At 45.2% G+C, this 144,179-nt stretch overlaps 4 protein-coding genes and 1 long non-coding RNA gene across 10 annotated transcripts; all 5 read right to left on the bottom strand.

Annotated features, from left to right (window-relative positions):
* Positions 1-13,798: 13,798 nt before the first annotated feature.
* Positions 13,799-34,242, bottom strand: LOC306927736 (uncharacterized protein). 3 transcript variants are annotated; one of them, XM_079507579.1, is made up of 7 exons: positions 34,070-34,242; positions 29,864-29,993; positions 28,163-28,780; positions 21,347-21,482; positions 18,460-18,666; positions 16,046-16,154; positions 13,799-14,460 (listed from the first exon to the last, which is right to left on the bottom strand). In XM_079507579.1, the coding sequence occupies exons 1-5, from the start codon at positions 34,223-34,225 to the stop codon at positions 18,630-18,632; spliced, it is 1,077 nt and encodes a 358-aa protein (XP_079363705.1). In that variant the 5' UTR covers positions 34,226-34,242; the 3' UTR covers positions 13,799-14,460; positions 16,046-16,154; positions 18,460-18,629. The 3 variants fall into 3 exon arrangements, 1 of the variants encoding a protein (XP_079363705.1); XR_013790569.1 differs by lacking the exons at positions 13,799-14,460; positions 16,046-16,154 and having other exon boundaries at positions 18,208-18,666; positions 27,596-28,780; XR_013790570.1 differs by lacking the exons at positions 13,799-14,460; positions 16,046-16,154; positions 34,070-34,242 and adding an exon at positions 33,217-33,345 and having other exon boundaries at positions 18,208-18,666; positions 27,596-28,780.
* A 19,969-nt stretch (positions 34,243-54,211) lies between these two features.
* On the bottom strand, positions 54,212-62,449 carry LOC306928391. Its single transcript, XR_013790688.1, has 3 exons — positions 62,371-62,449; positions 55,831-55,913; positions 54,212-54,329 (listed from the first exon to the last, which is right to left on the bottom strand). It is a non-coding gene; the product is annotated as an uncharacterized lncRNA (long non-coding RNA).
* Positions 62,450-62,471: 22 nt separating this feature from the next.
* Positions 62,472-77,384, bottom strand: LOC306928717 (uncharacterized protein; the record flags this gene model as incomplete). The annotated part of the gene is made up of 10 exons (XM_079508987.1): positions 62,472-62,477; positions 62,591-62,709; positions 62,899-62,951; positions 63,182-63,322; positions 66,647-66,788; positions 66,972-67,149; positions 67,403-67,514; positions 68,722-68,859; positions 69,296-69,483; positions 77,244-77,384. The coding sequence occupies 10 exons, from the start codon at positions 77,382-77,384 to the stop codon at positions 62,472-62,474; spliced, it is 1,218 nt and encodes a 405-aa protein (XP_079365113.1).
* A 7,108-nt stretch (positions 77,385-84,492) lies between these two features.
* LOC306927617 (kelch-like protein 23) lies at positions 84,493-126,598 on the bottom strand. Its single transcript, XM_079507418.1, has 13 exons — positions 126,542-126,598; positions 123,244-123,441; positions 121,208-121,342; positions 120,925-121,116; positions 120,595-120,738; positions 104,208-104,406; positions 100,120-100,239; positions 98,680-98,808; positions 97,367-97,543; positions 97,026-97,145; positions 95,727-95,910; positions 90,245-90,395; positions 84,493-85,402 (listed from the first exon to the last, which is right to left on the bottom strand). Exons 2-12 carry the CDS (start codon positions 123,427-123,429, stop codon positions 90,287-90,289), a joined length of 1,695 nt encoding a protein of 564 aa, XP_079363544.1. The 5' UTR covers positions 123,430-123,441; positions 126,542-126,598; the 3' UTR covers positions 84,493-85,402; positions 90,245-90,286.
* Positions 126,599-127,643: 1,045 nt separating this feature from the next.
* On the bottom strand, positions 127,644-143,006 carry LOC306927817 (uncharacterized protein). Of its 4 annotated transcripts, none has more exons than XR_013790596.1 (5): positions 142,766-143,006; positions 141,283-141,407; positions 138,500-138,712; positions 130,543-131,344; positions 127,644-130,462 (listed from the first exon to the last, which is right to left on the bottom strand). XR_013790596.1 is itself a non-coding variant. In XM_079507670.1 (5 exons), exons 1-4 carry the CDS (start codon positions 142,908-142,910, stop codon positions 131,312-131,314), a joined length of 516 nt encoding a protein of 171 aa, XP_079363796.1. In that variant the 5' UTR covers positions 142,911-143,006; the 3' UTR covers positions 127,644-130,931; positions 131,289-131,311. The 4 variants fall into 4 exon arrangements, 3 of the variants coding, with proteins under 3 accessions (XP_079363796.1, XP_079363795.1, XP_079363797.1); XM_079507670.1 differs by having other exon boundaries at positions 127,644-130,931; positions 131,289-131,344; XM_079507669.1 differs by having other exon boundaries at positions 127,644-131,344.
* Between the last annotated feature and the right edge of the window lie 1,173 nt (positions 143,007-144,179).

Genomic DNA, 144,179 nt, shown 5'->3' with positions numbered 1-144,179 from the left:
TTTTACAAATTGCAGCATTTCATATAGTTATAATGTGGTTATATTCATGTAGAAAACAGAAGAAGAAATGATTATAACTAAAGCTAGCAAAATGAACTAGAATAAAAAACAGTACAGTAGTACAGTAGTGCATCCCGTGGATGCAGAGGTCGTTGTTTTATTGCGTCCCTGAACTATAAACTGCGTTTTGCGTATTTTAATCTCTGGAGGACATTCTGGATTCTATGGAGACTGCAGAACTTCAATGCATGGAATAATGGCGCCCTCGGACGGGTCTTATAGCGGGTCAATGTGGGGTCTTATAGCGGGTCAATGTGGGGTCTTATATCGTATATCTTATATCGTGAATCACAAAGCGATAGTTGATCTGGACTCTTCCCCAGTGCAGCGACACCACCGCAGCGCTGCAGGCTTAATAACACAAGCAAAACAAGTTGTGTGTATTAAAGGACCACTTCACCACTTTTCAACATCTCTTCATATAATTGGTCCTCACTAATGTTCATGATAAAACACCACCATTTTGTCCTACTCAGTCTGTGTCTCATAGGAGGACTTTGGGCAGTTCGGACACCCGTCCACCAGTGACATCATCATTAGGCAGATTTTTTTTTAAACAAGATTTGTTTTAAAATATATTTAGAGTTTTATTATCGTGACAACGATGGCTTCAACTTTTGCATTGCAACTTTTCAGGAAAAGAAAGCCTGCCGTTTCTATTAGCTTGGATTCACCATCGATGATGTCACTGGTGGACGGGTTTCTGAACTGCCCACAGCCTTCCTATGAGACACAGACTGAGTAGGAAAAAAAAATGGTATTTTATCATGAACATTAGTTAGGACCAATTATAGGAAGAGAAGTTGAAAAGTGGTGAAGTGGTCCTTTAAGGAAATGTGCCTGAAGGCCATGTATGTTCTCTGCTCCGCCGAGACGTTATGCCCTGTTGGGTGTGATGTGTCAGGAGGACACCAAGACGTTATGCCCTGTTGGGTGGAATGTGTCAGGAGGACACCGAGACGTTATGCCCTGTTGGGTGTGATGTGTCAGGAGGACACCAAGACGTTATGCCCTGTTGGGTGGAATGTGTCAGGAGGACACCAAGACGTTATGCCCTGTTGGGTGGAATGTGTCAGGAGGACACCAAGACGTTATGCCCTGTTGGGTGTGATGTGTCAGGAGGACACCAAGACGTTATGCCCTGTTGGGTGTGATGTGTCAGGAGGACACCAAGACGTTATGCCCTGTTGGGTGTGATGTGTCAGGAGGACACCGAGACGTTATGCCCTGTTGGGTGTGATGTGTCAGGAGGACACCGAGACGTTATGCCCTGTTGGGTGTGATGTGTCAGGAGGACACCGAGACGTTATGCCCTGTTGGGTGTGATGTGTCAGGAGGACACCGAGACGTTATGCCCTGTTGGGTGTGATGTGTCAGGAGGACACCAAGACGTTATGCCCTGTTGGGTGTGATGTGTCAGGAGGACACCGAGACGTTATGCCCTGTTGGGTGGAATGTGTCAGGAGGACACCAAGAGAGATGGCACACCCAGTTTGGGCGGGAACCCCTTTTGGTGTTTTAAAGCATTATGATATACTTGAGCTATTGGAAAATAGCAGATCTACAAGCTTGTAGGTCTGCTATTTTTGAAAAATCGTGAAAATGTGGCGCAAATCTTTGAATGTATATTCTTTCAGAGTGAACGTTTTTAACTCAAATCTTTGCTTCTGAGGTGTCCCTGGAACTACATATTTTCACATGGGGGTTGGTGGCCAATTACATATCATTTTTGGAGTCCTTGACATGAAACATTGAGCACCACTGATAGAAGAATTTTTTTTAATTTCGATGTCAGGCCTAAATGGGTTGAGGCCAAACGGGGCCAGAGAGAGAGAGCGAGAGCGAGAGCGAGAGCGAGAGCGAGAGCGAGAGAGAGAGAGAGAGAGAGAGAGAGAGAGAGAGAGAGAGAGAGAGAGAGAGAGAGAGAGACAGAGAGAGAGAGAGAGAGAGAGAGAGAGAGAGAGAGAGAGACGAGGGGCGCCGGCCCCGCACGCCTCCCTGGGTGGTACCGTTGGCGGTCCCGGGGCCTGAGGTGGGGAGGGGAGGGGCCGAGGGGGAGGGGGGGGGGGGGGGTCTACTCTGCATGGGTGTGATTTGGTCTAGTGGACGCTATAAGCCGCGGCTTGTCTCTTCTCCCCTTTTTTCATTTTTTTTTTGTGGAGCGTTATATGTTCCCAGAATGCCTTGCTGTTGGCCAGCCGCCACCCCCGCCGCCACCGCGCCATAGGTTAAGAAGAAGGAGGAGGCGGGGCAGGGCGGGGGGGGAGGGGGGGGGGGATGAGGGAGAGGTCAGAGAGAGAGAGAGAGAGAGAGAGAGAGAGCGAGAGGGGCTCCGGTTGAACTGCGTGTCCTGAGGGGGAATCCTTGAGGGGGGAGGGGGGGGGGGCAAAAGGAGGGTGGCAGTACAAGGGTTGGGGGTGGTGGGTGGGGGTCTTGGCATCCCTCAGGAGCCTGCCTGCACGGCCCCTCCCAAATCAAAACAAACAAACAAGAGTGGTCCGTGTGATCTAATCTGGCTTCATCTGCAGCAGGCTGGCCTGGAGACGCTGCTCGCTACCAGCTTACTGTGTAGGACGCACGCACGCACGCACGCACGCACGCACGCACGCACGCACGCACGCACGCCAGAACCAGATCAGGCCTGGTACACCAGAACCAGATCAGGCCTGGTACACCAGAACCAGACCAGTACGGTACACCAGAACCAGACCAGGCCTGCAAAAAGTACAGTATAAAGTACAGTATAAAGTACAGTATAAGGTACAGTATAAAGTACAGTATAAAGTACAGTATAAAGTACAGTATAAGGTACAGTATAAAGTACAGTATAAGGTACAGTATAAGGTACAGTATAAGGTACAGTATAAAGTACAGTATAAGGTACAGTATAAGGTACAGTATAAAGTACAGTATAAGGTACAATATAAAGTACAGTATAAAGTACAGTATAAGGTACAGTATAAAGTACAGTATAAGGTACAGTATAAAGTACAGTACAAAGTACAGTATAAGGTGCATACAGTATCTAGATGATTATACAGTATGGATATATTTTAAAAAACAAACATTGAAGTTCTGAGCTGAGCACATAGACGTTGGTGTACAGCAGAGGTTCCCAAACTTCTTCATGTCAATAACCCCCAAATGGACACTAATGAGGCCACGGGACCCCCATTTGGACCCCCCAAATGGACACTAATGAGGCCACGGTACCCCCATTTGGACCCCCCAAATGGACACTAATGAGGCCACGGGACCCCCATTTGAAAATATATGCCATGCAGGGATTTCTACGGCTCTAGCAGTGATTCTCAACGCGTATAATTTCAAGGACCCCCCAGTTTGACATGCATTAGTCTACGGACGGACCCCCCATTTAATGGCATTTCTATCTCTGGGGACCCCCCAATTTATATTATTAACCAATGTTAATTTAACTCTGAGAGTGTAAAAAAAGGATCCATTGGTTCCATTTGTACACTCTCAGAGTTACAGACCCATAAGGGTCCATTTGGTTCCATTTGTACACTCTCAGAGTTACAGACCCACAAGGGTCCATTTTGGTTCCAATTTAGCTGGGGACCCCCTGGAACTCCCTCAAGGACCCCCTGGGGGTCCCTGAAGCCACTTTGGGAACCACTGGTGTTCCACAACAGGCACACTTACTGTAACATACAGTATACTGTGCTATTTGGCACACACACACACACACACACACACACACACACACACACACACACACACACACACACACACACACACACACACACACACACACACACACACACACACACACACACACACACACACACACACACACACACACACACACACACACACACACACACACACACACACGAGAGAGCATATAATTCACACAGCCTGGGAAAGCCTCTGACCGTGGTTGCTTCTCCGAATCGTGGCCCTTAAAACATTCCTTGACTTTCTGTGTTTTGAAGCTTTGCTATGGTTTAGAGAGGGCAGACTAAACCTCGCGCCCGGCTAACTGTTAACCCAACACAATGCTAAACAAAATTCCTCTTCCTCGGTGGCGCGCCCCGCCCGGGCCAATCGCAGCGTGGCATTTCCTAGTCAGCTGACCCAACCCTCGGAGAAGATGAGGGCAAGATTAGACCAATCAGAGGGTCAGGCTGAGGTTATCACAACCACTCCAAAACTAAACCAGATGGAGAGAGTGCTGCTGCGCGACCCAACATCCACGGTGGGACGGCCCGATGGATCTCTCCTCTACTCCAGTGGAGCTGGAAGAAGAATGTGTGATTTAGTTTTGGTTTTGAATTCCGCCCGCTGTTGTTTTAGTAAAAACAGAGAGCATAAGCCCGGTGAGTGGAGGGCGTGTGCGGTGCGAGCAGCGAGGAAGGGATCAGACATTTTGGACCATATGAACACCCCTAGCGTCCACGAGTCTGTTCAGCATGTCACGATAGGCAAATTAGCAGATTTTATAAAGTCTTTGCGAGCTTCTAGACCGGCTATTTTTGGCAAAGAGTGTCGTGTAAAGGGGGGGGGGGGGGGGGGGGGGGGGGGGAGGGGACGGACTCTAGTCTAGAGCCCTGAGGCCCCCCTGGTCAGCTCTAAGTAGACTCTAGTCTAGAGCCCTGAGGCCCCCCTGGTCAGTAGACTCTAGTCTAGAGCCCTGAGGCCCCCCTGGTCAGTAGACTCTAGTCTAGAGCCCTGAGGCCCCCCTGGTCAGTAGACTCTAGTCTAGAGCCCTGAGGCCCCCCTGGTCAGTAGACTCTAGTCTAGAGCCCTGAGGCCCCCCTGGTCAGCTCTAAGTAGACTCTAGTCTAGAGCCCTGAGGCCCCCCTGGTCAGTAGACTCTAGTCTAGAGCCCTGAGGCCCCCCTGGTCAGTAGACTCTAGTCTAGAGCCCTGAGGCCCCCCTGGTCAGTAGACTCTAGTCTAGAGCCCTGAGGCCCCCCTGGTCAGTAGACTCTAGTCTAGAGCCCCGAGGCCCCCCTGGTCAGTAGACTCTAGTCTAGAGCCCCGAGGCCCCCCTGGTCAGTAGACTCTAGTCTAGAGCCCTGAGGCCCCCCTGGTCAGTAGACTCTAGTCTAGAGCCCTGAGGCCCCCCTGGTCAGTAGACTCTAGTCTAGAGCCCTGAGGCCCCCCTGGTCAGTAGACTCTAGTCTAGAGCCCTGAGGCCCCCCCTGGTCAGTAGACTCTAGTCTAGAGCCCTGAGGCCCCCCTGGTCAGCTCTAAGTAGACTCTAGTCTAGAGCCCTGAGGCCCCCCTGGTCAGTAGACTCTAGTCTAGAGCCCTGAGGCCCCCCTGGTCAGTAGACTCTAGTCTAGAGCCCTGAGGCCCCCCTGGTCAGTAGACTCTAGTCTAGAGCCCTGAGGCCCCCCTGGTCAGTAGACTCTAGTCTAGAGCCCTGAGGCCCCCCTGGTCAGTAGACTCTAGTCTAGAGCCCTGAGGCCCCCCTGGTCAGTAGACTCTAGTCTAGAGCCCTGAGGCCCCCCTGGTCAGCTCTAAGTAGACTCTAGTCTAGAGCCCTGAGGCCCCCCTGGTCAGTAGACTCTAGTCTAGAGCCCTGAGGCCCCCCTGGTCAGTAGACTCTAGTCTAGAGCCCTGAGGCCCCCCTGGTCAGCTCTAAGTAGACTCTAGTCTAGAGCCCTGAGGCCCCCCTGGTCAGTAGACTCTAGTCTAGAGCCCTGAGGCCCCCCTGGTCAGTAGACTCTAGTCTAGAGCCCTGAGGCCCCCCTGGTCAGTAGACTCTAGTCTAGAGCCCTGAGGCCTCCCTGGTCAGTAGACTCTAGTCTAGAGCCCTGAGGCCCCCCTGGTCAGCTCTAAGTAGACTCTAGTCTAGAGCCCTGAGGCCCCCCATGGTCAGTAGACTCTAGTCTAGAGCCCTGAGGCCCCCCTGGTCAGCTCTAAGTAGACTCTAGTCTAGAGCCCTGAGGCCCCCCTGGTCAGTAGACTCTAGTCTAGAGCCCTGAGGCCCCCCTGGTCAGTAGACTCTAGTCTAGAGCCCTGAGGCCCCCCTGGTCAGCTCTAAGTAGAGGGTTTAAGTGGTTAAGCTAATACATAGGAGGTTATTTGACTTTTTTTTCCTCAGAGGCTCTGGATTCTGGAACTGACTGTTGAATGTATAGAAAACATAAAGGTGGAACCAATTCCTCACAATTCCTCACTATTCAACCATATCACATTAACAAACTAAAACAGATTAAATCGACTGTGATAAAATAATAATCCCTGAATGCCAAGAATAAGGAAACGAGCGTGAATCACAATAAAACGGTCAAATCAAAAAGCAGCAGTAGCAACAGAACAAGTCTAGGGGATATACTCAATAAAATGGCAGATTTAAACTGCGTAAGAGGACGTTACAAATCAAATGAACTAATCCCATTCCAAACAATGTTGGGCTTTAAAAATAAATAGTATACAATTTAAAAAATCTATCCTGTAGAATTCCATCAATAGCAAACCAATGCAGGTGAGAAGAAGCACATGGGATGATGTTCCATCTTGTGTTGCACTTAAAAGTCTATAGTATCATATACTGTATGATACAGATACAGATGATACGATACAGAGACACCTCCCTGACAATATAACGATATACAGAGACACCTCCCTGACAATATAACGATACAGAGACACCTCCCTGACAATATAACGATACAGAGACACCTCCCTGACAATATAACGATAGAGACACCTCCCTGACAATATAACGATACAGAGACACCTCCTGACAATATAACGATAGAGACACCTCCCTGACAATATAACGATACAGAGACACCTCCTGACAATATAACGATACAGACACCTCCCTGACAATATAACGATACAGAGACACCTCCTGACAATATAACGATAGAGACACCTCCCTGACAATATAACGACAGAGACACCTCCCTGACAATATAACGATACATAGACAGCTCCCTGACAATATAACGATACAGAGACACCTCCCTGACAATATAACGATACAGAGACACCTCCCTGACAATATAACGATACAGAGACACCTCCCTGACAATATAACGATACAGAGACACCTCCCTGACAATATAACGATACAGAGACACCTCCCTGACAATATAACGATACAGAGACACCTCCCTGACAATATAACGATACAGAGACACCTCCCTGACAATAACGCAGAGACAGCTTGTTTATTTTTGGACCACAGCGCTTATATGAAACGATTTTAAGAGGACCCCATGTTATTCTCCATGAGAAATGACTTCCGTGAACCAGGCAGAACCAGGGGATGAGCGAGTGACGTCAGGACTTCGGTGCTCTACTCTGAATGTACTTTACGTTACTTTACTGGATTATTTCAATTTTTCAGTACTTGTACCTCTACTCCACTACAATATTGTACATTTACTCCACTACAATTATTTGAAAACTTGAATTACTAGTTACTTTGTAGATTGTGATTATTACAAAACATACAGTAACCACATATAGATTTCAGCCATTTGAAAATAACCAATCTACAAGCCGTGACACATTGTGAGCAGCTTGTAGATCTGCTATAATTTCAACGGATTGGTGTACATTTGAAAACTTTACATTCTGCATAATGAGTACTTTTACTTTTGGTATACATGTTGATGCTACGTATTTACATTTACTTTTAACACATATTTCTATATTGCAGTACTGATACTTAGTATGTTTTCCCCCCCACTGGCGACTTCGTAGAGTGATTATTTCTCTCCTCATGGGATCTGCAGTACAAACGTATGGTTTCTCTAGCCCCGCCCCCAGACATTACTCCTGTCGTCCGTCAGTCTGCCCGGGCTTTTCTTTTTCTCCTTCTTTCGCTCTTTCTATTTTTGCCATTTTGTTTGCTTGTTTTTTTTCTTTTTCTTTATTATCTCTCCATCGTGGAATTCAACTCCCTGATGGTGATAAACACAAGGCCCACCGAGTCTCTCTCCCTCTCCCTCTCCCTCTCTCCCTGTCTCTCTCTCTCTCTCTCTCTCCCTGTCTCTCTCTCCCTCTCCCTCTCCCTCTCCCTCTCCCTCTCTCTCTCTCTCTCTCTCTCTCTCTCTCTCTCGTAATTGGCGTTGATGGTGGCGTGACGGAGGACACAATTCTTTCGTCATGCGGGGGGGAAACAAACAAACAAACAAAAACAGATAAAAACACGTGCAGGGATGTGAAATATGTACAGTGGCCTTATCACGGACCATAATTGTTTCCGCGTGGGGAGGGGAGGGGAGGGGAGGGGCGGCGAGGCGAGGCGAGGCGATGGAGGAAGGGATAGACGGACGGAGAGAGAGAGAGAGAGAGAAAGAGGAACTTGAGAATATCCTCCTCCCCGTGCCGTGTGGCCTGTGTCTGACTCCACAACGTAAAGCCCTCTCCCAAGAAAGGTCAACACAACCAAGTTCAACTCTTCACCTCTCCTCGGCAACCAGAGAGAGAACACACTGAATACCATGGATTACAGCACGGTGCTGCACCGACCGACCGCAGCATCGCCCTGCAGTTCCCTGCGCTGTACTTTACTGTGCAATATTAGCACAGTAATTATCAACCTTTTTAACCCACTTAGGCCTGACGTGGAAATTTAAAAAAATTTCTTCTAAATGCTGACAGTTTTCTGAAATACCTTTCTATGTCAGTGGTGCTCAATATTTCATGTCAAGGACCCCCCAAAAATGATATACAATTGGCCACCGACCCCTATCTGAAAATATGTTATTCCAGGAACCCCCACAGAAGCAAAGATTTGAGTTTAAAAATGTTCACTCTGAAAGAATATATATTAATTTTCACGATTTTTCTAAAATAGCTTTAAGGCCACAGTAGTTATGGCTCCAGGTACATTTTGAATGTGATGTTCAGAAACTATACAGACTAAAAAAGAAAAATAATTGTGTGAGAATCGTGATCTCAATTCTTGTGGAGAAAAATCGCGATTCACATTTTGAGCAATAATCGTGCAGCATTAATATGCATTAGGCCACAGACCCCGATTTCATATTATTAATATTATTATTATTATTTGTTTTAATCTCCCGGACCCTTAATTATTAGCTCTGCCTTCCAGACCCCTGGGACTCCCCTTCCAGACCTCTGGGACTCCCCTTCCAGACCCCTGGGACTCCCCTTCCAGACCTCTGGGACTCCCCTTCCAGACCCCTGGGACTCCCCTTCCAGACCCCTGGGACTCCCCTTCCAGACCCCTGGGACTCCCCCTTCCAGACCCCTGGGACTCAGACCCCTGGGACTCCCCTTCCAGGGACTCCCCTTCCAGACCCCTGGGTCTCCCCTTCCAGACCCCTGGGACTCCCCTTCCAGACCCCTGGGTCTCCCCTTCCAGACCCCTGGGACTCCCCTTCCAGACCCCTGGGACTCCCCTTCCAGACCCCTGGGTCTCCCCTTCCAGACCCCTGGGACTCCCCTTCCAGACCCCTGGGACTCCCCTTCCAGACCCCTGGGTCTCCCCTTCCAGACCCCTGGGACTCCCCTTCCAGACCTCTGGGTCTCCCCTTCCAGACCCCTGGGACTCAGACCCCTGGGACTCCCCTTCCAGGGACTCCCCTTCCAGACCTCTGGGACTCCCCTTCCAGACCCCTGGGACTCCCCTTCCAGACCCCTGGGTCTCCCTGTAACCCATGTTGAGAACCAGTGCTATGCATTACTGTATAACAGCAAATTTTTACCTCCACATCATTCAACGGTGCAATTTCTAGTATGAAATACCACACACACACACACTATGAAATACCCCTTGCACACACACACACACACACACACACACACACACACACACACACACACACACACACACACACACACACACACACACACACACACACACACACACACACACACACACACACACACACACACACACACACACACACACACACACACACACACACACACACACACACACACACACACACACACACAGAAATACCCCTTGCAAACCTGAAGGTTCAAATAGAGTTAATTAGAACAAAGTCGGCGCACCACCACCATGAGCCAAGACCACATACACACGACACGACACATACGCACGCACACGCACGCACACGTACACGCACACGCACACGTGCGCGCACACACACACACACACACACACAAACACACACACACACAAAAATAACTAAGATGTTGTGTAAGACAACTTCAAAGGCAACCATGCACCATCCAGACTATACCGTCCTCCCCCCCCAAAAAAGGTCTGCAGGGAGAACATTTAGCCTGGCTGCTAGACTACTGTGTGTGATCTCCCCCCCCCAGCAGAGTGTGTGTGTGGGGGGGCTATAGCTATGTCAGCGGCGGTCAGGTGTAACCAAACAGGACCACATATAGCACATATAGCACCGACAGACAGACAGACAGACAGACAGACAGACAGACAGACAGACAGACAGACAGACAGACAGACAGACAGACAGACAGACAGACAGACAGACAGACAGACAGACAGGCGGGGCGGAGCGGAGCGGGGCAGCCGTCTGGCTGGCGTCAGTGGCCACACGCGTGTCACGACACACCACACGCCAAACGGGCCCCGCATACCGCTGCCACCCACACACACACACACCGCGTAGGTATAACGCACAATGAGCTGCTCAGTCCTCGCTCCGCATCACGCACCAGCGGCAGCAGTAATGTGAAATATTCACACGGGGACAAAAGATACACCGGAGCGGCGAGCCAGACGCGAGCTAGGGGGGGGGGGGGAGGTGGGCGTTGGGTGAGACCTGGGAGGGGAGGGAAAGTAGGGCATGGACATACAGTACTGTGTGTGTGTGTGTGTGTGTGTGTGTGTGTGTGTGATACAAGCATGCATGTGTGCACGAGTGTGTGTGCATGCGAAACGATTCTGTGGGAAAGTTTGTTCACAAACGGGTCAAATGTTAATTTAACACATCTAACAATCAGAGTGTTAAAGGAACAAGATCCCTGTATATAAACCTCTCTGAGAACACAACACCTATATGATCTGACTGAGCTGTTTTTAAATTTAATATATAGAGACCGTGTTCGAAAGTAACTAAAGTCATTTAATATTATTACCTACCTAGTAATATAACTACTATACTTACTTTCACATTTTGATTAATAATAGGCTATTACTAATATTATGTTACTATTACTTACATGTTTTAAATGATGAATATCAACTAAAGAACTCTTTTGTACATCAGTCTGTCTTGCTTTTAAACCAAAATCATTAAACCAGTGGATATGTTCTCGTTCCTGTGATTCTGTGATTTCTGTCCTGTAATGCAGGGGTTCTCAACACGTGGGTCGCGATCCCTCGGGGTGTCGTCAAATTATTTCGGGGGGTCCCCAAATTATTATCATTATTATTTTTTGCAACTGAATGGCTGGACAATGGAAATGAGGAGTTTACATATAGTACACATAGTACATGCATACACCTTCCCTAATGATTATATCTGGTTTCAGTATTTATTTATGATGTATTGTCTCTATTATTAAGGTTATTGTAGCAGTCAATTTATATTGGGGGTCAAGAGGGGGTCCCGAGACATTGACAAAGTATTTCCGGGGTCCCCGGCCAAAAACGTTGAGAACCCCTGCTGTAATGTCTACCTGTTTGTAATGTATTGTCTGTTTCTTGAACGGTGACGTCATGGACACAAAACTAATTTCAGTGCAAGCTGACAATAAAGTTGTTTCGTATCGTATCATATTTTCCAAAAGTAACTTGGATACTATTTCACGAGCCTTTAGTGGACTGGAGTGTTTATTTATAAATGGTAGACTGGGTTGGGATGGAGTTGCTTTGCAGGCTGCAGATCCACTCTAGATCTCTGGACTCTAGAGTGGATACGGAAACGATGTGCACTCGTCTGTACGTGTGAATTATCGCAGGGGTTCTCAACCCGTGGGTCGCGAGTCGCGACCCCTCGGGGGGTCGCCAAATTATTTTGGGGGGTCCCCAAATCATTAAAAAAAAATGGAAATGAAGAGTTTACATATAGTACACATAGTACATGTGATATGTGTACACATAATACACCTTCCCTAATGATTATATCTGGTTTCAGTATTTATTTATGGTGTATTGTCTCTATTATTAAGGTTATTGTAGCAGTCCATTTATATTGGGGGTCGGGAGGGGGCGGGGCGGGGGTCCCGAGTCATTGCCATTGACGTTGAGAACCCCTGGATTATGGGATGCAGAAGGTCGGGCCTGAAACCGTCCTGAACAAACTGGGTAGACTTTGGGGACAAAAGATGCAATTACTGTACAAAAAGTAAAGTAATAGTAACTACCGTAGTTATTTTTGTCAGGGAGTAATATGTCAAGTAATAATATTACATATATATATATATATATATATATATATATATATATATTTAAGTATAGTAATAGGTATATAGGTAATATATGGACATGCATGTGTCATACACACACATATAGCCATCCTTTTTATTAGGGAGGGTTACTAAATCTGGGCCAGATCTAAAAACAAATAAAGATAAACTACTACAGTATGTGATACTTGGTAAGGATTATTATCATATTGTTTACTACAAATCCACAATACATAAAAATGCAAAAGAAAATATATATATATATATAAATAAAAATAAAGTCTCAAACCGAACTGGGTCAAATTATATGAACTACAACAGTGGTTCCCATTCCCAAACTTTTCAGGTCGAGACCCCAAAAAAAGAGATTGAACGTTTGGGCAAATGTGAAAAGTCAAAATAGTGAAATTAGCAGAACTACAAGCCCACAACATATGGATTTTTTAATGGATGTTTTTTTTGACGATGGGTTCTCAGATTGCAGTATATATACCTAATCATCACAGACAGATGTATTCTGGGAACCAACCGTTTGTTGGACTCTCTTTAACAGTCCTCTGCTGCCCCCTCGTGCCGGAACAAAGGACTACGGCAGTCTCAAAGAGGTTTCCTTGGTGGTGTCTGGTGGTTTTGGCACAAAAAAAAGCGCCTGGTTTCACAACTCCTCTAGGGCAGTCCTGTGTGTTCTCTGTGGTTGACCTGATGCTGCTGACCTCTCCGTGAGGCTGGGCAGAGAGACGAGATGAACGGCGGTTTATTAATGTCAGGCCTGCAATGTGTGAAGTTTTGCTTGTGTGTTTTCAACGAAGCACACGGAGGAGCCTCACGGAGTACAGTGGGGCCTCTCAGAAAGCATCACAGACACTCTGAGCCGCGCACATCTGGTGTGAATCAGCAGAGCTTACACAAACACACGCACAGTCGCACACACACACATGCACAGACACACACGCGCATGCGCACATGCACACGCACGCACGCACGCACACTTCTAAAAGATCCCCTTAAGAAAATCCCTCTCAACTCCTGAACTTCCGACATGACTGGGGTCAACACGCCTGCCCTGCGTCTATTAGCACACACACCATAGCCATGTAATAAGATCTGGGAAGCTGTTGCAGAACAGGAGGTTCACACACACATGCAGGCACGCACGCACACGCACACACACACACACACGGACATACGCACACACACGGACATACGCACACACACACACACACACACACACACACACACACACACACACACACACACACACACACACACACACACACACACACACACACACACACACACACACACACACACACACACACACACACACACACACACACACACACACACACACACACACACAGTTTAGGGTCAATGCATGGAGGCATATAAACACAGAGAATTGCCCATGCGTGATTTAAGGGGGAGGGAATAAAATGCTTGAATTACAGTGCAAGTACAGGAAATATCGATGGCACTAATTGAATTCTAAATTAATGAAGGCAATAAAAGAAGAAATGTATACTCCTCAGAGTATACATCGCAGAGCGACCCCACTGGTGGAAAACGGTAAAAGACTACAAGCTGTGTCGCTCACATTGTGAACGTGTAGATTGGCTATTTCCGCCCAGACTCCACACATCGCGTCCCGACAGCCAATCAGCCAGACACCACACTCTGCAACCACAGACATATATAAACACAGCAGCGGAGCGGAGTGCCTGATAACACCGGCTAATGTTATGAGCAAACTGGAGAGCAGGAAAGATGCACAACGGAGTCAGCGTTTGTTTCACCTAATGTTTCTTGTTATTGTTTTTACTAAGCGACTGGAAACAAATCTACATCTCCAGGTTTGAACGCACCTTCAGATTGTGTTGAACAGGCCTGAACGCACCTTCAGATTGTGTTGAACAGGCCTGAACGCATCTTCAGATTGTGTTGAACAGGCCTAACACGATGCAGGCTGAGGCATCTCCATCGACGAGGCCCGTTCCATCACTGGGAATGAAGCAGCAGGAGATATCTTCTCCATTCTTTACGCGTCCCTGCAGTGGAAGTCCCTCTGCTAGTGTCTGTTGAATATAGGAAGGTCCTAGAAGAGAAGAGTGTAATAATTCTATTTTGTTTTTAACCCATTTAGGCCTGACGTCGAAATTTAAAAAGAATCTTCTAAATCCTCCAGTTTTCTGAAATAAATATTTTCACGATTTTTCAAAAATAGCAGACCTACAAGCTCGTAGCGTGCCACTCGGTGGCACGCTATGAGCTTGTAGATCTGCTATTTTTCAATAGCTAAATTACAACATAAAGTTTAAAACACCAAAATGGGTTAATTAATCATGACTTGTCTACCACCAACTTAGAATTAGAAAAGCACCTCTATAAGAGTGCTTTTATTGTATTCAGAATAATAATTGTGTAAAACAAATTCAGATTGTTCTAAAATCAAAATGTATAGAGGGTATGGGTGTGACATCATCATACCTGTACTGTAGGTTATGCAGGAACACCTAAAACACGCCTTTCTGATCACGTTAAACTCACTTTGCCACTAACTTTGCCACTTGATTTGACACTCACTCACTTTATGCATGCCCATATCCTCTATTGAAAATGCCTACCAGCTCACAACGTCATCATGTAGAACAGCGTATGCTGTCCAACAAAGACAAAGTGCAGTAACTGTGTTTTTGGACACACCGACGTATGTGCGTATCCCAAAGGTCAAATTACCCTTTGTGATTTTGGGGGATAAACAATGACCTTAAGAACATATTTACAATTAGCGTAATATCAATTATTTGCCGATATCTCGTTTGGCTGAACAGTTGAAACACTTTTAAAACCATTATCAGCCATATTCTTTCTTGTAGATACTAACTTTGGCTTTGTAGGGCAGTATAGCTGTATGAAAAAGATATGAAATGGTTCCTCATTTAGCTGGGGACCCCCCTGGAACCCCCTCAAGAACACCGAGGGTCCCCCGACACTAGCCTCTGTGTCGGGGTAGCGTAGCGATACTAATATAATATCACTGCGTGGATATTAGTCTCGTCCCTCAGTGTTAAGATTTTTTTCCCGCAATGTCCCGCCCCATATTTGCATACTGGGACTGGGCCCTGGTTGGTCATAGCCTGGTTCCAGATGAATCTGGTTGGCTCGTCACCACTTCAGCCGTGAAGTCATCCCACAATTGAGAGGAGTCAGACTTAATCTGCCTCATGGGGCGATAAAGTTTACCTAAGTTTACCTAACTTTGCTACTACAGGGAAAACATGCACATATGTTACTATTTTCTTTTATTTTTACTCTTTGAATGCTCTTTCAAGCTACGATGACTAAAACTAAGTAACTAAATGTATTGTCAATTTTGTAAATAAAAAAAACTAGACTAAAATGTTAAGGAGAGACTAGTGGAGAAGAGATCCAGTCATTTTATGTTTGGCTGAAAATAGCAGATCTACAAGCTGTGAACTTCGGCTATTTTCAGCATGCAACCAAGTGTAAAAATCAGCCATTACGACTCCATCAAGGTCTGTCAAAATACATTTTAGTCCACTAAATCAACTGTAGATATTTAGTCAACCAAAACATTTCAGATGAGCAAAATATGACTACATTTAAATACAATTTTATCAATAGACTATGACTACAACTAAAAATCAACACTATGGTACCTGGTCACATTGATCTCCTGTCCTCTGTCATCTGGGCTTTCACTTTCAGGGACCACCTGTCCTGGACGCAGCTCTCCCACCTCAAACTCAACCCCATGGTAAAACTGACCTGGACAAAAAATACAAATAAAATACCCATTTTACACAATAAATCATTGTTCTTCTGCCTTGGTAGCCATTTTGTCATGATAATACTTTAAAGTCAAATCTATCCCTTAATCTTAATTCATAGCACAACAACAATAGCCTGTTATGTTTTGCATGTGCAGCATACTGTAGCCTATATCCCACTTCCTGGCCTGATATAAATAGCACAATCCTGCCCCCTGGTGTCGACAGTTGTACCAAGCAGGCCATGAGCGGCAGGGAGACTATAACCCAGATAGGCCTGCATTAGCTCTGGCCCATAGCTCTAATGCCTTCATTAGAGCTCTGTTACTCTTCTCTCTGCATTAGCTCTGGCCCATAGCTCTAATGCCTTCATTAGAGCTATGTTACTCTTCTCTCTGCATTAGATCTGGTCCATAGCTCTAATGCCTTCATTAGAGCTATGTTACTCTGCATTAGCTCTGGCCCATAGCTCTAATGCCTTCATTAGAGCTCTGTTACTCTTCTCTCTGCATTAGCTCTGGCCCATAGCTCTAATGCCTTCATTAGAGCTATGTTACTCTTCTCTCTGCATTAGCTCTGACCCATAGCTCTAATGCCTTCATTAGAGCTCTGTTACTCTTCTCTCTGCATTAGCTCTGGTCCATAGCTCTAATGCCTTCATTAGAGCTCTGTTCCTCTTCTCTCTGCATTAGCTCTGGTCCATAGCTCTAATGCCTTCATTAGAGCTATGTTACTCTTCTCTCTGCATTAGCTCTGGCCCATAGCTCTAATGCCTTCATTAGAGCTATGTTACTCTTCTCTCTGCATTAGCTCTGGTCCATAGCTCTAATGCCTTCATTAGAGCTATGTTACTCTTCTCTCTGCATTAGCTCTGACCCATAGCTCTAATGCCTTCATTAGAGCTCTGTTACTCTTCTCTCTGCATTAGCTCTGGCCCATAGCTCTAATGCCTTCATTAGAGCTGTTACTCTTCTCTCTGCATTAGATCTGGTCCATAGCTCTAATGCCTTCATTAGAGCTCTGTTACTCGTCTCTCTGCATTAGCTCTGGTCCATAGCTCTAATGCCTTCATTAGAGCTATGTTACTCTTCTCTCTGCATTAGCTCTGGCCCATAGCTCTAATGCCTTCATTAGAGCTATGTTACTCTTCTCTCTGCATTAGCTCTGGTCCATAGCTCTAATGCCTTCATTAGAGCTATGTTCCTCTTCTCTCTGCATTAGCTCTGGTCCATAGCTCTAATGCCTTCATTAGAGCTCTGTTACTCTTCTCTCTGCATTAGCTCTGGCCCATAGCTCTAATGCCTTCATTAGAGCTCAGCTATGTTACTCTTCTCTCTGCATTAGCTCTGGTCCATAGCTCTAATGCCTTCATTAGAGCTATGTCACTCTTCTCTCTGCATTAGCTCTGGTCCATAGCTCTAATGCCTTCATTAGAGCCATGTTACTCTTCTCCCTGCATTAGCTCTGGCCCATAGCTCTAATGCCTTCATTAGAGCTATGTTACTCTTCTCTCTGCATTAGCTCTGGCCCATAGCTCTAATGCCTTCATTAGAGCTATGTTACTCTTCTCTCTGCATTAGATCTGGTCCATAGCTCTAATGCCTTCATTAGAGCTATGTTACTCTTCTCTCTGCATTAGCTCTGGCCCATAGCTCTAATGCCTTCATTAGAGCTCTGTTACTCTTCTCTCTGCATTAGCTCTGGCCCATAGCTCTAATGCCTTCATTAGAGCTCTGTTACTCTTCTCTCTGCATTAGCTCTGGCCCATAGCTCTAATGCCTTCATTAGAGCTCTGTTACTCTTCTCCCTGCATTAGCTCTGGCCCATAGCTCTAATGCCTTCATTAGAGCTATGTTACTCTTCTCTTCCTGCGCTCTCGCATGAAATGCAGACCAGCCTCTCGTCTGTAGCGAAAATAAAAATAACGTTTTACCTACTCACCAATACAAAGACGGCTTGTGTTATTAGAAAGCCTACTTTCCTTAGTGGCCACACTCTGAGCCCCCCACCACACATATACAATGCACTTTTTGGCCAGAAAGGGATTTCTTTTTCATTGACATCATAGTGGTTCCGAAACGTTTTAGCTTGAGACCCAAAAAAAGAAATTACTTTGGCCCGGGACCAAAACTAGTGAAAAATAGCAAATTTACAAGCAGCAAATTTAATTTTTTGAATAGATGGAAATCATTTGATTTTTGAGGGGCGCTACACAGGTTTAATGTTTGTTTTTAGTTGTTCAATGTTTGTTTTAAAAACGCCATTGACAATGAAGGGAAAATGTACGTCTGGGAAGCGTTCACCAGCTGGCCATCGTCATAGGGGCATCGTTGTCGCTCATGGTGTTGGGCTTGGAGCCTCTCATGGGCAATGCCACCCTGTGGCCGTCGCTACTCGGCGCCACCGCCGTCCCCGCGCTGCTGCAGTTCGCCCTGTCGCCCTTCTTCCTCGAGAGTCCCCCGCTTCCTGCTCGTCAACAGGAACCTGGAGAGCGAGGCGCAGACCGCACGCTGCCAAAGACAGTAATGAATTGCATTTTTATAGCACTTTAACGCGTTTTACAATGGTTCATTCATTCATACATTGGGAGGTAAAGCGGCGAACAGTCGACGCCAGCGTCCTCACCCAAGGACACTTCGACATGTGGACAGGACAGGAGGAGCCTGGATTCGAACCGCCGACCCAGTGGACTACAGGGATCATTGGACGAGCTGCTCTACCTCCTGAGCCACAGTCAGACGCCCTACAGTATCGGCAGCATTTCCGATACCGCTATTGGAACAACTCTACACCTGACCCTGGAACAATAACTCTACACCTGACCCTGACTGCTGTTCCTGCCTGAACTCTCACAATAATGCTCCATTTAGCAGATTGGAATATAACGGCTGTATGTCTATGAAACACATCAATCTGTCTGGTTAATTAAGATAATGCTACTTAAAGTAAACAAGATCTAACTCACACAAAGAACACAAAGTCCCTGCATGTTCACATTAAAAAAGGAGAATCCTAAAGCCGTCTCCCTCTTTCCTCAAAATGCCCGATCTTATTTATTCATATATTCACTTCCTCTCTGTGTCCATTTATCTCCTCAAACCCGTGCCTGCTGTGTTTTCCATGTTATTATTGAGCCCATGTGTTTTCTAGGTAACATCCAATAGTCGGCACTTTGAATTCAACGTAGGCATTATCCAGTTTAATGCTTCCTCTTCCTCCTGCAGCCTCTGGCTGTGTTTGTGGCCGTTCTTCAAACAACTCCGCAAACAAAATCTGCAGCCAGTGCCAGCTTCAAATGTAGACGCACAGAGTAGGCTAGCCTGCTAATGGAGACTGACTGTACATGCATTAGGCTAGCCTGCTACTGGAGACTGACTGTACATGCATTAGGCTAGCCTGCTACTGGAGACTGACTGTACATGCATTTACTAGCCTGCTACTGGAGACTGACTGTACATGCATTTACTAGCCTGCTACTGGAGACTGACTGTACATGCATTAGGCTAGCCTGCTACTGGAGACTGACTGTACATGCATTACTAGCCTGCTACTGGAGACTGACTGTACATGCATTAGGCTAGCCTGCTACTGGAGACTGACTGTACATGCATTTACTAGCCTGCTACTGGAGACTGACTGTACATGCATTAGGCTAGCCTGCTACTAGAGACTGACTGTACATGCATTTACTAGCCTGCTACTGGAGACTGACTGTACATGCATTTACTAGCCTGCTACTGGAGACTGACTGTACATGCATTTACTAGCCTGCTACTGGAGACTGACTGTACATGCATTTACTAGCCTGCTACTGGAGACTGACTGTACATGCATTAGGCTAGCCTGCTACTGGAGACTGACTGTACATGCATTAGGCTAGCCTGCTACTGGAGACTGACTGTACATGCATTTACTAGCCTGCTACTAGAGACTGACTGTACATGCATTTACTAGCCTGCTACTAGAGACTGACTGTACATGCATTTAGAGTAGGCTAGCCTGCTACTGGAGACTGACTGTACATACTGTACATACTGGAGACTGACTGTACATACTGTACATACTGGAGACTGACTGTACATACTGTACATACTGGAGACTGACTGTACATACTGGAGACTGACTGTACATACTGTACATACTGGAGACTGACTGTACATGCATTAGACTAGCCTGCTACTGGAGACTGACTGTACATACTGTACATACTGGAGACTGACTGTACATACTGTACATACTGGAGACTGACTGTACATACTGTACATACTGGAGACTGACTGTACATACTGTACATACTGGAGACTGACTGTACATACTGTACATACTGGAGACTGACTGTACATACTGGTACATGCATTTCTGTAAGGTTTGTGGCCCTCTGATGTTACTGTTGTCAGCTGAATGGAGGACGATTCACTTTACATGCTCAATTTAACCATGTGGCGTCCGTCCCTATTTTGGGGTAAACATGATCATCAGGTATTATGATTATACTAGGAGGAAGAGTTTTTTCCCCCAAAACGTGTACAGAAAGTCAGTGGCGTGCACAGATAGACACTAGAGGAGCACCCCCTGCCCTTTTCCCTCTGGACAGCAATGTGCCATTTTGAAATAAAAGGGCGTACATACGGTGTACGGTGTACAGTATGTGGACCATGGTGGTGACATTGATCAATTCTTGATAAAAAGCTTCTAATATATTATTTAGGCCCCAAAATCTATAAATCTCACACTATTTAAAGGCAACGGGCCGGTTCCACGGTTTCATTTGAGCACCTGCCCCTCTAAATGTCTGTGCACGCCACTGCAGAAAGTACAAAAAATATGTTTTGATGTGGCCACACCCAGCGGTTTACTGCTTTTCACCGTAGCACCACCCACCTGAACTGAAGCCGCACCCACAGCTGTATGATAATAAGGGGAAGGTCTGATTTTAGTGTGTCACTAAATTGGTGTATTTCGATTAGGCTATTTTGACTCAAATGCTTTCAGGAAGAAACCAAAAATACACATGGAAGACATTATTTGCATATAACCACCACACCTGGGGGTCTACTAGAGTAATGTTAACTCCATATAGTCACATACATCTTTAAGTGATTCTATTAGGCTTTGAGGGTAAGATTCTTTCCAAAACTGCCATTTCATCACCGACATCAACGTGGTCTTATAGAGGAAGTTCAAACAGACCTCTGCTCCAGCAGCTGTTGGATGGTGAATGTAGGCCCACACGCGTTCAGTGAAGTCCCCAAATATGTACTCCTTCTCTGGGTAGATAACGCTCTACAGCGGTCGCCTGGCCCTCTACCTGGAAGTCGTCCCGAGACTGGAGGAAGAGGAAACGACGGTTTAAGGGTGTAGTGAAATGAAAAATACGTTTTTCACACTTTTAGATCATATCTGTGGTCATCATATGGGCATACCTAACAATGGATGCCAAACGAATGGGTAAATTCTCATTTTTGTGTGTTTTTATATCAAAAGTCCATACACTTTTTGAGTGGTGCAAACCACTCCAACAACCAGCTTTGTCTGTATCTATATGTGTCTATGTATGTGTGTACACGTACAGGTGAGCATGGTTTCTATGGTCACTGACATTACGTCAGACCACAGCTGATCAGGCTATATAAGACCTTGCACCACTCAGTTCACACGGGTGTGCTTTTTTAATTACTTCCTGAAAACGAAAACTGCTGCGTGATGACGTGTGGCCCACATCAATAAAAGCCAATAAAAATGAAGCTCACCAGTTTGATTCTCATGCTTCATTGTCCTCCTTCACAGCTGGTTTTGATTAAAGAACTACTCCGTTTTTAATCTCATTCAAGATGACATCCAGACAGTGTATTACTCGTTTTAAACTTAATCATCACGCTAAAATATGTATATGGGTTGTGTATAGGTTCGAAATAATCCCTGGCTTTGCCCCACGTCTCTCTGTCACTTTGTTTACAAACGAAACTGCACGTGCAGGAAGTCAGTAAGTCACAGACTTTGAGGACCCATAGCCTGGAGGGATGCGACACTCTGATTGGTTCAGAAACTTCAGAGCCAGCGTTTCCCTACACTTTTAACACCACATCAAGACCATGCATACTTTAACTTCCACTACATCTCAGATTAAAAGATTGCACTTTTACTCCACTCAATTTATTTGAAAACTGTAGTTACTGTACTTTGTCGATTTTTATTATTATTACTACAAAACACATTAACCACTTCAGCCCTATATACATGTCAGCTATAGGGTTGTCCCGATCGGATCAAGTGATCAGAAATCGGGGCCGATCACGTCATTTTCAAATGATCGGAATCGGATCAGGAGCCAATAAACGCGATCAGGACATCCCTAGTATCAATATTATATCCATATGATATTAGACTGGAAATTGTCTGTGATTTGGGATATTGTACTATTGTGATATCAGATTGGGAGCAAAAAAGCGTGATCGGGACATCCATTTGAAATTTGCGACACATTGTGAGCTTGTAGATCTGAGTATTTCTACACTGCAGTATCGATACTTTTTACTCAAGTAAAACATTTGAGTACTGTTCGTGTTCCCACCACTGGTAAATGGGTGAGCGATACTGTGCTTTCTCAGCTAAAGAGACTGCAGTGAACTCCTCTGTCTGTCTCACTCCCTTGGCGAACACCTCCACCATGAAGTTATCGATGTCGTTGTCACTCAGTGGTCCGGCCACCACGATCTCTGAGCCGCTGAACAGCTGATTGAAGTGGTTGTTGGTCAGCGAATCCACCGTGTTGTCAGGGTACCGAAGGTCCAGAGTACTGGCCTACCTACTCATAGAAACCCTGGAACGCACACACAGAAACCCATAACCATATACAGTCATTGTCAGGGCTGTTGACGATTACAAATTTAGGTTGACGACTAATTGTTACAAAGATAATTAGTATTTCTGTTTGCCTTTTAGGCTTCCATCCATCCATCTTCAACCGCTTATCCGTAGTCGGGTCGCGGGGGCAACAGCTCCTCCAGAGAGCTCCAGACTTCCCTCTCCAGAGCAACATTAGTAACTTCCTCCTGGGGGATCCCGAGGCGTATCAAGGGCAGGCCAGTGAGTCCGTCGATGTAATCCCTCCATCGCATCCTTGGTCTGCCCCGGGGTCTCCTCCCAGTGGGACGTGCCTCGAGGACCTACCTAGGGAGACGCTCGAGAGGGATTCCTAACCAGATGCACGAACCACCTAAGCTGGTGAGAGTTGGAACGAAGATTGCTTGGTAGACAGAGAGCTTTGCCTTCTGGATTCAGCTCTCTTTTTGCCTTTTAGGCTTCGTAAGATATGACAAATAATGACTTAAATATACAGAGAAATCACTAGGGATGTACGATTAATCAGTAGCATAATGGGAATAGGCCATATCGGCCAATAAAAATGCCATATCGGTATCAGAACAGTCTCAAAATAATACAGATTATTCAATCGGTTTTCACCTGCAAAAAGATTTCAGTTGTGAAAACAGACTCTTGGAAAAGAGTCTGCTATTTATTGATTGATCATTGAATACTTTATGAACAGGCTTTGGGCCAAGCCCCTAGGAGGGCCTAGTCTTGTTTCCATTGTGGTCCTCAGTATAATATCGGAATAAAGTCAGAATTGGTATCGGCAGATATGACCCTGCAAATAATCAGAGATCGGATATCGGTCATAATGCCATAATCGTGCACCCCTAGAAATCACTGACACATTTAAAGATGGGGTGCCGTGATTTCCCCCAGTTTTTCATGTGTTTATGAGGTGACAGTACTTCATTAGACCTCTTGGTGTGGCTGTTATGTGCAATGATGTCTTCCCTTTGTATTTAAGGTTTCTTCCTGGAGGCTGAAACCTTGACATTCAAATGTGGCAATGAAAAAAGACAGTGAGATAGTGACATCACACTATCATGGGCATGCATGGGGCATGGTCACATGCATGGGGCATGGTCACATGCATGGGGCATGGTCACATGCATGGGGCATGGTCACATGGGGCATGGTCACATGGGGCATGGTCACAAAAAGACAGATAACTTCAGAACAGATTCACATCAACACCACAAATAAAACCATAAACATTTTTCATGGGACAAGAAAGATATCTGATTAATTGCAACGCTCGCCCACCTGCCACAGCGTGCCCATGTCTGCTTTTCTTTTTAATTGTCTCTGCCAGGAGTCTCTTCTGTTCCCATAGACTCTATGGAGCTAACAGGCCCCGCCCTGTCTTAATACAAGTTGCAGATCATTTATTTAAATAATATATTTTTAGGGCATGTCATGTTGATCTACCTGCACAGCCTTTGTGATCTATTGGTAGATCACGAGCTACCTTTTGGGCACCCCATGCTATAGAGGGTGCCACAATTGAGCAAACTTTACTTGGAACTATCTACACCCGCAGATTCCTGGTGTCCTGCCGGCCAGTAAAGGCACCCAGCCTGTCAGAGAGAGGTCTGTGCTAAGAGGAGCACCCAGCCTGTCAGAGAGAGGTCTGTGCTAAGAGGAGCACCCAGCCTGTCAGAGAGAGGTCTGTGCTAAGAGGAGCACCCAGCCTGTCAGAGAGAGGTCTGTGCTAAGAGGAGCACCCAGCCTGTCAGAGAGAGGTCTGTGCTAAGAGGAGCACTCTTTTCTAGTTTGTAAGGGCAGACATATACAAACATACATTTGTCCTAGAGTGCATGGCCACCCTGCTTGCTATTAAACAATCATATTTTGAGACACCAGGCGTTATTACACATCATGCACCAATGTTGCATGGAGAAAATAGATCTACAAGATCACAATGCATGATCTCACAGTGCGATCCGATATGCTGAGAGCTTGTGGATCAATTTCAGGCATAAGTGGTTAATCCATCCAAATTAACTCATTTTGGGAGGGAACCCCTTTTGGCGTTTTAAGCATTATGTTGTACTGCTTATGTTGTCTACAAGCTCGTAGCGCGGCACTTTTTGAAAAATCGTGAAAATGTGGCCCAAATGTTTGAAGATATTCTTTCAGAGCAAACGTTTTTAACTCAAATCTTTGCTTCGGGGGTAGTCCCTGGAACAACATATTTTCAGATGGTGGTCGGCGGCCAAATACATATATTTTTGGGGGGTCCTTGACATGAAAATGTTTGAGAACCACTGACATAGAAACAGGATTTTCAGAAAACTGTAGAAGAACTTTGTAGAATCTTTCCAGGTCAAAATGGGTTAAGGAAGGGTCTCATCACATCAACACACTTGGAGGTGGATGCTTGCGTCTGAGGCCTCATAGGTCAATTGCAATTCAAAGTGCTTTAGATTTAGATAAAACATTTAAAGACAAATTCAGAATATAAATAATATATTGTTGCTGTCGAGAGGACAACTCATAACTCCATTTTTGAAGTTTTTGATTTATTTTTTGGCATAAATCAGTGCTATTGAACACCCTTTACGTCTGTGTGTTGTTTCATAAATCAGTGCTATTGAACACCCTTTACGTCTGTGTGTTGTTTCATAAATCAGTGCTATTGAACACCCTTTACGTCCGTGTGTTGTTTCATAAATCAGTGCTATTGAACACTCTTTACGTCTGTGTGTTGTTTCATAAATCAGTGCTATTGAACACCCTTTATGTCTGTGTGTTGTTTCATAAATCAGTGCTATTGAACACCCTTTACGTCCGTGTGTTGTTTCATAAATCAGTGCTATTGAACACCCTTTACGTCTGTGTGTTGTTTCATAAATCAGTGCTATTGAACACCCTTTACGTCTGTGTGTTGTTTCATAAATCAGTGCTATTGAACACCCTTTACGTCTGTGTGTTGTTTCATAAATCAGTGCTATTGAACACCCTTTACGTCTGTGTGTTGTTTCATAAATCGTTAAATCATTGTTTAACGTTGTTTAATGCAATCAGATTTTTCTGTGTGGATGTATGGGCTGTCAAGGCCAGGAAAGTAGTATTTTGCCACTCAGTAGGCGTTCCTGCATAACTTCCTGGTTTGATGATGATGTCACGCGCATACCCTCTATTCACAGCGCGTCACTGTACATCTGCTATTTTGAATAGCCAGTGCAAAAATCTAAAAAGACACAGATGCTTATACTGGAAGCTACTGATGCTGGACTTGAGACGTCTATAGAGCACCGGTGAAAAAAGTACTTGTTTTACTTAAGTAAAAGTATCAATACTGCAATGTAGAACTACTCTGTTACTAGCAAATGTATTGGCATCAAAATGTACTTAAAGTACCCCAGCGCATTGTGAGCTTGTACAGTAAATCATCCATTTTCAAATGGCTGAAATGTATTTATAGGGCTGAAGTGTTTAATGTATCTTTTGTAATAATAATCAAAGTTACTAGTAACTAAAGTGTTCAAATAAATGTAGTGGAGTAAAAGTAAAATTGTTTGCCTCGGAGATGTAGTGGAGTAGAAATACTCAAGTACAATACATACCTCCAAATTGCACTTGAGTAAATATACTTAGTTACTTTATACAACTGCTATAGAGACATGATACCACAAGTCTCGTTACAGACAGTATACCAGGTTCCAGTTGAGGCCTATTCATACTCCAGTTTTAGGGTGATAAGGTGACCACCAAAACGGTGGTAGGTAAAAACAAAAAACAGAACAGATGTGTTGGGAGAGCGGTGAGTCGCTTACCACTGCGGCGTGACGTCATATTGTAGTTTTTGGTGGTCACCTTATCACCTAAAACTGGAGTATGAATAGGCCTTGAAGTGTTATTCATAGTCTGGATTTTCGGTCTGTGAGGTGACCACCGAACTACAACATGACGTCACGAGCCGCGGTGAAGAGCAAACCACCGCCACCGCCCCAGCCCTACTCTGTTTTTACTCACCACCGCTCAACGTTATTTCAGCTCCGGTGGTCACCTCACCACCGGAGCGTTGGTCAGCTCACCATCGGAGAGGTGGTCACCTCAGCACCGAAAATCCAGACTATGAATGAGCTTTTACAGGGACTTCACCGTTGTCCCATTAGACAATTTTAATACAGGATGATCATGAATCCTCCGCATGTGTATTTTCAGACTTTGTAACAAACAAAAGCTTCAACTGTAATCAAACTGTACAAGCAAAGGACTTTTACATCTAATGAATCATCATGTGTGCTTTCAGATTTTCAGCACAGATAAAACTTTGACTACAAACTGTACAAGCAAAGGGCTTTTCATCTGTATGAATCATCATGTGTCCTTTCAGATGTCCAGCACGACTAAAGCTTTCGTTACAAACTGTACAAGTAAAGGGTCTTTCACCTGTATGACTCATCATGTGTGTCTTCGTATTTCCACTAGTGGTAAAGCTTTTGTCGCAAACTGTACAAGCAAAGGGCTTCTCATCTGTATGAATCATCATGTGTCCTTTCAGATGTCCAGCTTGTCTAAAGCTTTTGTTACAAACTGTACAAGTAAAGGGTCTTTCACCTGTATGACTCAGCACGTGTGTCTTCATATTTCCACAAGTGGTAAAGCTTTTGTTGCAAACTGTACAAGTAAAGGACTTTTCATCTGTATTAATCATCATCTGTCCTTTCAGATATCCGGCTTCTGTACAAGCAACAGGCTTTTCACCTGTATGACTCAACATGTGTGTTTTCAGAGTTCCCGGATGTTTAAAGCTTTGACTACAAACTGTGCACGCAAAGGGCTTTTCGTCTGTATGAATCCTCAAGTGTGTTTTCAGAGTATCAACTCTGTTAAAGCTTTGGTTACATACTGTGCAAGCAAAGGGCTTTTCATCTGTATGAATCCTCATGTGTGTTTTCAGATTTCCAGATTTGGTAAAGCTTTGGCTACAAACTGTGCAAGCAAAGGTCTTTCCACCTGTATGACTCCTCATGTGTGTTTTCAGAGTTCCAGCTCGGTTAAAACTTTGGTTACATACTGTGCAAGAAAAGGGCTTTTCGACTGTATGAGTCCTCATGTGTGTTTTCAGAGTATCGGCTCGATTAAAGCTTTGGTTACACACTGTGCAAGCAAAGGGCTTTTCACCTGTATGAATCATCACGTGTTTCTTCACATTTCCACTAGTGGTATAGCTTTTGTTACAAATTGGACAAGCAAAGGACTTTCCCCCTGTATGAGTCCTCGTGGATGGTGTTTGTTTTGAGGATTTCAGGTCCTGGGACAGCTTGTTTCTCAATGACAATCTTTGTCCTTCCACAGGTTGTCTCTTGTGTGATTTCAGTGTGTTTAAAGCTGACTGTTCACTGGCCACACGCTCATCACTGCCTTCAGCATCAGATTCAGAACAGTGTGAAGGCCAGTCATTACTGTCCTCAGTGATGTCAGATTCAGAACAGTGTGAAGAGAGGAGCTGGTCATCACCAGTTGGTTGTGATCGTACCCAGCACTCTAGATAAGCTTGGGTTTTCATGTGTTCAGTTGAGGTGCTGGCTAGAGGCTCCGTCTGTCCGTTTTCATCATCTTCACTTTTCACTGCTAGTATTCTCAACGATGACCCTGCAGCCTCCTCTGGTCTTTGAAGTAACTCCTCCTGCTGTTCATCTTTAATCTGTGGAGGTTCTAGTTTCACCTGGACCAGACTGGGACTCCTGTCCTGCTGTTCAGGGAAAGCCTCCTCTTTACACACAGGAAGGAGTGAGAGACCTAGAAGGAGGAGAGAGGTTATGTCAGCAGAGAACTCAATGTTTTGTTTTTTTACATGTGGCCCATATGGCAGGATCCTATATCCTGTTTGTGTAGCTTGAGGCTGCTTGATGTACAAATACTTCCCACGACCATGATGTACAAGAAAACCACCTGGACGTTACACTAGTGTGTCATAGGGACAGAGGGACCGATCCTCAATGCCGAGTCCGTGCCAAGCAGGGAGGCATTGGGCTGTACAAAACGATGTCGCACACCATTTCCGTGAAAAACAAATAGACAGGAAGCGTAGCAGAGCTTAGCCTGGAATGAACTCCTCAGTGACAAACTGGCCTGCTTTCAAATCCCCCCGCAAAAGGGAATGGAGGCGTGGCATTTAGACCTAAACACACCCCCCACGGCCGCCTTGCGTGACAGGTAGCGACGCCGACAGGTAGCGACGCTGACAGGCAGCGCTGTTAAGAGCACCGAGTCGGTAACGTTGGAAGTTGGAGATCCATGCCCCACCCGGCTATGCAATACCCGTTGTACCCGTGTCAGAGTACCCGTTCCACCCATCTGTCTGTGTCCCCTTTATGCCCATATATGGAGATTTCTGTATCTGTCTCTTTGTGTCCCTTTATTCCTAGGAGTTCTGGGTCAGGCAGTTTTCGAGTAACGTGGATTACAGATGTACACACGTACATATGGAGTTCTGTGTCAGGCATGCCCAAATATGGAGTGTTGCGATGTCAGAACAGCTCAGCTCCATATATGGGGCCTGGGCAGGCCTTTTGTGGCGGTTCTTGACAACCGTGGGTGCGACCGACTCGACACTGGGCACTGCACTCCCGTTGGGGGTGTGGAACGCGCGTGTCTGTTATGAAGTCGGTGGGGAGAACAGTTCTCGAGTTACGTGGGTTACACACGTACAGAGACTGGTGCATTTGTAGATAGAAGATTTTGCTTTTCGCATTTTAACGCACTGCTGTTAGCTCTTTGAGTGGCAAAATAACTGCATAAAAGAAAAAACACATTAACGCAAAAAATGTCAACTCCCGCACATACATTGTGCGCTGAGAGGCGTGTAACTGTGTTACTCACAGTCTGTCTGTGTCTCTGACTCGGTGCAGTAGGTGGGAGTCATGCAGGCAGCAGTCCTCCAGGGGGCAGCAGAGCTCAGGTCTTGACTCAGGGCTGCTGAGTCGTGACTGGATAGATGACTGGTAGACATCTGCTTCACACACACACACACACACACACACACACACACACACACACACACACACACACACACACACACACACACACACACACACACACACACACACACACACACACACACACACACACACACACACACACACACACACACTATAGTATAGAGATTACGAAAGTCCAGTGGTGTAATGGTGATTACCCCCCGGCTGGGGCGTCGCAGCGCGCGAACGCTTCGCCCCCCGAAATGCAGACGTAGAGAGACCTCTCCCCGCCCCGTCTGCGCACGTCTGGAACCGGCTCCGGGTGTGATTAATTACCCAGCACCTATCGCAAGGCACCTGCCAATTGTGTGACCCAAACTTTTGTGTTTCCCTGGTCAATTGGTGATGACGTCTGCGGTAAACAGGACGTATTCGTAAAATCAGTCATTCCGGGCCCCTTTGCCCGGAGAGAAAGACGTCCGTGTGCATCTCTTGAAAAAGTGGAGATAATTGACTAAATACACGTTTTGTGCCAGAACTTTCACATGGATATAAAACTAGAGGACCATATTTCACTCCACGTCTTTGGAATTATTTAATGGGTGAGTACAAACGGAGCATTTATCACATTTAGGCCGCCAATTTGGAACCCGAACTGAAAGTAAGTAGGACCGTTCTATGGCTCATGTATGTGAAATACTGTATACTGTATGAAACAAGAGCCGTTCTAGGGCTAGAAAATTATTTACCAGCCTCATAGACTATTGTGTAGCATTTGGCCAATGTATTCAGTATGCATTAATTTGTTACTGTGATAAACAATCACATGGAATCTCAACACAACAAAATCTCATGTGATTTAGGGAAAAACATGCGAAAGGAGCCTGTTTTTTGCACAATTATCACAGAATGTTGTAAAATTACGCATTTAGGTATTCTAAACCTTATGTTGCTGCTCTTCTAAATACTGCCAACCAGTTGGAGAAATCACTGATTGAGGCTTTCAGACCTTTGCTTTTATGAAGCTCAGTCAAGCTTGTAGATCGGATATTTTTGGCACGTCGAAATGCTTCCATAGATAGTTCTGAATAGTGTAGAATACATAGATTATTTGAAAATAGCAAATCTACAAGCTCACAAAGTGCAGCGATGTGAGCTTGTAGATCTGCTCATTTCAAAATAAATCTTCATTACATAAGAGGAAAAACGTGAAAGTATTTTCGAAACATTTGAACAACACAAATCTTGTAGGCCTAGTGTTTGTGGACAAATACCAAATTGGGGCCACTGACATGAAAATGTCAATGTAGTTATCAATGGTTCCCAAATCTTTTAGCCTTTGACGCAATAGAGATATAAGACATTCCCCCGGGGCCCAAATGAGTGAAAATAGCCGATCTACAAGCTCACAACACAGCGCCACGTTGTTTACCTCCGAAACATTTGTTTTCCAATTTATGGAATTTCTTAGATTTCTCTTTTATTTGTTCAAGAAATTACTTAGAAACATATTTTTGTTTGGTATTAATTCATGAATTTTTATTTTTATTTTTTTGGGGGATGTTTTTATGAAAATGTTTTGAAATTATAATAATTAAAAACAAAATGTAGTTAAGGGATCCATAAAAAAATGTCTGCGACACATACATTGGTCCCAGACTCCTAGACCTAGAATGCCTGTGATCATTTAATTAACTTCGTAAATTTTCATGTATCATAGGCATAGAACGGTCGCTACTGTCCCTGGTTGAATTCAATTGTGTGCGGCCTGAATGTGATAAATGCTCCGTTTGTACTCACCCATTAAATAATTCCAAAAACGTGGAGGGAAATATGGTCCTCTAGTTTTATATCCATGTGAAAGTTCTGGCACAAAACGTGTATTTAGTAAATTATCTCCACTTTTTCAAGAGATGCACACGGACGTCTTTCTCTCCGGGCGAGGGGGGACTGGAATGATCGATGAACTGATTTTAGACGTCATCACCAATTGACAAGGGAAACACAAAAGTTTGGGTCACACAATTGGCAGGTGCCTTGCGATAGGAGCTGGGTAATTAATCACACCACCTGCCAATTGTGTGACCCAAACTTTTGTGTTTCCCTTGTCAATTGGTGATGACGTCTAAAATCAGTTCATCGATCATTCCAGTCCCCCCTCGCCCGGAGAGAAAGACGTCCGTGTGCATCTCTTGAAAAAGTGGAGATAATTTACTAAATACACGTTTTGTGCCAGAACTTTCACATGGATATAAAACTAGAGGACCATATTTCCCTCCACGTTTTTGGAATTATTTAATGGGTGAGTACAAACGGAGCATTTATCACATTCAGGCCGCACACAATTGAATTCAACCAGGGACAGTAGCGACCGTTCTATGCCTATGATACATGAAAATTTACGAAGTTAATTAAATGATCACAGGCATTCTAGGTCTACCAGACTCCCAGCCCACTATTTGGGAAACGGTTTAAATAAAATTAGGTAGCAAAGTCCAAATAAACATTTATACTTTAGAAACACAACCAGGAGCCACTAAGAATATTTAAAGCTAAGTATTTTACATAAAAACAAGTCCAAAGTAACGACATTATGACAGCGTAATTACAACAGTGTGTTGATGGAATTACTAATCCACCCATACAAACACAAATACAAATACAAATACAAACACTACGAATACAAACAAATATACAAATACAAATACTACGACTCTGATAACAAATTGTAATTGCAAAGGAAACCGATTTATTGGAGATTATGTCTTTCAATCGTACATCGTACTTTGTTTTGATTGTATTGTTCCACTTAATTTTTGCTTTGGCAATGTAAACGTTATGTTTTCTCATGCCAATAATAAAGCCCTTTGAATTGAATTGAATGCTCGCATTGTTGATGCTGGCGACACAAATAAATAAAAACCAAATGACAACGTTCAGACAACTGGTCTGATTGTGTGTTTGCTGCTGCACAGTGAGTGCAGTAGAACAGAGAGCTGATGGTGAAGCTTGTATTTGGTCCACCAACATCTAGGTTGATTCATGAGTCATGAATCAACCTAGATGCTGCTAGCAGTCATGAATCATGACTGCTAGTAGCTAGCTACCGCTAGCATAGCTAGCAGAATGCATCGTTGTTAACGACATGTTAGCATGCTAACGAACGGTGGCTAACGCCGGGGAGCAGCTCAATAAAATACAACAAACATTATCAACCAATGACCAATAATAATAATAAACACAGCTTTGACTCACCGCTTAGTGCAGATTCATTAATAATCACCAGGGTTGCGCAACATAAACAAAACCGCAGACTAGGTCTAGTTGTGCAGCATTAGCATTAGCAAGAATTAGCATTAACATTACAGAAAAAACATGGAGGCGGCCCTGGACCGGCAGTGTCAAGGCAGCAAATATAAGACATCCGGTGGCCGAGCTCTTCAGAATAAAAGTACCCGCTAAAGTAAACAAAAACGATACATTTGCACATCAAAATAATAAAGTCAGTATTTAAACGAAAATATACAACACAAAATATGTTTGTGTATTTGTATTAACATTTATGACATTTATAATATTAACAAATTATCTAAATGGATAAATGCTGTTCACTGGAGTGCATATCCCTTACAAAGAGGCTGCAAGGGGAAGCTGTTGTGACATACGCAGGCATTCGGGGAGACCTCCTCTACAACACCCCACTCTCCGCTACGCGGGCGAGGTGTAAAACTCAGTGTTGGAGTACTTTGGAAAACGCTTTATTAATGAGCCTGTGAGATATAATAGTACGTGGACTAATAACACTCAGCAGGTTCAATGTTCAAATCCCACCAGTCCTCACTTTCAGTCAGTATTGCTAAATAATCAACAAATATTTCTTTATAATTAACTGTTGTATATTGGTGTTGATTTAACTTTTCAGGTCTGTTAATTATGTCACCACCTGTGGCTGATTTTTTGCATCACACACTTTCATTTTCAATAACAAAAATCTACAATTCAAGTTGCATAAAGACTCTAGTGACGACCATCTTTCCAACAGATCTGCCTCACTGAGCACATAACCAACAGGGACGTCCATACAACGTCCATACGACGTCAAACAGACCTCTGTAAACGCCAACCCCAAAACGTACACGACGCCTAGTCGCCGTTCCGGCCAGACGTCCATACTACGTCCGTACAACGTCGTCGATACCACCTGACAGTAGTCAAACTCAAGATACGAGGAGTATCCCACAGTCCGTTGCAAAAAGACGTCCATATGACGTCCATACGACGTTGACAGGACAGGCCAAGAGTGTCTGGCTGCAGACCTAGGACAAATAAAGAGGATTGGTGCACGGAGGTGCGGCCCACTCTCCTGCGGGAGGTTTGCACATGCTCAGTGTAAACAGGAACTGCGATGATGGAGTGTTCCAGCAGAGGTGCTAGAGGTGCATGAAAGTTGCTGACCCTGAACTGAAATAATAAAAAGGATATCATAAAAAGAGAATAGTACAAAGTTGATTTTGTTTTTATTTTAAAAAGTATATCAATTTCATAACTGTGGAACATTTTTTGTGTATAACAGACTGAAAGATAAAGGACAAGTACATTTACTAAATGTTAATGTTTTTGTATATTTTCTTTTGTGGATTTCCCATGTTCTTTAATTAGTACATGTATCAAACTTTTATTTTTGTGAAATGACAAAGAAACATGGATACTGTTCATTCAAGTGCTCTGGATGATATAAAACATTTGAAAAGGAAAGGGTGACTGCTGTTTAATTCTCAACTGTTCTGGATCTCATTATTTACATGAAAGTTATGAGCTTTCTATCTAGCACCTCTGCTGGAACACTCCATCATCGCAGTTCTTGTTTACACTGAGCATGTGCAAACCTCCCGCAGGAGAGTGGGCCGCACCGCCGTGCACCATCCTTGTCCTAGCTGCAGACCAGGAAGTGCGTGACAGGAAGTGGCTGCAATGGGAGGGGCCTAGGGGGCCGGGGGAAGTCCGCTCATAGAGTATATATATAATAGAGACTGAACTGGCGCGAAGCTCCGCCCCCCCAGCTATTCATGTCAGTGGAAGTTGCTCAGTGGCGTTTTGAAGCACCCGGAAGACTGCCGGAAGTCCCTCCCAGGACCTCAACTTTGAGGTCCTGAGTGACGTAGGGCAACCGAGCGCTCAACGTTAAAGCCCAGCTGCACGGGGTTTCCCGGTCATGAATCCACGGGTCCGCCTGTAGTCCCTCCTCCTACCACTAGGACCCAGAGCTTCAACGTTGGAAAGTCTGCCTGCCCCCTTGAGTCCGCTCAGGGAGCATCAGACAGAGGAAAGGAACCAGAAAAACGAAACGGAAACAAATAAACGGAAACAAAAAAGGGGCGTTCCCTTGGTCCCTTCAGTCCGCCGTCCCGGACGCGTCCCTGGGCCGTTTCGGACGGGGGGAATCTCGTTCGAACCGGGCCGCCGTCCCGGACGCGCTCCCGGTGGTCTCGTGCCCAGGTGGGGGTCCGCGGGGTATGAACACGCACGCACGCCGCACACACACGCGTGTGACGCGTGTATAGAGGGAGGGCGGGGGGTCTCAAGGTTCGGGGACCCCTAGGGACCCCCACATGGTAACTCTTTCATTTCTCAACCATTTTGGACGGGGGTGGGTTTGTTGGAATCGTGTCACCCCCCTGGGGGCGTTTTTGGGGGTCTCAAGGTTTGGGGACCCCCAGGGACCCCCACATGGTAACTCTTTCATTTCTCAACCGTTTTGGACAGGGTGGGTTCGTTGGAATCGTGTCACCCCCCTGGGGGCGTTTTTGGGGGGTCTCAAGGTTCGGGGACCCCTAGGGACCCCCAGGGACCCCCCAGAGACCCACACATGGTAACTCTTTAATTTCTCAACCGTTTTGGATGGGGTGGGTTCGTTGGAATCGTGTCGCCCCCCTGAGTGCGTTTTCGGGGTTTTGGAGGTTCGGGGACCCCTGGCGAACCCCAGGGACCCTCACATCGTAACTCTGTCATTTCTCAACCGTTTTGGACAGTGTGGGTTCGTTGGAATCGTGTCGCCCCCCTGGGGGCGTTTTTGGGGGTCTCAAGGTTCGGGGAACCATGGGGACCCCCCAGGGACCCTCACATGGTAACTCTGTCATTTCTCAACCGTTTTTGACAGGGGTGACAGGGTTTTGTAGTTCCAGTGACCCCTGGGGACCCCCGCATGGTAAATCTGTAATTTCTCTACCTTTTTGGACGTGGGGGTGAGCTTGCTGCACTTACTCATCATTTTCATTGTAATGGATTTATTTTGAGGACGGACATTCAACATTTTAAAGTTCATAGAATGTCAGTTATTTAATCATGATGCATTTTCTTTGTTTAACAACATTTTAAAAATCAAATCCTCTCAAAGATAATTTAGACTAAATGTCAAGGCAAAATTGTGTTCATATTTATTTATATATTTAAAAATAGTTTTAATACATCTTTTAATTTTCTATCATGAATTATAGTTTTAGAGTTTAGGTGAGAATCAATTAACACCTTAGAAGCCCGGAACTATTTAATCCATTTCATCCAGGGTGCCCATCATTTGTAGCGCACAGACCACGTTTACGGGCGCACCGGAAGCTGGTGTGCATGTCTGTGTAGCTGCTACGGGCGGCTGTGGCTCAGGAGGTAGAGCAGGTCGTCCAATGATCCATGGGTCGGCGGTTCGAATCCCGGCTCCTCCTGTCTACATGTCGAAGTGTCCTTGGGCAAGACACTGAACCCCAAATTGCTCCCGATGTGCTGGTTGGTACCTTGCATGGCTTCCGCTGCAATCGGTGTATGAATGTGTGTGTGAATGGGTGAATGTAATGCACAATCTATGTAAAGCGCCTTGGATAAAGGCGCTATATAAATGCACCATTTACCATTTACCATTTTGCTACACAGACATGCACACCAGCTTCCGGTGACATAAGCCATCATCGTCCTTGGTCGTGTCCGGTGATGGCTTATGTCACGTTTTCAACACCCTTTGAATTATCTAGGCAACTGCCTCTTTATTACTGTATTGAGAACCAGTTAAGATTTGAGCCTAGGACTTTAGACACCAGTAGCCTATCGAGACATTGGAACAATGTTCATGCATCCTGTATGAATTTTAATATGGTGTTGTGAAATGTATTTATATTCATGTTTTTCATTACGAGTTTGAGTAGAGGAAGACATGGAGTTACTGCCTCCCATTTCATATTTGTTGAGACTAGGTCCCGAATGAATTAAGTGTTCAGGCTACTATTGGTACCTTTGTCTTTTGTGTAGATGCAATGACAACCTTTTTAGAGAGGGGTGGACTTCCATTCAATTCTTATTGAGAAGAGAGGCCCTAAGACTTGCTTTTTCTTAGTTTACAAGTGTTTTGCTAGTTTGGTTTGTTGCTCAACCCGTCTTCTCATCAAGGAAAGAACATTACATTCTCTACAACCTCCAATATAAACCCTGACCCCCCCCCCCTCCTTTAAGGACGTGGCTACCTGCTGCCCTTTCTGCATATTTAATCTCTTTATTTATTTTCTTACAACATTGTCTAAAGGACTCAGAGATTGCCATTTAATGCATTATTGATTATCAAAGTGATGTGTGTGTGTATATATATATATATATATATATATATATATATATAATATAACAAATGAATATTTCCATGATAAGTTGCAGGGCAGACTTTGCATAGATAACCTTCAGAATGTTGAATTGGCAGAGAGTGGAAAACTAAACATAAATCCGGAGTGTGTACAGCTTTTAAAAGTCAAAGCCAAGGGCATGCACACTGTCCAGCCAACTCCAGACAGATTCAGCGAAAACCACCCCATCACAAATACCAATTGCCGAATTGTCAATTATGATAGATTCCACCAGAAAAATCAGAAACGGATCGGAACGAAAGTCTGAATATTTGTTCCGAATTACGATCCTTGATTAATTATTCCGCGCCTGAACAGCTCAAACGACAGTTGAAAAATGTTTTGTATTCATATTGTGAAATGAAAGAATCTTCTTTTAAATTCTGCATGCGAATACACATGGAACTTCATAACCACAAAATAAATCAAACTTCCTTTGAAAAAATGCAAAGAATATGCAACCAAACCCTTACAGTTGGACCAATCGGTGTGCTGGTGGAGAAAAACACAGGTATGTACATCATGGCTAATGCCAATATGCTAAATCAAAATAATAAGTGTTGTAATATTACATGTTTATACAATTATGCTGATTGATTACACAACGGAAATCTAAAGTATAATGTAGACTCTGTCTTCAATGTACTGTTCACTATTAATCGTATCAAGTACAATTTTATTTTTTAATTCTAAATACATGTAATATGTATTTTCCATTGACAGATGAAACTGGTGCAAAACCATAATGATTTGCCAAAGATTTACACACCTGTAAGAGCCAAAGTGGTTACAATGTGTAATTCATATTTTTCTTGTATTTCATTATTGCCTTATTATTGCATTTATGTTTTAATGTTGATGAGCAGCTTTCCATGCTTAGATATAACTGTTTTTGCAGTTGGTAAAGAGCGCCCCCTAAAGTTTAATGTGTAATGTTCATGACGCGCAGCAGCGGTTAATTGGTTAATTGGTGTGGTTATGCAACATGTGAAAAAAGAGTGAAGACGGACGCTAGTTTGACGCTTGGAACACAACAGTTTTGACCGTAATTTTCGGGTATCTTTTGACGTCTCCTCCTGTTATTAGAACCTGTAACACTATCAGACAAGATAACAGAAGACCATCTGTATTTTGTGCAAGGAAAGGACTATACTTTTATTTCGTTTTTGTGTGCATTTTCTGTACTGCTGCATTCTTCACTAAACTCCATTACCATCATCTGGCCGCCTCGTGGAGTCTGTCTGTGAGTAGCTACTGTGGTCCAGTTAAACTCCATTACCATCATCTGCGCCGCCTCGTGGAGTCTGTCTGTGAGTAGCTACTGTGGTCCAGTTAAACTCCATTACCATCATCTGCGCCGCCTCGTGGAGTCTGTCTGTGAGTAGCTACTGTGGTCCAGTTAAACTCCATTACCATAAATGGTAAATGGTAAATGGTGCATTTATATAGCGCCTTTATCCAAGGCACTTTACAGAGATTGTGCATTACATTCACCCATTCACACACACATACATACACCGATGGCAGCGGAAACCATGCAAGGCACCAACTAGCACATCGGGAGCAATTTGGGGTTCAGTGTCTTGCTCAAGGACACTTCGACAGTAACTCTGCGGGAGCCCGGGTTCGAACTGGCAACCTTACGGTTACCATCCAGGCACTCTACCCCTGAGCCACCGCCGCCCCTACCATCACCTGCGCCGCCTCGTGGAGTCTGTCTGTGAGTAGCTACTGTGGTCCAGTTACTGCCTTTGGATGTGCAAATACAGTGTGCCCACCTGTAGTTACGAGTCATTACAAGCCTGCTTCAAACTGGTGAATGTGGCTATTGGAAAAATTGGAAATATTATTTTTGGAAAACAAATGCCACTACACACCATTGGAGATCATTTATGAAACCTCATTTGATCCGGTCAATTATGACGAATTTGATTTCCAAACATTCAAAGTTCACAATGATGCAGAGGTGATTTCCATAACAAAAAGCTTATTTTTAATTCCAAATTAATTTGTATATATAATTCTATAACCTCTCTATTTCTTTGTTAAGGCGGAAATGACACGAATTGCTGCCATTCATCCTGACGAAACTGAAGTCGGAGACGTTTTGAATAAAGTCGGAAAATTGACAGTAACCAGACTTTCAAAAGCTCTGTCCAGACAATATGAATCCTCAACCAGGAGCGTCTGATGTTCGGCCGTGGTTGACAGCGGACTGAGTTATCAATGTATTGTTTGCCTAAATTTAGATTTGTATTCTGAAGTTTGTAATAATTGCATTCGTATACTATGTTCCGTGCTGAATCACTATCATTATCATTATTATTATTAATCATTAATTCTGACAATGTCTGAATGTGTGTGTGTGTGTGTGTGTGTGTGTGTGTGTGTCACCGTCTCCACACCATAGCGCAAAACTTTCTTAAGCTGCGCACTTCTTAAGCTGCGCGCAGCTTAAATTCTGAGTTTTTAGACAGCTGGTGGATGGAAAAGAAGCTCCACCTCCGCCGAAGACTTGAGCGGAGGAGACACCGTCTCCACACCATAGCGCAAAACATTCTTAAGCTGCGCACTTCTTAAGCTGCGCGCAGCTTAAAGCTTGAGTTTTTAGACAGCTGGTGGATGGAAAAGAAGCTCCACCTCCGCGGAAGACTTGAGCGGAGGAGAGCGTTTCCGGGAATCTGGCCGTCGCGCAAGAATTCAGCGGAGGTGGAGCTTAATTTCCATCCACCAGCTGTCTAAAAACTCAAGCTTTAAGCTACGCGCAGCCGAGAACGTGCGCAGCTCTTTTGACCGTGTGGCAGCACCTAGAGCGTTTCCGGGAATCTGGCCGTCGCGCAAGTCTTCGGCGGAGGTGGAGCTTCTTTTCCATCCACCAGCTGTCTAAAAACTCAAGCTTTAAGCAGCGCGCAGCCGAGAACGTGCGCAGCTCTTTTGACCGTCTGGCAGCACCTTATCACCGTCTCCACACCATAGCTCAAAACGTTTTTAAGCTGCGCACTTCTTAAGCTGCGCGCAGCTTAAAGCTTGAGTTTTTAGACAGCTGGTGGATGGAAAAGAAGCTCCACCTCCGCGGACTTTTTGCGTGGAGGAGAGCGTTTCCGGGAATCTGGCCGTCGCGCAAGAATTCCGCGGAGGTGGAGCTTAATTTCCATCCACCAGCTGTCTAAAAACTCAAGCTTTAAGCTACGCGCAGCCGAGAACGTGCGCAGCTCTTTTGATGGTGTGGCAGCGGCTTATGTGTGTCTGTCTGTCAGAAACACTGCCGTATCTTTGATTGAAATATTTATTAACAGTTTGCAGAATTACAGTACATTTCAAGCACAAACTCAATACAAAGGCTGTTAACTGTGAGTGGACGACCCAATTAAGCATTACACTTGTTTACAAGAGGGTCCACCATGTTCAATTCATCAAATAATCTCCTCATTGCCTGCACCAATCACTCCCACTTTTCACACAGGCATTGACCATAATAATATGGAGGTCTAACGAAGCCCTTTTTCCCATTTTACACATTAATGATTAATAATGAATGTATTAGTGAATTAAAAATGCGAAAACACGCAGTACCCCCTGCGGCCACAAGGGGGGGGACAATATCTCACAACGGGTAAGGGCTAGTAGATGTAAAACATACAATAAGGTCAGCTAACTTGTATTTTTTAATTTAGAGATGAAAACACTGATATGTAATGAAAAGTAAGCTGGATAACATTACATTAACTTATTCTAAGTCTTATTCTATTAACAAAATGTTTCTTATATTCAGTATGAGGTAATTCCTGATTCTCTCTCTCTCTCTCTCTCTCTCTCTGCAGAGACTACAGAACAACGTTTGCAGCACCATTGCAAGGAGGAGCAGGACGTGACCCTATCTGCGATAGTTCTGCAGCAACCCACGGCACGGGCTGGTTCCGGAACCCGAGAATAGGTCATTCCTGATTTGACGTGGATTCTGTGGTTCAGAGAGTACACAACAATTGTGTCTCTGATGAGAGTGTCAGAAAATTGACGGTTAGTCCATGTGTGATATTTATTAATGTGTCTAAAGTATTTACATTCAACCTGTCAAAAATATAATCTGCCACAATTTAACATATGTTTTAATGTCTTGCCAGCCTGCTGACAGATACTACATACCACTTGTGGTGAGACAAACGTCCTATGTATGCTGAAACTGGAGAACACTTGTTCTTTGGGTTAATGTCTAATTTATTATTTTCATTTATTAATTAACTAATCATAATTGCTCATTAGAAAAGAGTACTAAAAATGTGTAGAAGGACGTTGATAAAAATGTTTTTGAAATAACATTTGATTCTGATTCTGATTCACTTGGTATAAAAAAAAAAAAACATTTGCGAGTAGCAGTAATTTATTCAAATGTAATTGAATTAAAGTTAGTTGCTGTGTTTATATAACAGAATGTCTATGTACAGAGGTCAGAGATCATTTGCTGTAAGCAGCGTAGGGCTCACAAATCTCGCTGAAATCTCGCTCTCTCTCTGCAGAGACTACAGAACATCGTTTGCAGCAGGACCACCTACCTGCGATAGTTCTGAACACCCAACTACCATCTGCGCTGAGCTTTCATTGCAGAAGTGACCGCTTCATCAGCTGGCTGGTTGTGAGAAACGGCACCACCGGGGTAAGTCCGACCGCTCCAAAACTGTTACTGTTCAAGTTTCCAATTAAAAAAAACGTCAGAAGTAGCAGATCTACAAGCTGGAAACGTGGCGCGACTTTTAATGCTTTTGTGTGAACGATATATTCTTTAATACTAACATTACACTTTGCAAAGCAAAGCAAAGTTCTTTGTTTACCCAGGGTGAATGGACTAAGCTCGAGATGCTTGTTTACAGCCAGGCCCTGCTCATAGAACATTTCATGGTAGGGGTTCAATGCCTTGCTCAAGGGCACTTCAGCAGTGGTAATTTTAACGTGCCGGTCCGGGGATTCGAACTGGCGACCTTCCGATAACAAGACCGTTCGGCCACCGCTGTCAACAACCCCTGGATCTTAATTTGATGTGTGTGTGTGTGTGTGTGTGTGTGTGTGTGTGTGTGTGTGTGTGTGTGTGTGTGTGTGTGTGTGTGTGTGTGTGTGTGTGTGTGTGTGTGTGTGTGTGTGGATTATAAATGCATACCTGACATTGGTGGCCCAAAAGGGCCATCAAATTCATCCCGGTGTCGGAGATGACCTTTATATGGGAATTAAATACAGGGGGTGAAAAAAGTAAGGATAACGTTTGCTTTTAAAAGTGTTAGTGTTACAATCACACCATGTTCACAGATCAAATGATCAATTGCAGATTGATCCCCTGGCATATGGGATATAATCATGGGGGCAGTGTGCAAAGATGGCCACTACACACTAGCAGTAAGTGAACTTTAATGAATGCAAATTATGCAGCTATATTTACAACTAATATTTTGAAGTATTAATGTTACCTATCTGCTGAAGGTCATGTATCCCAGAGAGAACAGATGTATTTTTGTGGACCCAATGTCAGCTACACCCCAGAAGATTTATTGTGCTTCATTGTAAATCTGTTCAATGGTTTCTGACGTGCAGTAACAAACAGTTGTGTTTATTCTTCAGAGCTACTATGTGAAGGATGAGAGGCGGTGGCACCATTCCACGTGGCAGTGTGAGACCGTCTCTCATCCTCGACAAAGGGATGCGACATCATGTGGGGTGCTTGTATGCAAAGTAAGTAAAGTAATTATATAGACTATAATTTATATCCTAGTAACAAGTTCATACATTCTAAAAGAACACAGCTAACACTAACCTGTATTTTAAGATTGCAGAGCAGCTGCTCTTAGGGACTACGGGACTGTGCAATGACGACGTCAATATGACAAGGGCCAACATTGGCATTGCGTTAATGGAGGACTCTGGTAGGCTTCATATACATATTTGATTTGTATTAGCCTCACCAAAAGCAAAACATTTGACTTCACTTACTGTAACTGAATAATATATTTTCATAGATGACCTTTTGTGGGGAGGTCACCACATACATACGTCATGTAGACAGCACAATAAGTGCATTGAATGTAGTCATAGCACTTCATAGTATATATGTACAGCATAGTATAGCACATATGTGTAGTTTATATGTATAGTGTCATTATATAGATATGTTCTAGTTATAGTTTATATGTATAGTGTCATTATATAGATATGTTCTAGTCACGGTCTTAGCTTACGCATGTTTCGCGATAAATGCATTTTGTTACATATGTGATGTATTCCCATGCTTTTTGTTCTTGCCTATTGTAAATCGCTCTGGATTAAGAGCGTCTGCTAAATGCCTAAATTGTAAATTGTAATACGTGAAGTATGCGTGCAGCCAGTCACACATTCACAATGGGCAATTTGGCACACAGTCGGGCTCTCACATACTTCCGCGACAGTGGCTCTTCTTTAGCAGCCTTAAGTTGTTAAAACGCCCGTGATTCGGTGCCGATTAAAGTCGATAATCAAAATTGTTATTTTTATTGAATTAATCGATTCGTTTTTGCAGCCTTACTATCTACATGAGATGTAGAAATGAGGTGCATGAGCATAGCAGCTGCTATCTGTTACCAGACATTATTAGTGCAAGGACAGTTGCACTAATGCAAGAAGCCGCCTGGGTGACAGCAGACTGCTGGGCGAGCGATGGCGCTTTGGCATGCTGGGTCAGATCAACATATGGAATTAATTCTGTACTGGCCATATATGGAGCGTGTCTTGAGTGTACAGGGTTTGAAGAGGTCAGATCAGTATATGGAATGTCAGAACAGGTCAGCTCCATATATGGAGATCAAGGGTGACAGCAGGGCCAGTGTCTTGAGTGTACAGGGTTAGATGTGAGTCCAGGTTGGACCGGGCCTTAATTTTCGGGCCGGTTGAGAACGTTAATATTGATAACATTAAACAATACTCAATTCTCTTATAGGAGAGGTGGCGTTGTACGGCATCGCCGGCGCGGGGGGGATGGACACTGATGCGTTGGATTGGATTGTGAAGGATTGGACCGATTCTACAGCTGGCTGGTTGTCAGAGACGTCACCACCGGGGTCAGTAGACCGCTCCAAAACTGTTACTGTTTCAAATAAATAAATAAAAAACGGCAGAAGTAGCAGAAGTCTCTCTCTCGTCCCCCAGGTTTACGATGTGCTGCAGAAAGTGGAATGGAATGGAATAAAAATAATCCAGCGAACACTTGGATAATCGCAAATGCTGTAATACAGGAAAAGGCTTTTGACAGAGTACATCATGACTTTTTGTTCTCCACTTTAAGGACTTTTGGTTTCGGACAACGGTTTGTGTCATGGGTGAAACTACTGAATACATCATGTATGGTGAACGTTGACAACGTGTATTTTCTCTTTTTCAAAAAATAAAGGTGTTTTTGGGGAACATGTGTTGCATTTTCCATTTTATTTAAATATAGATAACTACATATACTTTGTTATTTTTACATTGGATAAAAGCAAACAATGTCATCTTGTAGCCACTAGAGGGAGACGGTCAATCAGTTTGGCAGCTCATGAAAGATGAATAAATATTCATCAAGTGCATAAACAAATTAATTCATACAGAATTCAGATTGGAGTTGAGAAAACAGTTAAAGGAAATCTGTACAGTGATGCCCTTAAAGGTATATTCAGTGAAATTGCACAGGTGAGGGAATTTAGGCTGATTAGGCCCACTGGCAGAGCCTGAGCAGAGCCTTTTGTGGTGGTTCTGGAGAACCGTGGGTCCGACCAACTCGATACCTGGCACTGCACTCCCTGTGGGGGTGTGGAACATGTGTGTGGAATGTGAAGTCGGTGGGGCGAACGGTTCTCGAGTTACGTGCATTACATCCGTACACACACGCACGCAGACACAGACGTGACACATTTATAGTAGGATATCAAACATTTTATTTTCAAGGAGGGGTCAATTTGTACACTCAGAGTTACAGGCCTGTTATGGTCATTCAGGGCTATAGCTCTGTGTGTGTTTCTATTGTCCACTCAATTTTGTCCTGTGCAGAAATGGAATTTTGACATGACTGTTCACCACATGCCAGCATGACGATGACCATGAAAATGATCAACAGTTTGTGAAGATTTAGTTTGATCTGGTCTGGTGTACAATCAATAACATGTTCTGTGATGGCATCACGGCTTACGGCAGCAATTTTTCATTCAGCATTTTCATAAATGTTCCTGTGTTGTTGCGCCTTTGACATATTTTTTGTACATTATGTGCTCACAAACAGTTGAGCGTGACCCTGATTGTCCAATTTGTCGTCATGTTCATCTCTGGATTTTCACTGCACATTTGTAATTTGTAAACTCTGCATATTTTATTTGGGGGATATTTCCTTTTAATTAAAGTTGTGTGCAATATGCAGGAGGGGTTGATGTTCACTTCACAGATCTGGGCAGCTTCTATTCTAGGCTAACTACATTAACTTAGTCCACACATTTAGGTCCCTCAGGTCCACTAATGGGGATGTTGGTGATTCTGAAGAACTGTGTGCTACAGTCAGTGGACTGACTCCTGCCTACTGGTTACTGGTCTCTGATCTGGTTCTGCTCTCTGCTCTGTCTAAGTGGAAAAACAGCTCAGCTGGAGTCAAACTGGGGTTTAAATAGGGCTGGCTTGATTGCAGGTGATTGTGTTCAGGTGTGTCCAGCCTGGCAGTGTGAACTTGATTGCAGGTGATTGTGTTCAGGTGTGTCCAGCCTGGCAGTGTGATTGCAGGTGATTGTGTTCAGGTGTGTCCAGCCTGGCAGTGTGAACTGTGATTGTGTTCAGGTGTGTCCAGCCTGGCAGTGTGAACAGGTGATTGTGTTCAGGTGTGTCCAGCCTGGCAGTGTGAACAGGTGATTGTGTTCAGGTGTGTCCAGCCTGGCAGTGTGATTGCAGGTGATTGTGTTCAGGTGTGTCCAGCCTGGCAGTGTGAACAGGTGATTGTGTTCAGGTGTGTCCAGCCTGGCAGTGTGAACATGTGATTGTGTTCAGGTGTGTCCAGCCTGGCAGTGTGAACAGGTGATTGTGTTCAGGTGTGTCCAGCCTGGCAGTGTGAACAGGTGATTGTGTTCAGGTGTGTCCAGCCTGGCAGTGTGAACAGGTGATTGTGTTCAGGTGTGTCCAGCCTGGCAGTGTGAACAGGTGATTGTGTTCAGGTGTGTCCAGCCTGGCAGTGTGAACAGGTGATTGTGTTCAGGTGTGTCCAGCCTGGCAGTGTGAACAGGTGATTGTGTTCAGGTGTGTCCAGCCTGGCAGTGTGAACAGGTGATTGTGTTCAGGTGTGTCCAGCCTGGCAGTGTGAACTGTGAAGCATGCTTATTTGTAACCTAAAACGTGTTTACTTCTCAGATACATGTTTTAGTGTACAGGTTAAGTTCAAAATGAGTAATACACCGTCTGGACAAAGCAGAGTAGTCCTGCATGATTAAAATCACTTGTGTTTGGAGGGAAATCACACCTGTGAATACACTTATAATCATAAAGGCTTGCCAGTGTTTTGTTTTTTCCTAGAAAAGTGATCCCCAGATTGATGTACTGTAGCCTATATGGCCACAGACCCATAGCTGAAAAGATGTACCAGGGACCCCCATGACGGAAGGTTTTTGTTAATTTTCTTTTCATCAAAATGTCCAAGTAATGTGACACATTGTGAGCTTGCAGATCAGCCATTTTAGTAGCCAATATAAATTGAAAGGTATTTTTAGTTTAAGATCTTCAAAAATAGCAGATCTACGCCCTCATAGTACGTCACATAACGCACTCTTATACATCTTCAAAAATAGCAGATCTACACCCTCATAGTACGTCACATAACGCACTCTTATATATCTTCAAAAATAGCAGATCTATGCCCTCATAGCACATCACATAACGCACTCTTATACATCTTCAAAAATAGCAGATATACGCCCTCATAGTACGTGACATAACGCACTCTTATATATCTTCAAAAATAGCAGATCTACGCCCTCATAGTACGTCACAACGCACTCTTATACATCTTAAAAATCACACCCGTGTGAACTGAGTGGTGTAATAATAATAGCCTGTCTGACGTAATGAAATCACACCCGGGTGAACAGGGTGAACATAGCAACCATGCTCATTTTTTCTGCACTAACAAAGCCAGTTGTAGGAGGTGGTTTACACCACTCAAAAAAATAGCAGATCTACACGCTCATAGCACGTCACATAACGCACTTATATATCTTCAAAAATAGCAGTTCTACACCCTCATAGTACGTCACATAACGCTCCCTTATATATCTTCAAAAATAGCAGATCTACACCCTCATAGTACGTCACATAACGCACTTATATATCTTCAAAAATAGCAGATCTACACCCTCATAGTACGTCACATAACGCACTTATATATCTTCAAAAATAGCAGATCTACACCCTCATAGCACGTCACATAACGCACTCTTATATATCTGCTATGTTTTGAAGTCCAAATAACCCCCCCTCTTTGAGAAGCACCGCTCTAAAAACGAATAACCACTGGACCGGACAGAGAAACTGCCACATCAACTCAAAACTGGACCTAGCTGACAGAGAACCTGCCACATCAACTCAAAACTGGACCTAGCTGACAGAGAACCTGCCACATCAACTCAAAACTGGACCTAGCTGACAGAGAACCTGCCACATCAACTCAAAACTGGACCTAGCTGACAGAGAACCTGCCACATCAACTCAAAACTGGACCTAGCTGACAGAGAACCTGCCACATCAACTCAAAACTGGACCTAGCTGACAGAGAACCTGCCACATCAACTCAAACTCAAGACAGACAGAAAGGCTTTCACACACAACCCAGAGTTTATATAGTGTCTAGAGCTCGTTAGCCAACCTAGTTCACCTGGTCCTCACAGGTGATGACACTCAGGGCAGTTGGTCTCATCAATGCTTCAGGAAGAGGAGAGTGGAGAGAGGCAGAGATAGGCCAGTCAAAATCTAAGCTAAAAAGGGATGTGAAACTAAAGACATTGCAATAGTAATCGTTCAAGGTTTTTTTACTATCATCCAAATCAAATTGTAAATTAAATAATTTGTGGATCAGGGTAAATGCAGGGGTTTAAAGTTGGGGTAACATTAAAGGCAAACATTTCAAATTGTCATTATGGTTTAAGTAGCACTAGACCGGTCCTTGGCCGTACCCCATACCGCCAGAAGCACCTCAACCTGGTTTACAATTTACAATTTACAATTTAGGCATTTAGCAGACGCTCTTAATCCAGAGCGATTTACATTAAGCAATAACAAAAGCATGGCATACATCACATATATAAAAAAGTAGTTATCATTAATCATGCGTAAACTAAGAACGTAACAGTGGAGTATCTATGTAAACTATACATACTATACTATATACTAACATGTGTACTATAAAGTGCTATGACTACAATTCTAGAGCTGTCTACGTAACAAGCTATAAGTCTGTTTAAAATACTATCTAAGTCTACATAATGTGCTATCTAAGGGGCTAGGCTAGGGCAAGTGCTACGGGCCATGGTGGAGTCTGAAGAGGTGGGTTTTCAGACTACGGCGGAAGATTGGGAGTGAGGCTGCAGTTCTGACTGTCTGCCCATGCCCATGGGCATGGGCACTGGCCAGCCAACTCGCCGGACCTAAACCCCATTGAGAATCTATTATATGGGGTATTGTCAAGAGGAAAATGAGGGGCACCAGACCCAAAAACAAAGAAGAGCTGATAGCAAGCTTCAAGGATACTCCAGGGCAATGCCACAGGCTGATTGCCTCAATGCCACAGGCTGATTGCCTCAATGCCACAGGCTGATTGCCTCAATGCCACAGGCTGATTGCCTCAATGCCACAGGCTGATTGCCTCAATGCCACAGGCTGATTGCCTCAATGCCACAGGCTGATTGCCTCAATGCCACAGGCTGATTGCCTCAATGCCACAGGCTGATTGCCTCAATGCCACAGGCTGATTGCCTCAATGCCACAGGCTGATTGCCTCAATGCCACAGGCTGATTGCCTCAATGCCACAGCGTATCGAGGCAGTGATGAAGTGATTCCCAAGTGAAGATTGACATTTCTGTTTTGAAAGTACCATATTGTGATTGATTTGATGTGATCCCAATTTCTTAAAACATTCATGCTCTGCAAAAACGTAAATGGTGATTTCTTCACAGTATTCAAATTTTTTGAAATTCTGTTTTAGTGGGTTTTATGAGCTGGAAGCCAAAATTGTGTAAAGATAAACAAATAAATATTTTACGTTGTGTGCACTGAATCTATGAAAGTTAAACTTTTTGAATGGAATTATGGAAATAAACCATCTTTTCCATGATATACAATCTTTTTTTGTTGGAAAGGTGCTCATATATATATATATATATATATATATATATATATATATATATAGCGCCCGCTTGGGCTGGAAGCTCTCATTCTGATCTGGCAACCCTGCACAGAGCAGCGATCATCAGGGAAGGCAAGAAGGCATCAGTCACTAGTCAGCACTGCAGCAGCTACGTACCTGCTTCTACTAGTTCTCTGTACTTCAGTCACTAGTCAGCACTGCAGCAGCTACGTACCTGCTTCCACTAGTTCTCTGTACTTCAGTCACTAGTCAGCACTGCAGCAGCTACGTACCTGCTTCCACTAGTTCTCTGTACTTCAGTCACTAGTCAGCACTGCAGCAGCTACGTACCTGCTTCCACTAGTTCTCTGTACTTCATTGCAACAAGACCGCAGTTCTCTGCGGTCTTGTTGCAATGCTCTGGGAGAGTTTGAGTCCACACACGAGCTGGATGTCCCTGGTAACATGCAGACAGTTGTCAAGAAGTTGCCCTATAAGCTCAGGGATAAGTGGAGAGATGTCGCTTGCGGCTTGCAGGAAAGGTTCCATCGCAGAGCCACCTTTTCTGATATTGTTGAGTTTATTGAAGCTCAGGTGAAGATTGTGAGCGACCCACTGTTTGGGGATATCCAGGATTCTTCCCCTGCAGTGTCGAGGAAGGAAGTGAGGCCTACTAAACCAGCTACAGTCGACACAAAAATGTACACTGGACCAAAGGGAGACCATGGCTCATCTGTTGTTGAAGCATGCTTGCTTTGTGGAGCTGGGCATTCCTTGGACACGTGCCGTCTATTGGAAAGGAAGACGCATGCTGAGAAGATGTCCTTCTTGAGAGAGAAAGGGTTGGTCTTTGGATGTATTTGCATTGGGCACAGAAACCACGAATGCCACGAACGCCTTGTGTGCAAAGTGTGCGGTAGGAGACATCCCACTATGTTGCATGTCTACTCGGAACAAGAGGATAGTTCAGTGCAAGCACCAGGAGAAGCAGAGGTAGCAGATGAGAACACGTTGATTACAGTGCAGTCCAGTTGTCTTACTGGGGCCGGAGAGAGTGACTGCACACTTGCCATACTTCCCGTTCGGGTGAAGTCCAAGAAAGGTCAGACGTTGGTGACCTATGCATTTCTGGATCCTGGGAGCTCGGCTTCATTCTGCACGGACAGGCTCATGAAGCGGCTGAACCTCTCAGGACAAAGGTCTGACATTCTCCTAAGGACAATGGGTCAGGAGAAGGTGGTCAGCAGTCAGGTTGTGTTGGATTTGGAGGTAGCTGGGCTGGACACAGATTGTTTCTGTGAGCTACCTGCAGTCTTCACACAGAAGTGCATGCCTGTACACCAAGGTAACATCCCTAGGCAGGAAGATCTGCGGAAATGGCCGCACCTTGAACACATCAAGATCACAGAGATAGACTCAGGGGTGGATCTCCTTATTGGTACTAACGTTCCCAAGGCTTTGGAGCCGTGGGAGGTGGTTAGGAGTGTTGACGGTGGTCCTTATGCGGTCAGAACTATGTTGGGTTGGACCGTGAATGGTCCCATCGGAGGGGGCAGCAAAACTGACACCGCTTGTGTAAGTCACGTCACCGTCAACCATATCTCGGTTGTCAGACTTGACCAGCTGTGGGAGCAGCAGACAAAGGCAGATGTCCCTGAAGGTACCAAAGATGAACAGCATGGATCGGCTACAGAAGACCTCAGCTCAGGGTCTGCCACAAAGCCTGTTCAGTTGGTGGATGTCCGATTGCAGAACAGGAAGGTCAAACATCCCACGGGATTCCTTGCACCTGTGGTGCTAAGTGCCAAAAGCCTGTGCAGAAGTCAGATGGGCTGGAGTGATGCCTTACCAGCTAGTGCTGCCCAGGAGTGTACAGCCTGGCTGCAGGAACTTCATCAGGCCCACTGTGCTTTGCTCTTGGGTAAGGCGCTGGAATCCATCACAATTCCTTGCATGGAGTTGACAGCTGCAGTGCTGTTGATAGCAGAACGAGGGGCCAGTGTGAGATCCTTGGGGTCCGATACTTGGATGTCAGGTGAAATGGAGTGGCCACCACGATCCGATCCTTCTGAACAGGTCTCTCCAGACGATGTGTCCGTGATGGCAGTTCAGGCCAATGAACGGGCAGACTTGAGCTGGCTTCTTCAGTTCGGAAGGACGTTGGATCTGGCTCAGAATAGGAGGCTTCTTATTCAGCCAGGTTTCCATGGAGAGAAGCTACATGAGAACATACAGACCTCCGTAGCTTCAGGAAGCAGAGAGATTAATTCTCACTTGGAGCACTCATGCTCCTTGGATCCTTTTTCGCTTGGAGCTCTTGAGCTCTTTGAACTTTTCTCTGTCTCTATCGTTCTCTTTATTTCTATTAATTGCAGAAGGAGAGGAGAATATGGATGAAGACACAATCGATGATGCATTATTTTGAATTGAATTTGCATTGAATTTCTATTGTTTGAACTATTGCAACGTCACTAAGGCTAATTAAGAGCTCCTACATATTAAGTTTGTAATTAATGCCCAGGCTTAATTAGGGGCCGGAATGTAGGAGCCAAAGAGTGCTTAGCCTATGATTATTCTCACTTAGTTGGTGATGGGTGTGGGCACCGCATTGACGCTCCATTATTGGTGGGAGCGCCTCTGTGGGTGGCCACCAGACAGGTCACAAATACAGGTGTCTACCAGCTCACTCTAGGGACTGTTGAACTTGGAGGCAGGGTGAGCTGGGAGCGATACTTTTTGTTGACCGCACTCGCACTTTATTGATATTTTGGTTCATTCACTTTTGTTTGCTCACTGTTTAAATTGGCTTCTTTGCACATATTTATTACATATATATTTATTGGAAATTGTATTGTGATATTTTGTGCACTGAATAACTATATAAACATTTTGAACTTGTGGGCTCGTTTGGTTATGAATCATTGTATCATTGTTTGTGGCGCGTCATTACATATCGTTTTAGCTCCCAGGTTTAGCCTGCCGGCATGAGTAATTCATTGGGAATTATTATCAGCCACAACAAGCTGTATAAGTGCTTGAGGGTGAGAGGCTGCAAGGGCTCCAAATTGTTGTGAAAGGAATGGGACAGCACTTTGAAGATGAGTCCGCCATTCATGACACTTTGCATCACTTTATAAAACCTGTCCTTATTCACAGCCAGTGCCTACATGCATGACATGTCTATCATGTCTATTTATGTCGTTTTATTATTAGTTTCATAAATACACTTTCCTGTGTGATAGGGGTTGTAATATTCATATATAATAATATTCATCATAAATTGCATTTCCATATTTTACTTTGCTCATTAGTCATTTCTCATGTTTCCCTTATTATTATTATTGTTATTACATATATAGCCTATCCTTCCATTCCATCTCCCTTTGAGAACAGTGAGAAAGCACTATTGTGTTTGTTGACATTCTAACCGCGGTACATAACTAATTTGCATACTTAAATGATTGACGTTCGGATGATCCCCCTCATTTCCCTGGTATCGCTATGAACTGTGGGTAATTTCTTTGCCAAAGTCAGCTAAAGTCAGCATCGATGCTGACTTTGGCAAAGGGCACATAAAGGGGCGGGGCTGAGCCCTCACTGACTTACCGATTTCAAATGGGACATCCCTCAAGCCCTCGCAGACTTCACATGAACGCGCAGCTAAGTCAGTGAGGGCTCATTGAGTCAGCAAGGGAGTGGATTGGGATGGAAGCGCTCGTTATCAGTAAAGCAACCTCCAGCTTCTGCCTCCTGCATTATTTGCACATTCAAAACAGGTGGTACGCATGGGCTGTTGAGTGATAGTCAACGAGCACTCCCAAACTCCACCACTTAGAAAAACAAATCTGCAAGATATTTCTTGACAGGAAGTAGCTCATAAAATGTCTACGGTGGATTCTTATGAAACAAACACTTTACAGATTGAAAGAGGACAATTCAAGCTTTCCCTGCAGCTGCAATGTTGGTGATTTTGACGTTGTTTAATATAATTAGAGAGGACTTCTCTGTTTGGATGAATGGGCTCTCTATGGGAAGTGTCACCTAGGTATCACCTTGCTGACAAGATGGCCGCGGTCTGAATATGGAGAATAGGGCCTATAGGCTTGTTTCCATTGTGGTCCTCTGTATAATATCGGAATCGGTCAGAATCGGTATCGGCAGATTATTTCATAATTGTGCAGCCCTACTAATAATACAAATCTCTCCAATCTCATTGATGCATAGAGTTACAGAGGCAACAGCAGAGATCCACCAGAAGGGGGCGCTGTAGCTGTAGTTGTCACTGCTTCTGTTGAACGTTCAGCAGCTTCAGGATGGCGTCTGCAGGAAGCCCGCGTCTGACCAGTTCCTCTTTAAGCTGCAGGTGAAACAACACAACACAATGTTACGTCATAATGTCTGAGGAAGGTTTCAATTTAAGTCAAGCTGGAGAAATAGTTTTATGTTTGACTGACATGTTCTGATACCATGTGTGTACATGGTGCATTTATATAGCACTTTTATCCAAGATGCTTCACACACACACACACACACACACACACACACACACACACACACACACACACACACACACACACACACACACACACACACACACACACACACACACACACACACACACACACACACACACACACACACACACACAGGCTACTGGGCTGTGGCGTCATGTGGGTCAACAGTAACACATCATCATGGAGTGACGCTGCGAGCTACTCGAGCTCACACTGTTTCCACAAGAACAGTGTTTTCTAGTTTTTGAGGCCCTCCTATAGACAGGTTTAATGTTGTTGAGGGGTGCTAGCCCCTCCTATAGACAGGTTTAATGTTGTTGAGGGGTGCTAGCCCCTCCTATAGACAGGTTTAATGTTGTTGAGGGGTGCTAGCCCCTCCTATAGACAGGTTTAATGTTGTTGAGGGGTGCTAGCCCCTCCTATAGACAGGTTTAATGTTGTTGAGGGGTGCTAGCCCCTCCTATAGACAGGTTTAATGTTGTTGAGGGGTGCTTTAGCCCCTCCTATAGACAGGTTTAATGTTGTTGAGGGGTGCTAGCCCCTCCTATAGACAGGTTTAATGTTGTTGAGGGGTGCTATAGCCCCTCCTATAGACAGGTTTAATGTTGTTGAGGGGTGCTATAGCCCCTCCTATAGACAGGTTTAATGTTGTTGAGGGGTGCTAGCCCCTCCTATAGACAGGTTTAATGTTGTTGAGGGGTGCTTTAGCCCCTCCTATAGACAGGTTTAATGTTGTTGAGGGGTGCTATAGCCCCTCCTATAGACAGGTGTAATGTTGTTGAGGGGTGCTAGCCCCTCCTATAGACAGGTTTAATGTTGTTGAGGGGTGCTAGCCCCTCCTATAGACAGGTTTAATGTTGTTGAGGGGTGCTAGCCCCTCCTATAGACAGGTTTAATGTTGTTGAGGGGCGCTAGTCAGGTTTATTGTTGTTGAGGGGTGCTAGCCCCTTCTATATACAGGTTTAATGTTTTGAGGGGTGCTAAACCCTCCTATAGACGGGTTTAATGTTGTTGAGGGGTCCTAGCCCCTCCTATAGACAGGTTTAATGTTGTTGAGGGGTGCTAGCCCCTCCTATAGACAGGTTTAATGTTGTTGAGGGGTGCTAGCCCCTCCTATAGACAGGTTTAATGTTTGGTTTTAGTTCAATGTTTGTTTTAAAAACGCCATTAACAATAAAGATAATTTATGTTTGTTTTGTCACCGTTTGTTTTAGATCATAGCAATCATAACAACACTAATCATAGCAACACGAATCATAGCAACATGAGTTAGAATTCCCTCCTCGATGTTGTAAGATGATAAGAGCGCCCCTCACTTCACACGGGTGTGATTTTTATCGTTACCTTTGGCAGCACTATTGTCCTGATGTCTTCTTTGGTCAAAGGAGTCTTTGAGGAGATTCGCACTCTCAGGCCGCTGGTGCCACCTACAGGACATGACAAATGTAGCAGCTTTACAATAGTGCCACCTACAGGACATGACAAATGTAGCAGCTTTACAATAGTGCCACCTACAGGACATGACAAATGTAGCAGCTTTACAATAGTCGGTGGGCAGGGGCGGTATTGCAGTCGCTGTACCGCTCTGTTGTGACAATTTACAATTATAATTATATTATAATATATAATTATGATAACTACTTTTTATGTATGTGATTTATTGCCAAGCTTTTTTGTTCTTGCTTATTGTAAATCGCTCTGGATTAACGAAAAGAGAGAGAGCAATCTTCGTTCCTACTCTCACCTATGGTCATGAAGTGTTCCTACTCTCACCTATGGTCATGAAGTGTTCCTACTCTCACCTATGGTCATGAAGTGTTCCTACTCTCACCTATGGTCATGAAGTGTTCCTACTCTCACCTATGGTCATGAAGTGTTCCTACTCTCACCTATGGTCATGAAGTGTTCCTACTCTCACCTATGGTCATGAAGTGTTCCTACTCTCACCTATGGTCATGAAGTGTTCCTACTCTCACCTATGGTCATGAAGTGTTCCTACTCTCACCTATGGTCATGAAGTGTTCCTACTCTCACCTATGGTCATGAAGTGTTCCTACTCTCACATATGGTCATGAAGTGTTCCTACTCTCACCTATGGTCATGAAGTGTTCCTACTCTCACCTATGGTCATGAAGTGTTCCTACTCTCACCTATGGCCATGAAGTGTTCCTACTCTCACCTATGGTCATGTAGTGTTCCTACTCTCACCTATGGTCATGAAGTGTTCCTACTCTCCCCTATGGTCATGAAGTGTTCCTACTCTCACCTATGGTCATGAAGTGTTCCTGCTCTCACCTATGGTCATGAAGTGTTCCTACTCTCACCTATGGTCATGAAGTGTTCCTACTCTCACCTATGGCCATGAAGTGTTCCTACTCTCACCTATGGTCATGTAGTGTTCCTACTCTCACCTATGGCCATGAAGTGTTCCTACTCTCACCTATGGTCATGAAGTGTTCCTACTCTCACCTATGGTCATGAAGTGTTCCTACTCTCACCTATGGTTATGAAGTGTTCCTACTCTCACCTATGGTCATGAAGTGTTCTCTATCGTATCGAGACTACCTCTCCACCCAACATATTTCATATGTAAGGGGAATGACCCCACCTCACTTGTGACGTGGATATCTCTTTAAGACACACCAGTTGTACTGGCACGCACGGGTATATAAGGCCCAGGTATTGCTGACGGTGTCAGCTCACGCGTCCGTGATGTAGTTTAGCCAATTTCGGTAACACAGCGGAGTGTGCCGTGGCTGTCGGGCGGAGTACACTGTACGGTGTATCACGGCAAGGCCGTTCACGCACCTATAGGTGTAAACTTGCATGGTATAATCCGGTTACCGGTTCGAAACCACAAAGTAAGCTCCTTCTCATCCCGAGAATGCACTATGGCTATCTAGGCGCAGCTAGTCAACACAGGCCTATTTTGTCACTACTTCAGCACCGGCTTATATGCGGCGCTTATGTGACCATAAGGGCCCTGACCTTTAGGAGCTGCAGCTACTGGCTTCCAGGCTCCCCAGGCAGCAGCAGCGGGCAATGCTATCGATGCCCTTTGATGAGGCGCCATCTGTGGCGGCCCCAATCCAAGCTGCGATAGGAGGACCAAGCTCCCCCAATGACGCTGCCTATTGAGCCGTCGGCCATGTTTGGCCAAAAGGCCAGTGCTTTGCTACAGCATCCTAAGGAGGCTGTGGAGGTGTACAGGATGTGCACCTCCACAAGCAGCCGTGAGCAGCTTGCCTCGGTTGCCCTCAGGCTGTGTAACCCCAGTCAGGTTTGGCAGTTCCAGGGACCTACGTGTCCGGTTACAGGCCAACCAGCGGGGTATGGCTAAAATGTGCTCGGCGGGCTAACCCCATCCCTCAGTCCTGACAGTTAAGGCCCCAGACCCCACCCGCTGTCTCTCGGGACAGCGGCTGTCCTGGAAGACAATTCAGGTGGACCCCTGGGTGGGTTCCACTATTTCTTCGGGGGGTGGTGTGCTGCTTACAGCACTCTCCTGGCAAGGAAGGGCTGAGGGTCTGGCAAGCCATCCTCCAAGACGACTGGCTTGCCATGCTCGACCGGGGATGTTTATACTTAGATCCCGGGTCTGACATACTGATGCACTGACCGGCTTGTCTTAGACGACGGAACCTTTGAGTCCCGTATCCTCCCATTCGGCATATGTCTAGCCCCCCGATTGGACACAGTCCTTGGCGGGAGGGCCTTTGCATCCTAAATTGGATAACTGAATGATGTGTGCTCGCTCAGAGGTGCAGTGCCACAACAATGTGGCCAGGCACCTGCAGCACTTTGGGCACCTAGGCCGGCACCTCGACAAGAGGCCTTGCAGGCGTCAACTCTCACAGTCCACAGCGCTCCTCGGCATGTGTTAGAGGGCAAAGCAGGGACTCGGTCCCTTGCTCTAGTGAGTCGGGCCACCATCAGGCTGTGCCTCCGCCCCTTAGGGCCGAGGGCAGTCACGGTGCACTTGGTGTCTCCGGCTCTTCTGAACATGCGGCCAGTGCATTATCTGTCATTCACAGTCATGCACTATGCGGGCGTATCGTTGACAGCGTCAGTTTACACGTTCCACGTTGTTCCAGCGAATAATTATGTCTGTTCACACAGCAGAATGTGACTGTCAGGGGTGAGCAGAACCACCATAAGGTTGTATTACGGCATGGCCGTGTAAAAACTTGGGTGTAATTATGTGTGTTGGAGACCGGCTACCGAAGCCACGGAGTGAGCTCCCTCCTCATCCAGAGGTATTCGTGTGGCTAGGCCAGAGATCTGGAAACAGGGCGGGCCACCGTCCCACACAAGGGCGACACAATAGTCACCCAGTCGGTCCTCATACCGTTCATCCCTCACACAATAGGCCAGCAGTCCCTCCTCGGGGGGTGGTACTGTCTGCCTTACGGCATGAGCCAATTAAGCCCGTGGAGACTTGGGCTGCAATGGCTTCTCACAGGACAGCATTCTTGCCGTTAGCGGCCACAAGAATGTCCCTGTCAGTGAGGGGTGCTGCCGCTTCCTACATGGCAATGCTTAGGTGTCGTCGGCACCAATCCCTGCATTTTGCCCTACGGCCTGATCGGAGTGTGAGCCATCCAGTCTATTGATTTTCACCCTTCCCACCCTCCTAAGCAGGGTGGTGAAGCAGGGCCTTCCTCAGTGTTCTTCTCAGGGCCTTAAATGGGCCTAACTGTCTTAGGCAGATAGTCTCCAAGACTGGACTTCACTCATTGGCTTGTGAAACAATCCAGCAGGCATATAGGTGGGCAGGCAGGCCAGCCCCAACAGGAACATGTACACATTCCACACAGGGCCTCGCTGCCACATGGGCTTCGAGGTGCCCTCCAATCTGAGATCTGTGGGACAGCCTCTTGATCGACGCTGTCAGCATTTATCAGGTTCTACCATATGTGGTATCAGTGTGGCGGCCAGCACCCTTCTCACTGTGTGTGTGCTTAGCTCCGCAGCATAAACGCGATGGGAACTATGCACAAAAACGAAGGCCATCCACTTTTTACTTGTAAAACTGTGATGCGACAATAAGGATCGTTCTGGTTCTGAGAACAGGGCTTCAACAGTCAGCTGACGAGTGTTCGGCAGGCTGACTTGTGCGGGAGCGCAGGCCCTGCAGACTGCAGTAACCTCGTTACAAAGAAAAGAAGAGCATTTCCTGAAGGGTTCCCTGAGGCTCAGAGGGGCTCAGGTTAGGGACCCAATCAGGCCCATCTGGGGTTAGCCCTGGAGGCTCTACGACCTTTAGTCAGTGAGCCTGACATGCTCAAGACAGCACCCTTGTCGGCGTCACATCTGCAAGGAGAAATGGGGAGTTGTGAGCTCTATCAATCCATATTGAGCTCTGCAGGCCTATGCCGGATGATGGTATAGTCTTATGCCCCAAACCGGCCTTTCTCCCCAATGTTTTCAAAAGGGCACGTCTCAATCAGGTGGTTGAGCTCTGCCCTACCGTCGTCACACAGACAGTCGACGTACAGAGATGGAGTCGGTCCCCACTCTGCCCTATTGGAGCACTAGAGTCGGACGTCAGGGCCACACAAGGCCCACAGAATAACGGACCAACTCTTTGAGTGCTTCAAGTGAGAGTGCATGGATCACAGAGGTTATCCAGCACACAAACAGGCAGGAGTACCAGTGCCGCCTGGAGGGCAGGCACACTCCACCTGGGGACGCTGCGGAAAGGTGCGTCTCTGACAGAGATCTGCACAGCGGCGACTTAGTCTACTCCGTCTACATTCACCCGGTTATACCGGCTGAACATGCATCATTCGCTCCCTTCGGGGAGTTGGTCTCGCATGCTACTCAGCGGTGGGTGTCATTGTCACCTTCACCAGTCAAGCCAGCCTTGCGTCTGGTGGGCTGGCTTGGGCGGCCCTTCACCCCTGCGGTCTCTGGCCTTAGTGCCTTGCAGGGCCGGGCTCTGGGTGGCGTCTAGCGCCTGAGCATTTGGCGGCGGATGGCGTCTGGCTGTCCGGCCGTTCCAGGGGTTGTAAATACATTACATTGAACATACATGATAAATAATTCAAAATTTAGTATGTGCTGGGTCGGAGCCCACTGGCGTTGTCTTCGGGGTTCTGGGACTGCTTCGCTTTCTCACGAGGTGTCTTACAGAGTTCCCCTTACATATGAAATATGTTGGGTGGAGAGGTAGTCTCGATACGATAGAGAACGTATGGTTACTTTGTAACCTTTGTTCTCTGAGTGAAGAGAATACCTCTCCACCACGATGTCGCTCAGAAGCGGTGTCGATCAAGTAAACCAGTGTAATCACGCACACCTGGGCCTTATATACCCGTGCGTGCCAGTACAACTGGTGTGTCTTAAAGAGATATCCACGTCACAAGTGAGGTGGGGTCATTCCCCTTACATATGAAATATGTTGGGTGGAGAGGTAGTCTCTTCACTCAGAGAACAAAGGTTACAAAGTAACCATACGTTCCTACTCTCACCTATGGCCATGAAGTGTTCCTACTCTCACCTATGGTCATGAAGTGTTCCTACTCTCACCTATGGTCATGAAGTGTTCCTACTCTCACCTATGGCCATGAAGTGTTCCTACTCTCACCTATGGCCATGAAGTGTTCCTACTCTCCCCTATGGTCATGAAGTGTTCCTACTCTCACCTATGGTCATGTTGTGTTCCTACTCTCACCTATGGCCATGAAGTGTTCCTACTCTCACCTATGGTCATGAAGTGTTCCTACTCTCACCTATGGTCATGAAGTGTTCCTACTCTCACCTATGGCCATGAAGTGTTCCTACTCTCACCTATGGCCATGAAGTGTTCCTACTCTCACCTATGGTCATGTAGTGTTCCTACTCTCACCTATGGTCATGAAGTGTTCCTACTCTCACCTATGGTCATGAAGTGTTCCTACTCTCACCTATGGCCATGAAGTGTTCCTACTCTCACCTATGGTCATGAAGTGTTCCTACTCTCACCTATGGTCATGAAGTGTTCCTACTCTCACCTATGGTCATGAAGTGTTCCTACTCTCACCTATGGCCATGAAGTGTGGGATGCCCGAAAGAATAAGGTTGTGAATACAAGCGGCCAAAATTAGTTTTCTTCGACGGGTGGCTGGCATCTGCCTTAGAGATAGGGTGAGAAGTGTAGTCACACGAGGAGCCAGCTTAGGTGGTTCGGGCATCTGGTTAGGATGCCTCTCGGGTGTCTCCCTAGGGAGGTCCTCGAGGCATGTCCCACTGGGAGGAGACCCCGGGGCAGACCAAAGCACAGTTGGAGGAAACTCACTGGCCTTGGAACATCTCAGGATCCCCCAGGAGGAAGTCACTAATGTTGCTCTGGAGAGGGAAGTCTGGGGCTATCTGGTGGAGCTGTTGCCCCCGCGACCCGACTATGGATAAGCGGTTGAAGATGGATGGATGGATGGATGAAAAAGGCTTTCGCCCCCTTTATAGAGGGAAAGACTGTAGGCTGACAGGAAATGGGGAGCGAGATGGGGGGGGGGTGACATGCAGTAAAGGCTGTTGGGATCAGGAGTCGAACCCGCGGCACACTGCCATACTGGATTACCAGCCAGGGTGCCTGGACCGCTGAGCCACGGCCCAGGCTGGAGTTTGAAGTTATGATGGGTTTGTATAGGAAGGGGGCGGGGCAGCTAAAGTGGATAGGCCTATCAAATATGTAAATATTGAATCAAGCAACATAAAAACTGTCCGGGGTGTTCACATAAGCCTGAGTAGACTAAAAGTTAATTTGAAAGTAAATTATACCTTTAAGAGTCTTGCTCAGGGACACACATCTACGGCTCTATCACATTAAACATGGTAGTGAGACTTTAAGTTACAACAGGACAGTGATTAAAAAGACAATAATCATAATTTCATCACACTCACGAGACCCAGGGGTGTAGCTAATTGAGACATCTGCTGTGGGCAGTGAGATTGTGACTGTTGCTGCTTCGGGTGGAGATGTCACAGTCATAGTTGGTTTAGCACTAGTACTACTACTACTACTAGCAGGTGGTGGTGGGGTTGTTATAGTTGGTGGTGTTGTAGTTAAAGTAGCAGGAGGTTCCATGGGTGTAGTAGCAGGAGGGTTCATGGGTGTAGTAGCAGTAGGGTTCATGGGTGTAGTAGCAGGAGGTTCCATGGGTGTAGTAGCAGGAGGGTTCATGGGTGTAGTTGCAGGAGGGTTCATGGGTGTAGTTGCAGCTGGTGTGGTGGTTGTAGTTTCTGCGGGTGGAGAACATAAAGATTTAACTTCTTTATTTTACAAACGGGTTGGTTTAATACAAATGTTATCAACGTGGCTATGATTCAGGACGCTTATCTGCTTAAGTGGAGCCTCCTCACACTAGATGGTATCACTGATGGAATGTGAAACATGGTTGTGGTTTAGTAAACAGGTGTAGTTTCACCCACCGTTTGAGACACTGACAATGACACAGCGAAGCTCCGACTGATATGTGGACGTACTGAGAAAACAATGAACAGGAGTTTTGTTTTTAGCTCAAGGTTACATTAATAGTAAAATAAAAACGGTAATAAAGTACTCTGATGCAGACAGACAGATAAGACAGACTGACAGACAGACAGACAGACAGACAGACAGACAGACAGACAGACAGACAGACAGACAGACAGACAGACAGACAGACAGACAGACAGACAGACAGACAGACAGGTCATTTAAATGGATGCTGACCTGTTGGTCTGAGCAACAAAGCAGACAGGGTGATGTTCTCCATCCTCTGACTGTGATGGTGTCCATCTCAGGATGAACTGTCCTTGTGCTGGTCCAGTCAGCTCCATGTTGTGAGGTCCACTGAACAGCAGCTCAGAGACCCTACAACACCAGCAAAAAAGACAACATGAGGTCCACTGAACAGCAGCTCAGAGACCCTACAACACCAGCAAACAAGACAACATGAGGTCCACTGAACAGCAGCTCAGAGACCCTACAACACCAGCAAACAAGACAACATGAGGTCCACTGAACAACAGCTCAAAGACCCTACAACACCAGCAAACAAGACAACATGAGGTCCACTGAACAACAGCTCAAAGACCCTACAACACCAGCAAACAAGACAACATGAGGTCCATACGAAATTGTGCGGCTTGAGAAAGATTAGTTAATTTGTGTTGGATAAGGGCTTATTAGTGGGTTTTCCGCTAGATATTAAGCACTGGTTAGGGTGTGTTTTAGCCTGGAAGGCTCACTCACGGTGAACTGCCAGAAATGAACGCGTTCACAATGACGTTCATCAGGCAGAAATACAGTACGTTCAGTTCACGTTCAGCCGAAATAGGAACACGTTCAAGAATTATCGTTCTTTGAACGTGTTCGGGTAGGCCTACAACACTGAGCTCAGAGACCCTACAACACCAGCAAACAAGAGAACATGAGGTCCACCGAACAGCAGCTGGCCGTAGCCAAATTCTACCAATTCCATTTCCTCCTCTATTTCCCATTCCAAATGCATTTGTCTAATATGTAACTATATTTTCAGCAATTAGATAATATATATCTTTGTTGTGTACTACTGGGTAGATCTGATTGAGCTGGTCATTTTTAAAGTAGCTCTCAAGTGTAAAAAGTGTGGGCACCCCTGCTGTAGAGACAGACAGGCAACAAATCATGCGCGGGTGGTGGTGGTGGTGAGCGGGGCTGGTGTGATTGCTGCCGGTCAGCCGATGTAAGCAGTGCCTTGGTGGTAGCCTATACCCTAACGCACAGGTTAAGGCCCGATTCATACTCCTATTTTAGAGCCGAATAAAAGTCGGTTCGGCTCTGTAGAGCCGAACCGACAATGTGACGTCATTTGAGGTTCGGGGGGGCGGGTACCGTCCTGAAGTCGGCTCTTCGGTGCTACTGAAAATGTCTGACGAGCCGAAATCATTTCGGCACTACAGTGCCGAAACAGCGGTAAAATAGGAGTATGAATCGGCCCTTAGGCGTCCTCGCGTCTAAAATAAGTTTACAAACTTGTTTCTTTCTCCGGCGCTGTGTCTGTGCTGTGCTTTCTCAACAATCTAATGAAGAATTAGAGGGGTGGGGGGGGAGCATTTCACACCAGAGTGTGAAAAGACTCCTCCAACCCCTCCAGACAGACACGCTGCGACGCAGGACACACATAGAATAGATGTGTATTCTTTGTTGGTCCGCCTTGAGTAGCAGCTATAGGCAGCATATCATTTTAAATAAACGGTTCTCTAGGGGAGGCAGAAACATAGCCATGGGAGGCGGCTGCCTGCTCTTGCCTTTAGTAGATCCGCCACTGGATTGAATGGACTGAAACCAGCGCTCCCCAAAACAACAGGTTTGGAGATCTGTTGCGAATTAATTACATGAAACAGTCACCCGTGCGCCCAGTCCCAATGTTTGTAAACAAATAAATGATCTATAGGGGAGAACAGGGTAAGATGAACCACTTTTTGCTTAAGTTGTCCTGGAAGCAAGGCAAAATGAGATGGCAGTAAAATCTAATGATCTACCCATATTTCAGGATGTCTTCTATCAATTGAAATGATGAGTAAGCATATATGACAAAGGGCCATGCAAATAATATGACCTTTTTAAAAAAAGTGGTCATGTGGCAAGTCAAACCACATGATATTTTAATGTTAAAAGCTTAAACTTGAACAGATAATGTATTCACTTATCAATAATAATATAATAACAGTTTTCCCTTTTGCAAATAGTCTTATTTATTTGTTTATTTATTATTTAAACAATATTAAGACAATTAATTAAAGTTTGTTATTCAGAACCTTATATTTGCAATATTGTTAATACAATATTGCAAACTTCTCTTAAATGAGTATGTACATGCAAATTAAAGGTCATTCAGTATAATTTGAGTAGCAAAGACTTAATAAACTGGTCAGGCTCCTACTTGGCCTCACCCCCCGAACCCACCTCACCTCTGCCCACTTTGACAGACTGGTATGGCTTAGGGTCAGCGACAGAGTACAGCATCTTGCAATGGGTCTGGTCCACAAGATTCGATACTCCACCAAGATACCCATGTACCTGTCTAGATACTTCCTTAATGTTAACGAAGTCCACACCCACAACACCAGAGGGAGTGCAATGAACCATGTACAACCCAGATTCGGCACAAACAAGGGACTAAATTCTTTTAGCTCCTATGCCACCAAAATGTGGAACGCCCTACCAACAGTCATTAAGACATGCAAATCCCTTGACTCCTTCAAAACCGCTCTCAAAGGGCACCTACGGATGGCTGCAATTCGAAACTGGCCCCCGTAAAATCTGAATCCCCCCCCCCCTTTTCCCCTCACTGTATATGTTTCTTTTCCCTTTTTACCTCCATTATGATGAATTCCTGTACTGTTCTTTGTCTATATAGAAGTGTCTATTTGTACGTCTCTAAATGTTTTGATGAATTGAACATGGTGGACCCTGTTGTAAACAAGTGTAATGCTTAATTGGGTCGTCCACTCACAGTTAACAGCCTTTGTATTGAGTTTGTGCTTGAAATGTACTGTAATTCTGCAAACTGTTAATACAATTTTCAATCAATCAATCAATAAAAAAATATGAATAGTGATTCCCATTGACTCAATTTACCCCCAGACATTGGCTCATCTTACCCATAGCCACCATTTTAGAAAACAATGACTAGAATAAGCTACTTCAGACAATTTAATTGCTAAATGATTCACATGGTTCTATCCATTGGCAAATCATCAACGTGTATGATATTACATTTTAGACCTAGGTACATTTTGCTTTGTATAACAGTCATTTTACATGATCTGTCAAAATTTTACTTTGACTGACAAAAACAGTTTTTTGTGTAAAATAATGTTTTCTACTTTCCCCATGTGCTTCTCAACTTCACAGCCAGGTGTAAATTATGTATGCTTACTAGATTTAAGGTCAAATGGCAACACAGGTTTCTGGTTTTCTGGTGGTGGTGATGGTTATATATTTATTGTACTGACGTGGAGAGTGTTGTCTCTGTGGTGATGGTTATATATTTATTGTACTGACGTGGAGAGTGTTGTCTCTGTGGTGATGGTTATATATTTATTGTACTGACGTGGAGAGTGTTGTCTCTGTGGTGATGGTTATATATTTATTGTACTGACATAGAGAGTGTTGTCTCTGTGCTGATGGTGATATGTTTATTGTACTGACGTGGAGAGTGTTGTCTCTGTGCTGATGGTGATTTCCAGTGTGTGACCAACAGGGGTGTAGAGCTGTGCTCTGTTATCCGGGGTGGGAGGCAGGAACCTGGGTAGATACTGTCCCTCTGTACAGCTGGCTACTGCTCCATCCACTGACCACATGACAAGGAGGGAATATAACCATTGTAATGGCTTTATGTTTAGGTTAGATTATTGATTTAATTAGATCATCTATATTCACTTTATTAGAACATTAACTGGTTGAGGTGCCAGGAACCCCTACGAAAATAGAGCTACAATGGTCAATGTTTATATGAAGTGAGGGTGCTGAGTACCTTTGATAACAAACTGTAGAGGTATAAGGCTGAGAATGTTACTGGTAGTGATATTGTACTGAGATCCATCAGTGTTTGTGAGGGTGATATCCTGGTTGGGAGAGTCATAAATAGCCAACCGGACAACGTAGTTACCCTCATTACGGCTGTTTGTGGCAGGAAATGACAAAGTGCAATCCTGAAAGAGAGAAAGGACAGGAAGAGTAAAAAAAGAAAATAAAAAAAACATGAGAAACAATGGGTCATATTTCTAAGAAGAGGCGTAGAGAAAAACAGTACAGATTGATCATAACTGTAATCATGATTAAAATAAATGCAATGTTACTTAAAATCTGTGTTTGCATCAGAATTAAATTAGCATAAAATTGTGTATTAGCATCAGTATGGCGTGATCTATGTTCTTATTTACAAATTAAAAACATTCAACTCACAGGTGACAAGTTGAGAATGGAAGGAAGAGTAGACCATGTTCTACATTTAACCAGGTCTCCATCTGGGTCAAACGCTAACAGGGTGAAGTTTCTCCCACAGTTAGAAGGAACTCTGAGAGACAAAGAGACATTTATCATTAGTGTCTTTATTAATAGAGGTATGTACTAGTATTATTATAATAGTATATCATTAGTAGAGGTATGTACTAGTATTATTATAATAGTATATCATTAGTAGAGGTATGTACTAGTAGTATTATAATAGTATATAATTAGTAGAGGTATGTACTAGTACTAGTAGTGTTATATTAGTATTACAACTATATCATTATATTTTAGTATAAATAATAATGGAAATATTTACCCTAAAACAGAATTCACATTGTGCTTTTCGAGATATCTTGAATAGTAGGCTCTATACATATATATATCTATACATATCTAGATGTTTAAAATTGTATCCATAATCTAGTAGCCTAATCAAAGTGTATAATGTTAATGTTAGTAATATCAGAACATAACACCAGTGTGTAATGTTAATGTTAATAATATCAGAACATAACACCAGTGTGTAATGTTAATGTTAGTAATATAAGAACATAACACCAGTGTGTAATGTTAATGTTAGTAATATCAGAACATAACACCAGTGTGTAATGTTAATGTTAGTAATATAAGAACATAACACCAGTGTGTAATGTTAATGTTAATAATATCAGAACATAACACCAGTGTGTAATGTTAATGTTAGTAATATAAGAACATAACATCAGTGTGTAATGTTAATGTTAATAATATCAGAACATAACACCAGTGTGTAATGTTAATGTTAGTAATATCAGAACATAACATCAGTGTGTAATGTTAATGTTAATAATATCAGAACATAACACCAGTGTATAATGTTAATGTTAGTAATATAAGAACATAACACCAGTGTATAATGTTAATGTTAATAATATAAGAACATAACACCAGTGTATAATGTTAATGTTAATAATATAAGAACATAATACCAGTGTATAATGTTAATGTTAATAATATAAGAACATAACACCAGTGTGTAATGTTAATGTTAGTAATATAAGAACATAACATCAGTGTGTAATGTTAATGTTAATAATATAAGAACATAACATCAGTGTGTAATGTTAATGTTAATAATATCAGAACATAACACCAGTGTGTAATGTTAATGTTAGTAATATAAGAACATAACATCAGTGTGTAATGTTAATGTTAATAATATAAGAACATAACATCAGTGTGTAATGTTAATGTTAATAATATCAGAACATAACATCAGTGTCTAATGTTACCGTAGTGAAGGTATGATGGTGGTCTGAGGAGACCTGTCAGATTTCCCAGTGTCTGATCTGGTCCTGAGGTTCACATACGTATACGCATTCCAGCTCACAAAGTTGTTATTGTTATTTATCCAGTTACCACCTCGTAACCTGTGGGGGATGATATTATTATTATTATTATTATTATTGTTGTTTACAAAGTGACAGATAAAAGTATAATAACCCATTTATTCATGTCATAATTTTGTCAGATGAAACAAAAGTAAATGTAAAACATGTAGGGGTGAAAGAGTTAATTGAACTCATTTAATGAATCAATCAATAAACTTTATTTTGGTCACGTGAAGAAAAATGTGAATATAGCCGATCTACAAGATCATATCGCGTCACATCACAACGGGCTATGAGCTTGTATATCTTTAACACTTTTTTACACGGAACACACACACACACACACACACACACACACACACACACACACACACACACACACACACACACACACACACACACACACACACACACACGCACGCGCACACACACGTAATGGTGTGTGTTGTGTCATAGTGCATCTCTCTTCACTCACTGCATATAGAAGATAGCGTTGATAGGAACCAGTCGAGTCATGATTTTCTCTCGTTGACACCACTCTGAGGTGTTATACACCGTGTTCACCTCCAGGTGGCTCTCACTGCCACAGTCAGACCAGGAAAGACACTCCCATGTGTCTGAATGTGAGCAGGACGTGAAGGCGTTCTTATAGCGCAGAACCACCTGGAATTAGGAGATTATGACATCATAAAAGTTACACTACATGACTTTGATCCTGTCAAAGTCATGTAGTGACTGTTTACAGTAGGTTGATACGGACACAGAAGTTCTAAATTAATTTAAATGTAACAATTTGTGTCAAATTGCAGTTTACTATGAAAACCTGCATATCCCGTCAGTCAGGTCACACCTCGTGACACGTCACGCCACCATATATGGCCGTCAGTACATCATGCCTCGTGCTACGCTCCATATATGGCTGTCTCAATATATGAAGATCATGACACTGACCTCATCAAACCCTGGATAGCCATACATAGAGAAGACTGGATCAGACACCGAGATCTGCATATATGGAGCTGACCGGTTCTGCCATTCCATATGTTGATCCTTCCTCTTCGATGTCTCCCTTTTGACTGATACCTGTCAATTCAAACTCTATACGGGCCTGCCCCAAAGTTATTAGTGCAGCCACGTCCGGCAGCCAGCAGAAACTCAACAGGCCCGTTCTCAACAGGCCCGAAAATGAAGGCCCGGCCCTACACTGCCCCCGCTGCCACCCTTATAGATCTCCATATATGGAGCTGACCTTTTATGACATTCCATATGTTGATCTGACCTCATCAAACCATGTAGGCCTACACTCAAGACACACTCCATATATGGCCATTCCTCATCAAACCCTGTACACTCAAGACACTTCCCCCGCTGCCACCCTTAGCTCTCCATATATGGAGCTGACCTGTTCTGACAGCATATGTTGATCTGACCTCATCAAACCCTGTACACTCAAGACATGCTCCATATAGCCTATGGCCAGACCTCATCAAACCCTGTACACTCAAGACACTGCAACCGCTGTCACCCTTAGATCTCCATATATGGAGCTGACCTGTTCTGACATTCCATATGTTTTCTGACCTCATCAAACCCTTTACACAATGATCTCATGATCTTGTGCCACCCACTTTTAGAACAAATATCAAAATTCACCTTCCACAACACTGCCACTCAGGTGTGGAATGCCTCCCCCCTATCCTCAAAACAAGCAAATCACTGGTTTCCTTTAACACTTACAGCGCTAGTTTATTGACAAATTATGATTTCACGCCAGCATTTTTCCCAGTTGAGCTCTTATTTTGAAAAGCCACATTTCCAGACTTCCGGAAGTGCACATAAACTAGGAAGCTAAACGGATGCTGGACAGCTCTTGTTTACCAAACGGATCTATGCCGGTGCACTGGAGGGCTCCACATCGCCGGCTCTGTCCCATGAAATAAACGTTGTTTTGACCAAAAATGAATAGGAGATACAGGCGATTGAAAGAAACAGATAGAATGGATTATTATGGTGCCGACGATCGCTTGGTCTTCAACCAGACAAAATTCTCACATGTCTCCCCCCTTCTCCGCTCCCTCCGTCGCTGCCCACACAGAATACAAAACTCTGATGCTGGCATTCAAAGCAACTAAAGGTATGGCACCCCCATATCTTGCAAGTCTGATCGAACCCTACAAACCGTCCCTCCCGCTCGCTCAGATCAGCCAACGCAGGGAAACCGGAAGTACCTTCACTAAAAACACCGGGACAATTCTCCACACGTCCCAAACTCTTCTCCCTTCTGGCTCCAAAGCTATGGAATGCACTTCCCATTACAATCAGAACTGCAGCCTCACTCCCAATCTTCCGCCGTAGTCTGAAAACCCACCTCTTCAGACTCCATCATGGCCCGTAGCACTTACCCTAGCCCCTTAGATAGCACTTTATGTAGACTTAGATAGCATTTTATACAGACTTATAACATGTTATGTATAGACAGCACTAGAATTGCATGTTAAGTAGTCATTGCACTTTATAGTATATATCTATAGTATAGTATAGTATAGTATAGTATAGTATAGTATAGTATATATATATATATATATATATATATATATATATATATATATATATATATAGTAGGGTGCATCAAAATTTGCAAGTTTAACCTCCTGATCTGTTCCTTTGATAAAATGTGCCACTTCATGTTTTAAGAATGTGCAAAATATTTGTTCAATATATGGTGATTTACAGGTCCAACGCAGCATGTCAAATTTGGGTAAAAGTGCAATTTTCGGTCATTTTATAACTCCCATTTTCTATTAACATAACACGTCAATTCATCAAGTTTACAACAAATAGTTTTTGAGAAGATGTTTTTGGAAAGAGCTAAATGTGTTTACTTAAGAATAAACATTACATTTTCATTTAAATCATCACTGAAAAATGTTTGAAAATGGAGTCTTAGTCCTTCACTGTGTTCATGTTCAACTGGCGCTTGCAGCAGCGAAGATTGGGCTGCTCACAGCGATAATGCTCAACTGCTTGCAGGACCTCTGCAGATCTTGCTCACTCTTCACTGCTGCCACAAACTGTTGTGAATTTGACCCCATGCTCGGCGCAGTCATTGACAACGTTGATAGCACACACATTCACCAGTCACCACACCTGCCTGGAATGATAGCCCAATCCTCTGGTAGCCCAATCCTCTACATTGAGTGAGATAAATGCTGGATCGATCTGCAGCCGGTGTATACCGAACCAGCAATCTGGGTTGGCAATGTCGGACAGCCTGGTGGTCGGCGAGAGGACTGGAAACGTTGGCTTGCACCAGTGCCAAAGCGCTGCTGTTAGCATGGGAAGATCATCCGGCTTGTTATCCAAGATGGCATCCGCAAGTACACGTCACTCTTCAGCTGGTACATTGGTGTTGAAGAGTGCCAGGGGCAGCATCTCAGCAGTCGGGTACCAGAGGTGCCTCTCCAGTGCTTTCATGGCTGATATTGCAATGCCCTCGTCAACAGACTTGTAAGCAAGTGTGCAGGTTGTCGTAGAGTGTGAGGTCATTCCATGCAGCATCTACGGCCGAGTCTTATGTCACTGGCTACACGGTTGAAGATCACACCAATGCAGCAGCAGGCTGCCTTCATGTGCGCCCTGATCACAGAGTCGGGCAGTAATTGTGAAATGATTTCAGCATCATACGCAACAGTAGATCGATCACAGCGCAACGTGCTGGAGGCTGTCAATAAAGAACACCACAAGCAGTGGACACCACCTCCTATGTGCACCCTGCACTGGGACGGCAAGTTGACACCGACGCTAAGCAATGTGAGCCAGTTGGAGGAGCGTTTGACAGTGGTGGTTGGAGATGCAGAGAAGCTGAAATTGCTTGGCGTGCCAGCATATACAAAGGGTAAAGACGAGGCGTGTGTAGAGATCATTGCCAGGCTGACATGTAAGCTACTGCAGGAGTGGTGCTGTGCCGACCAGATTGTCAACATGGCATTTGACAACACTGCATCAAACACAGGCCATCTCACAGCAGCCTGCATTGCTATCCAGCTCTCACTTGGTAGACCACTGCTCTGGCCCGGTGCCAGCATCACATTGGTGAGGTGATCCTCAGCCACATTTTCACTGGCCTCAAGGTGGAGTCCTCACGCTCACCAGAGGTTACCTTGTTTAGGCATCTGCAGGATTGCCGCACAAATACAGTGACCCATTGTACCGCTGCATTACGCCGAACAACCGTTCCTGGGCAGGTTACGTGCTGAACTCACTGCATGTGCTGCGGCAATGATAGACTACAAGCGAGGCGACTACCACGAGTTTGTGCAGCTGTGTCTTGTCTATCTGGGTGCAGATGATGCAGCACAGACTCCAGTAAACTTCCAAAGACCGGGAGCGCTGCACAAGGCTATGCTGGAGCGGCATATGGTCTTGCTTCCCCAGGGCACCACCACCACACGGCAGCAGGTGCAGAAGATTCGGACGTTTGCCAACTTCATTACGCACATCTATGCAACATGGTGGCTGACCTGTGACACGGTCGTAGATGCTGCATGGAATGACCTCACACTCTACCACAACCTGCACACTTACAAGTCTGTTGATGAGGGCATTGCAACATCAGCCATGAAAGCACTGCAGAGGCACCTCTGGTACCCGACAACTGAGATGCTGCCCCTGGCACTCTTCAGCACCAAGGTGCCAGCTGATGAGCGACGTGCACTTTCGGATGCCATCTTGGATCACAAGCCAGATGATCTTCCGATGCTAGCCCCACAGCAGCGCTTTGGCACTGGTTTCGGCAAGCCAAAGTTTCCAGTCCTCTCGCCGACCACCAGGTTGGCTGACCTTGCCAACCCAGACTGCTGGTTCGGTATGCACCAGCTGCAGATCGATCCAGCATTTATCTCACTCAATGTAGAGGATTGGGCTACCAGTGCATCATTCCAGGCAGGTGTGGTGACTGGTGAATGTGCGTGCTATCAACGTCGTCAATGACTGCGCCAAGCATGGGGTAAAACTCACAACAGACTTTGTGGCAGCAGTGAAGAGTGAGCAACATCTGCAGAATGTGCTGGAAGCAGTTGAGCATTACCGCTGTGAGCAGCCCAATCTTAGCTGCTGCAAGCACTGGCTGAACATGAACACAGTGGAGGACTAAGACTCCATTTTCAAACATTTTTCAGTGATGATTTAAATGACAATGTAATGTTTATTGTTAAATAAACACATTTTGCTCTTTCCAATAACATCTTCTCAAAAACTATTTGTTGTATTTTTGATAAATTGACATGTCATGTTAATAGAAAATGGGAGTTATAAAAGCACCGAAAATGGCACTTTTTGGCATTTTACCTAAATTTCACATGCTGCGTTGGACCTGTAAATCTGAATGAATTTTCCCCAAACTTTGCAAAGATCATTTCTATAGCCATTGGAACAAAATTCCAAAAGAACAGATTGATAATTTGTTGTTAATTTTTTTGCATTGAATTTTGATGCACCCTAATATATAGTTTCAGTTTCATTATATAGATATTCCACTGTTACGTTCTTAGCTTACGCATGTTTCATGATAACTACTTTTTATGTAGGCTATGTGACCAGAGCAACCACTCGAGGAGACTGCGAAGTGCCGCACCGGCAAACAACATTCGGCCAAAATGTCCTCTCAGTACAGGGTTGTGTAAAATGGAATGGACTTCCTCTGCGTATAAGGGAATATGCTACATTTTCCTCTTTTAAATACAATCTGAAAAAATGGTTGCTTGAAAACCAAAGCTGCAACCATTCATGATTATTTTCTCGCCCAGCAGTCTGCTGTCACCCAGGAGGATGCGTGCTTCTCGCCCAGCAGTCTGCTGTCACCCAGGAGGATGCGTGCTTCTCACCCAGCAGTCTGCTGTCACCCAGGAGGATGCGTGCTTCTCGCCCAGCAGTCTGCTGTCACCCAGGAGGATGCGTGCTTCTCGCCCAGCAGTCTGCTGTCACCCAGGAGGATGCGTGCTTCTCACCCAGCAGTCTGCTGTCACCCTGGAGGATGCGTGCTTCTCACCCAGCAGTCTGATGTCACCCAGGAGGATGCGTGCTTCTCACCCAGCAGTCTGCTGTCACCCAGGAGGATGTGTGCTTCTCGCCCAGCAGTCTGCTGTCACCCAGGAGGATGCGTGCTTCTCACCCAGCAGTCTGCTGTCACCCAGGAGGATGCGTGCTTCACTGCTTCTCACCCAGCAGTCTGCTGTCACCCAGGAGGATGCGTGCTTCACTGCTTCTCACCCAGCAGTCTGCTGTCACCCAGGAGGATGCGTGCTTCACTGCTTCTCACCCAGCAGTCTGCTGTCACCCAGGAGGATGCGTGCTTCTCACCCAGCAGTCTGCTGTCACCCAGGAGGATGCGTGCTTCTCACCCAGCAGTCTGCTGTCACCCAGGAGGATGCGTGCTTCTCGCCCAGCAGTCTGCTGACACCCAGGAGGATGCGTGCTTCTCACCCAGCAGTCTGCTGTCACCCTGGAGGATGCGTGCTTCTCGCCCAGCAGTCTGCTGTCACCCAGGAGGATGTGTGCTTCTCGCCCAGCAGTCTGCTGACACCCAGGAGGATGTGTGCACGCCACCTCGCCCTGTTCTCGCCCTCACGGCGTCTTACTGGTAATCAGTTACACTACATGACTTTGATCCTGTCTCTGTTTACAGTAGGTTGATACGGACACAGAGGCTTCTAAATTAATTTAAATGTAACAATTTGTGTCAAATTGCAGTTTACTATGAAAACCTGCGTCAGGTCACGCCTCGTGACACGTCACGCAACCATATATGGTCGTCAGTCCATCATGCCTCGTGACACGCTCCATATACAGTATGAAGATCATGACACTGACCACATCAAACCCTGGATAGCCATACATGGAGAAGATCATCACCTAGATCTGCATATATGGAGCCTGCCAGCAACTCTACATCTGACCTCAAACCCTTAGATCTCCATATATGGAGCTGACCTGTTCTGACATTCCTTAATGTTTTCTGACCTCAACAAACCCTGTACACTCAAGACACGCACAAATTATTTGTTCAGCCCAAAACATTGTGTTTGTTGTCATGAGTTGTCACCATCCTAGTTGGCTTTGTTGTCATGAGTTGTCACCATCCTAGTTGGCTTTTGTTGTCATGAGTTGTCACCATCCTAGTTGGCTTTGTGTTTGTTGTCATGAGTTGTCACCATCCTAGTTGGCTTTGTTGTCATGAGTTGTCACCTCCTAGTTGGCTTTGTGTTTGTTGTCATGAGTTGTCACCATCCTAGTTGGCTTTGTGTTTGTTGTCATGAGTTGTCACCATCCTAGTTGGCTTTGTTGTCATGAGTTGTCACCATCCTAGTTGGCTTTGTGTTTGTTGTCATGAGTTGTCACCATCCTAGTTGGCTTTGTGTTTGTTGTCATGAGTTGTCACCATCCTAGTTGGCTTTGTGTTGGTTGTCATGAGTTGTCACCATCCTAGTTGGCTTTGTGTTTGTTGTCATGAGTTGTCACCATCCTAGTTGGCTTTGTTTTTGTTGTTATGAGTTGTCACCATCCTAGTTGGCTTTGTGTTTGTTGTCATGAGTTGTCACCATCCTAGTTGGCTTTGTGTTTGTTGTCATGAGTTGTCACCATCCTAGTTGGCTTTGTGTTTGTTGTCATGAGTTGTCACCATCCTAGTTGGCTTTGTGTTTGTTGTCATGAGTTGTCACCATCCTAGTTGGCTTTGTTCCTCTTACAGGTCTTTAAATAAATACTTTATGAAACGTCTATGGGAGAAAAGAAAATTGGAAATTGTCTTCCGGGCTGCTCGTCGGGGGCGGGACTGCAACGCTCTATATAGTATATAATATAGTATAGTTACATATAATTATTATTTTCATGATTTTTTTAAATAATTATTTTCATGATTTCTTTAATAATCATTTTCATTATTTTTTAATAATCATTTATTTAATTTTTTTCATGATTCTTTTAATAATCATTTTCATGATTTCTTTATAATTCTTTTCATGATTTTTTAATAATCATTTTCACAATTAGAATGAAGAGTTAATTAGAAAGAAATACATAATGTTTCAGTCATTGAGAAGAAGTTAAAAACTGTTTCTTTTCTTTTTTTCCCCAACATTGGTGTCAGATCCTGAGTCTACGTGAGACACGATCTAAAATGTCTCAGTTGAAAAGCAGGGAAACAGAATACAGTCACCCCAGTTGTACTTATATTGGATTAACATACTCAACCATACAGAATGTACAAAAATAGATTGCATGCATTCAAAATAGTTACATACTTTAATAAATAATTATTTGTATTTAATATTTTCATTTTATTTTATTGCATCTTATTTTTTTAATTGTAGGTTTCGTTTTTACTCTTTTCGTTAATGTTATTATCAATAATCTTGACATGTACTTACCGTCATAGTTCCATTTTCGTACGTGTCCTTTGGGTCAAAGGTCATGACAGTTCCATAAAAGTTGTTCTGTTGGGTTCGTCCACGCTGAGCTCCACAGAGCAGCAACACCAACACCGCTGTCCAACTCCAACACACACTCATGGTTACGGAGAGAATGAAACATATACTCTGCACTGGCAGGTTTTATACACACACACACACACACACACACACACACACACACACACACACACACACACACACACACACACACACACACACACACACACACACACACACACACCTCCGCCATCATATAATCCATGGTAAGCCTCCACCCACAGCCTGTCTCAGCCTTGTCTCAACTCTGATCAAAGTTGGGAGGCGTCCTTTGGTTCGACATATCATTGGTTTGAAGGAGCATTTGTCCGAGGTGCGTTAAGGGTCGGGAGAGGGTTGGGGTTAGGTTTAGGTGTGCTGCCCCGTGGGAGGTTAGGGTGAGGGTGAGGGTTTGAGGTAGGTTGTCGTTCGGACCGCATGCACCCATCAAAGTTAGGTGTCGTCACATTAAACTATTGTGCCACTGCAGTCAATTGGCACGCATGCCCTCGATTCATTGTGTACGTATCTGTTTTCACTCTCAAGTTCCTTGTTGCAGCGTTCCATACCATTGGTATTTTATCCTTGACGTTTCCGTGAGGAGGATTCAACTTTACACTACCTTGCCAAATGGTTCACGTAGTACTTGTTCTCGGGAACACTGTCCTTTGAAAAGCCATAATAGCCATAATATCTCTGCTGTCGGGAGGAAACCTCATAACTCCAAAATGTTCATTTTTCAGGAAATGAAAAATATAGATTTTTCAGGAAATTAAGAAAACCTTATGTTTTTAAAACAAAGCAATACAGCCTCATCAAAGTTGGCGTTGTGACTTTATATATTGTCAATTAAACAACACACAGAGGTAAAGGGTGTTCAATAGCACTGATTTATGAAACAACACACAGAAGTAAAGGGTGTTCAATAGCACTGATTTATGCAAAAAAAACCCTCAAAAATGGAGTTATGAGGTTTCCTCCCGACAGCAACGATATGATGTGCAATACACACCCACTCACCTCTGCAGCTAATTATAAGTGGCTGTTTTCCAATGGAAGCACTGAGGAGACTCAATTATTATTATCCAAAACAATTAGGATTTGTCTTTGTGCCTTTGTAAGTGGCTCAGTATAGTAAATACAGACATGTTTTACAATGTGCAGCGCATACAGAGACTATGACATGGTGTTTACAATGTGCAGCGCATACAGAGACTATGACATGGTGTTTACAATGTGCAGCGCATACAGAGACTATGACATGGTGTTTACAATGTGCAGCGCATACAGAGACTATGACATGGTGTTTACAATGTGCAGCATAGAGACTATGACATGGTGTTTACAATGTGCAGCATAGAGACTATGACATGGTGTTTACAATGTGCAGCACATACAGAGACTATGACAAGGTGTTTACAATGTGCAGCGCATACAGAGACTATGACATGGTGTTTACAATGTGCAGCATAGAGACTATGACATGGTGTTTACAATGTGCAGCGCATACAGAGACTATGACAAGGTGTTTACATTGTGCAGCATAGAGACTATGACATGGTGTTTACAATGTGCAGCGCATACAGAGACTATGACATGGTGTTTACAATGTGCAGCATAGAGACTATGACATGGTGTTTACAATGTGCAGCGCATACAGAGACTATGACATGGTGTTTACAATGTGCAGCGCATACAGAGACTATGACATGGTGTTTACAATGTGCAGCATAGAGACTATGACATGGTGTTTACAATGTGCAGCGCATACAGAGACTATGACAAGGTGTTTACAATGTGCAGCACATACAGAGACTATGACAAGGTGTTTACAATGTGCAGCATAGAGACTATGACATGGTGTTTACAATGTGCAGCGCATACAGAGACTATGACATGGTGTTTACAATGTGCAGCGCATACAGAGACTATGACAAGGTGTTTACAATGTGCAGCGCATACAGAGACTATGACATGGTGTTTACAATGTGCAGCGCATACAGAGACTATGACAAGGTGTTTACAATGTGCAGCGCATACAGAGACTGACATGGTGTTTACAATGTGCAGCGCATACAGAGACTATGACATGGTGTTTACAATGTGCAGCGCATACAGAGACTATGACATGGTGTTTACAATGTGCAGCGCATACAGAGACTATGACATGGTGTTTACAATGTGCAGCGCATACAGAGACTATGACATGGTGTTTACAATGTGCAGCGCATACAGAGACTATGACATGGTGTTTACAATGTGCAGCATAGAGACTATGACAAGGTGTTTACAATGTGCAGCATAGAGACTATGACATGGTGTTTACAATGTGCAGCGCATACAGAGACTATGACATGGTGTTTACAATGTGCAGCGCATACAGAGACTATGACATGGTGTTTACAATGTGCAGCGCATACAGAGACTATGACATGGTGTTTACAATGTGCAGCGCATACAGAGACTATGACATGGTGTTTACAATGTGCAGCATAGAGACTATGACATGGTGTTTACAATGTGCAGCGCATACAGAGACTATGACATGGTGTTTACAATGTGCAGCGCATACAGAGACTATGACATGGTGTTTACAATGTGCAGCGCATACAGAGACTATGACATGGTGTTTACAATGTGCAGCGCATACAGAGACTATGACAAGGTGTTTGTCAAATTATTACTGAGGCCTTTAAAAATAAATGAATGAATGAGTTCCCATTTTGACCTGAGATCAGATTCTAAAAATGTCTTCTACATTCTGACAGTTTTCTGAAAAAGCTATGTTTATATGACAGTCGTTCTTTGATTTTTTTTAAATGGCAGATCTACAAGCTCGTAGCGCGCCACTCGGTGGCGCGCTACGAGCTTGTAGATCTGCCATTTTTCAATAGCTAAAGCATAACATAATGCTAACACCAAAAGGGGCATCAGACTCTGATGAAGAGCGTGTAGGTGGAAACGTTAGACATTTATAACAGCCTATTTATAATAGCCTTGAGTTTGTAACACTTTCCTCAGTTTAGCTGATTGAGGTGCCAGGTGTAGGCGTGTACCTGCCAGAGAGGACCTGATTGAGGTGCCAGGTGTAGGCGTGTACCTGCCAGAGAGGATAGCCTCTCCTTTTTGAGGTGCCAGGATGGCATTAAGGTAAACGAACAAAGGACTCAACCAAACATAATGAACCCTTATATTAGATTGGAACCGGTTGTATTGAAACGTAGAACCAGGGTGGGTTAGGTTACAGGAAAACAATCCTCCTGAAAACAAATCACCTCCTCACTTCTCCTCCCTTTTCTTTTAATTCCTTTTTTATCCCACGATTTTGTAACCCATTTTTCACCCCCTTGAATTATTCTTTAGATGAACAACACATCAAAGCAGATATATGCCTAAATATGGTTCTGTGCAATACTTTGTGCAATATTAACTTGCATGTGTATCATTTTATAAACACATTTTCATATTTGTTTAATTGAAAAGCTAAACTGAGAAAAAACACAATTAACATGGTACCAATGTTTTGTGAGCTAATAGTCACTGTGTGCTAGCTTAGAAGCTTGACCTGTGTATTTAAGGTAAACTAATTTTGCAGTGTAAGAAAATCTAGCATGTTTATTATGATTAATCAGTATATATTATGCATATGTAACAACATGCACATTCAGACTTAAAGATTCAGACTCAAAGCGATCATATTTATGCAATTGTTGAGAGGGGGGGACACTGGCTGGGGAACACTGTGGGGTCACTGGGGGGACACTGGCTGGGGGACACTGAGGGGACATGTGTCTGTCTGTCTGTCTCTCTTGTCTGCAAGCCTGTGTAACTTCTAGTCTGCCTAACTTCTGGAGGGACACTGGGGGGGGGGGGGGGGGGGGGACACTGGCTGGGGGGACACTGGCCCGACACTGGAGGACACTGGCTGGGGGGGAGGCACTGGGGGGGGTCACTGGCTGGGGGGGACACTGGCTTGGGAGTCACTGGGGGGACACTGGGGACACTGGTTGGGGAGTCGCTGGGGGACACTGCCTGGGGAGTCACTGGGGGGACACTGGCTGGAGAGTCACTGGGGGGACACTGGCTGGGGAGTCACTGGGGGACCCTGGCTGGGGGACACTGGCTTGGGAGTCACTGGGGGGACACTGGGGGACACTGGCTGGGTAGTCACTGGGGGACACTGGCTGGGGGACACTGCCTGGGGAGTCACTGGGGGGACACTGGCTGCAGGGGAGTCACTGGGGGACACTGGCTGGAGAGTCACTGGGGGGATACTGGCTGGGGGGACACTGGCTGGGGAGTCTCTGGGGGGACACTGGCTGGAGAGTCACTGGGGGGACACTGGCTGGGGGGACACTGGCTGGGGAGTCACTGGGGGACACTGGCTGGTGAGTCTCTGGGGGGACACTGGCTGGGGAGTCACTGGGGGACACTGCCTGGGGGACACTGGCTGGGGAGTCACTGGGGACACTGCCTGTGGAGTCACTGGGGGGACACTGGCTGGGGAGTCACTGGCTGGGGGACCCTGGGGGGATCACTGGCTGGGGGACACTGGGGGGATCACTGGCTGGGGGACACTGGCTGGGGGGGTCACTGGGGAGTCACTGGCTGGGGGGTCACTGGGGGACACTGGCTGGGGAGTCACTGGGGGACACTGGCGGGGGGGTCACTGGGGTGACTCCCCAGCAAGTGACCCCCCAAACAGTGTCCCCCCCAGCCAGTGTTCCCCCAGTGACTCCCCAGCCAGTGTCGGGCCAGTGTCCCCCCCAGTGTCCCCTCCAGAAGTTAGGCAGGCAGGGCAGGGCAGGGCAGGGCAGGGCGGGCAGGCAGGCAGGCAGGCAGGCAGGCAGATGACCCCTCAGTGTCCCCCAGCCAGTGTCCCCCCAGTGACCCCACAGTGTTCCCCAGCCAGTTTCCCCCTCTCAACAATTGCATAAATATGATCGCTTTGAGTCTGAATGTTTAAGTCTGAATGTGCATGTTGTTACATATGCATAATATATAATAAACATGCTTGATTTTCTTACACTGAAAAATTAGTTTACCTTAAATACACAGGTCAAGCTTCACAGCTAGCACACCGTGATTATTAGCTCACAAAACATTGGTACCATGTTAATTGTGTTTTCTCAGTTTAGCTTTTCAATTAAACAAATATGAAAATGTGTTTATAAAATGATACACATGCAAGTTAATATTGCACAAAGTATTGCACAGAACCATATTTAGGCATATATCTGCTTTGATGTGTTGTTCATCTACAGAATAATTCATACATTAACAATACATTTAAAGAATGACCTCGTTTGCATAATTGATCTTCTAATCTCACCTTAAAACCTCATTTCACATAAATATATATTATATTTGATAAAATTAACTATGCGCAGAATTAGATTGCCGACTAACCCCAACCCTCTCCCGACCCTTAACGCACCTCGGACAAATGCTCCTTCAAACCAATGATATGTCGAACCAAAGGACGCCTCCCAACTTTGATCAGAGTTGAGACAAGGCTGAGACAGGCTGTGGGTGGAGGCTTACCATGGATTATATGATGGTGGAGGTGTGTGTGTGTGTGTGTGTGTGTGTGTATAAAACCTGCCAGTGCAGAGTATTAGATGATTAACTACATATCCCATACATTATGCTTCCTGGTTTGGACAGGAAGTGAAACTGAATCATCCTTTGGTTGTTTGACACGTTGCTCTGTGTAGCGTATTCTATCTGATTAAAATTATATATATACCGTCCCCATTTTGGAGACGGGGGAGAGACATTTTGTAATTTGGCTGTATGTGGGATCTGTTCTGTTCTCTCTCCGAACTGAAAATGAATCGACAAAACCATATGCTCTGACTGGACAATCCTTCTTCCTGGTGGACTCATTTATTCTATTGGGTATTTAAAGGTATTTTTCTAGAAGAGTATTTCCTGCTTAAGGTAACATTTGGATATTGATAGTATTCCTGTTAAAGCTAATTCTCAACTTTATCCTCTAAATGGTTTAATAACCATTTTTCCCAATTGTTAGAGGCTCTCTGCCTAGATTTGTGGTGCAGAGTATTTATTTGTACTCTGATTACTTTAGTAAATTATTTTTACAGTTTTATAGTTTCAGCTCTGTTGCAGCTCAGTAATACCGTATTATACAGTCCTTTTTATCATTAGTAAATCATTAATTGTCCCTTCTGCATTTTATATGTAACAAATTGGTCTTCGAGTCTTCCCTTATCTTAAATATTTCCAACAGCACTTACAAAAATAAATTACTTGTTTTATGTCAGGAAATAAGTTAAAAAGTCATGTATTTTTCATAAACACAAACTTTATTTTACTTTAGTTTCTCTCAGAGATGTAAACATTGGATTTAGAGACTATGCACGTGACATCATCATCACACCCGGACGTTATGCGGGAACGCCTACTGAGTGGCAAAAAAATACTAGTCCTACTAGCACTAAGTCCTCCCGGTGGGGGCTCCTCACTGACAGGTGAGTCAGTATAGGATACAACAGTACGTCCTCCCGGTGGGGGCTCCTCACTGGCAGATGAGTCAGTAGGATACAACAGTACGTCCTCCCGGTGGGGGCTCCTCACTGACAGGTGAGTCAGTATAGGATACAACAGTACGTCCTCTCGGTGGGGGCTCCTCACTAGCAGGTGAGTCAGTAAAGGATACAACAGTACGTCCTCTCGGGGGGGGGGGGGCTCCTCACTGGCAGGTGAGTCAGTATAGGATACAACAGTACGTCCTCTCGGTGGGGGCTCCTCACTAGCAGGTGAGTCAGTATAGGATACAACAGTATGTCCTCTCGGTGGGGGCTACTCACTGGCAGGTGAGTCAGTAGGATACAACAGTACGTCCTCCCGGTGGGGGCTCCTCACTAGCAGCAGGTGAGTCAGTATAGGATACAACAGTACGTCCTCCCTGTGGGGGCTCCTCACTAGCAGCCGGTGAGTCAGTATAGGATACAACAGTACGTCCTCCCGGTGGGGGCTCCTCACTAGCAGCCGGTGAGTCAGTATAGGATACAACAGTACGTCCTCCCGGTGGGGGCTCCTCAATAGCAGGTGAGTCAGTAAAGGATACAACAGTACGTCCTCTCGGGGGGGGGGGGGGGGGGGGCTCCTCACTGGCAGGTGAGTCAGTATAGGATACAACAGTACGTCCTCTCGGTGGGGGCTCCTCACTAGCAGGTGAGTCAGTATAGGATACAACAGTACGTCCTCTCGGTGGGGGCTACTCACTGGCAGGTGAGTCAGTAGGATACAACAGTACGTCCTCCCGGTGGGGGCTCCTCACTAGCAGCAGGTGAGTCAGTATAGGATACAACAGTACGTCCTCCCGGTGGGGGCTCCTCACTAGCAGCCGGTGAGTCAGTATAGGATACAACAGTACGTCCTCCCGGTGGGGGCTCCTCACTAGCAGCCGGTGAGTCAGTATAGGATACAACAGTACGTCCTCCCGGTGGGGGCTCCTCAATAGCAGCCGGTGAGTCAGTACTGTGTATCAACAGTGACAACATGTGTGGGGAGGGCATTGGCATAACGACAACGAAAAAATTGGTGAAAATAACTCAACTCTAAAATAAATAATAATAAACAATGCTGAGTTTTTTCTCTTTTTTACAAAACAAAAACAACGTGATTACTCTATGTTGACCCAATACTGACATCCAAACGTGTGTGTGTGGGTGTGTGTGCGTGCGCGCTGCGCACGTCTCTGGTCCTACAGAAGGTGTGAAGGAAGGAGGTGTTGGTGAAAGGATGCTGGGGTTGGTCTGTGTGGAAAGGCCTGTGTATATGGATGATGTCCAGGCCACAGTGATTGGTCAACTTGGTCACATGATGTCCAGGCCACAGTGATTGGTCAACTTGGTCACATGATGTCCAGGCCACAGTGATTGGTCAACTTGGTCACATGAGGCCCAGGCCACAGTGATTGGTCAACTTGGTCACATGATGTCCAGGCCACAGTGATTGGTCAACTTGGTCACATGAGGCCCAGGCCACAGTGATTGGTCAACTTGGTCACATGCAACTTGGGTTCCTCCTTCACGCTGCCATTTACTGCAGGGCTGGCAGAGAAAAAGAAAGACATACAGATGAGTGTGAAAATGCAATGAGGGCCTTTCTCGGCCCCACCATTCTCCCACTGTTTATATTGGGCCTCATGCGCCAATAAGTTCCTAACTTTTCCTCTTACATTTCTTCCTAAGTGAATTCCTAAGAGAAGTCCAGTCAGATTCATGAAACGTTCTTAAGTAGGCAGAATTGTTCGTAAGCATGTTCTTATGATGATGAATCCAAATCCTCGTAACTTGAAGGGGTGTGCCAGTTCATTCAAATTATCATAGGTAGACGCCCCACATATCCTAATTAGCATCCTAATTACCATAGGGAACCGCCCCACCAATCCCATATAAGGCATTGGGAATTCACTTTCCTACCTGTGTTCACCCAGGTGGGTGTAGTTTTGCATGACTCCATGGCCTTGCCTGCAGTCACACCTGAGTGTGATTGCAGCTCACAGGACCTCACACATAGAAATAAAGTTGAGTGAAGTCAAGAATACCTAAACTAAAGTCTAAATATGGTGGAACACCAGACTCCAAACATTAAAAATCAATAATACTGTGGAGGTACTGAAGTGAACAGAAATTTTCACATTTTCAATATTTCAATATTTTAATATTTTCAATATTCATGAATGTATTTTGATGATGGCGGGGGGGGGGGGGGGGGGGGGGGGGGTTATGTGGTGGGTATGGTGCGTTTGTTTGGGTTGGGTTGTGAACTCTAAACCAGTGGTTCTCAAACATTTTCATGTCAAGGACCCCCAAATTGACATGCATTCTGCAGACCCCCATATGAAAATATTTTCTGCTAGGGTAATGTTTTGAAGATTTATCTAAATGTTTTGAAAATAGCCGATCTACAAGCTCAAAATGGGCAGTAATGGGACGCGTTTGTGAGCTTGTAGAATGGCTATTTTCAAAGTATAAAATGGGATTAAAGTGGTCAAATATTCCATATTTTGCTGTGAACTGCCTGGAACTTCCTCAAGGACCCCTTGAGGTCCTCAGACCAAACTTTGAGCATCATGCAGATGGCGCTGTTTTCCCTTTATGTTTTCAGATTGCACTTAAGAACGAAAAAACGCAAGAGTGCTCCACAGTGTGCATAGATTCTGTTCTTACCTACAAACAAATCACAGCTAAGAAAAGATTGAGGGATCCCAAAACCTTCTTAAAAACTTCCTAAGTGGGTCTAAGAACAAATTTCCTCTTAAGAACTTCTTAAGAACGGTTGGCGCATGAGGCCCATTGTTTTTAGTTTCCATGATGGCCGCAGCACCAGGAGGTGAGCGGGCGGGCGGGGTCAACATATGCCCTTACTGGGCTGCATTCAAGACACTTGCCTTGTGTCTGACACCTGACTTGTGTCTGAACACAGCTTTGATGGATGTGTTCTGCCCCCCCTCCCCCTATCAAACTAAATGTTTGGTCAAACTATATGGGCTTCCATTGGAAATGCATTGGAGCGGACATTAAACACAGACACAAGACAAACGCAAGACAGATGTCTTGAATTTGTGAATGCAGCCCAGTAAGGGCATATGTCGACCCCACCCGCTCACCTCCGCCCCACCCCCTCCTGGTGCTGCGGCCATCTTGGAAACTAAACACTATATAAACAATGGGAGAAGGGTGGGGCCGAGAAAGGTCCTTATTGGGACCCTAAGGGTTAAAGTTTAACTTTATCAACAGGGACAGATTTCAGCTGAAAGAGCTTGGCTGTGAAAATGTCAACAATGCGTGAAAGCTCCCCCTACTAAAACCCACCAAAGCATTATGGCAATTGTGTATTTATCCCCAAATCACTCAATTCACAAATGCACACTCAAATTTCAAGGTAGAGTAAGTGCTTTTCTTTGGTTAAAATAAGTGTTAAAAAGCTCTATCGTGATAGGAGTGTTCGTTCAGTAACAGGAGTCTCCATTTCTCTCCAAATTTGTATTAACCCATTTTGACCTGAGATCAGATTCTAAAAATGTCTTTTGAGCTTCCTCCTATTTGGCTGTGGGTGAAAGCAGGTGACGCACGCACGCACACACGCACGCACGCAAGCACAGTGACAGTTTTCTGAAAAAGCTATGTTTCTATGTCAGTCGTTCTTCGATTTTTCAAAAATAGCAGACCTACAAGGTCTGCTATTTTTAGCCACCAACGTAGGTCGCCACCTACGCCACCAACGTAGGTCGTTGGTGGCGCGCTATGAGCTTGTAGATCTGCTATTTTTCAATAGCTAAAGCATAACATAATGCTAACACCAAAAGGGGTTCCCGCCCAGAATGGGTTGAACAGAAGAAAATGCATTTTCAGGTCGGGATATCAATTTTATCCAATCAGGATAGAGAACGCATCAGGATACAGATTAAACAAGTGGAATTGTAAGTGATGACACAAAGAAATGAGCAGGCAAAAATGGAACTGGAACACTATAAAAAAAAAAAAGAAGCTGATAAATGGCTACTCTCTGCTGATTGGTTGAAATGTTGTCACCTACCTGAAAATGTATTTTCTGTTCAGAGACAGGGAGACCCATGTCACTGAACAGAGACAGGGAGACCCATGTCACTGAACAGAGACAGGGAGACCCATGTCTCTGAACAGAGAGACCCATGTCACTGAACAGAGACAGGGAGACCCAACAGAGACAGGGAGACCCATGTCACTGAACAGAGACAGGGAGACCCATGTCACTGAACAGAGACAGGGAGACCCAACAGAGACAGGGAGACCCATGTCACTGAACAGAGACAGGGAGACCCATGTCACTGAACAGAGACAGGGAGACCCAACAGAGACAGGGAGACCCATGTCACTGAACAGAGACAGGGAGACATGAAAGTGACAGAGTTAAGTAAAAAGTAACAAACAGTAAGAACATTAATATGTCCTCTGTCGAGGGTACAGACACCTACTGAAGCATGGTGGTTATTATAATGTCCTCTGTCGAGGGTACAGACACCTACTGAAGCATGGTGGTTATTATAATGTCCTCTGTCGAGGGTACAGACACCTACTGAAGCATGGTGGTTATTATAATGTCCTCTGTCGAGGGTACAGACACCTACTGAAGCATGGTGGTTATTATAATATGTCCTCTGTCGAGGGTACAGACACCTACTGAAGCATGGTGGTTATTATAATGTCCTCTGTCGAGGGTACAGACACCTACTGAAGCATGGTGGTTATTATAATGTCCTCTGTCGAGGGTACAGACACCTACTGAAGCATGGTGGTTATTATAATGTCCTCTGTCGAGGGTACAGACACCTACTGAAGCATGGTGGTTATTATAATGTCCTCTGTCGAGGGTACAGACACCTACTGAAGCATGGTGGTTATTATAATGTCCTCTGTCGAGGGTACAGACACCTACTGAAGCATGGTGGTTATTATAATATGTCCTCTGTCGAGGGTACAGACACCTACTGAAGCATGGTGGTTATTATAATATGTCCTCTGTCGAGGGTACAGACACCTACTGAAGCATGGTGGTTATTATAATATGTCCTCTGTCGAGGGTACAGACACCTACTGAAGCATGGTGGTTATTATAATATGTCCTCTGTCGAGGGTACAGACACCTACTGAAGCATGGTGGTTATTATAATATGTCCTCTGTCGAGGGTACAGACACCTACTGAAGCATGGTGGTTATTATAATATGTCCTCTGTCGAGGGTACAGACACCTACTGAAGCATGGTGGTTATTATAATATGTCCTCTGTCGAGGGTACAGACACCTACTGAAGCATGGTGGTTATTATAATGTCCTCTGTCGAGGGTACAGACACCTACTGAAGCATGGTGGTTATTATAATATGTCCTCTGTCGAGGGTACAGACACCTACTGAAGCATGGTGGTTATTATAATATGTCCTCTGTCGAGGGTACAGACACCTACTGAAGCATGGTGGTTATTATAATATGTCCTCTGTCGAGGGTACAGACACCTACTGAAGCATGGTGGTTATTATAATATGTCCTCTGTCGAGGGTACAGACACCTACTGAAGCATGGTGGTTATTATAATATGTCCTCTGTCGAGGGTACAGACACCTACTGAAGCATGGTGGTTATTATAATATGTCCTCTGTCGAGGGTACAGACACCTACTGAAGCATGGTGGTTATTATAATATGTCCTCTGTCGAGGGTACAGACACCTACTGAAGCATGGTGGTTATTATAATATGTCCTCTGTCGAGGGTACAGACACCTACTGAAGCATGGTGGTTATTATAATATGTCCTCTGTCGAGGGTACAGACACCTACTGAAGCATGGTGGTTATTATAATATGTCCTCTGTCGAGGGTACAGACACCTACTGAAGCATGGTGGTTATTATAATATGTCCTCTGTCGAGGGTACAGACACCTACTGAAGCATGGTGGTTATTATAATATGTCCTCTGTCGAGGGTACAGACACCTACTGAAGCATGGTGGTTATTATAATGTCCTCTGTCGAGGGTACAGACACCTACTGAAGCATGGTGGTTATTATAATATGTCCTCTGTCGAGGGTACAGACACCTACTGAAGCATGGTGGTTATTATAATATGTCCTCTGTCGAGGGTACAGACACCTACTGAAGCATGGTGGTTATTATAATGTCCTCTGTCGAGGGTACAGACACCTACTGAAGCATGGTGGTTATTATAATGTCCTCTGTCGAGGGTACAGACACCTACTGAAGCATGGTGGTTATTATAATGTCCTCTGTCGAGGGTACAGACACCTACTGAAGCATGGTGGTTATTATAATATGTCCTTTGTCGAGGGTACAGACACCTACTGAAGCATGGTGGTTATTATAATGTCCTCTGTCGAGGGTACAGACACCTACTGAAGCATGGTGGTTGCACAGGCAGGTTTGGCCCCCTTGAATTTAGGGCAGCCTGACGGTGCCACACACTAGAGTGTAACTGTTGATATCAGCGGGCATCCTGCCGACAGTTTCCCACGTGTCCGTCTCTGCGCAGTACCTCTCGATGTCCCTGGAAAGACCAATAGCCATCAGCATGCAGTGCAGTGTTGATTTTGACAGCAAACTTAGATTTTAGTTTTAGTCATAGTCTTTTGAATAGGTTTCATTTAGTTTTAGTCACATTTTAGTCACCTGGAATATTTTAGTGTCAGTCTAGTTTTAGTGTCAGTCTAGTTTTAGTCGACTAAATATCTTAAGATTTTAGTCGACTAAATCTACAGGTGATTTAGTCGACTAAAATGTATTTTGGCGGGCCTTGATGCCATCGTAATGGCTGATTTTACACTTGCTGAAAATAGCAGATCTACAAGCTCACAATGCGTCGCAGTGCGACACGTGAGCCTGTAGATCTGCTATTTTCAGCATGCAACCAAGTGTAAAATGACCTATGCTGGATCTCTCGTCCACTAGTCCCTTCCTAACATTTTAGTCTAGTTTTTATTTGTTGACGAAATTCTCAATATATTTAGTCTTAGTTCTAGTTATCATAGCTTAGTTTTCATTTTAAGTTTTCTGTGGTGAAAAAAGGTAAATTTTTCGTCATAGTATCAGTCGACAAAATCAACACTGGTCCCTGGAGAGACCAATAGCCATGAGCAGTGGTGTCATGCTCGTAGAACGCAGTACCACGCCGTGGTACCCAAAAACATGTGACGTGCACACGCGCAGGTACGGAACGGTGCACATGCGTGCACGCTAGAACGCGTCCCCTATAGACTCAGAAGACGCACCTAACCTCGGGTCACCAGACTTTCCAAGACGCACGAAGGACCCAGTGGTCTAGGTTTACTGGCGGTGGGCGCGGACACCTATTTTCACGCCGTGTAAAGTACCGTGCCAAGATCAAATGGCTACTACTTTGCAAAACAACATGCTTAACATTAACACGTTCTCATGCGCAGCAATGAAGTTTGTCTGATTATTTTAAAGATGGAGTGCCGTCTTTTTTTGTACTTTTTCTGTTTTGCATGTGTCTATGGAGTTAACATGAATCTAATACAGGGGTTCCCAACCTTTATATTGTCACGGACCGGCTGACAGTTCATAAAATGTTCACGCACCTGGCGGGGGGGGGGGGGGGGGAACCTAATGTTCTCATGGAAGACAGTTGACTGTCCCTTAAATAGGCTACCCGCTGCTATAGGCCTATTATTGTTATACAGCATTGACCTAAATGCAGTGTTGGGTGTAACGGCGCTATTAATAACGGCGTTATGTAACGGACTACTTTCATTGGTAACGGAATAAAGTAACTACTTAGTTTTGCAATTTAGTAGTTAGTTACCTAGTTACATTTCCAAAAAAGTAATCCCGTTACTATAATGTGTCCCTGTTCATTTTGTTGGCAAGATTTAAAAAATAATAAAGCCCCGACTGCCTGCGGAGTCTATTTCTCCTGCCTTCTGTGTGAGTTATCCTTCCAAGCCAACTATACCATGTACTATACATCCTGCGTCTACTACATCCTGTAGTTCACTTAAGAAATAAAAGTATTGTTACAAGTAGCTTTTATTTTGAAGAGGAAGTTGTTTCGGTTGTAGCCAGCTGCCATGACAGTCTAGTCGACTAGAAGTGCCGGGTGGTAGTGGAATAATAATAACAACAACATGCTTTTAGCCAAAGTTCATGAAAACCGCATGCGTCTATGACTTAAACAATGTAGGCTAAACACTTTGGAATTACGTTTAACATGGTATATCCTCCGTGGCGGCGTCACATTAGGTGAGTACTAGTTAATGAATTGTTAAGTTTCATAGTATCATTCATCATCAACAACAGGCTGTTGTTGTTGCCCCCCCCCCAAAATGAACAGGTTACTGCCTACAGGATTCTCATTCTGTTACTGTCACTGCCTGCAAGGATGGCCGCCGTGCCATTGCTTATAAACTATCTAATTCATACGTGGGTCGTCGTGGGTCCACGTGGATTGTTGTTATTGTTCATGCGCCACGGCGCGCGGCGTGGAGAGGGCATCAGAGCGCAGCGCAACAGCCTAGTATGGCATATTGTAGTGTACTCTCTGCACTCTCTTTCTGTCCAGTCCTACGTGCCGATTGTGGCAAATTATATTCATTAATAAAGAGAGAGCTGTAAAGGGGATATTGTCTATGGTCAGTTCATGGTGTGTATCATTCTCGTTTTTAACCGGGCCGTGGTAATGCGGCGCAATGACGGTAGGCAGTAGCCTAATACAATGTAACCAACTTGCGCAAGCATTCAAAAATGGGTTTTAATTGTCGGGTAACGGAAAATAACGGAAAATAATCTAACCTTTTACTTTTCTCAGAAGGTAATTTGTAACGGTAAGGGATTATTTGTATGGGCAGTAATCCAGTAACCTAACGACGTTACTTTCTAAAGTAACGATGCCCAACACTGCCTAAATGGCATTATATCATTATCAACAATGATAGTATGATTTAAAAAAAGAAAAGGGTTAGGCTTATGTCTTTTTCATAAATTGCTTTGGACATGTGGAAAACTTAGTTAAACATGCAGAGTGACACATTAGGCATTAGGCCACTACTTTACCTGGATAACATCATCTTTTCGTTTTGACATGAAATAATAATCCTGTACCGTCACTGTGTAGCATTTGGTTTTATTAGCGCGATCGTGACAAAATAGCCTACAGCTGCTGCTGCCCGCAGAGCATACATGAACGGTAAAGATACCAAGGATTGGACAGTGCTACGCAACATGGAAGTAACACTGACTCCAAGGATTGGACAGTGCTACGCAACATGGAAGTAACACCGACTCCAAGGATTGGACAGTGCTACGCAACATGGAAGTAACACCGACTCCAAGGATTGGACAGTGCTACGCAACATGGAAGTAACACCGACTCCAAGGATTGGACAGTGCTACGCAACATGGAAGTAACACTGACTCCAAGGATTGGACAGTGCTACGCAACATGGAAGTAACACTGACTCCAAGGATTGGACAGTGCTACGCAACATGGAAGTAACACTGACTCCAAGGATTGGACAGTGCTACGCAACATGGAAGTAACACTGACTCCAAGGATTGGACAGTGCTACGCAACATGGAAGTAACACTGACTCCAAGGATTGGACAGTGCTACGCAACATGGAAGTAACACTGACTCCAAGGATTGGACAGTGCTACGCAACATGGAAGTAACACTGACTCCAAGGATTGGACAGTGCTACGCAACATGGAAGTAACACCGACTCCAAGGATTGGACAGTGCTACGCAACATGGAAGTAACACCGACTCCAAGGATTGGACAGTGCTACGCAACATGGAAGTAACACCGACTCCAAGGATTGGACAGTGCTACGCAACATGGAAGTAACACTGACTCCAAGGATTGGACAGTGCTACGCAACATGGAAGTAACACTGACTCCAAGGATTGGACAGTGCTACGCAACATGGAAGGAACACTGACTCCAAGGATTGGACAGTGCTACGCAACATGGAAGTAACACTGACTCCAAGGATTGGACAGTGCTACGCAACATGGAAGTAACACTGACTCCAAGGATTGGACAGTGCTACGCAACATGGAAGTAACACTGACTCCAAGGATTGGACAGTGCTACGCAACATGGAAGTAACACTGACTGACTCGAAGCCGTTTATAAATCACAGTCAGTGAACGGACGAGTCAACTTTTCACCGCCGTTTGGTGTGTCGTCTTCGTCCCGTCGTCCCCCCGCCCCCCGCCCTACAATCAGAAGCGTTTTCAAAGAGACGAGTAGGATACAAAGGAAGCCTGAAAGGCAAGCATTTGCATTCCGATGGGGGATTGAGCATCGCGCTCTACACGCAACGCCCATCAGGTCTGGTGTTTGTCCTCTCTCTTTTCTCAGTGTTTTCAAATGGATTTTTATACGACGGGAAAACTCTGGCGTACCAGTGGCACGTGTCCCGCGGACCGGCACCGGTCCGCGTACCAGTGGCACGTGTCCCTCGGACCGGCACCGGTCCGCGTACCAGTGGCACGTGTCCCGCGGACCGGCACCGGTCCGCGTACCAGTGGCACGTGTCCCGCGGACCGGCACCGGTCCGCGTACCAGTGGCACGTGTCCCGCGGACCGGCACCGGTCCGCGTACCAGTGGCACGTGTCCCGCGGACCGGCACCGGTCCGCGTACCAGTGGCACGTGTCCCGCGGACCGGCACCGGTCCGCGTACCAGTGGCACGTGTCCCGCGGACCGGCACCGGTCCGCGTACCAGTGGCACGTGTCCCGCGGACCGGCACCGGTCCGCGTACCAGTGGCACGTGTCCCGCGGACCGGCACCGGTCCGCGTACCAGTGGCACGTGTCCCGCGGACCGGCACCGGTCCGCGTACCAGTGGCACGTGTCCCGCGGACCGGCACCGGTCCGCATACCGGTGGTTGGGAACCTCTGCTCTAATAGACCCCCAGGTGTGGTTATAATATTCAAATATGTCTTCCCTGTGTATTTTTGGTTTCTTCCTGAAAGCTGAAAGCCTTTGAGTCAAGCCCAATCGCAATAGCACCATTTGAGTGACATCATAACCCTAACCCCTCCCACATTATCATACAACAACAGCTGTGGACGAGAAATCTTCCTCCTTGTATAATCATAATACCTGATGATCATGTATTAGGGACTTAGAGTATATATGAATAGAGACGGCACCCGGAGGAAACCCTGAGGCGAAATGGACATAGTGGCCGAATTTGGTATTGCAGTTTGGACCCAAATCGTGAACGCGCTGGTCCGTTGACTATCATTGCGCACGTTCATGATGACACGTGAACGCTGTTTCATACGTGAACGCACGTGACCGCGTGCAATGATAGTCAACGGCCAGCGCGTTCACGATATGGGTCCAAGGCCATCCCAGAATGCACTCTGTTCCTGAGTGAAATCGCCTCATGCGCTTTTGAGCAACTTAATGCAAGTGGATGGGAGGAGAAATCCGGTGCCGTCTCCATTCATATATACTCTAAGATTGGGGGGGGGGGAAACCACGGCACTCCATCTTTAAGTCTACTTTTGTGTTTGTGTGTCAAAAACTCTCATACACTAAACAAAAAGGCTTAGGCTATCAGCTGTTCTGTTCGCACATATCGGCTATGTAGGCACATGCACATGACGTCATTAAAATACCGGGGGAAAACAAATCACCATTACACCACATGGCCATGAGAGAAATGTCTGGGGTGGACATGATGAATCCACCTTTTCTCAAGCTCCCATGGAGCAGCAGCCTCTCACCTGCGTCTGCCTCCTGTTCCTAGTACGTAGATCATTCCATGGAGCAGCAGCCTCTTAACTGCGTCTGCCTCCTGTTCCTAGTACGTAGATCATTCCATGGAGCAGCAGCCTCTCACCTGCGTCTGCCTCCTGTTCCTAGTATGTAGATCATTCCGTCCACCACAGCCACGCGAGAGAAGCAGCATGTATTTTGCATGGGGGCACACATGGTCCACCGGTCGGTCTGAGGGTTGAAGCATTCCACCTCTGCCACGTCCACCTCCGCATACTCCCCAAACTCCTCGTCTACGATCTGACCGCCTATAGATAAGAGGAATTGACAGGTGACATATATATGTATATACAGTAATATATATTATTATTGTGGGATCTCAGTAAGAAACCCCCGTTATAGAGGGTATGCGCGTGACATCATCATCAAACCAGGAAGTTATGCAGGAACGCCTACTGAGTGGCAAAAAACTACTTTCTGGCCTTGACAGCCCAGACATCCACACAGAAAAGTCATATCTGATTGCATTAAACAACATTAAACGATGTTAAACTCACTTTGCCTGTTGCTTTGCCACTCGATGTGCCATTCACTTTAAGCATGCGCATACTCTCTATAGTGAGTGCGTTGCCATGGTGACCAGCCACGCCGTCTGTCGCAACGCACGCAAGAACGTGAGACGCCCTCTCTGGCGGCTGATAGGCCAGGTGTGAGACGCCCTCTCGGGCGGCTGATAGGCCAGGTGTATGTGCCAAACTTCATACTAGGACAGGCGGAAATGATGCCGCGGGCAATCAGCGCCAGCCGTGCGGCATCAGGCAGCTAGTATAACCCATTTAGGCATGAGCAAAGATTTGAGTTAAAAACGTTCGCTCTGAAAGACTATCCACTACGTGGATTTGTGCCACATTTTCACGATTTTTTAAAAATACGGAGAGGCGAGGTGGAGGACGGAGGAGGACGCCACTCTCGCCCAGTCCCCCTGCCTAGAGAGAGAGACAGCGGGGACGCCTCGCTGCCTTGGACCGACACCGAATAAAAAGGTTGTAAGAGAAACCTTACTGCTGTTCACATATCATTCACCTGATGAGTCAAGAGAAACCTTACCACTGTTCACATATCATTCACCTGATGCGTCAAGAGCCCCCCACTATATATACAGTATATATGTGTATACACACACACACACACACACACACACACACACACACACACACACACACACACACACACACACACACACACACACACACACACACACACACACACACTGAGCGAGACATGGCAAAAGTATTTCTGGGGGTCCCCCAGCCCAAAACGTTGAGAACCCCTGGCCTAAACTGCATATGCAGTGTTTGTTTTTCTTCCTGCGATGGTATTGAATATTGTTATTCGTCATGTCTATTAAGAACAGAAATCATACCTATAGCGTAGATCTTTCCATTGAGCGTGCAAGCAGATATATTAAAACGACCATTCCGCATAGGATCGACTTCTGTCCAATCACCAGATATAGGGTTGTATGTGGATACTCCGTGAGTGCCTAAGGCCCAGGAGAGAGAGAGAACACACACACGCACGTGCGCACACACACACACACACACGCACAAACGTACACGCACACACACACACGCACGCACATGCACACACCAGAGGAAGGATGAATTAATATGTAATAATATTAAAAGGTTATTTCAGTTAACCAATATGTTTTGCATTTGTAGTGGCAGGTTGAACCTGCAGGTGCATGAACCTGTTTCATACCAAAAACATAGATCAGTCCATCTAGAGCCACCACTGAACTGATAAAACCATTGTCTGGCATGTTGATACACCTGAGCTCCCAGGTGTTGGAGTTTGGGTCGTAGCATTCCACTGAGCCGATAGCATCCACCAACAGGCTACCCAGTACAAACAGACAGCCATCCAGCAGCACCAGATCTACGTGAGGTTGTGTGCAAGGGAAAAAAACCTGGTCATTAGAACTAGGGCTATAACTATCCGTACTTCTATTCTAGGTCTAATGATAACGTTTTCAATTAAGTGAATAATCAAGAAGCTGCAGCCCGAATTAGGGATGAGATTCGGAACCGGGTCCGTTTCAGACCCGGTTCCGACATTGCGGATTGGGAGCCGGTTCCATCGTTTTTTTATTAACGGTTCCCCAAACGGTTCTCATCAGCCGTCATTTAGCAATAAATTTAGGAATAACATTCCGCTGTGTCTGTGCATGCATGCAAGCAGAGCCAAGTTACTGGGGTGACGTCACCCCACCTACATGAGTGAGTGAGTGAGTGAGTGAGTGAGTGAGTGAGTGGGGTCGGGGAGGATACACCCACTGTTCTGTGCATTAAGCGACCGGTCACCGGAGCGAGCGGGACAGTATGTCGAAGAGATCTCCAAAGTGTGGTTAACAGAGAGGGAAATTACTCTGATGCTGTGCACGCAAAGTGCTCAACTGCTTTTTAATTGGCTCTAAATTAATCGCACGACTGTTGAGAGCCCAGCCTTTAGGTGCATATATACCTCCATAGATTGATTACTTTATAAACAGTTTACAGAAAAAAGCACAGGAACGTAGCCTACAGTTCTGTAGGCTAAGGTCTGCTAAGAGGATTTTATACCCAAGAAAGCACTAAGGCTTGTTTCCATTAGGGTAACTGGGGTCCTTCATATTAAATTCATCTGAACATTACAATATCATTATTGCAATGTAATTGCAATTGCAATGCAAATTGCAATATACAGTACAACTTGCAACAATTAAATTGTTGTGGTGGCTAGCTGGTGGTGGTGGTGAAGTTTAAATAATAGTGCCACCTCATAATTGTAAAGTGCAATTACAATAATTTAATTTGTGTTTATGTACTTGGTTAGGTTAGTTATAATATAAACATAATGTATGTCAGGAAAAAAAAGGGGGAAAAATGATATTAGGAACCGGAACCGTTAAAATACTAACGAATCCCAACCCTAGCCCGAATTAGAACTGATGACCTCAACTGGGTAACCTCGGCTACCCACAGTGGTTATTCCTAAACAAAAATAGAATGTCATAGATAGTGTAACAGCCTTACTACAATGCCAGTGTTCCTCATTCATGGAAGCCCTCTCCAACCATGTGTCACGGTGAAGGTCATAGCACCACAACTTCTTGCTGACTGTACCATCAGACAATTCTCCTCCAGCCACATAGATAACAGAGCCTATGGGTTTAGAAAGAGAATAATTCAAATGAGTTATTGTTAAAGAAATAACAAATGTGACGTCACCACATACCATACAGGACAGTCCCAAAAGGTACAGGTAGGTTTTCACTGTTACTTCTATGTTATTGTGATGGTTCACTTATCAAGCCAACGAATCAACAGAAACATTTAAATAGGTCCAGTGCAGGCGAGGTCCTGTTAAAATGACAAATGTGGGGATTTCAGATAATGGCCCATCTAATCTAACTATACATGCACCAAGTCTCTGTACGTCTGTACGTCCGTAATCCACGTAACTCTGGAACCGTTCGCCCCACCTACTTCAAATTCGCGTTCCGCACCCCCACAGGGAGTGCAGTGCCCGGTGTCGAGTTGGTCGGACCCGCGGTTGAACCGCCACAAAAGGCCTCTGCCCGGGCTCTGGACAGGGCCCCTGGCCAGTGTCCACATATGGAGCAAAAGCCCAACATTTTCATTTATTAGAAAGTTTTGTGATTTTTTTTATTTTTTATCCCACGATTTTGTAACCCATTTTTCACCCCTGTCAATTATCTAATGTGATCCTGGGCTCTACACACCCTCCGCCAACCTAGTCCCCATATATGGGGAGAGCAACGGACTTGAACTCATGCTTCCTTCATGCCTGAGTGTCCAAGTTGCTCCTTTACACCTGACAGGGGGGCGTTTCCCTGGTTGGACGTAGCGCGTGGAAGGAACACGTTATTCCAACCAGTTCCTTTCCCCTCCATCAGGCGCCCCGGCTGGCCAGGGGGAGGCAGTTTAGAGACCAGGATTACTGCATGTTTTTGTGAGGGTACCTACCCTATAGGGGACACGGGGAGAACATGCAAACTCCACACAGAAAGGCCCTTTCGCCAACCCCGCCTCGGGTATGGGCACTGATGACGCGGAGGAGGAAACACGCCGCCAGCACCCACAGCGTCCCGAGCGGGAATCGAACCCAGGACCTTCTAGCTGTGAGGCGACAGCACTACCGACTGTGCCACCGTGCCCCCTAGGGGGCGCCACCGTGCCCCTATTTTGTGCAATTCGATCAAAAATCCCGGGAGAAGATAGATACCAATACACCATTTGTTCCTCATGAGGAGACAGTTGTATTGCTGGCGGTCAAACAGTTCATGCGCTATGCCTGTTCAAAGTTTGCATTTTCAATTGATCGCTGCAGTGCCACCCTTTGGCCAATGGTTGTGGGCTTCGTGTCTAAGTGGGGAGCTTGGCCCCTCAATTACAGGTCCTAAGTTGATTGACCTGTACTCCAGTTGACTCTGATGTGGTGGTATTCCTCACCTGATACAACGACACAGGGTTTGCCTCTTTCATCAGAGGGCAGACGTGTCAGCCTCTTCGACTGTTGTGTCTTGGGATCGAAGCTGTGAACTGTGCCATCATACCCCATCATCACAATCACTTCAACAAACAGGGGAGAAGGAGGGAAGCCAGAGGAGATTTAAGAGATCAAAGAGAAAACATATTTATTCATACACTTACAAGAGCTACGAGCGTGTAGATCTGCTATTTTCATCAAATGTTCACATAATAGGGGTGCTAGGGTGTATGTAATTATGTAGTCACAGAATATTAAAGCAGAAATAACATGTATTTTAAAACGGTTTGTAATATTCAATATCATATTGTCTATTACCCCCAAACTTATTTCTAGATAGCACTTCATGTAGACTTAGATAGCATTTTATACAGACTTATAGCATGTTACGTAGACAGCAGTAGAATTGCATTTCATGTAGTCATAGCACTTTATAGTACATATGTATAGTATAATATAGTATAATATGTATAGTATATATATAGTTTCATTACATAGATATTCCACTGTTACGTTCTTAGCTTACGCATGTTTCATGATAACTACTTTTATGTGATGTATGCCTTGCTTTTTGTTATTGCTTAATGTAAGTCGCTCTGGATTAAGAGCGTCTGCTAAATGCCTAAATTGTAATGGTTTGAGCCTCAATCACCACTCTGATATAACCAGTCCTTGTCATTTCTATCTGGACTTTGAAGTAGTTTTAGCTGCAGTACCACATTGTCCTGGTGGTGATATGTAAATTATTTAATATTCGAGCCATTATAATACGGATAGATAGATAAACCCAGGCTTGTTTCCATTCCATGCCAGCTTGGAAAATCAACAATGGCAGACATTGTAAACAAAGTGGAAATGCAAATTTGGAACTAAAGACTGAAGAGGAGGAATTATACAAAGTAGGGTGATGACATCACGCATATGACCAAATCAGTTGAGCTGTTCCTGAGAGCAATTGCCATAAAAGCCCCTATCAGGCCCGGCTCCAGGATGAAATTACTGAGGTGTCAATTGAGATTTTTGAGGGGACCAAAAAAAAATGATTTGAAAAAAATTATATTGTGTTGCTAAATCAAGCAGGCAGTGTCAGTTCTATGACTCAGCTGGTCATATGCAATATTGGAATGATAGCACTGCCCCGCCAGGGTGGTCCGGGGGGGCTTGCCCCCCTTGGCTCCAGATTTTTTTTTTTTTTATTTGCGATGAAAATGCTTCAATCTGGTGCACTGAGATAAAAATGAAGAGGCTAGATCTATAAAGAACTACACACATCACATTAGATTATTATCATCTTTACTGTGCTATTATTGCCATTTGCCAACATCACAGTAGGCTACAAAACAACATTGGATAGGGCAGGGGTGGGCAACTTTGATGATGGCCACTTTCAAACTCACTCCAGAGGGCCACAATGCATATAGTCAAAAGTCGCAGTGCGTTGCATTTTGAGCTTGTAGATCTGCTTTTTTGCTATTTTTTTAATTGGAATCCTGAATTATTTTCACCTATTTTTTAATTGGAATCCGGAAAAGTAATATTTTTTATTTAATTTCAAATACATTTATGTTATGTTAACTTTATGATTATGAACTGAAATGCAAATATTGGACATAAAAAAGGCTAGTAAGTGAACTGAGTCTGTGCTCAGAGAATACATTCTTCAGCGTGTCCACAATAGTCCACAGCCCACTTTGCCACTTGCTCTGATCCACTGCATCATAGCACCCCTCCCCCCCAATGGCAGACAATCATATGTCAGACACATACATTCAGTTGATCCGAATTAACATGTGTATTCCTATGCCTCAGGAATGTCATACTTCCTGTTCTTTCCAGATGGGAGATGGCCATGACGCATGTTAGATGGTCCTTGCATGCCTGTACAATACATGTTTTTGTTTGTCAAATAGTTTTTGACATGTTTTTGAGGGGTCAAATAGGTCGGGTTGAGGGGTCAAGTACCCCCTTTGACTCCTCGTGGCGCCGGGCCTGGCCCCTATATGATGTGAAAGCCTGATTGTTTAAAATTGCGTACTTGTGGGGATAGAAAACACAAAAAAACACACACAAAAAAAAGAGATAAAAAGTAGACCACTATGATAATCTGAGACGTTTGCTGCACGTTCACAAAAATGCTTTAGTCCGGCAGCCGGGTGGGAAATTTGGTATATAGTCTTTTTTTATTGGCCTAAAATATTGTCTATATACATACATTCATGAATCCACTTGCTGACTGGCTGTAGGTATTGGGCAATTGTTTTTATAGGCAAAAATGTCAAACTTTCCTTTTGCTTTAAGTAGCATGTGACATGTCAAACTAGGGGGTTTTCATGATTCTGAATCCATTCCAAGCATTAGTTTTGCACAGAAAAACGGCCATAGGAGTCATGACAAATGTGATGAGATCAGTACAAGTGTGATGAGGTCAGCAGTGGCTATGGCTGTTTTTAGCCCAAGGAGCATATTTTGTGCAAAACTAATGCTTGGAATGGATTCAGAATCATGAAAACCCCCTAGTTTCACATGCTACTTAAAGCAAAAGGAAAGTTTGACATTTTTGCCTGCCATAAGATGTTAATGGTAGGGTCACAAGAAACCCCTATAAAAAAAAGCCCAATACCCACAGCCGGTCAGCAAGTGGATTCATGAATGTATGTATATAGACAATATTTTAGGCCAATAAAAAAAGTTGTGAAACCTTGTGAAACCGTCTCTGTTCAATAGTTAGAGCCCATTGAAAATGCAATGGTGGTCGGCGCTAAAGTGGAACGATACAGGAAGAGAGATATGCACGTTCTAGAAAGTTCTCTGACAAGCAAGTGGACGGGAGGCGAGTCTTTGCGACCATGTGGTTTCCTTGTTCCTCGCTTCACTGGGACTCGAACGGTGGATCATAGGTTAGCCAAGAGCGCCATCTTTTGTTAAAACTAAAAACACACAACTTACGTCAAATTACGCCCTTACCAGCAAATCAGTTGATAACAGGACCAGCAGACACTCTGTGGCGCATGTGGTTAAAAAGGAGTAGTGATTTATTTTCTATCAATTACACACCCCATGAAGGTTTGAATTCATGGAGATTTATTTATTATTTATTTGACAGTAGGTACCTGTGGTCCTACAGGGTGTGTTACGATAGGACTACAGTAGGTACCTGTGGTCCTACAGGGCTAGTTACGATAGGACTACAGTAGGTACCTGTGGTCCTACAGGGTGTGTTACGATAGGACTACAGTAGGTACCTGTGGTCCTACAGGGCGTGTTACGATAGGACTACAGTAGGTACCTGTGGTCCTACAGGGTGTGTTACGATAGGACTACAGTAGGTACCTGTGGTCCTACAGGGCGTGTTACGATAGGACTACAGTAGGTACCCTGTGGTCCTACAGGGCGTGTTGCGATAGGACTACAGTAGGTACCTGTGGTCCTACAGGGCGTGTTACGATAGGACTACAGTAGGTACCTGTGGTCCTACAGGGCGTGTTACGATAGGACTACAGTAGGTACCTGTGGTCCTACAGGGCGTGTTACGATAGGACTACAGTAGGTACCTGTTACGATAGGACTACAGTAGGTACCTGTTACGATAGGACTACAGTAGGTACCTGTGGTCCTACAGGGCGTGTTACGATAGGACTACAGTAGGTACCTGTGGTCCTACAGGGCGTGTTACGATAGGACTACAGTAGGTACCTGTGGTCCTACAGGGTGTGTTGCGATAGGACTACAGTAGGTACCTGTGGTCCTACAGGGCGTGTTACGATAGGACTACAGTAGGTACCTGTGGTCCTACAGGGCGTGTTACGATAGGACTACAGTAGGTACCTGTGGTCCTACAGGGCGTGTTGCGATAGGACTACAGTAGGTACCTGTGGTCCTACAGGGCGTGTTACGATAGGACTACAGTAGGTACCTGTGGTCCTACAGGGCGTGTTACGATAGGACTACAGTAGGTACCTGTGGTCCTACAGGGTGTGTTACGATAGGACTACAGTAGGTACCTGTGGTCCTACGGGGGCGTGCCGTGTTACGATAGGACTACAGTAGGTACCTGTGGTCCTACGGGGGCGTGCCGTGTTACGATAGGACTGCAGACGCTGCTCCTCAGCCTCAGAGATGAGCCTCTGGTAGGTGTTGGCCTCAGAGATGAACCTCTGACAGGCCTGGTGTTCTTTGACCACATCCAGAGACTCCATCACAGTGTGGAGGTGAGAGGGGCTGATGAGAGGCAGGCGGATGTGCTCCAGCACCTTCAACAACAGAGACAGCACTCACTATTTAGTATTTACTAGTTCAACTGAAAAACACTCAATATTTACTAGGGATGCACCGATATGGAAATTCGTGGCCACTACCGATGTTTAAAATAACAATTTATCCAATAGCAATATACCGATATATGTTTTATAGTTTTTGTTGTTTTTATTTCCCCCTTTTGTGCCAGATAAACAAAAACATCTTCAATACAAGAAATAAATCTTCAGAATCTACAGCTTGGTAGGCTGCAGATAACCAACACACACCAACATAGAATCTACAGCTTGGTAGGCTACAGATAACCAACACACCAACATAGAATCTACAGCTTGGTAGGCTGCAGATAACCAACACACACAAACATAGAATCTACAGCTTGGTAGGCTGCAGATAACCAACACACACCAACATAGAATCTACAGCTTGGTAGGCTGCAGATAACCAACACACCAACATAGAATCTACAGCTTGGTAGGCTGCAGATAACCAACACACCAACATAGAATCTACAGCTTGGTAGACTACAGATAACCACCACACCAACATAGAATCTACAGCTTGGTAACCTGGCTGCAGATAACCAACACACCAACATAGAATCTACAGCTTGGTAGACTACAGATAACCACCACACCAACATAGAATCTACAGCTTGGTAGACTACAGATAACCACCCACCAACATAGAATCTACAGCTTGGTAGACTACAGATAACCAACACACCAACATAGAATCTCCAGCTTGGTAGACTACAGATAACCAACACACCAACATAGAATCTACAGCTTGGTAGGCTGCAGATAACCAACACACCAACATAGAATCTACAGCTTGGTAGGCTGCAGATAACCAACACACCAACATAGAATCTACAGCTTGGTAGACTACAGATAACCAACACACCAACATAGAATCTACAGCTTGGTAGGCTGCAGATAACCAACACACCAACATAGAATCTACAGCTTGGTAGGCTGCAGATAACCAACACACCAACATAGAATCTACAGCTTGGTAGGCTGCAGATAACCAACACACACCAACATAGAATCTACAGCTTGGTAGGCTACAGATAACCAACACACCAACATAGAATCTACAGCTTGGTAGGCTGCAGATAACCAACACACACAAACATAGAATCTACAGCTTGGTAGGCTGCAGATAACCAACACACACCAACATAGAATCTACAGCTTGGTAGGCTGCAGATAACCAACACACACCAACATAGAATCTAAAGCTTGGTAGGCTGCAGATAACCAACACACCAACATATAATCTACAGCTTGGTAGGCTGCAGATAACCAAAACACCAACATAGAATCTACAGCTTGGTAGACTACAGATAACCACCACACCAACATAGAATCTACAGCTTGGTAACCTGGCTGCAGATAACCAACACACCAACATAGAATCTACAGCTTGGTAGACTACAGATAACCACCACACCAACATAGAATCTACAGCTTGGTAGACTACAGATAACCACCACACCAACATAGAATCTACAGCTTGGTAGGCTGCAGATAACCAACACACCAACATAGAATCTACAGCTTGGTAGGCTGCAGATAACCAACACACCAACATAGAATCTACAGCTTGGTAGGCTGCAGATAACCAACACACACCAACATAGAATCTACAGCTTGGTAGGCTACAGATAACCAACACATCAACATAGAATCTACAGCTTGGTAGGCTGCAGATAACCAACACACACAAACATAGAATCTACAGCTTGGTAGGCTGCAGATAACCAACACACACCAACATAGAATCTACAGCTTGGTAGGCTACAGATAACCAACACACCAACATAGAATCTACAGCTTGGTAGGCTGCAGATAACCAACACACACCAACATAGAATCTACAGCTTGGTAGGCTACAGATAACCGAACACACCAACATAGAATCTACAGCTTGGTAGGCTGCAGATAACCAACACTAGGGGTGTTCGATATGGCGATAAATATCGTCGGGACGATACAACGTCTCCACGATATGGCTTTTTAGAGTTATCGTTTCCATCACGATAAATGTGCTGCATCAGACACAGTGAATGCACACTCTATATATGCAGTTCTATACCGTAATTTTTACTTCTGCAGTACGACGGTTTCGTTCACAAAAAATAAAAGATCTACAAGCTAACAGCGCGTTGCTACTGCACCCCGATGGATGGCATGGTTTGCTTATAAATCTGTTCTCAGTTCTCAGCACTCCCAAAGTCCCCGCCCCCTTTCTTCTAGGCAGAGGGGGGAACAGCATTGCGCTCACAGCACATGTAGTAAACTAAAGAAAGACAACAGAAATGGACACCGAAACAGAGTCAGATGCAGATCATGTCGAGCGAGTCGAGGAAGGGCGACGTGTTCTAGTTCCCAAAAAGAACTCCACGTCGGTGATGTGTAACTATTTTGGTTTCTCGATAACCGACAAAGAGCAAAATAACATTATTTGCAAACTTTGCGGACAAGAGAAGTTGAAGACAACAGATGGCAACACGTCGACATTACGAAACCACCTGAAAAGCAAGCACCCGAAAGAACATGCCAGTACTTTACAGAAACAAGGTCCCCCGCGTGTGTCTGGCAAAACTGCACAAGCAGCAGCAGCAAAACCAAAGCAAGTAACCGTAAAACAGTCATTTGATACACGCATGCCTTATGAAAAGACAGGAAAACGCCACAAAGATATAACGAAGGCAGTGGCGTTTTATATTGCCAAAGATATGCGCCCATTCAAGACCGTGGAAAACGAGGGGTTTTTGAGGCTGCTGAAAACACTCGACCCGCGATACGAGGTGCCTGGTCGCAAATATTTTTCTCAAACAGCCATTCCACAAATGTACATCCAATGCAGAGAGAAATTACAACAACTGATTCAAAGCGTTCAGTTTTTCTCTACAACCAGTGATTTATGGTCTAGCCGCACCTCAGAGCCCTATCTAAGTCTGACCATTCATTTCATTCACAAGTGGAAGCTGCACTGTGAATGTCTCCAGACCATTTACTTCCCACAAGACCACACAGGGGAACTGATCGCAACTGGCCTGAGGGACTTGCTTGATGGCTGGGGACTGAAAGAGGAGAACATGACCTGCATGACCACAGACAGTGGTTCCAACATGGTTAAAGCTTTGGAAAATAACACGTGGACTCGCCTGCAGTGCTTTGGCCACAGACTTCACCTCGCCATCGGTGAGTGAAAAAAAAAAACGTGTACAATTTTACCACCGTCATTCAGATAAAGTCGGGAGGGACTCGGGATTTAATATTCATTTTATTAAAGTAATATTAAATCCCGAGTCCCTCCCGACCTTATCTGAATGACTACGTGTGTGTGTCACGTGTGTGTCACGTGACTCACGTGTGTGTGTGTGTGTGTGTGTCGTCTGTCGTGTGTGTGTGTGTGTGCTGATGCATTTCAATAAAATATCCATAAAATAGCAGATCTACAAGCTCGTAGCGCACCACCGAGTGGCGCTACGAGCTTGTAGGTCTGCTATTTTATACAGAAAACATGAAAAAATAAAAATATAGTTTAATTAAAATGTATAGTGTGATCTTATTAACCAATGAAGCCCTAATCAAACATATATAGTATAATTATAAATGGTGTAAAGTAAATGGACTATATCTACAAGCTAGACTAGGGCAGACCTCACCAGACCCTATTTTGCATTGATGTGCATTGTGCAAGTTGGCAGAGGACAGATGTTACCAGATTAATAAATCTTCATCTTCTATTTCTTAGAACAAAGTTCCAGAGACCCGCGTGTTGAGCGAACTGTATCCATACTCAAGAAAGCGGTCAGTGCATTCAGCTACAGCTGGAAGAAGAAGAGGGAGTTGGCTAGGCTTCAAGTGGAGATGGGTCTACCGGAGAACAAACTGAAAACCGACTCACCGACTCGATGGGGATCCAAACTCGCCATGGTGGAGAGAGTGATGGAACAGCTAAGGGCCGTTTCTCAGATCCTTAAGGCAGACAGGAAGACCAAGCATTTGGCCCCTGGCTACAACGAGAAGGAAGTGATGGAGTCTATCGTGAAGGCCCTGGGTCCACTGCGTGACTTCACAGATGCACTCTCAGGTGTGTGTGTGTGTGTGTGTGTGTGTGTGTGTGTGCGTGCGTGCGTGCGTGCGTGCGTGCGTGCGTGCGTGCGTGCGTGCGTGCGTGCAACTCAATATACATAAAATAAATAACCTGTCTTTTTTTCTCTTTTCTTTTTTAGGTGAAGACTATGTGAGTGTGTCTTATGTAAAGCCGGTGCTTCACAAGTTCAAAACAGAAACCTTGCTAACGAATGACGACGACACGGAGCTCTCAGCCCAAATGAAGACCGCCGTTCTCGATTACCTCACTGACAAATATCAGGATGATAAAACCCAAGACCTGCTGGATATGGCCTCACTTGTTGATCCAAGGTTCAAGACACAGTACATCGACGGTGACAAGACAGAGGAGATACTAGCCAGAGCTGTGTCTGAGCTGGAGTCCTTGCTGAGGGTCCCTGTAGAAGAACAGCATCCTGAAGAAGCAGCAGAACAGCCTTCTACCTCCACATCCCAGAGCACGCCTCAGGAAGAAACCCACCTCCCCAAAAAGAAAGCTAAGAAATCACTGGCCAGCTTTTTGAAGAATTCTCTAATACCTGCAGCTGGCACACCTATTCCATCCCTAAAAGAAGCAATAGAGGGAGAAATTAAGTCCTACCTGGCAGGGCCAATTGCACCCCTTGGCAAGGATCCTCTGGAATGGTGGCAACAGCACGAGGGAAACTTTCCAAGAGTTAGCCAACTAGCTAGAAAGTATCTGTGCATTCAAGCAACAAGTGCTCCCTCAGAGAGAGTGTTCAGCACTGGTGGCAATATTGTCACATGCCAAAGAGCAACTCTCAAGCCAGAGAAAGTTGACCAACTGATCTTCCTGGCAAAAAATCTGTGACTGTGTTATGTCATTCCAAAAAAAAGTGAAAATAAAAAAAATTAAAACAGAGAATGTGAAAATCGGTCTAGTCAGGATTCAGACAGTATTGCACTTGGTTCATTCATTCATTGTCTGTTGGTTCTGTAGTTGGGTCATTTTATTTTTTCAATAAGAATTTATGTTTTTCCCTTTTGAAACATATTCAGACAGTTATGCTAAAGTATTTGATTGCACTTCAAGTTTGGCACTGACTTTTCAACTCTCAAGCCAGAGAAAGTTGACCAACTGATTTTCCTGGTAGGAAATCTGTGACTGTTATGTCATACAAAAAGAAAAGTAACAATGATGTGAAAATCTAAGGCTGTGACTCTAGTCAGAATTCAGACAGTATTGCACTTGGTTGTTGGTTCATTGTCTTCGTTGGTTCTGTAGTTTAGTTGGCTCATTTTATTATTTCCCTTTTGAAACTGTTCAGACAGTTATGCTAAAGTCTACAGTTTGGCACTGACTTTTCCTCATTGATGTATGTTTATTTTACTACTTAACAATGTTACATTACTGCTAGTACTGCTAGTAGTGCTGCTGTGCTACCTAAACAGAATTGTTTTACTGTGAAACTGTGCCTTGAATATATATATTTTTTATTCTTTTTGTTTTAAGAGTGCACTTTACTTGGTTGTGTTTACAAAATAAACCAATGTTAACTTTTTGTAGGCTAGGCCTACTGTACCTACAGTACTTGAACACTGAGCCTTATCAAAATTCCTGTTGGGATTTTTCTGATTCATTGCAGAATAAAACCAGCTTGAAGACAGTCTAAATGGTATTTCTTTAATTTTTGTTACCTTGTACTGTTAAGTAACTTGAAAAATAACCATAAAAAACGCGCAAAAAAATATCGTGATAATATATCGTATCGTGATAATGCTTGAAAAATATCGTGATAATACTTTTGTCCATATCGCCCACCCCTAACCAACACACACCAACATAGAATCTACAGCTTGGTAGGCTACAGATAACCAACACACCAACATATAATCTACAGCTTGGTAGGCTGCAGATAACCAACACACCAACATAGAATCTACAGTTTGGTAGACTACAGATAACCAACACACCAACATAGAATCTACAGCTTGGTAGGCTGCAGATAACCAACACACCAACATAGAATCTACAGTTTGGTAGACTACAGATAACCAACACACCAACATAGAATCTACAGCTTGGTAGGCTGCAGATAACCAACACACCAACATAGAATCTACAGTTTGGTAGACTACAGATAACCAACACACCAACATAGAATCTACAGCTTGGTAGGCTGCAGATAACCAACACACCAACATAGAATCTACAGCTTGGTAGACTACAGATAACCAACACACCATCATAGAATCTACAGCTTGGTAGACTACAGATAACCAACCCACCAACATAGAATCTACAGCTTGGTAGACTACAGATAACCAACACACCAACATAGAATCTACAGCTTGGTAGACTACAGATAACCAACACACCAACATAGAATCTACAGCTTGGTAGGCTGCACATAACCAACACACCAACATAGAATCTACAGCTTGGTAGACTACAGATAACCAACACACCAACATAGAATCTACAGCTTGGTAGGCTGCAGATAACCAACACACCAACATATAATCTACAGCTTGGTAGGCTGCAGATAACCAACACACCAACATAGAATCTACAGCTTGGTAGGCTGCAGATAATCAACACACCAACATAGAATCTACAGCTTGGTAGGCTGCAGATAACCAACACACCAACATAGAATCTACAGCTTGGTAGACTACAGATAACCAACACACCAACATAGAATCTACAGCTTGGTAGGCTGCAGATAACCAACACACCAACATAGAATCTACAGCTTGGTAGGCTGCAGATAACCAACACACCAACATAGAATCTAAAGTTTGGTAGGCTGCAGATAACCAACACACCAACATAGAATCTACAGTTTGGTAGGCTGCAGATAACCAACACACCAACATAGAATCTACAGCTTGGTAGGCTGCAGATAACCAACACACCAACATAGAATCTACAGCTTGTTAGACTGCAGATAACCAACACACCAACATAGAATCTACAGCTTGGTAGACTACAGATAACCAACACACCAACATAGAATCTACAGCTTGGTAGGCTGCAGATAACCAACACACCAACATAGAATCTACAGCTTGGTAGACTACAGATAACCACCACACCAACATAGAATCTACAGCTTGGTAACCTGGCTGCAGATAACCAACACACCAACATAGAATCTACAGCTTGGTAGACTACAGATAACCACCACACCAACATAGAATCTACAGCTTGGTAGGCTGCAGATAACCAACACACACCAACATAGAATCTACAGCTTGGTAGGCTGCAGATAACCAACACACCAACATAGAATCTACAGCTTGGTAGGCTGCAGATAACCAACACACCAACATAGAATCTACAGCTTGGTAGACTACAGATAACCACCACACCAACATAGAATCTACAGCTTGGTAACCTGGCTGCAGATAACCAACACACCAACATAGAATCTACAGCTTGGTAGACTACAGATAACCACCACACCAACATAGAATCTACAGCTTGGTAGACTACAGATAACCACCACACCAACATAGAATCTACAGCTTGGTAGGCTGCAGATAACCAACACACCAACATAGAATCTACAGCTTGGTAGGCTGCAGATAACCAACACACCAACATAGAATCTACAGCTTGGTAGGCTGCAGATAACCAACACACACCAACATAGAATCTACAGCTTGGTAGGCTACAGATAACCAACACACCAACATAGAATCTACAGCTTGGTAGGCTGCAGATAACCAACACACACAAACATAGAATCTACAGCTTGGTAGGCTGCAGATAACCAACAAACCAACATAGAATCTACAGCTTGGTAGGCTGCAGATAACCAACACACCAACATAGAATCTACAGTTTGGTAGGCTGCAGATAACCAACACACCAACATAGAATCTACAGCTTGGCAGGCTGCAGATAACCAACACACCAACATATAATCTACAGCTTGGTAGGCTGCAGATAACAACCACACCAACATAGAATCTACAGTTTGGTAGACTGCAGATAACCAACACACCAACATAGAATCTACAGCTTGGTAGGCTGCAGATAACCACCACACCAACATAGAATCTACAGCTTGGTAGACTACAGATAACCACCACACCAACATAGAATCTACAGCTTGGTAGACTGCAGATAACCAACACACCAACATAGAATCTACAGCTTGGTAGACTACAGATAACCAACACACCAACATAGAATCTACAGCTTGGTAGACTACAGATAACGTAAGTTATGGCTATAACTATGGATCTATGAGACCGAACGATGACCGTCACTACGGTCATAACAACGAATGATGCCCTCATCTTCCTCTTCTCGAGACCAATATATCAAAAATGTCATGCCCACATGACCCGGGGAGGCGGTCTCACCGTATAAATTATGCCCGGTGAGGGCGGCTCCGCCTCCAGCCTCGAACGCCTCAGAACGTTCCGAGCGACAGGAGATAGTGACGGTCATCGTTCGGTCTCATAGATCCATAGTTATAGCCATAACTTACGATCTATATCGACCTCACTCTGACCGTCACTACAGTCATAACAACGGATGACTTATACCAACCGGGTCGCGAGGAACAGGGTACTCAGCCCCATCACCATCTCGCTGGGCAGCTGCAAGCAGGACGGTGGAACCCAGCGATAGCTGGGATTCCACGTTCAGTCTGTAGAACCTCGCAAATGTGCAAGGCACAGTCCATGAAGCCGCTGCACAAATGTCCTCCATGGACACTCCACTTAGTGCAGCCCAAGAAGTGGCCACCCCCCTTGTGGAGTGGGCCACCACATTCTCAGGGACCGGCTGGCCTAGATCAACATAGGCCGCCGAGATTGTGTCCACAAGCCAATGCGACAGCCGTTGCTTGGACAAGGGAAGCCCCAACCTCCTGCCCCCATAGCAGACAACAGCTGCGTGCCTGTGCCTCGTATGGCCTGTGTGCGATCCACATAAGCACGAAGTGCTCGGACTGGACACAATGTAAAAAGGCCCTCCACAGTTTCCTGGGGGCCCAGAGCAGAACGCAATGCCGTAATTTCCAGCACTCGGTTCACCGTCTGCGGAGTAATTACTTTGGGCAGAAATGCCGGGTTAGGCCACAGCGACACCCCTGTGCCCTCGGGTTTCCACCTCATGCAGTCTTGGCTGACTGACAAGGCCTGCAGCTCACCGACGCGTTTGGCAGAGGAAAGCGCCAAAAGAAGTGCCGTCTTACGAGAGAGGGATTTCAGATCGGACTGATCCATCGGCTCATACGGGGCTCCCATCAAGGACCGCAGTACCAGAGGGAGATCCCAAGCAGGGGCCCTCAAGGCCCGTCCGGGGCGTAGCCGCTTGACACCAGCCATGAACTGAGTGACAAAAGTATGCCTACCAACTGGTAGCCCATCAACCTCCTCATGCCGGTGGGAAATAGCGGCGGAATACACCCTGATGGTGCTGGCTGCTCTGCCAGCATCCAAGAGGGACTGGAGAAAACGTAAAACCAGGGATACGTTGCAGGTGACAGGATTCGCCTGCTGGCCACCAAGAGAACTCTGTCATCTGACGATCTCACCCTGTGAAGCACAGGCAACAACAGGTGGATCGGGGGAAATGCATAAAGGAGCGCTCTCGGCCAAGCGTTGGCGAGAGCGTCCATCCCGAGTGGGGCACTGGTCTCTGCCAGGCTGAACCACAGAGGACAATGAGTCGTGCCTTTTGAGGCGAATGGATCTACGTAGGCTACCCCGTGCCGATCCGATATCAACTGTGCCACCTGGGGGTGCCATCTCCACTCCCCAGGGGGCAGTCTCTGACGAGACAGATAATCTGCCACAGAGTTTACTCTGCCTGGCAGGTGCATAGCCCTCATCGAGGAAAGTAGAGGATAAGCCCACGTCCACAGGCGATGGGCTTCCCTCAGGGACTCCAGAGACCTGGTCCCTCCCTGATGGTTGACATGAAACACCACTGAGGTGCTGTCTGTCCGAATGAGCACGTGCTTCCCCCTGAGAAAGGGCAAGAAGTGCTTCAGCGCCAGGGAAACAGTCCGGAGTTCTAGCACATTGATATGGCGTCCTCTCCATCGAGAGCGCCATACCCCCTGGACTGACCTCCTCTGCCATACCACGCCCCAACCTTGAGGCGAGGCATCTGTTGTCACCACCTCTCGTCTCGCCGGGACCAAGCCGAGAGGGACTCCACTCAGCAGGAATGCATTGTCCCGCCAGCGGCGGAGATAACCAAGGCACCTGCGAGTGACTCTGACCTTGACCCCCCTGTGTAGACAGGGGTCCATGTGAAGGCCATTGAACCACCTCTGTAATGGGCGTAGATGTAGCAGCCCCAGAGGAGTGATTGCTGAGACTGCAGTCAGCATGCCGAGCAGTCTGAGCCATGTTAGGACGGTCAACCTCGCCCCCAGGCGGAAAGACCGCAGGAGGTTCTGAATTCTCCCCCCCCTCTGTGCAGTCGGTCGTGCCTGCATCGATACCGAAGCTAGGGACATGCCGAGGAAGGTGGTCTGTTGCGTTGGGAGCAACGAGCTCTTTTCGAGGTTTACGGTCATGCCCAGTGCCTCGATGTGAGCGAGGACTCTGGACGTCACCTGTTCCGCCTCCCTGAACGAGGGGGCGCAAATGAGCCAATCGTCTAGGTAGGGAAGTATCTTCACTCCCGACAGGCATAGCGACGTTAAGGCTGCCCTCATACACCTTGTGAAGATGCGGGGAGCCAGAGACAGGCCGAACGGCAAACTGGTAGACTTTGCCTTGAAAGGCAAAGCGTACGTACTTTCTGTGCTCTGGATGTATAGGCACATGAAAGTAGGCATCTTTGAGGTCTATTGTGGTGAACCACTCACCCTGTGTGATAGCCTGTAGGACGTCGACTGTGCGAAGCATCCGAAACGGAAGGACCTTGAGGTACCTTTAACCCTCTTAGGTCTAGTATAGGCCTGAGAGACCCTTCTTTCCTTGGGATCAGAAAGTAGGTGGAGTAGAACCCTTCGTTCTGTGAACGTGGGTGAACCGTTGTTATTGCTCGTTTGTCCAAGAGCTTGGCCACCTCTTGAGACAAACACTGGGCCTTCACGGGGTCTGTGACTGAAGTCACCCTGACCCGTGAAGGTGGTGGGGGTCGGCGGCGGAACTGCAGCCTGTAACCTTGGGACATTGTTGTAACGACCCATGCATCCCTGGCCTGGTCTGCCCAGTAATTCAGGTGCTGCTGTGAAAAACTGCCCCAGACCCTCAGGCTGTGCCTGGGGGGTTATATGGGGGCTTGGGGGGGGGGGGGGGGGGGCACCGGCTATGTCCTCGCCCACGCTGGGGCTGGCGAAGCCGCTGCCCACCTCTGGGCTGATATTGCCCTCCGCCTGCTGCCGCCTGGTCACGTTGCCAGGTCTGCGGCTGAGGATTCAAGTAGCCCAGGCGTCGCGGATCCCGTGCGCCACGTGGCTTAGAGGGTCGACCGGGCGGTGCCCTCGAGCCTCTGGCCCGTTGACCCCAGTCCTCTGAGGCTGCCTTGACTGCTGCCTACGCTGCAGTGCCTCGTTTGCCTCCGGGCCAAACAACTGGCCCGGCCCCACCGGCAGCTTCCGTAGCGCCTGTCTGCAACTGTCAGACATAGGCGCCTGAGCAAGCCACACCCGTTCGGGGGAGGGGCCCCCCTGGGGATATCATCCTCGTCATGGAACATAGAGTCTGAAGCTCTAGTTGACATGGCGTCATCATCATCATAACCGTAATCTAATTCTAGATCATCATCGCCCTCCGGCTCCTGGACCGCCTGTGGCGGAGGAGCCGGTGGCTGCTGGACCGCCTGTGGCGGGGGAGGAGGTGGCCGTACTATTGCCTTAAGGCGCTCTATTTCAGCCCTCAAATCGTCCATTTCATGGCGATATGGAGCAGTCGTGACAGCCGCCGTTGAACTCTTCCGGGCCAGGTGACCGCGCTCTGCGCGAGACCCGCGTTTTGAGCTTCACCCTCCCGCCAGAAGGGACCCCAGCGGGGACCCCAGAAGGTGGGAGGTTTCCTTTGAACAGGAGGTTCTCCACCTCACGCAGCCTAGCCTCTCTCACAGAGAGTGGTAGAGTGCCACAGTTCATACATGGGTCAATCAGGGCTTCCCTGAGATGACCGACACCCAAGCATGTCGGACACAAGTCATGTCCATCGTCGACTTGGAGCTGAGTGCTACAGGGCGTACGCGCCATAGCTCAGTAGTCTCAAGCCAGTTGTATAGCCAGGCAATACCAGCGAGAACTGTACGATCACAGAACGCGTCAGTAACCTCCAGCAACCAGCGTAGCTAACCGGTCAGGCTAAGATAGCCTGCTGTTAGCTTAATGTCAATTTGACACTTAACTGGGCAATCCCCGCGAGAGCTGTGCAGCCACAGAATGCGTGGGAACCTCCAGTAACGTTTTTTCTCTTTCTTTTTTTTTAAGTTATTTTGATTGATTAATTAATTAATTAGATTAATCAAACAAAAATGTCAATCAGATATTTAACTAGGCAATTCCAGCGAGGACTGTGCAGGCACAGACCATGTGGGAACCTCTAGTAATCTGAATTGTCTTTAAACAATTTAAGTTATTTAGATTAACTAATTAATTAGATTAATCATCAAACAAAAATGTCAATCAGATATTCAACTAGGCAATCCCAGCGAGGACTGTGCAGGCACAGACCGCGTGGGAACCTCCAGTAATCTGATTTTTTTTTAAACAATTCAGTTATTTAGATGAATTAATTGATTAGATGAATCATCAAACCAGCCAACTCCCCCCCCAACGCTGCCCGCCGAGCCCTCTCGGCATAGGGCAAGTCGATGGCAGCATTACAGGGGTCCTCAACGTCCCGCTGCACATGGGCTCTGCCCAAACAAACGGGAAATTCCCGGTGGCCATCACGGGGGTCCATGGCTGCCTGACAACAGCAGCAGACGTAGGAAGCCATAGTAGCTCAATTACCGCCCTACTCACAGTACGCGAACGCACCCGAGGGATATGCAGGAACCCCACCAGCTGCGAACAGCAGTATCAGGGGCCGCAATATAAAAGGAAAACAACCCTAGTACGCGCACGTACTTGAGGGAACAGAAAAACGCAAACCCCAACCCGCTGCGAACAGTGTGGTAACAGGGGTAATAATATGCAAAACTCAAAATACCCACTCACTACACATAAACGTATGAGAGGGGATTAGCATAACAAAAACAACCCTGCCAGCTGCGGACAGCGTAGCACCAGGGATAGCGAATAGCAGTATGCACAAACAGTATTAATCAAAAACATCCACTCACTATACACGAACGTATGAGAGGGAATAACTAACGCAACAAAAATAAACCCTGCCAGCTGCGGACAGCGTAGCACCAGGGGTAGTAAATAGCAGTAGGCCTATGCACAAAATAATAATGTTAATCAAAACGTCTACTCACTATACGCGCACGTATGAGAGGGAATATTTAACGCAACAAAAAGAAACCCTGCCAGCTGCGGACAGCGTAGCACCAGGGGTAGTAAATAGCAGTAGGCCTATGCACAAAATAATAACAATGTTAATCAAAACGTCTACTCACTATACGCGAACGTATGAGAGGGAATAGCAGAATAGCAAGTAACCAAAACAAATCCCACCTGCTGCGCACAGTGGTCTGAGGGAACTCACGTGACTGAAGCAAACAGCTTCTTCTCACCTACTCACAATACACTCGGTATGGAGGGAGGACAAGTTAAAGAAAAATATCACTTTGTGACTCTACTAGAAATACTAGTGTGGATAACTACATCGCATGCGAACCCACGCGGAATTGAAAGGACTACCACCAACTTGGATGGAGCCTCCACTTAACCCCCGCAGCTGCGGACAGCGCAACAACGGGTACAACAATAACAAAAAAATAAGTAGCCGTATCCCGGCCGTTCCGCAACAAACGGAACTCTTAAGGCAGCCTAACTGAAGGGAAAACCCTGTAGGCCAAACAAAACAAGTATACACAACAGCAACGTGTTTAGCTTTAGCAAACAATCACAGTAGGCTATAAAGTCACACAACACTGCAACCCACAGGGACGCAAGGCGCCTGCACCGAAGTGTACGGGTTACCAAAGCAGTGAGTGTGGAAAAGACTACTAGCGAAAACCAAGCAGTCCGCATTAACAGTATATATATATCTCAAAAGATACGATACCATTCACCTACCGTACAGGTCTCATGAGGCGAGAGAGGCAAAGAGGCGGAGCCGCCCTCACCGGGCATAATTTATACGGTGAGACCGCCTCCCCGGGTCATGTGGGCATGACATTTTTGATATATTGGTCTCGAGAAGAGGAAGATGAGGGCATCATTCGTTGTTATGACCGTAGTGACGGTCAGAGTGAGGTCGATATAGATCCAACACACCAACATAGAATCTACAGCTTGGTAGACTACAGATAACCAACACACCAACATAGAATCTACAGCTTGGTAGACTGCAGATAACCAACACACCAACATAGAATCTACAGCTTGGTAGACTGCAGATAACCAACACACCAACATAGCCAAAGCAAAATGTATGCTTATCAACAACAGATAAATGTCGGCTACTGCCATCGGTTAATGTCAGTTTTATTTGCCGATACCAATATTGACCGATAACAGCAATATCAGCCGATACTGATTATGTGGTCATTTACTAGTTCAACTGAACAACACTCAGTATTTACTACTAGTTCAAATGAACAACACTCAGTATTTACTACTAGTTCAAATGAACAACAGCACTCCCGTCACTTATTGTGAAGGGACGACAGGATGAGCAGAGGTTTATTGTGAAGGGACGACAGGATGAGCAGAGGTTTATTGTGAAGGGACGACAGGATGAGCAGAGGTGTTGTTGCTGCGTAATTGTCGAGAGTGATGGCTGCGGCCTGCGAGCGATATTGAACAGTCAAAACTATTTGTATCAATCAATACGAGTTAAAATGTGCCACAGACACTTTAAAAACGAGAGGACGATGCACAAGCAAGACTTTAATCTTTAAGGTGGACCGTGGATAACCTGACTCCGCCAGATGGGGCAGCAGAGAGTCCCCCCTTCCTGCTCCCATCTGGGAACTCTCAGGCAGACTTGATGCCCGGCCACAAAACGGCCTAGCCAATCAGCAGCAGCTAGAGGCGGGATAGCTGCTGCTGATTGGCCAGGCCGTTTTGTGGCCGGGCATCAAGTCTGCCTGAGAGTTCCCAGATGGGAGCAGGAGGGGGGAATCCAGTGTACTCTCTGCTGCCCCATCTGGCGGAGTCAGGTTAGACCGTGGACACATGTCCACTAACGTTACCACTTGAACTAAAAAGCTCTGAGGAAACTGTACAATGATTAAGCTTCATCACAAATACTTTAATCAACTTTCTCCAACAACCTGTGAGTAGCCTCTTTATCAACGTAATAATGGAAACAGAGTTGTCATATATAAAAGCGCATCAACATTATTCACAAAGCTAACCGATTATAGCCTGATTATCAGACTGTAGCTTTCTTGAAGCTTCAGTCTGACATTGTCTCCTGTCTGAGCGATTTCAAGGGGGAGGGGATTAGAATTTCCCTCAACCAGTAGCCATTAGTGTTGTTGTGTGTTGCGCTGCGTGATGACTCTGAAAACGGGACTCGGCGCTGATTGGTTGTTCGTTAGAACCACCCCCACCACCGATTCTCATTGGACATTTTTGTACCAAAGAAATTATAGGTTCACAGTGCAACACCAGACCAACCCCCTTTTTGAAACTAGCTCCTTGCCACTCGCCCTACACACTTCCACTTGGTTTGAGCATAGATATATAAATAATAGAGACGGCACCGGCGGGCCTCCAGATCCCTAAGGCCGCCCCTGACAGAACAATACTGATTATTTACTAGTTCAACTGGATACAAAGGCCCCATTTACACTGGCAGACAAATCTAGCCTGAATCAGATCTGTGCCACATCAAGATTGAAATCCGATTGGTTTAAATGGTCACATGACTCATTTAAACAAATCAGATTCCAATCTGGATGTGGCACAAATCTGATTCAGGCTGGATTTGGCTGCCAGTGTAAATGGGGCCTAAGAAGTGACTGACCTCGTCAAAGCTCTGCCTGCGCTCAGGGCACGTGTTTAACCACAAGATGGCAGCGTCAAACACCATGTCCTCCTCTGGCACATTGAGATGGTCACTGGAGAGGATCTCTGTCAGCTTGTCCACAGAGACAGAGAGGAACTCCTCCTATTGGTGGAAAAGAAAATACATGACATGATCTGAAACATTACCACCTTAAATGATTAAATCTATCCACACAGGTCTGGGTCAGTTGTGGTGGCTACAGGTTGAGTAATAATAATAAAACTAATGTATAGAAGAAAAATCCAACAACAAACCAACAAGTTGGTAAATGTACACATGGTCACTGACCTGCTTGTAGACGACACTGAAGTATTCCAGAATGTAATCCATGCTGGATTTCCGCAGCTTTTCACAGGAGTACTTGTCAGCCACGAGGTGGATCTCCACACAGTTGTTAATGGTCATGTGACGCTGCATGTAGCCACAGCAGGCTTCTCTGACATCAGTGACATCCATCAAGTCTGCTCCTGCCAGCAGTGCCTAGAAGACCACATAAACAACATGTTTCTAAACACAGCTGTAGGACAGGAATGGAGTCCACGTAGTAACGTTCATAATGATAAATCGTTACCTGCACGTTTGCTGTGGAGATGGACACCTCTGAGGTGTAGGCGAAGCTCACCAACATGTTCACCACCTCGGGTTCCACTCCATCCACCTTCACCCTTTCCTGTGTGGACTCCACCATGCCGGTCGTAAACATCGCCTGTGTGTGGGTTGAAAAACGTGGAGTCAAATAAACCTACTGTGACGTACAGAGTCCCAGAGACTTGTTAAGGACAGAGTGGTGTAGACTAGGAGAGTGAAGGGAATCATGCAGCCCTGGAGTGTGACAAGCTCGAGTTTGAAATACATTGTTTTCAATGAGGGCGGTGGCAAATATCAGCATGTGTGCAACATGACAACTGTTTTAAAGTACAGTAACAGCTAAAGTCTCTGTAATGTTTATGTTGTACTATTACATAAAATAAAAGGGATTTAAGATCATTGAAGTTGGGCTGTTGCCTGAGTCCAGTGCATTATGTCAACTTCCGGTCGAGGACTGTGTCACTCTTCGCCAATAGAAGTCTATGTAGAAGAGCCGCCATTGGACTGGCCCCGTGAAGTGAACTGAGTTGGTCTATGTAGGAGAGCCGCCATTGGACTGGCCCCGTGAAGTGAACCGAGTTGGACTGGCCCACATTGGACTGGCCCCGTGAAGTGAACTGAGTTGGACTGGCCCACATTGGACTGGCCCCGTGAAGTGAACTGAGTTGGACTGGCCCATTGGACTGGCCCCGTGAAGTGAACTGAGTTGGACTGGCCCACATTGGACTGGCCCCGTGAAGTGAACTGAGTTGGACTGGCCCACATTGGACTGGCCCCGTGAAGTGAACTGAGTTGGACTGGCCCACATTGGACTGGCCCCGTGAAGTGAACTGAGTTGGACTGGCCCACATTGGACTGGCCCCGTGAAGTGAACTGAGTTGGACTGGCCCATTGGACTGGCCCCGTGAAGTGAACTGAGTTGGACTGGCCCATTGGACTGGCCCCGTGAAGTGAACTGAGTTGGACTGGCCCACATTGGACTGGCCCCGTGAAGTGAACTGAGTTGGACTGGCCCATTGGACTGGCCCCGTGAAGTGAACTGAGTTGGACTGGCCCATTGGACTGGCCCCGTGAAGTGAACTGAGTTGGACTGGCCCACATTGGACTGGCCCCATGAAGTGAACTGAGTTGGACTGGCCCATTGGACTGGCCCCGTGAAGTGAACTGAGTTGGACTGGCCCACATTGGACTGGCCCCGTGAAGTGAACTGAGTTGGACTGGCCCACATTGGACTGGCCCCGTGAACTGAGTTGGACTGGCCCATTGGACTGGCCCCGTGAAGTGAACTGAGTTGGACTGGCCCATTGGACTGGCCCCGTGAAGTGAACTGAGTTGGACTGGCCCACATTGGACTGGCCCCGTGAAGTGAACTGAGTTGGACTGGCCCACATTGGACTGGCCCCGTGAAGTGAACTGAGTTGGACTGGCCCACATTGGACTGGCCCCGTGAAGTGAACTGAGTTGGACTGGCCCATTGGACTGGCCCCGTGAAGTGAACTGAGTTGGACTGGCCCACATTGGACTGGCCCCGTGAAGTGAACTGAGTTGGACTGGCCCATTGGACTGGCCCCGTGAAGTGAACTGAGTTGGACTGGCCCACATTGGACTGGCCCCGTGAAGGGGTCACAACTCTCTTATCTAAACGGTGCTGGTTAAGGAGAATGTCAATCCCTTAACCCATTTAGACCCGAGGACGATTCTACAAATGTCTTCTAAATCCTGATAGTTTTCTGAAAAACCCATGTTTCTATGTCAGTGGTTCTCATGTCAAGCACCCCAAAGATTATATACATTTGGCCGCCGACCCCCATCTGAAAATATTTTGTTCTAGGTAGGGACCCCCCCAGAAGCAAAGATTTGAGTTAAAACGTGCGCTCTGAAATATATTCAACGATTTGCGCCACATTTTCAAGATTTTTCAAAAATCGCTCAAGTATAACATAATCCCTAAAACACTAAAAGGGGTTCCCGCCCAGAATGGGTAAACAACACCAGGCCATAAAATGTGCATATTTATACCTCAAAGTAAGAGCTGATGGAGGCCAGTACGACTCTGTGGCAGGGGAACTCCTGTCCCTCACAGCACAGAACCACGTCACAGAACAGCTTGTCGAGTCGTAGACGGTTCAGTCCCTCCAACAGCCTGTTAGGATGCCCGTCAAGGCGGGAGGGTGAAGCAGCATCACCCGGAGTCCTTTTAGCCATGATGACTCCCTCCTAGAGCAGCCAGTGGACATGGAATACATGCTCATAGTAACGCATCCTTTTAGCCATGATGACTCCCTCCTAGAGCAGCCTGGGGACATGGAATACATGCTCACATAGTAACGTATCCTTTTAGCCATGATGACTCCCTCCTAGAGCAGCCTGTGGACATGGAATACATGCTCATAGTAACGTATCCTTTTAGCCATGATGACTCCCTCCTAGAGCAGCCTGGAGACATGGAATACATGCTCACATAGCGACCACTGTTTGCACTTTAGCTTGAATAAATTTAACAGAATATCCAAGGAGACAAATGACAGACATGGATGCAGATAGGGCAAACGTGCCAACATTAGACATTCAAATATGGAGATCACCTGGTGGGAAGCCTAGCTACCTACGACTTGTATTCACTGACTTGACCGACATTGACATTATGGCACTGGGATCCCCAAGCACTTCTCTTATTTCAGTTGACTTTTCGTATTTTCCATTTCATTTGAACTTTGGCAGCTAAAGCATAAAGCTGCCAAAATTATGTTAATGGAATGTTAATGAATGGTAGACTGCATCGTTTCATCTGCCCGTGTGAAGTTTGCACCTAAACCTAACCCCAACCCTCTCCCGACCCCCAACGCACCTCGGACCAATGCTCCTTCGAACCAATGCTCCGTCGGACAAACCGGATTCAAGATACTGCATTTAGATATATTTACAGATCTTACCTTTGTGCTGTTGGAAGCCTGAATGAAAACAGTACAGCTAGTATAACTACTATACAACTAAAGTATTTAATTAAGACAAACACAGATAGTATACTAACTAACACTATATTGTTTGTTTACTATAAAAAGTTCCTCTGCAGTTTCCCACGCCGTTGCTTGTCTTCTTCTTCTTCTAGAATTATGGTTGAGTTGTTATATAAAGTATAACAACTCAACTGTACTGGAGTATTGTAGAGCCTTCTGTATCACTTCACCAGAGCTAACATAATATTAGTTTACACCACACGAGGGCATAAATTGACCATTGCAACTTTAACTTCAGCATGTTGTGATGTGTATTTATTATTGTCTCCACCAGGCCGAAGGCATGGGGAGAGAGTATGTTTTGCACTCCGTCCGTCCGTCCGTCCGTGTGTCCGTCCGTCCGTCCGTCCGTCCGTCCGTCCGTCCGTCCGTCTGTGAACAGCTAATCTCTGGCACCGTTGGCTTGATCACAGCCATACTCTGCACACACACTCCCTGGATGCCAGAGCTGAACCTCTGCTCCAAAGTTTTCACATTGGCCTGTTATAGCGCCACCAGGAGGCCGCTTTGTGCAAAACAAATGTTTTGACAGTACACCTACAGATTTTGTCCAAACATTACGCAAATTGGTACACAGTCTCTCTAGAGCCATTCAACGAAACGGGTCTTTCAGATTTTTCAGACTCCATCCTGATTGGCTACGATTGGCTTCCAAAGTTCGCAGGAGTGCTCCGTTTCAAACAAAATGCTGCAAATCATGAACACATCGTGTGATTTCCGTGAAATCTTGCACGCACATTCCCACTAGGCCGAGGAACAAATGCCACTTGAATATTTTCAACTCAGCCTCATGGTGGCGCTATAACTGGCCGATTTGTGTTTCTACCTATAACTGCACCGATCTGTGTCAAACCATGTATGCACACTCCCTAGAGGCCAAGGAAAAACCTTTGCCTGGAATTTTTCCCATCTGCTCTTTATAGCGCCACCAGGAGGCCAACATATGTAAAACACATGTTCTAATATTACTCCTTCAGATTTCATCCAAATTTCACGCAAATCGGTACACATGCTCTCCATAGTCATGTGATCATGTGATTTGTTTGATTTCTCATAATTATCCATCCTGATTGGCTACGATTGGCTTCTAAAGTTTTCAGGAGTAGCCCGTTTTGTACCCATTTTGTACAAATCGCCACAACTCCTCAACGCAGCGTCCGATTGCGGTGAAACTGTGCATGCCTATTCCCACTACTAGGCTGAGGAAGAAATGCCACTTGACAGTTTTCAAATCAGCCTCATGGTGGCGCTACAACAGGCCAAGTTGCGTCACACACACACACACACACACACACACACACACACACACACACACACACACACACACACACACACACACACACACACACACACACACACACACACACACACACACACACACACACACACACACAAACCCAAATAAACATGTTTATATTACTCCTTAACATTTTTCCAAACATCACACACACTCCTATCCTCCTGGTGGAGACCTGTGCCCAGAAGGGCACTTTTTCTAGTTGTGTATTTAAACTCAAACATAATATAGAAATGATGGTTCTCAGCCTTTTCAGGCCGTGACCCCCCAAAGGAATCATATTTGAACTGGGGACCCCCCAAAATAAGCATATTTGAACTGGGGACACCCCAAAGGAATCATATTTGAACTGGGGACCCCCAAAGGAATCATATTTGAACTGGGGACCCCCCAAAGGAATCATATTTGAACTGGGGACACCCCCCCAAAAAAAACAATAATCCTATTTGAACTGGGTATTCCAAGTTCAAACTCCTCCTCCTATAATTCAGGGTTCTTTGGAAAAGGCTTTATTAATGAGCCTGTGAGATATAATAGTGTAGTGGACTGATAACACTCATACAGGTTCCATGTTACAGGTTCCATGTTACAGGTTCCATGTTCAAATCCCACCAGTCCCATCAGTCAGTGTATTGATAAATAATCAACAAATAATTCTTAAAAACGGTTGTATATTGGTGTTGATTTAACTTTTCAGGCCTATGTTAATTATGTCACCACCTGTGCCTGATGTTTGGCATCACACACTTTCACTTTCAATAAAAAACAAACATCTACAATTGAAGTTGCATAAAGACCTTACTTTCCAACAGATGTCTGCCTCACTGAGCAGTGAGCGCATAACCAACAGGGACGTGCACACGACGTCAAACAGACGTCTCTGTAAACACCAACCCCAAAACGTACATATACGACGTCCTGAGCACATAACCAAAGGGACGTCCATACAACGTCCATACGACGTCAAACAGACCGCGCTGTAAACACCAACCCCAAAACGTACATATACGACGTCCAGGTCGTCGTCCCATCCAGACGTCCATACGACGTCCGTACAACGTCGTCGATACCACCTGACAGTCAAACTCAGGATACGTATCCACAGTCCGTTGCAAAAAGACGTCCATATGACGTCCATACGACGTTGACAGGACCTGCTGGCTGCTGCATAACGGCCCTGGTCAATCAGTGTATTGAAACGGGGAAAATCACGTTCAATCAGGGCTTTCAATAGACTGAGTAGACGTCTACCCGTCTACTCAGGCGCTCAGTAGGTTGATTTCTCCCTATTTTGTATACTCTGATCGAGTCAGTAAGTAGTCTACTGCGGCTACTGATGGACCAGTAGGTTTATGCCTTTCCCATTCATTCTCAGTATGAGTGTTGAACAAATTTCACTGTCGATGTGCCACCCAACTGTTTTCTCTGTGATTTGGGTTAATGTTTAATAAGGAAGATACGTGTAATTATACCCACCCGAGGACTTATATAACATCCGTGGCCCTGGGATGAGCACTTTATCTGAACGTTTATGTAGATGTAATCAAGGGATGGGTTGCAAATGGAGAAAGTGCAAAAACAAAACAAATCAACCATGGATATCGCATTGAAACTTAAACGAATACCTCAAACTTAACATACCTCTGTGGCTTTCATCCAGATATGAATGAATGAGTGCAGTAGTACTCCTGTAACCCAGAAGTCTCCTTTAACACTGAAATGTGTGTTAATTATTTAGAACTATTAACTAACTTTCTGATCGTCTTCAAAGCATGCTTCAAAGTGAGTGTTGTGTGCAACCACTAAACGTGTCCGTCTGGATCTGAACACACGGTCGCAGCGAACGTATTCTGGTTCTTGATCTGAGGTCTTCTGCTGCCATCTGCTGGTCATTTACAGAGCTACTCCTAATGAGACAGACGGAGTAGGCCAGGGGATAAAACAATTGGTGCCATTTTATCATGATCATTAGTGAGGAGAGTGGAGAGGATATCCTTTGCATATATATATATATACTTAAAGCAGCATTATTATATAACAGTGTTTTAATAAATACAATGACATTTTGTCCAATCTGCATGATAGAGCAATAGAACTTCATCAGCCATCATTGCAAAGACATTTAATTAAAAAATAAAATAAAAGAGTAGCAATACAGACAAAAACACAACTGTAAACAGCGTTAGGCCACCACTTTTCCCAGAAGCAATAACAGATAGAGGTACAGCATCCCAATGTGGTGTAATACATTTATGGAGTATTAACCTATCAGAGAAATGCCCAAGAGAGATACGTCACAGTTGCACGACTGAGAAGAGGCAATCCTTTGATGAGTCACGTATTTACAAACCATTTCATGGCAAACAGGCGACAGGCTTCGCAAGTCTGTCCTGATGACATTGTGCAAACGAAGAGATTATTTTTTTAGACAAAACTTAATTTGCTTTGTCGAGACACCCCTACAGTATATTCTATAGTCTAGGTGGGATTTTCTTTCACATTGATGTATAAAAACCCAGAATAAGATTCATAAATCCCCCGATTACCCCCACAAGCCTATGACTAATGAACAGAGTTTATGCGTGACCTATACAACATGGTTCTCTCTTTCAAGTATTGAGGATGACCGCTTGATAGAGGTGTGCTAAATCTAGGTTTCATACTGTACAAACATAAAGACTACACTACATGCAGTGTGGTTATCATGTGACGCACACAGCCCAGTTTATTCCAGATTTATGGGTCACTTGGTCAAAGCTCATTCACATCAAAACACACGTCATTAAACTGGAGATTGAACCTCGAGTTAAATCAAACAAAAAGGCAGAAAGATTGTTTCATTATTCCGTCTATATACACCGTTAATTTAATTAGAATACCCAACTGCTCCTAGAAAGGTATGGTTTCATTTCATCATTCTCAGACCTGAACTAGAAGAATTTCATTCAATAGCAGGTCTGTCACTTAAATAATTGTCAAGCCTCGAATAGCCATCAAAGTTACGTGGGCGGGAACCCCTTTTGGTGTTAGCATTATGTTATGCTTTAGCTATTGAAAAATAGCAGATCTACAAGCTCGTAGCTCTACAAGCTTGTAGATCTGCTATTTTTGAAAAATCGAAGAACGACTGACATAGAAACATAGCTTTTTCAGAAAACTGTCAGGATGTAGAAGACATTTTTAGAATCTGATCTCAGGTCAAAATGGGTTAAATATCGTCTGTCGGGGTGGAAAGCTCACATGTTCAGAACTGTTACTTTTCAGGATTCAAAAAAAAAAAAAAAAAGCAAAAGTAGGAGATCTACAAACTCAAAACACGTTTATTGCTTGTGTATTATGTGCTACTTTTGATACTTTAGTGTAACCCTGTAATGTGATCAAATAGGGCGCTAATTTACGAAAAAAATAAAAATAAAAACAGCATTGTTGCCTGACGGCAACAATATTGTATATCTGAAAAATGTTTTATAATAAAGCTGTGCATGCCGGCGGTCTTCAACGCCAGACAAAAGATGCCAGGCAGGGATTAAGAACCCAATACTGTACATGAGTAGCCTGGGCACCATTTAATTTAGGGTATACAGTATGATCCTGTCGGGAGCGGATGATATCGACAGGCAGGAACAACGGGGCGGCAACTTCCTTTTCCCTCAAACCGATTTTTCTCAATAAAAGCTACAGGCTATGAGAGCTTTTATTGAGAAAAATTGGTTTGAGATTGTAGTGTTGTTCCTGCCTGTCGACTACAAAACAACACTACAACATGACGTAACGATATCATCCGCTCCCGACCGGATCATACGGACTTTTGAAACAGAGACCAGGCTTTCCTCCGAGGTGGTGGAAAGCCTGGTGAGGCGAGGTTAGTACATGAGTCATTATTTCATGTTTGCATTCAGAGCGTGCCAACCTATAGGTGAAAGAAACAATGAATCACTCTGCAATAGTTACCGCACACACCATGAAATAAATAAAATGTTCTTGACAATCAGGTGGGCGATTGTACTGATTGTACAGCTCTGATTATGTGCACAATGTTCTCATGCAAAACATATAACGATTTAAGACTGAAAGTCGAATGATTACAGGACATCTTACGGTACGACAGTCTCTTAACAATCAATCGATCCATTTTGTATTGACTGTACACAGCATTACGATTGTATACCCAATACATTTGTATCATGTAAGAATAGTTTCCCTGAGTACTGTAGTGTACAATATGACCACCCTGCCTGTGCCAGTGATCCACTTTGTAGATTGTCAATGTCAATGACCCCTTTTAAAAGTCGATGATTGATTTGAACATCACGTGAAAATGGTGTCTCACCAAAACTGGTGACCAATTGAATTCTATAACTCAGCAGTCACACAAGCCTGTTGATGGCAGGCTTTGTTGAAAAGGTCATCGATTGTGCCGTGTATGCTAACATGTCATATGCTGATATGAGACTTGACTGTAAAATACACCAATATACTACAGCCAACACAGCAACCTAGAGTCATAGTATTCAGTGGTAACCAATTTTGTTGCAACACCAGGAGACCATACTATTTATTTCTTGTTCACTTTGGCTACAACAGCTCAGCTGGACAGGAAGGTTGCTGGTGTTTGGTCACTCACACACACTCACTCACTCACTCACTCACACACTCACACACTCACACACACACACAGTCTTACATCATCAAGTCCAGTGACGGACGGTCGGAATCAACAGTCAACAGGTCCAGGTTTTGGCAGAGAAAAAGGTATTAGGTAATAAAAAAATAAATCTTGATTGACTGTGCCCCAGTCAGATGTCTCTAGATAATGATCTAACATATTAGACCTAAAGTTGTGCCCCAGTCAGATGTCTCTAGATAATGATCTAACATATTAGACCTAAAGTTGTGCCCCAGTCAGATGTCTCTAGATAATGATCTAACATATTAGAGACAGTCAGATGTCACTAGATAATGATCTAACATATTAGAGACAGTCAGATGTCACTAGATAATGACATAACATATTAGAGACAAACGTCATCTCTCAAAAACAGAGTCCAAGCTACAAAGGAAACAAACAGCGGAGGGCACAGTTTTTCCTTTTTTTGTTTTGTTTTGGGCTGATGGCTTCCCTGATGGCTTCCCAGATGGCTTCCCAGATGGCTTCCCAGATGGCTTCCCAGATGGCTTCCCTGATGGCTTCCCAGATGGCTTCCCAGATGGCTTCCCAGATGGCTTCCCAGATTGGGGAGAAAGTGACATTTGTCTCCAGCAAAAGAAAGAGAAAGTCAGCCGATGTGTGGCTGACAGCAGCTTTAAGGGTTTTATGATTTCAGGTTTCAATTGGAAATGGAATCATTCAGAATGTACCACCGGTGTCCCCGGACCTTTAGCCAGGGCCGGATCTACCATATGGGCACTTTGGGCACGTGCCCAGGGGCCCTTGGGCACCAGGGGCCCCTCAAAAAAAAAAAAGAAAGAAATTCCCTGCTAATCCGAATGAAATAAATGGTGTCTAAAAAGATTAGTGTTTTATTGTTGGTGAGAAGGGCAGCTGAAAGTGCAATTGTGTGTAAAGCAGCAACAATGCGCTAGATTGGCTGTCACTCTGGGGGGGGTAGGCAACCGGAAATAGGCCAATATAACGGCATAAAACTGCCCCAAAACGGCTCCAAAACAGCAAAAATGTTGCGCGCGCGTGAAGGGGGTCCCTTCGAGCTTCAGTGCCCAGGGGCCCTCAGAGGTGTTAATCCGGCCCTGACGTTAGCCCAGTCAAGTCCACTTCTTATTGGGGCCTGCATGGATTTGCCACGGCATCCTGAAAGAAAGCAAAGGAAAACCACATCACTGATTGGCGGACCGTGTGTGTGTGTGTGTGTGTGTGTGTGTGTGTGTGTGTGTGTGTGTGTGTGTGTGTGTGTGTGTGTGAAGCAGATTATGTAAATCAGCTGTTCAGAAACGGTGTTCAACTACATAAATCCTAATTACTGCACATCCTACTGAATGAGCAAATATCTGACTGAGGTCTCCCGACTCGAGTCAAATGAGTCAGTCTGCTTATTACAGCAGATTAAGCCAGTTACATTGCATTGGTGTGTGGATCTGCAGTCATTACTGACGGTCAATGCAATCCTTTTACTGCATACTATATTGATGGTGAAATCAGGTCTACCACTAACAGGGCAGTGACAACATGCACATAATTTGACTTCAGAACACCAAAAACGTTGAACAGAACAGCCATATATGCTAATGGTTCCCCATGTTCCCCATACTTCTCCAAATACCTCACTCTAGGTACTTCCTGTTTTATATATTTGTATTTGTTTTATTTTATGATCTACCATATAATTCAATAATTATCCATATGTTTGGCGTTCTAGGCAAAACGTTTTCCAAAAACCTTCAAAAAGGCATCTTTGTATTTTCTTTTTATTTTAGTGTAGGGTATTCAAAAATAGCAGATGTACAAGCTCACAGCACTGCATGCTTGTATCTGCTATTTTTTTTTTTTTTTTTTTTTTGTATCTTGAAAATGTGAGAACTAACGATTTAGAAGGCATTTGTAGACTCTGCCTCAGGTCTTATGTGGTAATTGTTTCGACACGTCTAATCGATAATACAATACATTACATTACAGTCATTTAGCAGACGCTTTTATCCAAAGCGACTTACAATAAGTGTATTCAACATAGGTAGGGAACAAAAACTACTAATCACCAGAAGTCTTTAGTGCATTTTCTGCAAAAACAAGCAACCAAGAGTATACCTAGCGCTAAGGTAAAAGTGCAATATATCAGCTACCTATTTCCTTAAACAGATGAGACAAAATAGCTAAATCAAATGAGCATGAGCTAAAACAATTAAGTGTATCGACTAAACAAGATCCAATAAACAATACAACAATAGAAAACAAGCGTTCGTACAACTAGTTAACAACAAGTAGGTCAGGCAGAGAGGAAGGGTAGTGTTTCCTGAAGAGGTGGGTTTTCAACCTGCGGCGAAATATGGGCAGTGACTCTGCTGTCCTAACATCAGTGGGGAGTTCATTCCACCACTGTGGGGCCAGAACAGAAAAGAGTCGTGACCGTGTGGATCGGCCAGAAGGACCCTTGAGTGACGAGGCAATCAGTCGCCCCGAGGTGGCAGACCGAAGTGGTCGGGCAGGGGTGTAGGCATCGACCATAGCCCGGAGGTAGGAAGGAGCTGTTCCTTTCACTGCCCTATAGGCTAACACCAGGGTTTTGAACTGGATGCGGGCCGCTACGGGGAGCCAGTGTAGAGAACGGAGAAGGATGGTTGTGTGGGAGAACTTGGGGCGGTTGAACACCAGACGAGCCGCAGCTTTCTGAACAAGCTCCAGAGGTCTGATGGCAGATGCCGGAGCACCAGCAAGGAGGGAGTTGCAGTAGTCCAGGCGGGAGATGACGAGAGCCTGGATGAGCACCTGGGCTGCCTTCTCCGTGAGGAAGGGGCGAATCCTCTGATGTTGTAGAGGAGGAATCTGCAGGACCTTGTCACTGATGCGATGTTTGCCGAGAACGTCAGTTGATCGTCCAGGGTCACACCCAGATTTTTCGCAGTCCGAGTTGAGGTCACCACAGCATTATCAATGGTGATGGCCATGTCTCGGTGCGGACAGCCCTTCCCCGGGAGGAACATCAGCTCGGTCTTGTCCAGGTTGAGCTTCAGGTGGTTTGTCGACATCCACGCCGAGATGTCAGCCAGACAAGCAGCAATGCGTGCCTCCACTTGGGTATCAGAGGGGGGGAATGAGAGGATCAGCTGGGTGTCATCGGCATAGCAGTGGTAGGAAAAGCCATGGGAGTGGATGACAGCACCCAGAGATGTAGTGTAGAGAGAGAAAAGAAGAGGACCCAGAACCGAGCCTTGGGGAACCCCAGTTGTGAGCCTGTGTGGTTCTGACACAGACCCTCTCAGCATCACCTGGTAGGAGCGACCCGTCAGGTAGGATGCAAACAGGGAGAGTGCAGAGCAATAGTTGCAGGCTACAGCACCAGGCGGCATCTTCCTGTGACCGAAAACAGTGCATTGTGTTTAAAGGAATTATAACTAGAGATGTCCCGATACTGTATCTGTATCGATAAAGTATCGGTATCGGCCCTTATTTTGTCATATCGGTATCGGCGAATATGCCAGTCTAACCAGCGATCCGACACAGGGGTAAGGGGTTGACACTATGGCGGGTAAATAATATGTTGGGGCATCATGTGGAGTTTGCTTTGGAGTTGCCCAAATTGCAAGTGCACATATGAGTGAGGAGTCTGCTATAAACACAACACGAGATATATAGCTAGATACAGTAGCTATAAAAACACAACACGAGATCACAACACTGGTATCAGTATTTGGTATCGGCTAAAACAGAAATTGTGGTATCGGGATCGGATCGGGAACGAAAAAAGTGTATCTGGACATCAATTTACAATTTAGGCATTTAGCAGACGCTCTTAATCCAGAGCGACTTACATTAAGCAAGAACAAAAAGCATGGGAATACATCACATATGTAAAATGCATTTATCGCGAAACATGCGTAAGCTAAGAACGTGACTAGAACATATCTACTATACATATAAACTATAACTTAGTTATTAGACATCCCTAATTATTACTATTATTATTTGTCAATAGTAGCAATAATAACTGAGAATAACAGAATCATGTCGTGCTTAGCAGTGCAATATTTGCCAGCAATGCAGTTCATATCATGAGTTAATAATTGCTGTGATAAGAGTATAAAGGGCAGAAAGATTAGATCTGATCAAACCAAACACACTGGGTCACTGGTGTGTGTGATTTACTTTACTGTAGTCTTTAACCCATTTTGACCTGGGAACATTTCTACAGATGTCTTCTAAATCCTGACAGTTTTCTTGAAAAACCCATATTTCTATGTCAGCGGTTAACGTTCGCTGTGAAAGAATATATTCAAACATTTGGGCCGCATTTTCACGATTTTTCAAAAATAGCAGACCTACAAGCTCATAGCGCGCCACTCGGTGGCGCGCTATGAGCTTGTAGATCTGCTATTTTTCAATAGCTAAAGTATAACATAATGCTTAAAACACCAACAGGGGTTCCCGCCCAAAATGAGTCAAATCCGAGTCAAATGGGGCTGTTTGACCGACATTGAGAAGGGGCAGGGGTCATCACCATGTCCGCACACGGACAGGGCAAAGATGTGGTCTTGTCCGTAGCACAAATATGTGGTCTTGTCCGTAGCATAACACCCAATTAGATGTGGTCTTGTCCGTAGCATAACACCCAATTAGATGTGGTCTTGTCCGTAGCATAACACCCAATTAGATGTGGTCTTGTCCGTAGCATAACACCCAATTAGATGTGGTCTTGTCCGTAGCATAACACCCAATTAGATGTGGTCTTGTCCGTAGCATAACACCCAATTACTGAATGTCAAGTCTCCATGTACTGTACCACACCGATTTACTACGACACACGATATGGCTTATTAGGAGTCCAAATAGTGCTAGTGGTTCTCAAACGTTTCATTTGCAAGGACCCCCTTAACTCTGAGACCCCTTTTCCACCGGTTGGTTCCCAATGGGAACCGGTTCAGTTCATGAGCCAGAGCTCCAAAATTGGTGGGAAAACTAGACCTATATTACATTGTTTATAGGTTCAATACAAGTAAATTAATACATGATAACCCTTCCACAGTAGTAGCTTTTTCATATTTTCGATTATTTTGCATAATTTCCTACATAATGCCTCATTTGCATATTAAAAATGTAAAATTTGTAATACAATAAATCATTGTCTTCGTGTAAGTACTCAATTGAGGAAGTTTCATGGTGATACAAATATAATATAGGTATGGTTTTGCACATACAATTCATAATTAACGTTCTAAATTTGGAGCTCTGGCTCATGGACTAAAAACCAAAAAGAACTGAACCGGTTCCCATTGGGAACCAATCGGTGGAAAAGGGGCCTGAGAGTGTACAAATGGAACCACATTCGGTTGCATTTGTACAATCTCAGCGTTACAGAACGGTTATGGTCATTCAGGGCTAGCTCTTTGTGTTTCTGCTAATATTATTGTCCTCTCATTTTGTATGTCTGTGGCAAAGAAAATCTAATCATGTGACATCATGTGTTTTGCTACAAGTAAAATCTAAATATACATGGAGTACCAAAAGCAAAAGTGCTCATTATGCAAAATGACCCATTTCGCAAGTTTCCAAATGTATGAAATCCTTTGATTTTGAATTGCCAAAGTACTGTATATTCAGTATATATCCCATTTAGGCCTGACCTCAAAATTAAAAAAATAATCTTCTAAATCCTCCAGTTTTCTGAAATAAATATTTTCCCGATTTTTCAAAAATAGCAGAGTGGCGCGCTACGAGCTTGTAGATCTGCTATTTTTCAATAGCTAAATTATAACATAATGTTTAAAACACCAAAAGGGGTTCCCCGCCCAGAATAGGATATATATATATACATAGGATAGGACTGGGGTGGTTCATGCATTTGTAATAATAATCACAATCTACAAAGTAACTAAAGTTTTCAAATAATTGTAGTGAAGTAAAAACAACAATATTTGCCTCTGAGATGCCTCACTGTTGATGGACTTAAAGGACCACTTCACCACTTTTCAACCCATCTTCATATAATAGGTCCTCACTAATAATCATGATAAAATACCACCATTCTTTTCTACTCATTCTGTGTCTCATAGGAAGGCTGTGGGCAGTTCGGAAACCCGTCCACCACTTGTTAAACAATGATTTTTATTATCGTGAGAACGATGGCTTCCTTTTTCGCATTGCAACATTTCAGGACTAGAAAGCCTGCAGTTTCTATTAGCTTGAATTCCCCATTGATGATGTCACTGGTGGACGGGTTTGTAAACTGCCCACAGCCCTCCTATGAGACACAGACTGAGTAGAAAATAATTGTGCCATTTTATCACGATTATTAGTGAGGACCTATTATATGAAGATAGGTTGAAAAGTGGTGAAGTGGTCCTTTAAGTACTTTGTCTTTTTCAGCTACTTCCCACCACTGTGTGAGTTTTCTTTTTTGTTTGTGATTGACCATCACCTGCCGAGCCCAAATTCATAACCTGTTTGTGATTGACCATCACCTGCCGAGCCCAAATTCATAACCTGTCGTGTTGTTTGTGATTGACCATCACCTGCCGAGCCCAAATTCATAACCTGTTTGTGATTGACCATCACCTGCCGAGCCCAAATTCATAACCTGTTTGTGATTGACCATCACCTGCCGAGCCCAAATTCATAACCTGTTTGTGATTGACCATCACCTGCCGAGCCCAAATTCATAACCTGTCGTGCTGAATGGGCAGAATGTGATACACATCAATGTGCTAGTTTGTAGTCCGTTTGAGTGGGTGTGGTTGTTGTTGGTCACACCATGAGCACACACAGTGAATGACAGCCAAGTGTGGTCAATGTCCGCGTGACAATAAATATGATGATACAGGAATTCAGCTGTGGCGTTTGTTTCTGGCTGGTTGATGTCGCCCGATCAAAGCAGAAGATGGGAATTTGCTTCATCGCGGGAAGGTTTTTTATTTGCCCCGCCCCCTTATCATAATAGCAATTTACCCTTTGTCGAGTCTCGCCGGTGGTTGTGCCCCTCTTCGCACTCATTGGTTGCCGTTTTGTGGTTGGACAAAAATCCTTTCTCTCCATCCACTACCATTGAATTAACGTGTCTTTCAGTTGCTTCGTATTGATATTCTGTGCACTCAATTCTTATTTTAAACTTGGTGTCAGTAAAAAGGAACATCACAGGTGCAGAATGGTGACTGCACTGACTGGGCATATCATGTTTTTGTTGTTTGTTTTTTTAAGAATTATATTTTAGCAAATTCAACATAAACAAGGCAGAACGAGTCTGCTGGTTAGTCAGTCAGGGACTGGCAGACAAATGGGCGAACCTACCTGGGCCCTAACTGGGCTGGCCCGAGGCCTCTACCTGGGCCCTAACTGGGCTGGCCCGAGGCCCCTACCTGGGCCCTAACTGGGCTGGCCCGAGGCCCCTACCTGGGCCCTAACTGGGCTGGCCCGAGGCCCCGCCTGGGCCCTAACTGGGCTGGCCCGAGGCCCCTACCTGGGCCCTAACTGGGCTGGCCCGAGGCCCCTACCTGGGCCCTAACTGGGCTGGCCCGAGGCCCCGCCTGGGCCCTAACTGGGCTGGCCCGAGGCCCCGCCTGGGCCCTAACTGGGCTGGCCCGAGGCCCCGCCTGGCATTACTAACCTACCTGGGCCCTAACTGGGCTGGCCCGAGGCCCCGCCTGGGCCCTAACTGGGCTGGCCCGAGGCCCCGCCTGGCATTACTAACCTACCTGGGCCCTAACTGGGCTGGCCCGAGGCCCCGCCTGGGCCCTAACTGGGCTGGCCCGAGGCCCCGTCTGGGCCCTAACTGGGCTGGCCCGAGGCCCCGCCTGGGCCCTAACTGGGCTGGCCCGAGGCCCCGCCTGGGCCCTAACTGGGCTGGCCCGAGGCCCCGTCTGGGCCCTAACTGGGCTGGCCCGAGGCCCCGTCTGGGCCCTAACTGGGCTGGCCCGAGGCCCCGCCTGGGCCCTAACTGGGCTGGCCCGAGGCCCCGCCTGGCATTACTAATTAGCACACATTTTACCCCTACCCAGCCCGAAAATGTCAATTTACAATTTAGGCATTTAACAAAGACTCTTATGGTATGGTTATGGTTAGGATAAGGATAAGGATCTGGACTCTTATGGTATGGTTATGGTTAGGATAAGGATAAGGATCTGGGCGGCCGCATATTATTTCCTTTGTGTGGGTGACCAAAAGCAGTGACAAAAGTCACCAAACCAGTAAATAAACAAAACGCCTGCAGTGACAGTGAACTAAATACATTCCTAGAATCTCCTTTCAAGGGCAAAAAAAACAATCCATGGTATAAAAACAAAACACAAAAGAAAAGGTGCTCACCCATCCACCTTGACGAGCAAATGCGTCACCGTCAATCTGCTGGAGGTATGAATTCAGGGTGTTCTGCACTTTGGTTTTGAGCTTCGGCAAATTGTCCTTCAGGTAGAGACCCAGAGCTAGGGCCATCCTGTACATCTGGATCTCTGGAGAAACCTCCGCCGACTGCGCCCGCCACAGGGCCTCCACGTTCTTACTGAACACCTCTCTCACAACCTGAGGAAGGAATAGATAGGAGAGGGTTAGCTGGAGAAACCTCGGCCGGCTGGGCCCGGCACAGGGCCCGGCACAAGGCCCGGCACAGGGCCCGGCACTGGGCCCGGCACTGGGCCCGGCACTGGGCCCGGCACTGGGCCCGGCACTGGGCCCGGCACAGGGCCCGGCACTGGGCCCGGCACAGGGCCCGGCACAGGGCCCGGCACAGGGCCCGGCACAGGGCCCGGCACAGGGCCTTCACGTTCTTACAGAACACCTCAGAACAACTCAGAACACCTCTGAACAGTGAACACCTCTGAACACCTCTCTCACAACCTGAGGGCAGAATAGATAAGAGAGGGTTACGCCAGTTCCGGCAAAGGGATATATATCCAAAGCCAGGAGCCACAGACACGAGAGGTGAATGGTAACACAAACATTTACTGAGAATCAACAGGGGAAATGATCCGGTCACCTGGAGCTCAGGTGCCTAGATATGCAAGTTCCCACACTGACACTGTTGCCATGACAACACCCAATCATTCCTGGCGTTAGCCAACAGACAACACTTCTGATAAATGATTGAGAGACATCCAGAGTGTAATTGTATAAAGAAAAGGTTAAGTACAGTATAACCAACAATGCAGCACTAAAATATGAAAAAACATGTGTACACACACACACACACACACACACACACACACACACACACACACACACACACACACACACACACACACACACACACACACACACACACACACACACACACACACACACACACACACACACACACACACACACACACACACACAGTGGATATGAGCAGCAGGTGTGAATCCTGTGGTTGCCTCCTTCTGCGGGTGCACAGCAGCTATGCAAAAAAAGTTGTGGAAATGCAGGCACCCGAAAAATGGAATTGCAAGACTTTGAGTGAGGCGCACAATATTTTATTAACGTGTGCTGCGTCAAACGGACACATTTTGAGCAGTTGTTTGTTGTCGGTAATAATAGCCAGCATAAATAGTTAAAGGCAACTTTCGTTTACAATGTAGTTTAAATGACGTTTAAGCATTATAACATTACCTACAGGGCCAGCTAATGTTAAAAAGGCAAAACCACATCAAATGAGGTTAGTCAGGTCAGCCAACAGAGTACAAAGGTCATCTGAGGACATCACTGGGGATTGGACGCTGCTCTCAAACTGTGTATAGAGAGGAACAGAAAGTGAAAGTCCTATACTGTACTGTACTGTACATGTCATGTCATGACAATCTTTCTTTTTCCGTTTCTTGGGAACTGTTTATGACAAGCAGGGAAGGGCCCTGCATTCCGACGGTGTGGTTGTGGTTATGTACAGTCATGTACACGTTTGTGTCTTCCGTGAGGCAGAAGCCCAACAAACCCACGGTGAGGCCTTTAGGAGGGCCATTCAAGCCTCAAGCGGAGCCTGCGGCACCACCAAGGGCAAGGTGGAGCCTGCGGAACTGTTGCGGCTCGAGAATCCACCATTCCTGAATAAAGTGCCTGGTGCTGGGAGTCTGGTGCAACGCACAGGGCCTGACCTGGTGAGAGCAGGAGTGGACCTGGTGAGACGTAGGAGGGGCCCGGACAGGAGTCAACCCACAGAGCCTAGTCCTTCCACGCGCCAGAATGGTACCTCCCAGTCCCGGCAGAGTAGTTCAGGAAGAACGGATTGTGTGGCCCTGGTTTTTCCCTGATGGGACTGATCGAGGGTAGCTACTGGGACGTAAGCTGGGTCACCTGAGTGAGGGGTATGATGTTGGGAGACCCGAAACCCCGATGACCTTAGGATACATCACTGAGGATACGTCCCAGGTGCATCCATGTATGTATGTATTTTGTTTGTTTATGTACAGTCATGGTGACTGTACATAACGGTGACGATGAAGACCGTATAGGTCGAAACATGTCGGTTGAATAAAGTTTTCCTCCTTTTTAACATTAAAAGGTATATTCAGTGATTTGACTTAATTCAAATATCACCTATTTTTTCTTTTTTTCTGGATAATCCTCCCTACTATAGAGTGTGCTGACCATATAAGGAGTTCCTCCCTGTCCCCAGTGAGCCCCTGGGGTCAAAAAACCCTAGTTTCAGTTTTGGTGGCGGGTGGCAAAGCCTTCGTCCAATCAGGATGAGAGGGGCCTTCCTCCAATCATGATCGAGTGGGGGCGGGCCTTGGTGCACATGCTGTTGGCCTGTTGCACTTCCCCCCCACTGTAGAGCGTGCATGTGCACATTTTGTTACCGGGGCGGACCGGGTGGTTTTCCAAATCACCGAATGCTCCTTTAAGTGTGCCCGGATCTCCGCTTTGTTCTAAAGTTGGGTCAGAGTTTGATGCCATGGGTGAGAGAGATCAGTCGATGTGGTCATCATGGATGTATAGGATGCTATTGCAGGAAACGTCTGTTATTGTTGTATACGGAGAAACAATCTGTGTTGTTCTCTCTGTGTGTGTGTGTGTGTGTGTGTGTGTGTGTGTGTGTGTGTGTGTGTGTGTGTGTGTGTGTGTGTGTGTGTGTGTGTGTGTGTGTGTGTGTGTGTGTGTGTGTGTGTGTGTGTGTTTACATGGTCTGCTGTGGCCGAAAGTAGCTCCCTCTTCACGTCCTGAAACCTGGGGTTTGTCATCATTAGGTCGGCCACCTCCCTCAGTTTCTCAGCCAGTGGGACTGGGTCGAAATCATCGTCTGAATCTGAAGAGAAGTACATGCGATAGACTTTATTATACCCACTAAAAGTAAACGTACAGAAAATACAACCATGTGTAGCAGAGAGTGGCTCTCAACCTCAGCCTGATGGCCTCAGAAGTCTAATATCTAATACTTCCCTAACATGTATATCCCTTTGGTGTAGTCAGTGGTTAAGATGTTGAACTTTCCATCAGTGCCCATACCCGAGGCAGGGTTGGCGAAAGGGCCTTTCTGTGTGGAGTTTGCATGTTCTCCCCGTGTCCCCTAGGGTAGGTACCCTCACAAAAACATGCAGTAATCCTGGTCTCTAAACTACCTCCACCTGGCCAGCCGGGGCACCTAATGGAGGGGAAAGGAACTGGTCGGAATACCGTGTTCCTTCCACGCGGCACGCGCTACGTTCGGCCGGGGAAACTCCCCCCTGTCAGGTGAAAAGAAGCAGCTTGGACTCCTCATGTATAGAAGGGAGCATGAGGTCAGCCCCCCCCCCCCCAAAAAACAAATGAAACAATAAAGAAATAAAGTTTACCCTTCATCAACTTCTTGTTTATGTGGCCACAGACAATGACTGGCTATGTAGTCACATATGTTATTATAGCAATTGTAGAAAAGCCTTCCTTAAATTGTCAAACGTTCAAGTATGTTGAAAAAATATGTAGGCCTACTATGCTCTTTGGCTTTATAGAAGTGTATATTTGTACGTCTCTAAATGTTTTGATAAATTGAACAAGGTGGACCCTCTTGTAAACAAGTGTAATGCTTTATTGGGTCGTCCACTCACAGTTAACAAGTCTTTGTATTGAGTTGTGCTTGAATTGTACTGTAATTCTGCAAACTGTTAATAAATATTTCAATCAATCAATCAAAAACCTTTACATGGACCTTACACATCATACTCAATAGGTGTACATTGCAAACAACACACAACAACAATGACCCCATTACGTCACACGTTAAGAAATGTAGATAGATTGACACAGATGAGGCTGGGATCAAGAGATGTGAATTTTATGATTTTGAATATCAAATATCAGTTAAAAAGAAAAAAGAAAAAAAGAAAAACCTAAGTCAGAATCGATTAAATACAGATCCATGACAGACCAATTACGTTGCTTGATCCAAGGCCAAGGCTGCCTGCTACAGACAATTCTGACATTGTTGTCAGAATCAATAAATACACATCTACGAGAGTCTAAATCTTAAGGCTACTATACACTACAGACTACAGTGTATAATTCACTCTCACTCAGACATTAACCTCACGTTGTCACCAGGTTTTCCTATACTCAGACATACAGTAGCCATATAGCTGCCAGCCTAATATTAATTTGAATTATTATACACATGAGTCCATGACATACCGTCGCCACCACCAGCACCATCGGTCTCTAGATCACTGTCCTGGTGGGGACGGTGTCGGAATCTCGCCCCTTCGGTGTCGTCGTCGAAGAGACAGCTTATGATCGCCAATGTCTGCTGCTCTACAGGTATGTCTCTGGGAGCCATGGTGATGTTTTAATAACTATAGAGAGATCACACACTGTACAAAACAAACACAAGTATAGTTTTGTTAAACATGAGTCAGTCAAAGCAGTGAGACACGCCTTGACTGTTGCCTTGAGGGCGTGTCTAGGTTCGGTGTCGCAGCGGGGGAGAAATAGCTGATCTACAAGCTCACAACGCGTCGCGTCCGTGACGCGTTGTGAGCTTGTAGATCGGCTATACTTTTTTTTCCTGTTTGGTGCGCTCGCTAACTACGCATGCGCGCCAGTGCCATGGTTGATGGGATAGAAATGAGTAGTGATTTCGGGTAGTGACCAGTAGAGTGCGGCACTGGCCAATTTTAAATCACTAGCGTTGGTCCTAAAATGAGTAAAAAAGCCTATTTTAAGCTTACGTCTATGTGTGAAGCAGTGTTTCTCACACGTTTTCATATTTAACCCTAGAACTCTAAAACGTAACCTTTGTCAAACCATCACTAAACCCGGGTATATTTTTACCCAATGTAATATATATCATAAAAATATATTAAAGACAAGTACGTACAGTAATAGGCCTGCATGAGTTTGTGCTTGAAATGTACTGTAATTCTGCAAACTGTTAATACATTTTTCAATCAATCAATCAAAGCATGGCAACTTGAGGTAGGCCTACTCTTATTTAATATGTAATATTTCATCACGAAAAATAGGTCATAGTGGGGGGGGGGGGGGGGGGGGGGGGGGGGGGGGGGGGGGGGGCAGAGGCCCAACAAACGTGTGTCCTGCACACCCAATCAAAGGTTATGGGGAATATTTATTTTTTAGCCAATATAAAAAATACCACTAAATATCTGTACCATCATTTCTCATTGGGTGGGCAGAAATCCCTGCAGTATTTGCATCATATCGTTGCAAATGGGCCGAAACCTTATCTACATTATTTATTTGAACTACTTATATATATATATATAATATATATATATTTATTTTTTCATTAATCAATGTTGTGAAAAGTGAAAGTGGTTAAATGTGGGTCTTTGGAAATATCAAACCAATGAAAATTGAAAAGCAAGCGTTTTTTTGTTGTTTTTTCTCTCCACCAGACACAATAATATTATTCAAGGTCACGCTCAAGGCCAGAGCACTTCCTCTCCTCAGTACTTGCCCCTGTGGTGTAGAAAGCTTAATAACATTAAGACTGTAAGACACGAAGGGAACAAGCACCCAAATGAGCTGCCAGGGAGGGAGGAGGGGGGGGGGGGGGGAGGGGGGTCTGACAGACAGTCAAGTGCAC

Source organism: Electrona antarctica (assembly GCF_951216825.1).
Source record: "Electrona antarctica genome assembly, chromosome: 8".
Classification (NCBI taxonomy): Eukaryota; Metazoa; Chordata; class Actinopteri; order Myctophiformes; family Myctophidae; genus Electrona; species Electrona antarctica.
Note: the sequence above shows the minus strand (reverse complement) of the source record. Positions and strands in the feature narration are given on the sequence as shown.

Excerpts from the sequence above, each read along its gene's own strand:
- LOC306927617 (XM_079507418.1), bottom strand. The coding sequence starts at position 123,429 with ATGGCTAAAAGGACTCCGGGTGATGCTGCTTCACCCTCCCGCCTTGAC. Across the intron at positions 121,343-123,243 it reads CCATCAGCTCTTACTTTGAG|GCGATGTTTACGACCGGCAT; the intron begins GTATAAATATGC and ends ACCCACACACAG. Across the intron at positions 121,117-121,207 it reads TCTCCACAGCAAACGTGCAG|GCACTGCTGGCAGGAGCAGA; the intron begins GTAACGATTTAT and ends GTGGTCTTCTAG.
- LOC306927736 (XM_079507579.1), bottom strand. The coding sequence starts at position 34,225 with ATGGACGTCTTTTTGCAACGGACTGTGGGATACTCCTCGTATCTTGAG. Across the intron at positions 29,994-34,069 it reads TGGGGTTGGCGTTTACAGAG|ATGTCTACCAGTCATCTATC; the intron begins GTCTGTTTGACG and ends TGTGTGAAGCAG. Across the intron at positions 21,483-28,162 it reads ACACGTGATGATTCATACAG|TCTCGGGACGACTTCCAGGT; the intron begins GTGAAAAGCCCT and ends CTCTTCCTCCAG.
- LOC306927817 (XM_079507669.1), bottom strand. The coding sequence starts at position 142,910 with ATGGCTCCCAGAGACATACCTGTAGAGCAGCAGACATTGGCGATCATA. Across the intron at positions 141,408-142,765 it reads TGGTGCTGGTGGTGGCGACG|ATTCAGACGATGATTTCGAC; the intron begins GTATGTCATGGA and ends ACTTCTCTTCAG. Across the intron at positions 138,713-141,282 it reads TTTCGGCCACAGCAGACCAT|GTTGTGAGAGAGGTGTTCAG; the intron begins GTAAACACACAC and ends TTCCTTCCTCAG.